General features: G+C 57.0%; 11 protein-coding genes and 4 long non-coding RNA genes across 23 annotated transcripts; 4 read left to right on the forward strand and 11 right to left on the reverse strand.

The window, feature by feature from the left end:
* Nucleotides 1–7813: 7813 nt before the first annotated feature.
* Nucleotides 7814–10636, reverse strand: HOXA1 (homeobox A1). The gene is made up of 2 exons (XM_036453871.2): nt 9799–10636; nt 7814–9346 (listed from the first exon to the last, which is right to left on the reverse strand). The coding sequence occupies exons 1-2, from the start codon at nt 10454–10456 to the stop codon at nt 8991–8993; spliced, it is 1014 nt and encodes a 337-aa protein (XP_036309764.1). The 5' UTR covers nt 10457–10636; the 3' UTR covers nt 7814–8990.
* Nucleotides 10637–10684: 48 nt separating this feature from the next.
* Nucleotides 10685–14455, forward strand: LOC118727872. The gene is made up of 2 exons (XR_006742649.1): nt 10685–10892; nt 14006–14455. It is a non-coding gene; the product is annotated as an uncharacterized LOC118727872 (long non-coding RNA).
* A 108-nt stretch (nt 14456–14563) lies between these two features.
* On the reverse strand, nt 14564–17782 carry HOXA2 (homeobox A2). Its single transcript, XM_036453881.2, has 2 exons — nt 16386–17782; nt 14564–15696 (listed from the first exon to the last, which is right to left on the reverse strand). Exons 1-2 carry the CDS (start codon nt 16888–16890, stop codon nt 14951–14953), a joined length of 1251 nt encoding a protein of 416 aa, XP_036309774.1. The 5' UTR covers nt 16891–17782; the 3' UTR covers nt 14564–14950.
* Nucleotides 17783–18047: 265 nt separating this feature from the next.
* Nucleotides 18048–21259, forward strand: LOC123653020. The gene is made up of 2 exons (XR_006742650.1): nt 18048–19883; nt 19932–21259. It is a non-coding gene; the product is annotated as an uncharacterized LOC123653020 (long non-coding RNA).
* A 445-nt stretch (nt 21260–21704) lies between these two features.
* On the reverse strand, nt 21705–40420 carry HOXA3 (homeobox A3). 7 transcript variants are annotated; one of them, XM_036453861.2, is made up of 5 exons: nt 40245–40420; nt 39033–39189; nt 35990–36073; nt 24299–24944; nt 21705–22952 (listed from the first exon to the last, which is right to left on the reverse strand). In XM_036453861.2, exons 4-5 carry the CDS (start codon nt 24822–24824, stop codon nt 22147–22149), a joined length of 1332 nt encoding a protein of 443 aa, XP_036309754.1. In that variant the 5' UTR covers nt 24825–24944; nt 35990–36073; nt 39033–39189; nt 40245–40420; the 3' UTR covers nt 21705–22146. The 7 variants fall into 7 exon arrangements, with proteins under 7 accessions (XP_036309754.1, XP_036309753.1, XP_036309757.1 ...); XM_036453860.2 differs by lacking the exon at nt 39033–39189; XM_036453864.2 differs by lacking the exons at nt 35990–36073; nt 39033–39189.
* LOC123653021 lies at nt 27947–41136 on the forward strand. The gene is made up of 3 exons (XR_006742651.1): nt 27947–28053; nt 31994–32000; nt 41124–41136. It is a non-coding gene; the product is annotated as an uncharacterized LOC123653021 (long non-coding RNA).
* On the reverse strand, nt 40971–44168 carry HOXA4 (homeobox A4). The gene is made up of 2 exons (XM_036453874.2): nt 43466–44168; nt 40971–42903 (listed from the first exon to the last, which is right to left on the reverse strand). The coding sequence occupies exons 1-2, from the start codon at nt 44073–44075 to the stop codon at nt 42542–42544; spliced, it is 972 nt and encodes a 323-aa protein (XP_036309767.1). The 5' UTR covers nt 44076–44168; the 3' UTR covers nt 40971–42541.
* A 10180-nt stretch (nt 44169–54348) lies between these two features.
* HOXA5 (homeobox A5) lies at nt 54349–58675 on the reverse strand. Its single transcript, XM_036453870.2, has 2 exons — nt 56393–58675; nt 54349–55403 (listed from the first exon to the last, which is right to left on the reverse strand). Exons 1-2 carry the CDS (start codon nt 57291–57293, stop codon nt 55153–55155), a joined length of 1152 nt encoding a protein of 383 aa, XP_036309763.1. The 5' UTR covers nt 57294–58675; the 3' UTR covers nt 54349–55152.
* Nucleotides 58676–58792: 117 nt separating this feature from the next.
* On the reverse strand, nt 58793–65918 carry HOXA6 (homeobox A6). Of its 3 annotated transcripts, none has more exons than XM_045587213.1 (3): nt 65580–65918; nt 60642–60756; nt 58793–59215 (listed from the first exon to the last, which is right to left on the reverse strand). In XM_045587213.1, the coding sequence occupies exons 1-3, from the start codon at nt 65916–65918 to the stop codon at nt 58956–58958; spliced, it is 714 nt and encodes a 237-aa protein (XP_045443169.1). In that variant the 3' UTR covers nt 58793–58955. The 3 variants fall into 3 exon arrangements, with proteins under 3 accessions (XP_045443169.1, XP_036309769.1, XP_036309771.1); XM_036453876.2 differs by having other exon boundaries at nt 60642–60903; XM_036453878.2 differs by lacking the exon at nt 65580–65918 and having other exon boundaries at nt 60642–61670.
* A 1419-nt stretch (nt 65919–67337) lies between these two features.
* HOXA7 (homeobox A7) lies at nt 67338–70690 on the reverse strand. Its single transcript, XM_036453879.2, has 2 exons — nt 69840–70690; nt 67338–68826 (listed from the first exon to the last, which is right to left on the reverse strand). The coding sequence occupies exons 1-2, from the start codon at nt 70207–70209 to the stop codon at nt 68507–68509; spliced, it is 690 nt and encodes a 229-aa protein (XP_036309772.1). The 5' UTR covers nt 70210–70690; the 3' UTR covers nt 67338–68506.
* A 6202-nt stretch (nt 70691–76892) lies between these two features.
* HOXA9 (homeobox A9) lies at nt 76893–80266 on the reverse strand. Its single transcript, XM_036453873.2, has 2 exons — nt 78399–80266; nt 76893–77352 (listed from the first exon to the last, which is right to left on the reverse strand). The coding sequence occupies exons 1-2, from the start codon at nt 79012–79014 to the stop codon at nt 77114–77116; spliced, it is 855 nt and encodes a 284-aa protein (XP_036309766.1). The 5' UTR covers nt 79015–80266; the 3' UTR covers nt 76893–77113.
* Nucleotides 80267–84003: 3737 nt separating this feature from the next.
* HOXA10 (homeobox A10) lies at nt 84004–88946 on the reverse strand. Its single transcript, XM_036453867.2, has 2 exons — nt 86845–88946; nt 84004–85637 (listed from the first exon to the last, which is right to left on the reverse strand). Exons 1-2 carry the CDS (start codon nt 87809–87811, stop codon nt 85363–85365), a joined length of 1242 nt encoding a protein of 413 aa, XP_036309760.1. The 5' UTR covers nt 87812–88946; the 3' UTR covers nt 84004–85362.
* Nucleotides 88947–94885: 5939 nt separating this feature from the next.
* On the reverse strand, nt 94886–98482 carry HOXA11 (homeobox A11). The gene is made up of 2 exons (XM_036453875.2): nt 97666–98482; nt 94886–96367 (listed from the first exon to the last, which is right to left on the reverse strand). Exons 1-2 carry the CDS (start codon nt 98354–98356, stop codon nt 96135–96137), a joined length of 924 nt encoding a protein of 307 aa, XP_036309768.1. The 5' UTR covers nt 98357–98482; the 3' UTR covers nt 94886–96134.
* A 162-nt stretch (nt 98483–98644) lies between these two features.
* Nucleotides 98645–102507, forward strand: LOC118727871. Its single transcript, XR_006742648.1, has 3 exons — nt 98645–98825; nt 101768–102082; nt 102174–102507. It is a non-coding gene; the product is annotated as an uncharacterized LOC118727871 (long non-coding RNA).
* A 7487-nt stretch (nt 102508–109994) lies between these two features.
* On the reverse strand, nt 109995–113325 carry HOXA13 (homeobox A13). The gene is made up of 2 exons (XM_036453868.2): nt 112237–113325; nt 109995–111510 (listed from the first exon to the last, which is right to left on the reverse strand). Exons 1-2 carry the CDS (start codon nt 113156–113158, stop codon nt 111266–111268), a joined length of 1167 nt encoding a protein of 388 aa, XP_036309761.1. The 5' UTR covers nt 113159–113325; the 3' UTR covers nt 109995–111265.
* Nucleotides 113326–134505: the final 21180 nt, after the last annotated feature.

The following is a 134505-nucleotide window of genomic DNA, read 5'->3' on the forward strand; positions in this document are numbered from 1 at the left end:
GAAGAGATAGAATGGATTGGCCAGTTTCTCTTTACCCATGAGATAGAAGGGGTCTGAGCAATTCATGGAGGTAAGCAGGAAGGAAGAAACCCTCTGGCCATATATCTCATTATTCAAACCTACTTGTTCTTAATAACTTTTAGATCTTTGGTGTTTAGTTGTTGTTGTAATTAATTACTATAATGACAATGATTAATTATTGACATTATTAATTAATATATCTAGCCTGATGTTAATTTTTGCCTGCAATTCTTTTTTAAAATCTTTTCCTTATTGGTTTTTAGAGAGAGAGGAAGGATGAGGGAGAAATAGAAGCATGGATTAGAGAGAAACATTGATTCACTGCCTCCTGCACAACTCCACCAGGGATCGATGCCCAACCACTGAGCCACACCAGCCGGGCTGGCTGCAATTTTAATACCCATTTACCTTAATATTAAAGATGAACGAAAATATTTTCTTACCACTATTGCTGCTGGCACCATGCTGGGCCTCAGTTGTTGTGGGTTTTTTCTTCATTAAGTGTAGATTGTGACTCGGTTTGCAGTACATAAAATAACCAAATGAAAATTGTGGGGCTAAATATCACGCACTCAAATGTTTCCAGCCATGTGGATATTAGCTTTCATAGAGATGAAATATCTGTATTAAAAACTGAATATCTCCACCCTAGCCAGTGTGGTTCGATGGATAGAGTGTAGGCCTGCACACCTAAGGGCCCCAGGTTCAATTCCGGTCAAGGGCATGTACCTTGGCTGCAGACTCCTCTCTGGCCCTGGCTCCCTGGTCAGGACTCCTGCAGGAGGCAACTAATCAATGTGTTTCTCTCACATCAGTGTTTCTCTCTGTCTCTCCCTCTCCCACTCTCTCTAAAAATCAATGAAAAAATATCCTCGGGTGAAAATAAAATAAAATATGGCAAATTTTTAAAAAATGAATATTTCCATTTTTATCCACATATTGGGTGTGCTACAGACATAACTTGTGAGTGAATATAAATGGTTTCTTCCTTCTCTCTGCAAAGAATTCCCTTAATCAGTGTCTTATGTGGAAAAAGCCTTTTGTTGTTAAAGTAATCCCCTCATTGACTTTGTTGTTAAATTTGACCTCTCTCTAGCTTTGTTTTCACTCAAATATTTGTCATTTGTTTATTTCCCCAAGAATGCATAGTCATAGTTTACATGTAAGTCTGGTATTAAACAGTCAGTTTCTCCAGCTCTCTGATTCTTTGCCAACAAGCAATTACCCACTCTAGTACCTCTACCAACAAGGATGGCCTGGTCACTCTTTGTACAGGGCTAGTGTGGCTGGCCCTTGGGGAAGCCCTACGGCAAAGTGGGTAAGAGTTCGGGCTCTGGGTTTAGGAGACAAGTTACTTAATGTCTTGTAACCTCTCCATTTCCTGATCTGTAAAATCAACAATAATAAAAATGCCTTCTTGGAGCTGAGTAAAGATGAAACGACTTAATGTATGTAAAGTTTTGGCATAGCATTGGAAATTACCTGGCTCCGAGTAGTCCTGAGTAAATACCAGATTTTCAGCATCCTGAAAAACCACATAAGTGTTAGAGGATAAAAGTTAAAAGGCAACAAGAACAACTATCTTAGTTTGTAAATTTAAGAATCTGAAAGTAGAGGAAGGTATAGAAAGGTTAAGTATGGAAAAGATAGGTATCCTACAGGATTATCTTTTTATGTTAGTGGGAGTCAAGGCCCCTGCCCTCAAGAAGCTTAAGATCCTTCGGGGGAACCTTAACTGTTTGGCTCAGTGGATGGAGCATAGGCCTGTGGACTCAAGGGTCTCAGGTTCAATTCAGGTCAAGGGCATGTACCTTGGTTTGGGGCACATCCCCAACATCCCCAGTGGGAGTGTGCAAGAGGCAGCTGAATGGATGTTTCTTTCCAATTGATGTTTCTAGTTCTTTATCCCTCTCTGTGAAAAATCAATAATATATATATATGTGTGTGTGTGTGTGTGTGTGTGTGTGTGGGTGTGTGTGTGTGTGTATATATATATATATATATATATATATATATATATATATATATATATATATATATAATCTTCTGGGGGAGTCAAGACCAAAAGTCTGGTCCCTGGTCCCTGTGTAAAAGGTGAGTTCCAGGAGGGTCTCGCCTGAAAGAGTGGGACATAGTCCAGAGAGCTTTCTAGAAAGAAGTGAGACTTGAGGCAAGGCCAGGTTCGCCTCTGCGAGGGAAGAGGGAGAGGACAGTGAGAAGGACGGGAGGAGCCCTGTCTCCTAGGCGCCCAGCGAGTAGAAGCTTCTACTCATCCCACTTGCAGCCACCGCTACCCACCCACGCGTCTCCGTGGAACGGGAAGGGGAATGGGTGGTACCCGGTTACACCGCGATTGGAACTATCTGGGCGGATGGGGCCGACAGAGAGGAGCATCTCCCTCCCGCTTGCAAGTCTGAAGAACTTGAACTCGGGGCCAGGCTTCCCACGGGAATGTGCTGTCTCGGGGCGAGAAGCGTTCTGTCCCCCCGCGGGGCTCGCGGGTGGAAGCCGGAGGCCTCACCTGGGGAGTCAGGCCGCCCCCAGCCCGGCGTCCCCTTCCCGGGAGACACCGGGGACCCTGAGGCCTCCTGGCCCCTTGGGAGGAGCCCCGATTCAGGCTCCATTCACCGTCATCCCGCCCGGCTCGCGGGCCACACCCCGCGGAGGCCCAGACGCTGCGCACCCGTGGGTGCGGGAGGCCGCGGGGGGAGCGCGTCCGCGGCGGAGCTCCGAGAGGAGCGGGAGCCCAGGGAGGAGAGTGGCGTCCGGCTGCCTCTGTCCTGCGGGCCCGCGGCCCCCGCATCCTCCCGGGCGGCCAGTGGCCGGGCGCCCAGAGCCCAGAGTCCGCGCTGAAGCCTTGGCGACGCCGAGTTCCCGCGGCCGCTGTCCCGCGCTCGGACCCCGCGCTCCCGGGGTGACCGGTCCCCGCACCTGCTGCCGGGTTTCCGGGGGAGGAAAGTCCCCGCGGTTTCAGACCCCGCTTCCTGCATTGTTCTTACGGGTCTGTGGCATTTCTCTCTGAAAGGGAAGCAGGTCATCGTCTGTAACCAGCACAGTTAAAGAGCATCCCAGCCTGAAAAGAAAAGAAAAAAGAAAAAGTCACTCGAGTTCCCCTTTATATTCTGTTGCAAGCAGTTGCGTTTTTGTTACTGCTCTCCACGCTAGCCTAAAAGGAAAACGCAAAGCAACCTGATTTCTAGAGATGAGCCTTTGAGACTGGATGTTTTACGGACACATTTCCAATACCAATGGACGGCTTAAGAAACCGGAAACGTATTTTTGTTGTGGCTGGACATGTTGAAAAAGAGACGGTGGTCTTTTCATTTATTGCCCATGACCCCAAAATGCAGTCTTTGGGAAACAGTCTGCAAGATGTAATAGGGGTTGGGAAGTCTCCCCCTCACCACCACCACCACCACCACCAGAAAAAGGCCGCAGTGTTCACTGGCTAGAGTCTGCGGAGGAGCAGAGTTGCTTGATTGATATTTGGTTTGCAGTTCTGCCATCGAAGGTCAGCTACAGTTGATGACTGGTGTTATTAAAAATAAGGATCTATAACTCCAGGGACACCAGTTCAGCTTTTCAAATGCTGACAGCACACAGCCCCTCTGGGCAGCAGGCTCTGTCTGCTGCCATCAGTAGAACCCACAGAGGGAAGCAAATGTAGAAAGTCATGTTGCAAGAAACTTTAATTTCATTGTTTGGGCTGGTGTGTGTGTGTGTGTGTGTGTGTGTGTGTTATACATACCAGTAAGTGGGTTGTAGAGAAAATTAATACATATAGACCAGAACAATTCAGGAGGCTATGCTGTGCCACAAACCAACCAGAAACAAATGAAAGAAAGAAAGAAAGAAAGAAAGAAAGAAAGAAAGAAAGAAAGAAAGAAAGAAAGAAAGGAAGGAAGGAAGGAAGGAAGGAAGGAAGGAAGGAAGGAAGATAGATTCAGGGCTAAGACACCTCCTGAACTATTTCTTGCATCTCTAAACCCTTTCCAGCTGATACCTCTTGACAATTTAATGGAGGTTGAACTTGGGTGCAGGCAACTTCTCTCTCATTTATTCTCCCCATCTGTAGTTAAAAACAACAACAAATGTATGTGTTGAATCTTACCTGCTCTATTTCTGCCTTCATATTTTAAGGACATATGTCTTTAACAGCAAGTACCCCAACATTGGATTGCTCAAACAAGGTGTCAGAAACATTCACCTGGGACTCAGTAATCCTGGTGGCCTCAGAATAGAGGTCTTGGCTAGTAAATCAGAAGAGGAAAAACATAAACAATATCCAGCCTGAAGTAGATCACACAGAATGAATGAGAGAGGGCAAAATCAAATCCGGAGTTCAGAATTCAGAGCTGCATTGGCCTCGGGTTCTAAACCCCCTGGTTTTACCATGGGCACCAATTCAGACCCATCCGCCAGATGCCTTGTCTTTCTGATTCATAAAATAAGAGGCTGGATAATGGGTCCTTTCCAGTTCTGAGCATCCAGATATAAGTAGTCCTATGGAAGCACTACTATGTTCTCTCAGAACTCAAGGGGGAGGGGATGAAAGTCAGGCAAAATATAGGCTTATCTACAGCAGAGGATCACCAAACTAGTGAGTAGTTTATCTGATAGGAACTTGTTAACTTGTGTCCTTGTGCGTATTGAAAAAGCGACAGCATTTCTGAGAGTTAAGAGCCATATTTTACAGTCCCAACCAATATAAAGAAAGATGTTGCAATGTGCCAATTTCAAATTTTTAAAACAAGGTTTGTCTATCATTCAAAATAGTAAGTTAAAGACTCAGACTCCTAGAGCTTCTACCGCAAAAATAGATTATTCTCAGGAAGAACAGCAATGACCAGTTTTGCTTTGTTTTCACAGATGTGCTCAGCCATCAGAAAAGCTTAATAACTCCCTATTTAGTATGCATTTATGCAGTGATTACATGAACTTTGACCTCTGGAGAGCTGTAGCAATTAGCTTCAGTGTCCAGCATTTTCTCCCACCATTCCCCACTGGCTTCCTTGGGTTTTCCTTTTTCATCTCAGTCATTCGTGTCCTGGGAGAGTGTAAGATTTTAAAGTTGACTTTCCACTGGAGGTATTTGCTTCGGCACAGTTCAATTCCCCCTCTTCGCCTTCCTCCTCCTGTCTAAACGACCATTGCAGATGGATATTGGGGCTCCGATTGTCGATATTACTCAAACACAAATGGATTTCAATTCAATCTCGCCCGATCCTTTCGAAAAGAAGATAAACTCTAATGGCCCAAAGAGCTTCATTTCATAGCTGTGGCATCTGAAATAAATCGGATCCCTTCTGTCAGGCTAATTTAACGTTTTTTAAATATTCAATGTAATTTATTTTAAGTCCAATGAAACCCAGTGGATTGGCAGAAAGCTAACAGGAGGAGGCAAGAGGAGGGCAGCTGGGAGCTCCGCTCCCTCCTCCCCCAAAAAAGAGCCAGGAAGGGAGATGAAAGTGCTTCAACTTTCTAGTAAACACTGTTTAGCAAAAGAATAATAGGAAAGTTGCCCCTTGCCCAAAGAGGGATGGAACTATAATTGTTGCCTTCAGCGGAGAGCTCAGATAAACCGCTGGGACTCATTCTAAAGTGACCCATCACTGCATTCATCTCTTCTTGAACTTTCGGTGAACCTGAGATTAAACAGGGGTGAGCAGCTAAGCAGTTTGTTGTTAGCAGCCTTTTCAACAACCCTTTCAGACTGAGTAAATATTGATCGGTTTGAATCTGATTGCCCCAGAGGAAAACACCACAGCATCTGAATAGCCTCCCAAAGTAAACTTTCAAAGGTGAAGCCGAGACTTCGGAGCCACTGCGGGATCTCAGCACAGCACACAGCCTAGTGTGGGGACTCCCGCAATTTGGGGATTATTTTAAATGCGATGTGAGCGGAGAGAGGAGAAAACATTTGAAAACTGGAATTTTATAGTGTCTTTATCCTGAGTCCCTAACTGAGACGCTTGTCCTTTTTTAAATGTATCAACAAAATGCTATTTTCTGTTTTTCCTCTTTTGTCGTTTCAGTTACCCTAACTGTCATTTTTCAAGATGCTAACGCTGCTCCTCAGAGACCAAAACAGAAAAAGAGAGACCTTGAAATAGGATGTGTTAAGCGCCTTTGATTTAATCGATTGGGACAACTACAAAGATACAAATGTTTTTCTTGTTGAAAGGTATATTAATGTTTCCTAAAAGTGTTGCTTATTAACTGATTTATTCCACGACCTAGAAAAAGGCTTGGGATGTTTAGCCATAATTTATCGTTTTCTCTCTCTCTCACTCTTTCTCTCTCCCGCTACATTAAAACCAGCACCTTAAAGATTGGAATCTCCAGGATTCCAGCCCGTGGGGCCCTGCTTTTAGATATTGAAATCTTGGCAGTGGCATGCAAATGACACTTTAACACATTAAAGTATTTGGAAACCAGCCATCTGTTTTGCTGTGTGGCCTTACACTAACAAACAAAAGATACTGTATGGGGAGGGGGGGATGAAAGAAAGAGTTGGCTCACTTTGAAGTTCTCACCCAACCACTTGAATCTTTTAGAAGCCACCCCAGAACCCCGGAGCCGAGGGAGGGCACAGGGTGCCCTTGATATGGCCGCAGCCACTGCGCCTGCAAAGCCACTGCGCCCTTTGCCCGGAGGAACAGGAAATCTCATAGGTGCTCCAGGAGGCCTGTGAATTTCAAGTTTTTGTGGGATTCCCTCCCCCAGACTCCCAGCCCATCCTTTGTAAAACAGCCTTTGGAGAGGAAGGAAGTCCTAGGTCTGTGTTTGTTTGTGACGCTGCAAACGTTCTGCTCCGCTCTGGGGCTAAGTGAAAGCCTCTAAAATGGTGTGAAAGTAAAGGAAAATGGGTAAGCAGTCTAGGAGAGCCACGCGGATCTCTCTGATGGTTGGCTTCCTCTGATGGAGACACACATGTCTTGGTTGGAAGCAACTTGAACAGTGAGAGATTTCCAGGCGGCTTGCTTCCACAGGTTTCCTGGAGGAACCTGTTGAGCTCAGAGATGTAAGTCACTCCTGTTTTCCAGGGTTTTGTGACATGGAATTACGAACTGAAGACCCATGACAGCCAAGATGGCTATGAAATCAAACCTTAATGTGATGGGGATGAGATGTGTGACTAAGAGGGGATGGTAGGACTGGAGGGTGGTAGGAAGGGGTAGAGAAACAGGAAGAATGGGAGGAGGGCTGTGAGGTCTACTGAAAACAGACCATACTCAGTTTAAAGGGTGGAATACATTGGAGCACTGACAATCCAGAAAGAAGGGAGAAGGGTGGGGTGGGGTGAGGTCCCCATCCTTGAATAGCTTGATACTGGAGCTAATTAAATGTGAATCTCTTAGTTCTTGGTTCACTGATGTGAGGAAAGACTGACTGAAGAGTTGCAGCTTTTGAAGGGGGTTCTGTTTATACATACGTCAACATTCAGCTGGAGGTGAAAAGGTTAGCACTTGACCCAGGAAGTACCCATGTTTGTTTCAAAAATAGATCTGCTTTATGAAATTCTTCACCATTTTTCCATTATGAACTTTGATTATAATAAGGGGACTACCGTTATTTTAAAGAAAAATCAACCTATGATAGCCATTGGTTAGATGCAATTACACTCTTAGAGGGAGCTTCAATTGCATAGTGGAAAGCATTTTTTTTTTCAAAGAAAAGTCCCATCTCTTTGAAAATGCACACCGCCCTTCTCTCCGTCCCCACACAAAATGACTCAACTTTGTAAGAACCAACGAACTGCAGCCAAGCCAAATACACGGATCCTCAAACATACCTGAAAGTTGAATATATTTATTACAGACATCTTAAGACCCGTAAACTCTGCTCTGGATCTCATCACTCCAGGATCTCAGAGCTGTTCATGATTGTACAGAAAATGGGGAACACCATAGGCTCACAAGGGATAACTGATAGAACTCAGTGTGGTACTTCGGGGACATCAACACATTGTGCGACATGCAAAAGACTATTCATGAATCACACAAAATATACATTCATTGTGCCATCCATCACATTAACGACTGAGCTGAAAATACATCATATCCAGCTAAGATAACTGAGGAAGGAAGAAGCTGGCTTGACTAATACCTCAAGGTTCCGAATAATCCAGCACAAGTTTACATAGCGTGTGGCCAGAGAAACAGGAAAGGGGCTGAGGATAGGGAGAGACTTCAGCCCAGGCAGCAAGGATTCTGAACCTTGTGCCCTGCAGGCCTTCTTCACTCACTGAAAGAACACATTGAGGCTACCCTCCGAGGCATCTGATTGAGTTTAAGTGAGGGCTTTTATTTTGTAACCTTTCACCGCATATAAAATTGTACCAGCTTGGAGAGTTTGCCCACCCTGTTTGAATCACTTAATCTAAACATTTCTAGAAAATCTGTATAAAGATAAATCTCTCGGGACAAAGTATTTACAACCAGCAAACTCACACACGAGGAGGAATTAAATTAAAAGTGAATTAATTCATTGTGTAAACACGCTCATTAGTGCATCTCTTCTTCATGAGCTCCTGGACTCTCTCCTTTCTCTTCACCCCACTCTGAGGACCAAGTAGGGGAGATCTGTAAATATACAGACAGATAAAAGGTGGGAGGCTTCCCTTTGACATGTTTCTGCGGGCAAAGGAGGCATTTTTCCAAAGGGCACCTAAAAGGAACAGTAGGTTCTTCGGAACTCTCCTAAAATGGGGGGCTCTCAGAAAACGGGTGCCGGCACCCCACCTGCGTTAAGAAGTTAACACACACACCCCTCCCTCCCCAATCAAACATCTAGTCCAGAACTCTCAGTAAACACATTATCCTGCCCAGGAGCGGCCCAGATAGGATCAGAAATAAAGAGAAAGACTGCGAATGGAAAGGAAGATAAGCTAAGAATGTGCTTTGAGTAAGAAGTCCGGGCCGAGGAGGAGGAAGGAGCCCAGGCCCGGAGTCGGGGCTGGGCCGGCCTCAGTGGGAGGTAGGCAGCGTGTCGGAGGTAGAAGAGCCCGGGGAGGGAACGCAGGGCGACGAGCTGGACTTCTCCGAGGACTCCTCAGCCTTCTCCTCGCTGCCCGGCGGGGTGGCGGGGGAGATGGGCAGGAGGCCCTCCTTCTCTCGCTTCTTCTGCTTCATGCGGCGGTTCTGGAACCAGATCTTCACCTGCGTCTCGTTGAGCTGCAGGGACGCGGCGATCTCCACGCGGCGGGCGCGGGTCAGGTACTTGTTGAAGTGAAACTCCTTCTCCAGCTCCGTGAGCTGCTTGGTGGTGAAGTTGGTACGCACCGCGTTGGCTTGGCCGGCGTAGCCGTACTCTCCAACTTTTCCTGGGGGGAAGCGACGAGAGAAAGGGGTGAATACTGAACAGTCCACAGGAGAGCCCCTGGAGGCTCAGAGCAATAGGCAGGTAAGGGGGAGACGGAGAACCCCTCCACACGCACCCCGGGCTGGGGAGGGTGAGTGATGAGGTGCAAAGTGTTCATCTGAAGTCAGCCATTAGTGTGGCCAGCCCGGTGATTAATGGAGCCCGGAGGTCTTACCGGAACAGCCCCACGCGCACACACACCCACCCACTTCCCACTTCCAGGATCCCTCCATCCCAGTCCCTCCGGAAACTGTCCCAGAGGCTCCTCTGCCCCCCACGCACACCTGGGCAACCCCCCAGTGCCCTGCGACCCCGCTGGGCAGCCAGGCTTCTTTATTAATTTTCAATTTATTCATTTCCCTTGGAAACCAGGCATACTAAGTCCTTCCAGAATCACCAGGGAGCATGACTGACCTGTTTTGGGAGGGTTCCTTTTGACTTTCATCCAGTCAAAGGTCTGCGCCGGCGAGGTGTCGGGCGCGGGGGAGCGGCAGGCGTCGCGGTGGCTGGCGTGGAGAGGGGACAGGGGGTTACTATAGGCGGCCAGGGCCAGGCTCTGGTGCTCTTGTCCGTATGAGTGGTGGTGCATGTACTGAGGCGATCCCACCGCGCCCCCGGCAAAACCCTGGTGGTGGTGGTGGTGGTGGTGTTGGACCATGGGAGATGAGAGGTTTCCAGAGTACACGGCGGGGGCGCACGAGGGGTACCCCCCACTTACTTCTGCGTCCTGGCTCAGCGTGTAAGGGCTGTAGGGCGCGCCCAAGTTCTGCGCCCCGTAGCCCGGACCGCAGCCCGCGTGCGGGTAGGACACCCCCAGGTTCCCGGGAGGCTGGTAGGCGGCCGGCTGCGGGGGGTGGTGGTGGTGGTGGTGGTGGGGCGAGCCGATCTGCACCCCCCTGCCCACCAGGAAGCGGTCGTCGCCGCCGCAGCCGCTGGCACTGACGGCGCAGGACGGCAGAGTTGTAATCCCGGGGTCCGCGGGGTAGGCGCGCGCCGCGCAGGCCCCCGGGTCGCCGCCGCCGCCGCCGAGGACGGGGAAGTCCAGGAAGGAGCTCATGCCCGCGCTGTCCATCCGTCACGGAGCGGCCGGGTCCGCGGAGCAGCCCTGGGTGACCGTGCCAACTTTCTCCCGCCCTCCATGGGGCCGGGGAAGAAAAATGATATGAATGTACAGTGCGCGGGGGGGGGGGGGGGGGGGGGGCGGGGGCCGGGGCCACGTGACCGCGGCAGCCAATGGCGGGCCGCCGGCGGGAGCGTGCGGGCCCCGCCGTGATGGATCGCGGCGTCGGTGGCATTTAAATCCCGGGCTGCGCCGGCCGGGGACGCGCGGCCGCCCCCCCAGGCGGCCCGGCCGCTGCAGGGCAGATGCCAGCGCCGGGCGAAGGGAGCAGCGGCTGTGTCTCCTGCTCCGCTCCCCCCGCCCCCGATCCGGGAGGCGGGGGCTGGGGAGCACCCCTCCCTCCCGGGCAGCCCCTCCCCGCCGGCACGGAGAGAGGAACCGGCGAGAGGTGAGAAGGGGAGAGGGCTCCCGGCGCTCCCGGGAGGGGATTCCGTGGGGGGGAGCTCGGAAGGGGGGAGTGGGGGGCGCCGAGCAGGGAGGGCCGGACCCCAGCCGGCATCGGGGCCCGGGCTCCCCGGGAGCGGGCCCGGCTCTGTCCCCCGGCGGTGCCCGGGCGGCTGGGGGCGCAACGCCCGGGCCTGGGACTCCGCGCTCCAGGGAGGATGCGGGTTCCCAGGGGCTGGCTGGGAGGGACCGGCGGGGGTGGGGGAGACGGGGCCAGGAGAGAAACTTCCCTTCTCCACCAGGGTCTCCGAGGCCCCCGACCCCCCTCCTCCTCCACCCGGAGCCTCGGGGCCGGAGGAGCGTCTGTAACCTGACGCCCCGCGGCCGGGAGCCCTGGGAGCGGAGGAGCCGAGGAAGGCCGGGCTGGCGGGCTCCCGCCTCCCTCCCTCTGCTCTCCGCCCCTTGCTCCTCCCCCGGGCTGTGCCGGGAGCCCGGGCCCCGGAGCGGCGGGATTTTGAGGGGCAGGAGGCGGGAGGGGGTGACGCTGCAGACGTGGCCGCGTGGGGGCCGGGCCGCGCTGCGGGCCATCTGCCCGCCCGGAGCCTGCGCTTTTGGGGAGGCTCAGGGGAGAGGCCACAGCCCCCACAAAGTACGCTGATCCACACCCCCCCCCCGTTTTCTTAGGGCGGAGTTTGTAGGGCTTCCTTTATTCACGCCTCCCCCCTCCCCGTCCCCCATTCCACAGCCTGTCCGCGGCGGGGACGGGCTGGCAGGTGGGAGGGGCGGACAGATGGCCGGTGGGGATGGGACATCTCCCCCAGCGCCGGCCCCGCTGCTCGGTAACGGCTGCGTGTTAGTCTCTGTGAAGCCCGGAGTCCTCCCCGGAGAGACAGTGCGGGCTGAGCGGCGTCCCGGCCAGGGGTCCCGTGCTCCGTCACCCTCAGCCTTCCCCGATGCTGACGGGCCGTTAATTGCTGTTTACTATTAGGTTTCGTGTCAACCCTTGGCTCCTAGAGAGAAAAGGCCAAGCAGAGGCCGGGAATTGATGCATTCTTGGGCACAAGAAACCCAGAGAGCATCCGGGAGGCTTTGCAGCCACGGGTGTATAGATTTATGCTCTGAACACATTTACCGAGTCCGAGTCCGACAGATAAAAAAAATTAACCGAGGACGGTATGTGGGTGTGGGGGGTCCCACCCCCTCCAGCCTCCCCTCCTCGCTTAGGAGAAGGAAGTTCTGCTTTAGGCAGGCACATTTCAAAGGTGTTCGCGAACCTTTCAGGTTTCTGCGTTCTGTTCTCCACATAGAGAGGTTTCCCCAGAACCTGCCCCGCCCCCAAGAGGGGAAACTCGCAGACATTTGGCTATGGACTCCCTTCAGTAGGAAAAAAAAAAATTCCCCTAAACATTTGAAAGGTATTTTATGTGACCTTTGACCCAGCCCCCACACTGTGGAGCGGGAGCTCAGGCAGGCCGAGTCACTCTGCCCCCATCAGCACCGGGAGAGTGATCCCGGAGAAGGGAGCAGCCCGGCGGCCCTCCCGGAGGAGGCTTCCTCGGCCGCGCCGGGGAGGGAAGGGGCTCCGGCGGGGAGGAGGCGGGACCTGGGGCGGAGGGGGGTTGTGCTGGCATTGCGCCGGCGATCTGCTCTCCCAGCCGGAGCTCGGAGCTCGTGGGTACGTTCTGCCCCTCGGCCTCCTCCCTGCCCCTTTGTGGGCCTCCCAGGCCCCGGGTTTACGCGACCCCCTGGGCCGCGCGGCCGGTGCCACAAAGCCGCCCGGGCATCCCGCGGCCTCCTCCCGCTGCTCTCTGCTCCCCTGCCCGCCCTCCCTGCCTGCGGGCTCTTCCGGGCCGGTAGGGGTGGTGATTTCTTGGGATCGCAGGCTCGCCCTGGCCCACGGGCCACCGGCTCCACGCAGGTCCGGCGTCCGGTGCCCCCGGCCGCGCACAAAGAGCCTCCCGGCCGCGGCCCGCGGGCTTCCGGAGCGCCGGCCCTCCCCGCCCCCCGATCCCGGGCTCACCCCGCCGGCCGGGACCCCAGTCCCCCGCAGGAGCCAGCGCCCCGGCCTCGAGCCCAAGTCCCTGTAAGCGCCGGGGAGAGCGTCCCTGGGTGGGTGACCAGGGCCCGGGCCTCCTGCGGGCTCCGCTCCGGGAGGGGCAGGGCGCGGAGCGGACACGCCGCCCGCCGCCCAGGCCTGACGGCTCCTGGCACCGCGGCTCGGCCCGCGTAGTTTTAAAAGAGCAATAAAAATGAATTATGACTAAACGCCTTCTAGCTTAATGCTTTCGGACGGGGATCCCCGGCAAATACGTAAGAGGATTTTTATTTGTGCATGTGTTCCTGCAATTGATCTCTCTGATGACATTCTCATTCATGGAAAGCGTTTGATTTATGGGCGCAGGACGGAGCGCAGGCGGCGGAGCTCAGCCCAGGCCGCTGCAGGCAGCCCCCGCCGCGGAGGCAGCAAACCCGCCGGCCCTCACCGGCCGCTGCCGGGATTTAGGAGGCAGAAAAGGGGGCGGGGGGGGGGCAGGTAGGGAGCAAACCCCTGGAGGAAGATCCCGGTTTCATCCTAACTTACCAGCCCGGGCTGGTGAGAGCCGGGCTCTGAAATCAGCCCGCCCCCACACATGTTGCTTAGGCGCTGCGTGTTCTCACGGTGCGTGGCCACCAGCACGGAGCTCAGCAAGAGAACAGCATACGTGGATGGGGAGACACGAGGTGGGGGTGTGGGTGGGGGGGCCAACAGAACAACCCAGGAACACACCCCAGTTCACATTTTATTGATATTTCATTTAAAGTGCGTGTACTCTTGCTGTTTCTGGGCCAGTTCATGTGTGACCCAGGGTGCAGAAAAAACACTTGGTTCTCCATCTCAACGTGCTCACCCCACTGCAAAGCTTTAATGCTCTATTATTTGTCATATAAACAGATTTAAGAATGAGATATTGATTTTTTTTTTCTTTTTCTGGCCCTGCAAAAAAATAAAAAGGGAGTCCTGGGATGGCTGAGCCAGAGGGTTTTGGAAAGAAGCCTTTCTGATGTGTATTGTCCAGCTAGTGACCGTCATTTTGTTTATGTTGTTGTTTTGTTTTTCTCCCCCCTTCTCTCTTTTAGGACTGTTTGCTGGACCCATCAGCAGCTGGGAGAGTAATCAACCACACTGGAAATGTCTGCCATTGGGGGGGAGGGGTGGAATGTAGATGTTTGAAACAAACGTGTATAAATAAATGAATTGTTGACCTGAAAGAAAGTCCATGTCCTGGAGCTGGGGGTTTCTGTAGGCACTTTATTTCTCCACTTTCAAAAGCTTGGGCTGGGCCCACCTCTGAGGCTTCCCAATCCTGTTTCTATGACCACGACCACGTTAATCTATGGCTTGAGCCTCTACAACAAAAAAACAAATCCATTCCCTAAAAAAAAAAAAAAAAGAAAGAAAGAAAAGAAAAAGAAAGAAAGAAAACACTTCTCAGATGCCCTAACCATTTTCTGGATTTCTTTTCTGATGCTGTCTATAGAAAATTTTGAACATGCCCCCTTAATAAATATATTAAAATTGAAAAAGAAGATCAATTGTGACCAGAATTTTATTTACCAAGTTAGACTAAAAGAAGAAAAAGAAACCATTAGGAGCTTTGAGAAAGAGGGGGAGGAAAAAAAAAATAAGAAAGCTGCTTATAGCAAAGGAAAATTTATTCTACCAAAAATACGCATGACAATGCATCCTAATGTAATACAAAAATAAAAAGAAAGTGATACAATTGTACGATCACTTTCTTGCAGGCCTCATATATTGCTTTCGGGAAATCACACAGAGGGTTGTTGGATTAGATTTTAAAACAAGTAAAACTCCAAAATAACCTGTAAAAGACACCTCTGAAACTGGGTCAGGGGGGACTCACTAAACAGAAAATCTTCACCATCGAGAGGAGGAAGAGGGTAGGTCAAGAAAAATAAAAATTAAAAAAAATCAACTCTCAGAATAAAAAGAAGGCCAAACCACCTGGTCAGAGGGTTTTTTGTGTTTTTGTTTTTGTGATGCTTTGTGTTGCTTTAATGTTTTTAGTAATTCAGATGCTGCAAGTCAATTGTGGTGAGTGTGTCTGTAAAAAAGTCAAAGCTGTCAGCCGAGATATCTACGGGGCTGTCGAGGGAGCCCGGCAAGCTGGGCGACACGGCGTCTGAAAGCTGCAGGCAGGAATCCGCGGAGAACACGCTGAAGTCCTGCAAAGAGGGCACCTCCAGGGCCTCGGGGCTGTCATTGTTCAGGCCCGGGCCGCAGTTCTGGCCCATTGTTGACAGGCAGTTGGGAACAGTGGGCGACGACTGGTGCTGGAAATGTTTCAGATGCTTCTCATTGCTGGCGAGCGGCGACCCCGGGAAGCTCTGCGAGTCGCCATTGTGTCCGTTGGGGGCCTGCTGCTGGGAGAGGGCGTTCTGCTGGAAGGCGTAGCCCTCCCGCTCCAGGAGGGCCCCCGAGACGCCCAGGGCCTGCTCGAACAGCGCCTTCTCCTCCTCGTCGTCCTCCTCCGCCTTGTCCGCGTCCTCCAGGCCCTTCAGCGGGCCCTCGCCGCCGCCGTGCTGGTTCTCCTTGCTCTGCGTCTGCCGCTTGTGCTTCATGCGCCGGTTCTGGAACCACACCTTGACCTGGCGCTCGGTGAGGTCCAGCAGGGCGGCGATCTCCACGCGGCGCGGCCGGCACAGGTACTTGTTGAAGTGGAACTCCTTCTCCAGCTCCAGCAGCTGCGTGTTGGTGTAGGCGGTCCGCAGCCGGCGCGCCCCGCCGCCCTCCGCCGCCTCCGGCGCCTCTGCGGGGAGGGGACCAACGACACACGCGGTTGGAGGCGGAGGGGCCCGCGCGGGGCTAGTCCGCGGGAGGACCATCAAGAAACAGCGGAGGACAGCAGCGGCCACAAGATGGCCGCCCCTGGCTGCGGCAGGGCCATTGTGCCGCCGCCTGGCCCGGGAGCCCGGCCCGGGGATGGGGGAGGACGCCCCATCTCTCCCACCTCCGCCCCGTCCCCGCCTGCAGCTCTCCCCCCCAACCTCCCCAACCTCTCCATCCGGGAGCAAACTTTATATTAGCCACACCGCAATTTATAATTAATGCATCAGCTGCTTAGCTGAGCGGGAGCGATCTATCACTCTTCATTACTGTCAAAAAGCCAAACTCTAGGACAACGAGACAAGAGGAGGTCAGTTCCAACTCAAATAAATCATCCCACGTTGCACAAGTTAGGGAAAGTTCCTCCTCCTCCCCCCGCCCTCCCCACGCTTCTCTAAAAAATATATGGGTGTCTCTGGTGGTGGGGCGCACGCAGGGCGCCTCTCCTCTCCATCACACCCGCTGCCGAGCCCGCAGAGGAAGGGAAGGCAGCCAAGCGTCTCTCCTCCTGCGCCCCGGCCCCGGCTCCCGCCCCCGCCCCCCAGGGCCGCCCCGGGCCGCCCGGCGGGAGCGGGGTGCGGGCGGCGGGGGGAGCCCGGGCTGCGGACTGACCTTTGTGGCCGAGGCAGGCAGGGCCGGCGGCGGCGGTGGCGGCGGCCGAGGCGGGCGGCGGCGCGGGCTTCTTGGCCGCCTTCTTCTCCTTCATCCAGGGGTACTCGGGCGGCTGCGGGGCGCCGGCGGGCCCGGGGCTGGCGCGGCTGCCCGCGGGGCTCGGCTTGGCGCGGCCGCCGGCGCCGTGGCGAGGGTGGCTGCCCGGGTTCAGGCTGGGGATGGTCTGCTCAAAAGGAGGAGGAATCAGTGTCGAGTGTGAAAGCGTCGAGGTCTTGATTGATGAACTTTGAAACGTATCAGCGACAGGGGGAAACGATGTCAGGCACTCAGCGAGCGACGGCTGGCTATTGATAAAACCAATCTCTCGCTCAAATTCGTAATTCATGGCCTTCTCCTTGGAGCCCCCTCGGAGAGAAAAAGTTCCCTCTTCTGGAGGGGCCTTGGGGGGGCGAGGCCCGGGAAAAAGGCGAGTGCGGAAGGGGGAGGCAAAAAAAAAATCTATCATAGACGATCGCTGCTGGGGTGTTTTTTTTCTAATTCACTGATTACAGCCGTATGGGGACCGCGCTACTATTAAACTATTGAATTCATGGAGACAAGGTTGAAATTGGACCGAATTGGCTGTCACATGATTGCTTCTGCCCAATGACAATTTGGGCTTTAATCAAAAGAAGCCACTGTCTGTTTGATTGATCCAAAAAAGTCGGGAAGGAACGCCTCATTGGGGGCAGCGAGGCTTTATTTACACTTTTTTCTGGGCAAAAAAAACACACACAGAGACGTGGGTGTGGGTGGGGATGCCCCGGAGTGCGTGGGGGCGAGGGGGCCCGCCTGCCTCCCGATCTGCAGCGACCCGGGGTGGGCCCGGCGTGCGCGTGAGTGTGCGAGCGAGCGAGTGTGAGCGAGTGAGCGAGTGTGCGCCGCGGCCCGCCGGCCTCCCCGCGCCGCATTGTTCGTGCGGCCGGGAAGACGCCTCGCACCTCACAAATCATGTAAGCGCCTCAGTCTGACGCCTGCAGTCATTAACAAAGTAATCCATTAATCTCCAAAGTTTTGACACCCGAGGGCCCCCATCCCAGCCACATAAGTTGTGCAAAGGCAGGAGGAAGGAGCAGAGGGAGAGGAGATGAGAGAGAGAGAGAGAGAGAGAGAGAGAGAGAGAGAGAGAGAGAGAGAGAGAGAGAGAGGGAGAGAGATTCAGAGACAGATATTCAGAGAGATTCATTTGGGGGTTCTCCCTCTTTTATTTCCCTTTTACTCCTCTGCCTTTTCCCAAACCGTTTCCTGGATCTCAAAACTGATCTCCTCTCTGCCCTGGTCTTTCTTCCTCTCTTCCCTTCTTTTCCTCTTCCCCCTTTCCCCCCTTTCCCCCTCCCTCTCTCTCTGTCCACTTCTCCTCTCCCCCCCACCCTCGCAGGCCCTCGCCCCCCCCCCCAAAGCGCAGCCCGGAGTCCCGCGCCCCCAGACCCAGTCGGGCCCATTGTTCCTGGCTCCTCCGCCGCCGCTCTGCCTGGCTCCGGAGGGAAGCGGAAGACCTTCCTGCGCCATCAACTTCTCAGGAGTGGCTGGAGAGATAGAGGCATGTGCCAAGCCAGACAGCAGCCCCAGGTCCATGTGTTCAAGTCCCTGTAGCCAGGGCGGCGGGCAGCCAGAAACGCGGCTCCTGGCATTCTGGGTTTCACACCCGCGGGGCTCGGTGCGGTGAGTATTTCCAGGAAGTCTGTGAAGTTAGCAGCAGGGAGGGAGAAGGCAATTGTGTCTTTTCTTTCTTCCTTTCTCTTCTTCCTTCCTTCCTTCCTTCCTTCTCCTTCCCTTCTGGTCGCTCTGACGGGGAGCTTGTGGGTGCAGAAGGTGTGAGTGGAATTGTCTCCTGCTCCTCGGCCACCAGGGATGTTTGCTCTCCGGTTCTGTTGCGGGGAAGCAGCACCGCAGGTGAGACAGGGCGACCCACGGAGGAATGACACAGGTCCTTTCTCTGTTCATTCTCTCTCTTTTCTCCCCCAATTCCGAGATGTGAGTCTGAGCGCATCCTAGACTGTGCTGGAGGGTTCAAAAGACAACACCTTTAGGTACCAAGCAATAACTTTTTAGAAATCCACCAAGCCAGAAAGAAGGGAGGGGGCTGAAGGGAGATTTGAGGGTATCTCTTTTCCCCCCAAACCCTGAGGAGGAGGATCCGCCTTGGCTTCCTTTGAAATGGACCAAGTGATCAGACTCCCCCAGGCCAGCAGGCACAGTGGCAGGAAAATAAATCATTCTGATGGCTGGGGAGAGGGGCTGGCGGGAGAGAAAACCCTGTGCAGAAAACAAGCAAGGCCGAGCGAGGCGCAGGGAGAGGATTCCACCTCTGAGGCCGGCATCAAAGGGGGTTTGGGCTGGAAATTGATATAAAGTGCCCTCCGTCGCCGGCTAGCCCAGAGCACGGCCTTACAGATAGAGATGCAATTTTGGAAAATGTGAGGTTTTTCAGTTTTCTTGCTTTTATTCCAAACAAAGCTCTGAAGGAAGTCTGGGTGCGATCAATCTTGCTCACCAAAAGCCTTGACAGCTTCTGGCCCTTAAGAACACATTTCAGCTTCGAGCTCTTTCCAAGATCAAATGTGGCCCAGCAAAGAGGAGAGCAGGAAACGCAAGTAAACAAGGAAAACTAGTCTTTTAAAAAGATATTTTTTTGGCAGCGGAAGGAGTTCTAAGGCTGCTTTTAGGAAAGTGCTTTTCGGGCTCTGGGGTGGCAGCTTTTGGCATTTGCTTTTTACCAGAAAATACTGAGGACTTCGGGGGAGGGGGAGCTCCGAGAGGGAGTGGAGCTGCTCCCACATCCCCAGGCTTTGTCAGGGGCTGCGTGGGTGAGAGGTTTCTGCTGCCTCAGCGGCCTTAATTCAAACACCATCTGGAGGAAAAGCCTTTTCTCTGGCCATTCAACACAGGAATCTTCTCCAAATCTATTACTTTACCTCAGGAGCTATTTTAATAAGGATTTCTTTTTAATATCTAGGAAGATCAGAGTGAGATCGATATTTTTTCTTTGAAAGCCACAATGGAAGTCTCTGGCAAGAGGTGGAAAATCATATTGGAGGCTCATTTAAAAATCTCTGCCCTGGGGACAGGGGAAGCCTCCACACCAGTCCTCCCTCAGCTAGAGAGGAGGTTTTAGAAATGGGTTCCAATGATGGTATGTCCGAACACTGCTCCTCTCTGAGGATCTCTCTTTCTCTCCCCCCCCCTCCTTCCCTCCCTCCCCCTCTCCTCTTCACACTGATCCTTGCTTTCCCAGGTAATTTTAATTTTATGCGCTTCTCTTAAATTATTACTTAAAAGAGGACTCCTGCAGCTGCTCATCCTGCTTAGTTTAGATATGAACCACCAGAAGGGCGGAAGCCCCAGTCCTCACAAAGACTGCTTTTCCGGCCTCCATGTTTCTGAGATTTGTCACATTTCAGCAGAGAGGTGGGCGTGAGGCCGAGTGCTAATCCACTTCTTCCATAAATTCTTTAGAAAGTGTATATATATAGATATATAGATATATAGATATATAGATATATTCAGGAAGCCCAGGATAGATGTAGGAAAGCACCTCTGGCTGTGAGAGAAACGCCCAGATCTTTGCAGCTGCCCAGGTTTGCATCTTCCGAACCCTTTTTTCTTAAAAACCATGAGAAGGTCTCCTCAAAGCGGCTCCTGCAGGCCTGCAGGTACCCAGCCATGGCTCCAGCGCCTGTCTCCGCAGACCATCTGAGGGAGCTTCTCAGGGGGAAGAGAGGCCAGAAGATGGATATTTTGGATTGCAAACAAAATGGCGACATTTCCCACCTCTGCCTCAGACACATAGAATCCAAGGAGAAGGGGGATTTCTTTCTCACGGCAGATGCTCCTGAGCCCCAGACGCAGGTGGTTCCTCGCTTCCAGCTCTGAGGTGGGATGCAGATGGGGATGATGTTCTGAGGTTTGCGCTTTCTGAATCTGGTTCCATCTCTGAGCAGTTCTTTAATCTGAAGACGAAAACGCTTCCCTGTCCTGCGCCTGTCTCTGCCTCTGCCAGCCGGCCAGCAGGCAGCCCCGGAATAGAAATGGGTTGTTTAGCTCCTGTAGCATCAAATGGAAGAAGTACTTAAAAATGCATTTTTATTAGAAAGATATTAATCTCCTTTCTCTCTCCCCCTCCCCCCCAGGCCATTAAAAAAAAAAGCGGGGAGGGAAGGAGGAGAGGAGAGGAAATAAATCCAGAGAATGCCAAATCCTAAATTCCGAGAGGAAGCCGGTGCTGGGCTCTGGTAGTCCAGGGCAGGGCCCAGCCCCTCTGGTGATGGAGACGTGGGCGAGCTCTCAGCCTCCTCCGAGCCGCCTCGCTCCCCGGGCAGATTTAGAAGTGCTTCTGTCCTCCCTCCTCCGGATAACGGGCCGTGAAGCATCCGTGGAGAGACCGGCCGCCCCCCAAAGCGGTGGGCATCCTCTGCGGTGGCGATGTCCCAGGTTAAGGCGGTAGCTGGTCCGCTTTGTCGGAGGATGGAGGGGTGGTCGTAGCCGGGAAGACAGCCCGCCTGGTCCAGGCGGCGCTGCCCACCTGTGCGCCCCCCGCTGCGCCGGGGCGGCCGCCTTTGTTCCTCCCGCACCGCTCTCCGCAGCCAGCCCGCCGGCGGCAGCTGGGAACCAGGCGCGCAGCGGGCTGGCCCATCGCGTCTCCGCAGCCGCCGCCGAGGATCGCCGCTCCCGGCCGGCCGGCCCGGCTGCAGGGAGGCCGGCTGCAGGGAGGCCCGGGCCTGCTCCGCCAGCCGCCTCCGCCTGGAACCCCGTCTTCGGCCAAAGAACCCCTTCCGAACGCGGATATTATTCAGAATAAAAACTTTATTTAATTTTTTTGTTCTGTTTCTCAGAGTGTGAGCAGCAAGGAATGTCGAACTCTCCAAACAAATCTAGCATTTGTCGCGTTTACAGATTGTTTGCTTCGGTTTCGCCGGATGTTACAAACTGAAATCGCTGTTTTTTCAAAAGCTGGATCCTCTCTGGTATTATTGCATCATTACCACTGTTTTTTATAAAGAAATTACATTTCCCTTTCAAATAAAAAATTTCCTATGTGCGCCAATGCACCACTGAACAAAAGGCCCACGAAACCTTCTGAGCAACCAGGGTACAGAATTTCTTTAATATAAATACGAACGGATGGGGATAAATAATATTTAAAACTTAGATTATTCAATGCTTGCAAAAAAAATATAAATAAATCTGACTGTTCACCAGCATACACACACGGAAAGACGTACACTTAGTCATCCTTACACAGGGAGCCCCTGTTTCAAAGCGCCTTTGATTTTTTTTTTCCGCTCTTTACAAGAAGTGCAATTAAAAAAAAAGACTAAAATTAAAAAAAAAAAAAGTAATCGCTTCCCCTCGGGAGCCATAATGTACGAACAAATTCACATTGAAGAACTCGGCTAGGAAATTTGTTCATATACCCTGTTTCTGATCAAAGAGAAGAGAAGGTGAAGGGTGCAGGCCAGCGGCAGAGCTGGGGCGGGAGGAGATAAATATCGCTACTGATACTGACAGCCATTCCAGCAACCAAGATTGCTACGTCACATAAACTATAAAAACGCATTACCAAAAAAAACAAAACGGGGGGGGGGTGTGGAAGGGGGCGGAGGAGAGAGAAAAGGGAGGTGCAGGGAGAACCTTAAGACAAAACAAAAAAAAAGCCAACGAAGAAGAAAGGGGTGGGGTGGGGGGGGGGGGACTCTCCTGGCGCGCAGCCCCGAGGCCACCATCACAGGTGGGTGAGCTTGGGGGCTTCCTGAATTCTTCCCTGAGAAGGATGGTGGGCGGTAAGGTCCGTGTAGGTGGGGTGCGGCTCCCCCGGCCCAGGCCCGTGGTGGTGGCCGCTGCCCAGCGGCCCGGCGCCCCCGTAGTCCATGGCAGCCGAGGCGGCGTGGGGGAGGTGAGTGAGGCCAAAGAGGGCCGGCCCAGAGTTGCTCATGGGCTCCACATAGCTGCCCCCCACGAAGACGGGGCTTCCCTGTAAGTGTGGGGTCCCATAGCTGCTGCTGCCCTGCAGGCCGTGCCCGTGCGGGTCATAGTCGGGTGTGCCCCCTGCGCCGGCCCCTGCGGCTGGGTAGCGCTTCTGGGGGGGCGGCGGGGGCGCGCAGCTGGGCAGGGGGGCGGGGTAGGAGGCAGGGGGCAGCCCGTAGGTGCCTTGGGGGGGCTTGGAGAAAGGCGGGGGCGACTGGGGCTCGTAGGGGACACTGTTGACCAGCGAATGCATGGAGTTCAGGTAGCCGCCAGCGCCCGGGGGCACGGGGCTGCGGCTGGGGGACTGGCCCCCCGATGACGTCAGCATGCCCTTGCCCTTCTGGTCCTTCTTGTACTTCATGCGCCGGTTCTGGAACCAGATCTTGATCTGGCGCTCGGTGAGGTTCAGCAGGTTGGCCATCTCCACGCGGCGCGGCCGGCACAGGTAGCGGTTGAAGTGGAACTCCTTCTCCAGCTCCACCAGCTGCGCGCTGGTGTAGGCCGTGCGGGCCCGCTTGGAGGACGCCTGCCCAGGCGGACTCTTGTCGCCTGCGCAGCTCTCCCCTGCCGGGACAGAAGAGGGGAAGAGGGGTGTCAGGGGCTGCTCCCCAACCAGGCCCCTCCTTGCTACAAACCCCAGAGTGCCCTCCGCTTGTCAGGCCCAGAGCGGGGGGAGGGGGAGGTGCGTGCTTCCTCCGTCCTGGTGGGAAACTGCTGGGAGGTGGCCCCTCGTTCAGTCAAGTTGCAAATCATAGGCTCCTCCAGTGGGCAGAAAAACAGAGCCCGCAGTTTGCCATCCTGGTCTGTATTTCCTTCCTGAGCTGTTCACTTCCTGGCTCCTGGTCCTGCAGGCCTGTGAGACTGCAAGCTCCCTGTGGGCAGGCCTCACCACCATCATTCCCTCCACACTGACTGGACTGTGGGCCACCTAACTTACGCTCAACAACCCTTTCCTTCACTCACTGTCTGTCTGGGAGATTGGACAGTTGCCTCAACTGGACGCCTAATTTCCCTAGTGGAGATGGGTGGAGCAGGAGCCCCAATCGGAAGCCTTCTCTGCTCAAAGGAAGAGAACTATCAACAGTCTCCCTTTCTGGTGGTGAGGCCCGGGCCCTGATGCTGGGTCCTATTAATGAGGTTTCTCTGTCATCGAGCAGCCTGCCCAGCTTTGTTTACTAATCCTGTGTCCTCCCTGGCCCCCAAGTCCTAGTGCAGGAAGACCCCAGATTCTCAGAACAGAGCCCTGCCAACTGGAGAAGGCAGGGGCAAAGGTAACCGGGATCCTGGGAAGCCCCAAGGCCTCGGGCCTATCATCCACTGGAGTCAGATTCCAGGAAGCCCATGTGGTTCCCATTAGGATGACAAGCCCGAATCCCCTCCCAGAGGAGGCCCTGGCCGCCTCCATTGTGCTAACGCTGAGCAGGCCTTCCCAGAGGCAAGGCAGCCGCTCCATCTGCTGGAGCAAACATTAAAAATAGACTGATTATAAGCAAAGTATTGATTCTGAATTGGTGGGTGATTAGACCTGCTTTTACTCTGACACGTCTCAGTGTGGGGTGGGTGTCAATATTGCACTACAGATGAAGAATTGTGTGAAAAAGGAAGTGGAGCCCGTGTTTGCTCTGCACAAAGGTCCTGACTCCAAGAGCAGAAGTGATTCCAAGCTCACTAGGCCCTCACTCTTGGAGAAGTCCAGAGACTTCCATTAGGCCTCTCTGGGGGGTCCTGTGCACACAGTCCTGACACCTCCCTAGTTGCAAAGACTCTGGAAACCTGTGTAGGATAGAGAGGGGGAGCAAGGGGTCCTTGGAGACGTTCCAGTGCTCCACACCGTGCTGGCTGTGCCTGGAGCTGGCTGGGGAAACCTGGAGCCAGGCCAGAGGACCCTCCTCCAGAAGGCACCCCTTTACCTGAGCTGGAGCCGCTGGTTTTCTGCTTTGTGTTCTGCCGGGACTCCTTCATCCAGGGGAAGATCTGTTTGGCCACGGTGGGCGAGTTGAGTAGGGGGCTCTTGGCCGCACTGGCAGGGGTGGGGTTGCTGCTGGCATTCTGAGGCGGGGAGACTGAAGACGGGGCTGGGGGCACTGCGGGAGCTGGCGCGGGGGGCTGCTGAGGTGGCTGAGGCTGCTGGGGGGCAGGGGGCGCAGCCTGGGGCGGTGGCGGGGCCAGGGGGGGCTCGCCCAGGCCTGGGGGCTGGCTGGGCGGCCCGCTCAGGGTGTGCAGACAGGCCTCGCTCAGCTCGTGCGCCTTAGGGTGGCCCCCGGCGCTGGCGGGTGATTGGAGCGAACAGGCGGGCCGGTGGTACTCGCCCTCGGCGCCCAGGGCCGCGGACGCCGAGTAGGGCTGCTGGCTGGCATTGTAAGCGAACCCGTTGGCGGCCTGGTAGGGGTAGCCACCGTAGATCGCGGAGCTGTCGTAGTAGGTCGCTTTTTGCATCGCGTTGCTTCCCGGTCCCGATCACACACTCTGACGGGGGCTGGACACCCGTGAGGCCGCACATTGGCACGCCCCCGCGGTCACGTGACGCTCCGCCGCCAATGGCCGCCCCGCGCAGACCTGGGGGGGGGGGGGGCGAGAAGCGCGCGGTGAGGCTCCGCGCAGATCCATCTTACTCTCAATAGCTAAGTGACATGAAAGCCATAAAAGAAAAAGTGGTCAGCAATATTTAGCTGCACGACTTGGCCCCGGGCGCAGAGAGCCGCGCTATAAAAAGCCGCTGGAATTTACTGGCGACTACAAATATTTGCTTAACTTGCGTCTGGAGTTGGGGGGTTTTCCGGGGAGAGAGGAGGAGCGGGAGTGAGGGCTGCGAGCTGGAGTCCAAGAGAAGAAAGGCCTGGTGGGCTGGAGAGGAACGGAGCTGGGATCCTTCTTTCCCAAGAAATTCAGGGTGTCCCTTCCTCTCTGCTCCGGCCCCTCCTCCAGCGAGCCCCAGGCCCCCCTCCCTCTGGAAATTTTGGAGAAGGGGCAAGGAGGCAAAGGGGAGTCGCCAATTTTTTCCCCCTCCAATTCTCACTTTGCCACTTGCATTTGCCAAAGAGCCCCGACAGGGAGTGATATCCCATCCACCCCCATTTCTGATGTTCCAGAACCAAAAGGAAGGTATGCACAGAAAATGTTCAGGTAATTGCCCTACTCGACCCTACTGAATTCCAGGGATGTGGGCCGCCTCCAAATGAGCCCCTTGTGGCTGAGAAGGGGAGAGAGGAAACTTTAGATGGGACATCCTGGGTGCGGAGGGACCACCACCAACACCCATTCCAGCAAACCCAACTCAGATCTTGGACAGCTTTCTACTCCTTACTCCTCTCCTTTTCCTAGTTCTCAGGCATGTCTCAGCAAGCCACTCCCACCTCTTCTCCGCTGCAGAAAAAGGTCCCAGACCCTCCTGCCTGGGGTTTTCTGAGGTGCTATTATTCAGGCAACTATCAAATTCTACCTGTTAAAACATGATGGATTAGAGAAAAAAACCCACCAGGAACCTGAAAAACCAGCGTTCATCTCCATGACCACGGCTTGAACTCTCCTTCCAACTTAACGATAATAGGCTCTGTCTTAGGAACTGCTATGCAATTTGATGTATGGGGGTCATTTGGCTCTGGACGAGATGGAAGCACAAGCCATAAAACCCTGCCAGAGTTCCCTGATCTTTGTGTGCTGTGGTTGTTGATGTTGTTACTTGGCCTATTTACCTGCTTCAGGAACACCAAGCAAAGGGCAACCCTGGAAAGCTAAAAAGCAATGGAAAGCCTCCTCAAGCTTTTTTTTGTTTTGTTTTGTTTTGTGTTTTACAAAGCAGTTTGCAGAAGTGAAATCTTCCCCCGCCCCCAACCGTTGCATGGTCAACCTCGGGTTCTGCTCAGAAAAGTTCCATGTGAGTTCATATATTCACAGTCACACTCTGACACACTCAGAATGTTAGTGTCCAACCATTTAAGAAAATTACAGCGACAAATTCATGAAGAAAATGGTTTGCACTTCACAGCCCCAACTTTGTGTATCTGAGTCCTGAAGTTATTCAAGTTTTCCAGGAATAGCAGACACTTTGTTAACCAGAAAGAAATAATGTAATAAGCATCTACCAGTGGATGATTACACTGTAATTTTGTCTTTAATAACGAACTCCTTTGAATTCCATTATTAACCCAACAATCGCACCAACATCTGGAAAACAAGCACAATTAATTTTCCAGAACCTCAATTAAAAATTACAGCATCCCTTATCCAGAGTGATTGTGCGTGATCTTGAGCCCTGGAGTATTGTTTCTCTTTTGGAGATGGAAGGCTACAGATACCATAATCAAAAGTAAATAAATGATAAAATAAAATTTAAAACCGAATGGCCTTTAATGTCTGTTTCCTGTTCCTCCACCGAAAACAGTTCCTATTACATTTGGCAGTGTTAATGTCTGCCATCATAAATTTTTAAGATACTAGGCTTGTGTAAAATAAAACGTCAGGTTAAGAAAATTACTCCAGACACTTGAACAGCAAGATATTAGATAAAACAAAATTAAGTTGATGTTGAATGTGCACTATTTCAAGTGAATTGCTAACCCATTATCATAAGCTCCACCGGCCTGCTGTTTACCTAAGTCTTTTTGTCAAGTTGTAAAATAACAAAAATACCTTTTAAAAATCCAAGAGCAATCAACAGCCCACATAAACTTAAAACATGGGTTCGCCTCCCAGACCCCACCAGGGCGCTTCCTATTGTTTACGGTCAGCAGATACCCAGCCGGGGCCCACACCGCCCGCCACCCCCAGCCCGGCCCCCGAAGTTTAGAACCCAGTGAAGAAGTTGGCGGGCTGCCAGCCAGGAAACTTTGCCTTGCACCCCCAGACGCGGGCTGGGGCGGGGGAGGTTCCCCCGGGGAGATCTGTTTGTCACCCCCAGGTGCGAGCGCCGAGCGCTAAGTTGAGTGCGGGCAGCCAGCCCCATTGTCTCCCTGGAAGATCTGCCCAAATTGCAACCTCTCGCCTTCAGACCCCGCTCCCTCTGTCCCCTCCCGCCCCTTCCTCGGCCGGCCTCACCCCGAGTTTCGCTGGGATCGCGGGCCCAGCGCCCCGGCTCCCCGGACCCCCACGCCTCCCTCCGCAGCCCGGGGAGCGGCGGCCGGGCAGGGGCGCGGCGGTGGGGGCGGGGACGGAGCGCGGCCTGAACTCGAAGTGTAAGGGTATCAGTCACTGCCGGGAAGGAAGCTCCGGCTTGTGAACTCTTCTTGAACCGAGATTTAAGTCTGCGGCCATAAATCACCGAGACGTAAGCCCGCCATTCAGCGCCGGGCGCGCGGCGGCCCCGCTTACCTTAACTTCTGCCGAGCGCCGCGGGCGCAGGCTGGGCGCGGGCTCCGGCCCCGGCCCCGGCCCCGGCCCGCCGGTCCCCTCGGCGCGGGACGGGCTCGGACCCTCGGCATCAGCCGGCACGGCGGGCGGGAGGGCACCCCGAGGCCCGGGCGCCCAGGCGCGGAGCGCGGCCGCCTGGCTGCTCCGGCACCGCTCGCCCAGGGCGGACTGGGGCGGCTCGGACCCCCCCTCCCACCCACCCCACCCACCCTCCCCTCCCCCAACCCCCGCCCCTGCCCTTCCCGAGGGCGGCTGCCGTGGCCCGGAGATAAGCGCCCGCCGCGGGGCTCCGCCTGGGCAGTGGCACCGGCTCGGGTACGTTTCTTATGAATATTGCACCGGAGCAGGCTGGTTGGGGGTGCGGGGCGGGGGGGGGGGGGTTGGGGGCGGGCGGGAGGGGAGGCCGAGGCGGCTGGGCCGCCGTGGGGGATGGGGCTGGGCGAGGGGAGGGCCAGGAGCGAGGTGGGGAGCGCGGGGCGGCGGGAGGAGGGCGGCCTCCCCCCAAACCCCACGCCCTCCCCTCCCCGCTCCCGGGCGTCACCCAAGTCCAGGGAAATTATGCTAATGAGGACACCGGGCTCTCACAAAGGGGGTCTCCGGCCGGGCTCTGTTCTTAGGAAGCCGTTTGAGAAACCGGGTCACCCGCTGCCCCAGACGCGCCCAGTGGGGGTCGAGGAGAACAGGACCCAGAGAGAGGGCCCCAGACTTGGGGCCGGAGCCCTCACCTGCCACCCCTAATCCAAGACCCACAAAGCCAGTCTTTGGGGGGCCCGAAGAGGGCCTCCTTTCTCGGGAGACCTCCCCCAGAGCCTACAGGGCTGCCTGTGGTTGTGTTTCTAGGCAGAAACACGGAAATCCTGGCAGCCGGAGAGGAGCTGGGAGACTGGGGAGTGGATGAGAAACCCCAGGCTCAGGTACACACAAGGTTCCAGAAACCTGGGCCTCCAGCTCTTTTGTGCGGGGTCACAGGACGAACATGCAGGTCACTCACCGTAGGACTGATAAAGCTCTGACCCCAACAGCCACCACCATCCCCCCCCACCCCCCACCCCCCGTTAGTGGTACACGGGGAAGCTGAGCAGAGGACAGGCCTGGATGTGCCCCAATATTCCCACAACTTTGAGGAGGACAGTCTTCCTCCCTCCTGTCGCCTCGCTCAGCTCCCCGGATTCAGGAGCGAACCCTGCCAGGGGGTGTGCGCGACCAACAGGGACAAGTGGCGCTTCGGTGCGATGCTGAGGTGTCAGCGGCCGGCGTGCCTCAAAGGGAGGTGTTAAAAATATAAGTAGTGTGTTTAAACTGTCAGGGAGCCGGGGTGTCACCTTAGAGCAGAAACAAAGCCAGGGGAGAAGGGAGAAATCAAAAAGCACCGCGGCCGGGCGGCCTCATGCATACCAATGGTTTTTGTCATTTATGGCGGGGCAAGATTTATGGCCGGGCGCCCCAAAGCTGTAAACAGAGCGCACAGCAGCAAACACCGCTCCTTATGGCACACCGCGGCCTCCGCCTGAAAGGGGAGCGGGCGGCGTAGGAGGGAGCGCGGCCACAAAAATCCGCTCGGCGGCATTTTCTCTTCACACGGTCCCGTCCATGGCGGTGGAAGAAAGAAGGCAGAAGGCGTGGGTCAATAATCAACCCGCACTTTCTCCTCCGAACTGCTGATGCGACCGACTCTCACGCTTCTCGGCGGAGCCAGCTGCCTGCGCAGGACGGCCAGCTCTGTGGGACCTGCCAGGGAGGCCGGCCAGGGGACGGCACCGAGGTGAGGGCTGGAGCGCCCGCCCGCCCGCCCGCCCGGGGCGCACACCTCCCCGCCAGCGCCGGCCCGGTGCCGGGCAGAATGCGGGCAACGGACCCGCCAGGCTGGGGAGCCGGGAGAGCTGGGGCGGAATGGGGCCGGGGCCACCGCCAGCCTGGATAGGTGGCTTCTGGGTGCAGGCAGAAGCGGGGTTCAGACCTCAAGGCTGCAGTCTGGCGCCCTGGGTGCAGGCCTCTCTGCTAAAACCCGCAGTGCTGGTTTTTGAAACGAGGCAGGCGGGTGATTAAAAGATAATAATTTATCATAGCTAAAGGTCATTTTTGTTGTGTGTTTTTTTTTTTTCAGACAAAAATCCCTCCTGTCGGTTTTCAATCCCCATAAACTACCCTTGGCTGCTGCTGCGTTCTTCCCAGGCAACTCCGGCAGCCAGCACCCGGCTGCACCAAAAGCGCTGAGTTTTCTTTGCTAAGAAGACCCCGTGGCTCCCAGATCACCCCCCCCCCCAAGTCCTCGTGCTCCCCACCTCTGGCCTGCAGGGACCAGAAGAACGCCTCTTCTCGGCGCTAGAAGAACATTTGGGACAGAGGGGCACGCTGCTGCCTTCTGGGGTCTTCTTGGGAAGTGTCCGAGAGGCCGCGGTGGCGGGAGCGCTGGCCGGGCAGCCAGGAACCAAGGTGAGGCAAGAAGAGGCTAAAACCCCCAGATGGGTAGGAAAGTTCCGGAGGAAATGCACTTGCCGGTGGCGGGGAGGCTGGCGTTGGGAGGGAGAAGAGGGGCTGAGCTTTCTTACGGCCACAGTTTGGCTGCAGCCCTGTCCTGGGCGGAAAAGCCAGCCCGGCTCTGTCTGTGGCCGCTGGCTCCCTCACTGCACACTCGTGTACAGAACCGGCTGGAGAGTCCCTCAGACACTCACTCTGCACCAAAGCAACAATAAAAAGATGCCTGTAACAAACCTCCATTCCCTCTCTTGTTCTTTCTAGTGAAACTATATTATTTATGAGTCTTTAACTGGGTCAAAAATGCGCCAGAACTGGGTCATAAATCAAATGAAATGCTGACAAGTAATTGAACAGCAATTAAAGCTTACATTTTATTTCTAAGGGGTGTTTTAGAGCACTTGAAACGGCCTCCGTTAAACATGTTACTGCCGGGGCTGGCAGAGGGGGAGGGAGGAGCGGCCCTTCCATTCCAGGGAAGTGCGTCCCACTCAGGCAGGGCAAGCTTCATTTGATTTTTTTTTTTTTAAGTAGAAAAGGAAAAATAAGATTTTTTAAAAAGTCACGGGGCAAATCTGCTTCCGGACTGTTGGTAGGCACCCTTACTCCTGCTCGGAGAGCTCTGGGAGCGGAGGAGGGCAAAGTTTCCCTCACCTCTTCCCGGAGTTCCCGTCTCTCCCAGGACCACTGGTCCCCAAAGCCCAATTAGCTGGGGCTTTCCCATCATTGGGAAGCACACAGTTTCCCTCTCAGCTGCTCCGTTCTGGCCACAGCACTGTTTCTGGGGTTCTGCCTCCTGTGGGCTCTGCCTCCAGACCCCCCTGCAGCCCAGAGAGCGCCGGCCAGTCCTCCCGCCCTCCAAGCCCCTCCAAGCCGGCTGCGTGGCCCGGCCACACTCATCACCAAGCCCAAACCCGGCTCAGGCTCCCTCTCCCCTCTGTCACCCCGACATTACAATAACAGCGCTCTTGGGGATCCAGCACGCTGGCCACCCCAAGCCTCTCCTACATCTGAGCTGTCCTCCTCCACCCCTGCCGGGCAGAGGGTGTGCGGAAACAAAGGCGTGTTCTGAGATCCAGCTCCTTCCACCCGCGCGCGCGTGTGAGAAATCGCATTCTGCAGCCAGCGCTGAACAAAGTGGCCTGAAGCATCATCAATAAAATGGCAGCGCATCTGCACACGCATTGATTTCCTTCTCCCAGCTGCTCCTGCCGCCCTGGCCAGCCCCAGCCCGCCGTCCCTCCCCGGCACACAGCAGCCGGGGGGAGCCGCGGTCCCCTTTCTCCCTCTCTCAGCGCCCACCCTCTCTCAGCCGCCGGCCACCCTGACCTGCGTGGGCGCTCCGGACCTCCCTCCGCCGGGCTCCGCTCCGTCTCAGCCCCGCTGGAGCGGACAAAGCCACGCTAGCCACCGAGGCGAGAGGGCCCACCAATTAGCACCCAAGCGCCCCTTCCTTCACACCCCCCAACACTTTCCAGGGAATTAAACTCGGTCTGGGGCGCTGCTGGGGATCTTTCCAACGGTTTCGGTTCCAAAGGAGAAACAAAGGAAGAGATGGGCTGAGGGTCCTGTCCCTGAACCAGGGTCTCCTCGCCTGACCTTTGTCTCTCGCAGCCATAACTCACTCTAGATATGAACAATCAACGGAAATACCTTAAAATAAATTCCATCCTCCTGGCGTGGCCTCGAGTCCCATCGGCTAGCTGGCCCAGAGCCGCTCCATGAGTGCTGGAAGCTGCAGCCCGCTAGGAGAGCACGCTCCGGAGAAGGGGAAGGGGAAGGAGGAGGTGGGTGCGTGGGGGGGGGGGCTCTCAGTAGAGAATCTAGAAAACGTAATCACAGGCAAAGCCGCCCGGGTCTCAGCTCCAAATGCCACAATAATGTGCTGTATTATGTGCTCACGTGGTCATACGTCAACTTAAATCCTTTTATTTGAAATAGGGAATCACTGAAGGAACTAGGTTCCCAAGCAGAACATTTAGCTTGGAGGGAGGGGGGAGAGGGGGACCGTGACCAGCAGGAGGGAAGAGTTTTATCTAGGGCAGTTGTATGCTGGGGGCATCTGCCCCCCCCCACATGCGCCACACAAGGCCAGTTATCTCTCTTATATTTCTTTGCACTTGATCCAAACATAAGAAAAAGCAATGCTGTCCCCATTCTTAGAGACCACATAACTTTCTTTACAGGTTTCCACTCACAGACCTGCTGAGCCCAGCTCACCCAAGCACTCCCGCCTCTCTGGCTAGTTCATTAAAAGTCACGGCCCAGGCCTTGTTTCCGGAAGAAAACCCAGTAATGGTTGGCTTGCCTCTCTCCTGGCCTGCCATTGTACGGGATGTGCTAACACCCACGCCACACACCACCACCGCTGTAGACATGCAAACGGCCCCTCATTACCTGACAAAAGGCTAAAGTCCGGTTGCTTTTGTTCTGTGGGATGGGAGCCCTGTAGGAAGTAGGTACTTGGCTCCAGAGTGGTGGGTGGGTCAGAGTTTTGTAGAAGCTGAAGGACCCAGTGCCTGGGCCAAACCTGAACTTACACTTTTCCTCAGTGCATAGCAGAATGATACCTGAAATCATGGGCTTCTAATGATGAAAAATATAAGGGGAAAGGATCTAATTGTCTGTGCAAGAAGAGAAAAAGAAATCCTAGCATCCTTTAAATTAACTAACCTACTGCAAGGTGATCTGGGGCCTTCTCTGTTCACCCTCCCCTAAGACAGCTCTATGTCCACCAGCAGAAAGTGACCTGGACCAACTCTTCCCAGGAGGAGCCTGGCTGAAATAAATAAGACCACACACACACACACACACACACACACCACACAGATACACACACACAGATACACACACACACAGATACACACACACAGATACACACACACACAGATACACACACACAGATACACACACACACAGATACACACACAGATACACACACACACACAGATACACACACACACACAGATACACACACACACACACACACACCCTGCTTTCTGCTTGGTGACAGTCTCCACTGGTTTCAACATTTCACTCTCTCAGGGGCTATCTAAACACTTCCTCTTTTTGGATCTTAGTTTCTGAACTTTGGGAATGCTCTGAGGTGGAGAGACCCTCATGCCATCCATATTCTTTTGTTCCTGGAGAACGGGTCTTGTGTTAGCTAGGCCACTCTGAGCATGAGGACGAACTTGTAGCAGCTGCAGGAGGCTGTGCATGGTTCTTCCCGCCCCTCCCCTCCGGGCCTGCAGGGGAACGGAGGGGCCTAGTGAGACTGGAAGGCCCTCAGGAAAGGGGCTGCTCATGAGGGTATCCAGCTCAGAATGGCAGCCCCCTTCCTGAGGGAGGCCTCACACCCCTTGGAAGGGAGCCCTGCCCCAAGCTGGTGGCCGTACTCCAATGAGGTTCTGTCTGGGGGACAGCTAGGAGAGAACCTCTATGTCAACCTTCCCGGCTCTGACCTGAGCCACAAGCTGGAAAGTGAGCATCTAACGTGAAAACCCGCTCTCTCAGGTGTGGGGGTGGTGAACAGGACCAAAAGCTGGTTTCCACAAAGCACTCCCCAGTCACCCCAGGGACTCAGGCCAGAAACTCACTGTCCTCTGCTCCTCTTACCCGCCCCCCCCCCCCAAATATTTCACACTGAGCTCTCCAGATAGCCTAGAGAGGACCTGGAAGTACAGCCCAGCTGCTGGTAAACTCCACTCCCCCACCAGAGATTCTGTAGGGGTCTCCACTCAGTGGTGGGAAGGGGCCCTTCAGAACTCGCAGAACCCTCTGGAGCAGACTGAAATTCCCAAGGCCATAAATCAATGGGGACGCCTTTGGTGGCGCTTCAGAGGAATGCCTTAACACCAGCAAGGCCTAGAGGCATCCCAGCGCCAGCCAGGATCCTCATGCCCCTATTAACAGCCCAGTTAATGCTCCAACTGCTGTTTAACAATTAACATCACTGACTTGGGGTAGGAAAGGGTGATTTTGTGGGTCATAAAGGAACATAACTGAGGAAGACTATAGAAATTTAACTTTTGAGGGGAAAACAGCTTCCCTAAGAGAGAGCTTGGGCTGGGCAAGCCACCAGAGAAGCCCCAGCTGCAGCTGCAAGTCCTCCTCCACCACTCTGAAGTCTTTCCTGGGGCCAGGCTGTGGGCCAGGTACACGCCCAGCCCAGAGACCAAGAATGGGGATGCTCAGCTCTCTGGGCACTGGCGGGCACACCCAGCTGCCAGTACCGCTCCACTCACTCGCTCAGCCCCCCACCTGGCGGATCCAGGCCACCAGAGCCAAAGCAGGCAGAGAGCTGTCTAGGAAGGAGCAGGTGACTCAGGATGCAGAGCTTTAGTCAATATTTGCAAGGCTGTTGGCAGATTAGATGTATCTGTATTCAAACACTGCAATCTGATTTCTCTGTCAAAAACACACTTAACATGCTTCTCCCCTTAGTTAACTCTAGTGGTTTTTGCTCCTCGGCGGCAGGTTAGGCCCTCTCAGCCCACTCCTCCTGGGTGGAGGTTATAGATCATTACTTAACATGAGATATTTCCTGTGGCTGCGACGGCGCTGCAAATGGGCTCCAAGTCCTCTGGACTCACACGACTGTGTATATCACTGTATACACACGGCCCCAAACTCCTGCAACTGTTTACACACGCAATGATAGTGTTGTGTGCGGAGATGCAAATCAAATGTCCACACGGAGTTGCAAATTCCTGAAATGCTCTGTCTATACTTGATATAAATAGACACACAGTAGCTGAGAAAGTAACCCCACTTTACTATCGCTCTGTTTACTTCCTAGCTAATAAAGTAAGAATTGTATCTAAAACACCTTATCCGCCTTAGAGCACACACCAACAGCATGTTGCCATGAATTAGCAACCTAGTATCTATTTGGGGAGAGCATTTTAGGGAAGACTGGGGCCCAGGGGATAGGAAACAAAGTCTCAGAAAACTTTTTACAACAAGGAATTCCTCCAAGAACAAAGCAAGCCCATTCCTTCACACCAAGCATGGGGAAGCCGTTCCAGCGGCCCCTCCCCCAAATAGGCACGAAATTTATGGATCTTTTACAAGGTAATAAACCACAGTAATTACCTCCCTGCATCCCAAACTAAGAGAACAAATTAAGCCAGAACTGGGAAAGAATTTTAAAGAGTTTTCCCTTGTTCCAAGCAGGAAAATAAAACGCGGAGACACTGAAAACCTGTGCTTTTCCTGCAGGGAGAACAGCGAGTCAGCCTGGCTCAAGGCACCCAGAAGTCCCGCTGCCTGCGACAGGCTGCACTTTGGAAACACAGTCACTTCCCTTCGCCGAGGAAAAGCAAAGGGACAGGAGAAACAGCCCCCTCCACGCAGAGTAGCTGGACTGACCACAGCTTCCAAGCGAGCTCACAGCCTCCGCCAGCCGCGGACAAGCAGGACGGCCCACGCGGCGGCCTCTGCTGGCTTCTGCCCCGCTGTTGCACGGAGCGATTTGTTTGGAACTCGCTGGAAGAAACAAATACATCCTTCTGACACCCCCGCCCCCCCAGCGCATACATCTTTGGTCTCTGCGACCCACCGCTTCCTGCAGGACGCCGCCGGCTTCTGCGGGCTCTTTGTCTGCCCGGGTCAGCCTTGCATTCGCGGAACTTGCCGCTGGGAATAACCCAGCTCCAGAACTCCTCCGAAGTTAAATATTGACCAGAGCCTCTTTCCAAGGGCCGAGCTGCCTGGGGCGGCGAACTCCCGCCAGAGGCCCGGTGCGAAGCCCCGAGTGGGGTGGGCGCAGCGCTTACCTCGAGAGAGATTTCAGACTGGACCCCAAGTCGTCTCCAGCTCCAGGGCGCTCAGGGAATGGCCGCCTCCGGTGTCCCGGCGCTCTGCGGACGGACAGACAGACAGCACAGGGTGAGCGGCGGCCGCGGAGGAAGGGAGTCGGAGGACCGCAGTTGGAAGCGCGGCCGGTCCGGGCGCCAGGGTGGCCCCCGGGGTGACGCGGACACGGAGGAGTCGCCAGGGCATTCGTCCATGCGGCACACTCATTGCTTGAAAGGTTCCTGTCTGCAAATGGCCTGAAGATGGTGATTTATTTTTGTAAAATAAATACATACTCCATCTCCGCACCCACACTCTTCCTTTTCTTTCTTTACATGGGGGGTGGGCAGGGGGAAGGGGAAGAAAATGGACGAGGCGGAGCGAGACGGGAAGGTGGAAGGGGCTTTGCTGTGGGCGCCCGCTCTGCTCTGGGACTCCTCACGCACCTCCACTTGGGGAATGTGAAGGCCGCTTTATTTTCTTCTGCTAACAAAGGGGAGCCTTGTCTGCGAGCGCTCAATCACAGGCTCCCCGAAACCTCGCTAATAGTGTGCATTTCTGCTTGGCGCGAAATCAAACTCCAGCTCAGCCCACAGGCCCCGGGCTGACTGGAGAGGGTTTGTATTTTGGTTCATTCAAGCCCTGGGCGCGTCACTCCTCGGCCCCGTGGGCTGCGGGTCCCTCCCAGCAGGCCAGCCCCGGCTGCTGGAGACTGGGGAGACTGGGAAGCATGTGGGCTGGGACAATACCCAGTCCAGGGGCCCTATCCAGCCTCACCTTGCACAGTGGCCACAAGCTCCTAGATGCCCCAATTCTGCTGCCACCCTGTCTCCAAGGTCTCTGCAACTCTCTCTTGCTCTACAACTAGCAAATGGTCAGCCAACTTGAGGGGTTGGGGCAAGATGCCGGGGAGGAGGCGAGAATCCTCCTAGTCAATGAGCTCTAGCTTGGAGAACGGCTCAGCCGGGCTGGCTCTCTGCCAAGTGGGTTGCTTCCCCAGCCCTGTCCCTGCCCCACTACCCCTTCACCCAAACCCGCGTCGCCTCCCACACTACGGCCTGTCCCAAGCCAGCCCCCAGTGGCTGTCTGGCACCCATGCAATCCTGCTGATAGCACCAGGAGCAGCTACCAAATACCTGACAGGCCCCTGACCCCCACCCGGGCTCCCAGCCCCCTAGCGCCCCGAACAAGTGGCGGCACACCTGAAGCTGGTGGTCCTCAGCCGCCGCTGCCGCCCGACCGCAGCCCCCACCCTCCACCCTGCGCTGGGGCCGCAGAACCCATGCTGGCCCCTTTCTCTTGTTCAGACTCGCCCTCTGTGTCCCCAGAGGCGGCGCCCCGTGGCCTGGGAACTCCCGGCATGACCCCGAGTGAGGTGGGGCTCAGCCACCCTGCACGCTGCCACTCAGCTTCGTCCCAGAAAGAGCTGCGATGCCACCATCTGCCAAGCCACCCCCGCTCGGCGACGCTTAGGAGCATTGTAATTATTATGGTTATTATTATTGTTGCTATTTCCTTATCCCCAAGTCAAATATTCACGGCTGCGGTTCCCCATAAATCGTGCAGACTAATGAGTCACAAAGAGATGCTGCCCAGGTCTGCCCCTCGCCATGGCCGCCGCCGCGGCCTCTCAGTGCGGTGGGCGCTCGCTGGCTCCCTCGCCTGCCCGGCGGGCCGCGGTGATTTATGAACCCCGGGGACAGGGAACAAAGCCGCGCCGGCCTGCGGGATCTCCGCGGTCCTCCCCGGTGTGAATCGGAACATCACCGACTGTCTGCGCGCCCGCCCCACTTCATCACCAACGCCAGGCCGCGGCGGCAAGCCCGGCTCCAACTCACAGGTCCCCGGCCGGACGCGGGCTCCCCGGACTCGCAGGCACCCCGCAGGGAAGGCTCCCAGCCCCGCATGGGCCCGCCGGCGCGGTCTTCCCCGCCGAAGGCTCTCTCCGACCTTCCTGAAGGAGTTAAAAGCCTTGAGGAATAAATCTGACGGTGTGTGTTTTAAAAAATCAAATAGGAAGTTGGGGTGGGGGGTGTCTCACTTCTGACAGAGTCATTCCTAGTGAGGCCCTGCTGACTCCATCCATTCTTGATGATCGGCATTAATTATTTAATGAGTCACGTGACCCCCAGGATTACAATTTCCATGTCTCCCTCCAACAGGCCTTACACCTTTATCTGCTGCCACCAGGGCCCTTGGCTGGCTTTTTAGTTCCCAGGCCTCCAGAATGCAGACCCCCTTGCCCAGCTCCGGGGCAAGGGAAGCACCATGGAGACTCCAGGGCGAGCACAGCAGAATGAGTCCGCCTGGGACTGTGAGAATTGTAGACAGTGCCCTCCCAGGCACCTGACCCTGACATCTATCACTTCCTGGGCTCAGAGGCCAGCCCACCTGCCTCAGCACCCTTCCTTGTAGCTGGAAGGCGCACCTGTGGCCCTTCATGTCCAGTGCGAGCCCAGACTGGCTGGCCTTCTGCCGAGGAAAGAAGCCTGTGCACTCACCCCTATCCAAGGTGAGCCCAGATCTACAGCTCATTAGCATAAAGGAAATGGGAGGAGGAGCCGTGAGCTGCCTCAGTGTCCTCATCAGGAAACGGAGATGGGACCAAAATGGCCTCCAGGTCTCTTTTTCCTGAGATACTTTCAATCTGGGCTCTCTGCTAACTGCTGACAATCTGAGGCAGCTCACTGCTCCCCCCAGAAATCAATTCCAGAGAGACTGCGGCCGACCTGAGAGGGGCAGGGGTTACTCCATGGGTGTGGGGCCTTGAGAATAAGACTTGACAGAGTTCCAAGACAGAGATGTCAGATGAGACTATTTCACAACAGACCCGCAGCCTCCTCGGTGCTATCCGAGTCAGAACACTGGACTCTCCTCTTCCTCCTATTTTTCCAGTTCGTGCTCTTTGAGAGGAGAAGCAGCATTAGTTTTGGGTCCATAGACTGTACAGTCCAGAGAGGAGTGGCCGCTGGGGGAGCAGCGGTTGGGCAGGGTGAGCCTGTGCGCTCCAATGGAGGACCTCACCTGGGCTAGGGATGTGAGTGTCAAGAACAGCTTTTTGCTTGCTCGGAATCCACTCATTCCAAAGGGAAGCCCGGGTCTCTGTTTGCTACATGGACTGTTTGAGTTTCTTCTTTCTTTCCATTCTAAAGAATGGCTGACCTGTGTCCATGTTAAACTGCTGGAGGGAAGGCAGTGGTGGGTGAGCACAGCACAGTTTGCTAGCTTAGGGAAGCAGGGAGAGAGAGGTGGCTTGGTGACACCCACCCCAGGGGGGGTCTGAGGGGGGGCGATGTGGGCACCTGGTGACAGCTGAATATAAAGTCAGAGATGCTGTGCAGAGGGCCCGCTCCCCATATATCTAGGTAATCTCCCCAGGAGCTCCATCCTGGGTATTAAGTACTCCACTCTGCCTGTCACAGTTGAATTCCTGCTGTAATAAAACACCGGGTATATCGTAGATTTAAGCAAAACTAGGAAAGAGAGCCTGCAAAGTGCCATTTTTCTTCAGGGGGGAGACTCTTAAGTACTTAATTCAAACTGTGACCATTAAAGTGTCTCCTATCCGATTTAGGTTGATTTCAGATGTTGACAAAACTTTTATCTCTCCAGAGTCATGCACAGCGTGGCTATGTGACTAAAGCAGATGAGTGTGTGTTAGAGGGAAGGGGAGAAAAAGAGAGAAAGAAGAGGAGAGCATGTGTAAGGGTCATTTTGGTAGCAGCAGCATAGCACTCACACAAAATACTACTGTCTCTAAAGGTCAAGGGTTTGAGGAGCCAATAGAGTTTGCTTTAAAAAAAAAACAATTAATGAGATAGAAAATTTGTCCTCTGGGTGAACTCTTATGGTTGCCCTAGCAAAGGGCAGACAATGCACGATTTTGAAGCACAAAGTGGGGTTTTCTAAGCTGTTATAACAAGCTCCTTTAGAAGACCAAATCTGAAACAGGCAAAACACGAAAGAAATGGCACAATCATCTGGGTCATTTTGAAGCATTTTATCTTGGTAAAACTTACCAATACCTTAATAATCAGCACAGTTTGGGTAAAAATGCCATTTTGCACTGGAATCTAAAACACAAACACACACACACACACACACACACACACACACACACACACGGTCTCCATCCTTTCTCTTCATTACCCCTTTTAGCCCCATACAACTGCCTCTACAGCTCATTAATGCCCTCATCCCCCTCCTCCGCTACAAAGGAGAAATATAAGAATTTACCTTAATTGATGACAATCTGCCATGTGAGGTTTTGCAGCTCGACACTCAGTTTCCACCAAGAGTCTGGGCATGTTTTGAGCAGACAGGCAAGATGCTGCGTCTTTGCCCGAGACCACATTATTTGCAAGAAGATCCCTCGCTTCTCCACAGACTTTTCCCAGAGAATGCCTTTCAGAATTGCTGTTGAATTACAAAGAAGTATTTATTGTAGGAGGTGATTAATGGTTCCCGGGAAAATTGCTATTTTCAGCGTGGTTTAATTCCGTGTTACAAGTGCGTGGAGCAGAGGAAGGGTTAATGAATCTCAGCAGCAGTTGCAGGGGCTCCAGAGATCCCTGGCACTCGCTCACACCCTATAAAATGCCCTTTATGCCAGGTCTGGCCTCGCTTGGAAGGCAGGCACTTGCTTGCCCCTGGGCTTTCTTGGGGAGAGGTGGAGGCCCCTCTAAGGCTGGGACCCATGGCCTCCCTCTCGGATCCGGTTTGTTCAGAGGTAGACAGCAGTTCGCCTCTGCCTGGGTTACACACAGGCAGGAGAGGAACAGCACTGACCACTGGTGAAGGGCTCACCACTGATGGGAAAATGTGTATAAAAACCTCTGTTATTGCAGAGGTGGGCGAGCACCCCTCCCAGCTCTGCGGAAATTATTACAGGAGCTGAACATCACCCTCACTCAAGGCCAGGCGACAATCCTAATGTCCTGGGCCAGTGTGTGTTGGCTTATCTGTGTCTTGTCCCTTCAGTGACAACCAGGTCCAGATTCTCTGGGCTGATTAGTAAATCAGTAAACAAATCCTAGGGTTGTGGAGGTTGTGAGGTAGATTTTATGTTCAGCCTTTTAAATCTAGATCTCTAGGTTGGGCAGAAAAATCTGGGAGCATTTGAGGAAAGTGACCCTCGTTCAGAGTTTGGCTGTCTTCCAGGTTTGAATACTCCCAGGTCTACCTTGCTTTGGGGTACAATTTGGGGTGTCCTTCAGCCTTGTATTTCCTCAGAAGAAACTCTGGAGGGTGTACGGGGAAAATCCAGTTTACTTTAACATTTCTTGCCTCGAAAAAGGAAGAATTAAACAAATAAAAATTCCCAAGCTATAGTTACTGAAAAGAGCCTTCAAAACAGCAAGGAAACAAAAAGCAATCTCAACCCTTTACACAAACTATTTTTTATCTCCAGGGAAACAGGCAGATTAAGTGTGAAGGTGCCATAAATACCAGAGGGACCACTTCTTTCCAAGTGTGCTCAGAGTTCAGCGAGTCAGAGCAGCTGCAGAGAGTCCTGGGCCCGCAGCGCTGCACGGTTTCACCTTTCATCACACAGAAGGACACGTTTCTCTGCCTTACGGAGACTTGAAGCCTGACAGCCTGGCCAAGTTTGGGAAGAAGAGGAGCCCTCTCAGAGCTCAAGAGCCTTCATGCTCTTTGGAACTTTTCCCACCGCGGGTCAGACTTGACAAGAGTTCAGCTCGAGTTGAACACACTCACACACATTATATGCGCAGTCAGAATCCGGGAGAACACAACTCAAGTCATCTACAAGGTTTTCTCATGGGCAAGGTCAAGCACGTCAATCCAGAGCACTTTAAAAAAAATTAAAAGTAGGAAGCACACAGACGTGTTTTAGAACTTTAATGTTTTTTGAAACAGAGTTTATTCTTAGCAAGGCTTTCTATAGAGCCACACCACGGTTTGTATAGTTGCACATGGGTCTAAATACACTCCCCTCTCCCCAAAGATGTGCCTCGGAACAAGACAACAACACCTCTACAACAATATTTTAAATAAGTGCAAGGGAGGGGAACTATGGTGACATGGCTACCATTGAGGTCTATACATTTTGAGAATTAAATAATCCTGTGAGGTCCACAATGTCTACTCATGTATTCAGTTCAAGACAAGCTTGTATGAGCTGCCTGAATGAGGGAGGGGAGACAAGGAAAGGGTAGGAAAGGGTCTGTTTTCTTCTGTTTGCAGCAAATATACACACACAGGTCCTCCGGCCATCTCAAAAGTGTGTGGGGCCAAGTGGTCCTTCTCAGGTGCCCAGCCCTGGCAGCCTTCCTTCTTAGGCCAGCAGGCTGTGCCACCAGCCAGCATCCTGGCCACTGTCCTCTCTTGGGTGGCAACCAGCACACACTCTTACCAGGATAATGTCCTCTTTCTTTTATTACACTTTTCATCTAGTTGGGTTTTGTTTTGGGGTCTGTTGTGGTCCCAACGGGGAGGGGTGGGTGGAGAAAGGGGCAGAAGAGAGGAGAAGAGCAGATGAGGGAAAGAACCTGGTCTAGATCTCTAGAAGATCATATGGAGGAGGGAATGGGTGTGGAGGCCCCCTGGTGGGGGTGGGGGTGGGGGTGCGGGTTTGGGTGGGGGCTCTGAGTCTGTGCTTTGCCTGGCGGGCCTGCGGAGGAGGCGGAGGTCGAGTTGGAGGAGCGCATCTTAGTGTTGGGCAGTTTGTGATCTTTCTTCCACTTCATCCTCCGGTTCTGAAACCAGATCTTGACCTGCCGCTCGGACAGGCAGAGCGTGTGGGCGATCTCGATGCGGCGCCGCCGGGTCAGGTAGCGGTTAAAGTGGAACTCCTTCTCCAGCTCCAAGACCTGCTGCCGGGTGTAGGCGGTCCGAGAGCGCTTGGGCTCCCCTCCGTTATAACTGGGGTTGACTGAGAGCCCATCACCCCGAGGAGAAAGCCGAGGCGGAGGGAGCGGACAGAGAGGGGGAAGGAGGAGGAGAGATAAGGTGGGGTGGGGAAGAGCAATGGGACATCATCATTATATAATAACCTGACACCAAGTTCACGCAAGACACATAAAACGGCAAAGAAAATGTTTCACAGGCTATTGACAACGGGAAACACCCGAGAGCCATAAAGCGCGGAGCTGGGCCTTGGGGCTGAAGAAAAGCTTCAAAGACACATGGCCTGAAGCCTCTGCCAGGGCAATTAAATTTATGGGGGCTATAATGACTGCCCTAACAGTTTGGCGTCTCGTAAATCTCCCGATAAAGGGACCCCGGGTACAAAAGGGTTCTCACATTGGGATCCGGCTGGCTGGTGCGCACACACCCACACCCCACTGTCGCCGGGGCCACCTGGGGGCTCCCCTCCCAGGCCCCATCCCCGGGCCCTCGCCTTCTGACCCCCCTGGCCCCCTAGACCCTCGCCCTCCGGCCGGCCGGGGCCGCAGCCCGCCCTCCGCGCCCCCCTCCCCGGCGGCGCCACGTACCGGCGCTGACATGGATCTTCTTCATCCAGGGGTACACCACGGGCTCCTTGCCCTTCGGGCCCGGCGCGCCCTTGTCGGCCAGGAGCAGCGGGCACGCGGGGGCGCTGCCGCCCGCCGGGGCGCCCGGGGTGGCGGGGGCCGCCTCGCAGCGCCGCGGGGGCGCCGGGGGCGCGGGGCGAGGCTGCGGGGGCGGCGGGGGCTGCCGCCCGGGGGCCGGCAGGCCGGGGCCCGCGTGCAGGCCATGCGCGGGGCCCTTGGCGAGCGCGGGGGGCTGCTCGGGCGGCGGGGGCCGCGCGGGGCCGGCGCCGGCGCCGTAGCCATAGGGGAAGGCGGCGTCGGCGGCCCCGGGCGCGGGGTAGAGCGCGGCCGCGGGGAAGGCGGGCTCGCGGGCGGCCCGCGGCGCGTAGTAGGCGGCGGCGGCGGGGGGCTGGCGGGGCGGCGGCGGCGGCGGCAGGTGCTGGGCCGCGGGCGCGGGGGGCTGCGGGTAGCCCGAGCCCCCGCCCGGGCCGCCGTCCCCGCCGCCCGGGCCGCTGTGCTGCGCGTACTCCTCGAAGGGAGGGAACTTGGGCTCGATGTAGTTGGAGTTTATCAAAAACGAGCTCATGGTCATTAATTTGTGAAGTGCAAAAATACTAATTTTTCTCGCGTTGTCGTTTTTCTGGGCTCGCCGAGGCCCCTCCCCCTCCCGCCGCGCTCCCTTCCCCCCCCCCACCCCCGCTCCGTCCCCTCCCCCGCTGTCAGCGCCCGCCCCTCCCCCGCCGCCGCCGCCAATGCCACCGAAGTTCGCGCCGCCCCGCCCCCGCCCGCGCCCGCGCGCCCCCCACGTGACCCGCGCCCGCCAATGGGAGCGCGGCGCGCGCGGACCCGGATCAGGAAGCGCGCGGGAGGTGATGGATGCGGCGGTCGGGTCCCCGGCGGAGGGAGGGAGCTGGCGCTTTGGTTTCCCCTCCCCCTCCCCGACCCCCCAACTCTGAGACCCGCTGGGAATTGGGGGGCCCTCGAAGGCCTCCATTCCCGGCGCACGCCCCGGCCGTGCCCTGGGAGCGCCCCAGTCCTGGCCTAGGCCTCGCGGAGCAGCCAGGCGCCCGCGGCCCAGCGCTGACCTCGGGGGGGCCCCGCCTCGCCCGGCCCGGCGTCCTCCCGGGTTCGAGGCCGGCTAAGGGAGGGAATGGGTTGGGATCGAGGAAATCATGCTCGTTTGAATCCTGCCCCCGGAATAAAACGAATGAGGTCGATAGACCTATTTTCTCCCCCAGCTGATCCCCTTGGCCACCCGCTCGCCGCGCCCGCGTCGGGGTCCCCGCTCCGGGGAGCCCGGCAGGAGCCGCGAGAGCCTGCGGCTGAGCAGCCGGGAGAAACCGGCCTGAAAATGCACAGCTAGGCCCTCCCGGCACAACCGGACGGGCGCTTCTCCTGCTGTCTTTCTTTTAGAGACAAAATCTGATGGCGGGAGGGGAAGTCCTAAGAAAACCCAGAACCTCCTAATAGCATCTCGTTTGATGGAGGTGTTGATGTGAGAGTTAAACACTCGCGTTTTCCGGGCGCGATTGGGAGGGAGGAGGTGGTCCAAGGATGGGGGATGGATGGATGAAAACTGAGCTTTGCAACCAACAGCGTCCTATCTCAGAACAATTCCCAAGCAGAAACGAGCGACGGAGAGAGTGAGTGCTCTTTGCTCAGTCTGATTGCCAACGAGGCTCTTCCCCGCTGAGAAGATTGTGTTTTGTATTTTGGATGCTGCTTTCCCAGGCTGAATCTCAGGGTAAAGTTCTGTTTGCAGGACAGCCTGTAATTTCTTCATTGCTGGGAATTAGCATATTAACGATAATCGTAGCTCTGGAAAGGGGGGGAGAGAGGACTGTTGCCTGCCATTTTGGTAATTGAAATTTGATGGGTAAACTAATTACACCATTATTAACAAATAAATTACTTATTAATCCCACCTAATGTTGATCTTTGAATTAAATACTGAAGCCTTTACTCCTGCTGTGTACTTTTCCTTTCCTTTTCTGGGTAACGAACACACCTACATCCTCTACTTTCCAGCCTAGACTCAAGCACTACAAGCTAGAATAGCCACTCATGCTATTCAAACATGCTTTCATATTGGCATGGAACAGCCAGGATTTTTTTTTTCAGCTGGTACATCTTACTTGATTTTTCAAAGAGCAGTATAAACAGCCTTCTCACCACTGAGTCTGGAAGGCAGACAAGGAAAGCTATAGCTTAAGCCTGGAGACACTTCAAAAGGAATGTCAATTCTATCTTCATTTATATCGGTTACTCATATGAGTTACTAAATGCTGGAATATCCATTTGATGGATAGTCATTTAATGCTTAGCCACATAAAGCCTATTATATGGGACTAATCTTTAAACTAATTTAGGAAGAGAGGTTTAAAGGGGGATCATGTTAGCTTTTTTAACTGGAATCACCCTGAAGTGGTACAAAGAGGTTTTCCACATTGGCTGTGTGTCTGTGAAGAGTGCTGTCCATCCACTTGGAGCACCCTGACTTTTTTTTTTTTTTTTAATGAAATCTGAGCCACAGACAGAAATCAATGCGGAAGGTAATCTTTAGATGTTCTCTCTAGATTCCCTGGAAATCTAGCCTGTGCTATAGCTGCCTAAACCAATATCTCTCTACAGTAAGAAATACACACACACACACACATACTGACTATATAACCTGAATAATATATACATAATATAATTTTCAAAATTGGGCTCTCTTAAGCTTGCAGGAGGGAGGGAACATGACAATGAAATTTTGCCGTCATTCTCGTGGCATCAGCCTTGAATACTAGGGTCTTAACCATGTTTGTTTAATGTTATTTACAGACACTAAGACACAAAATTCATGTTGTTTAGCCTCAGAACCTTCCACCGGGTTTCTATTTTAAAGTATTAACAAGGCATGGGCACTGTTTTGTATATGGTTAACCTAAACGAGTTAACTGCGCCTGTGTTCCTGTGGTTATATTACTTTAGGAAGATGGGCTTACACAGAATCCCCCAAGGCCTGTAACTTGTCTTTGTGGTTCCTATCATAAACACAAACGGGGCCAGGACCACCAAGTGTTATCTCACACACGGACATTTTGACATTTTACTGCAAGATTTATGGCTGTAATAAACAATCTCAGTACCTTTTCTGATCCTTCCACAGTCTCTCTGTGCAAGCCACAGCATCATTCCACTGAATCAAATAATCTTTTGGAAAACATTTTAAAAAAACAACAACAACAACACTTCTTGCCTTTATGTAAAATCCGAGACACCAAAATAAAGCCAGAAAGAAACTAACTCGATTAATACATAAACCAAAGTTGACCAGCAGCATCTCGCCGAGAAAAAGATGGGGTGCTCTGAAATGGAGCAGAGAAGGCGGGCTAACCTTCGCACACCAACTGGCTCCCGTTCCAAGTGGGAGCCTCATCCTTTCCTTGGTAAGCACGTTTGCTCATTTCCACATGCAGGGATCACATATATCCCCAACAAAGGCTTTCTTAAAATCCCATTAAATGAAACAACTTTTCATCATGTTCTCGAATCCCAGATGGAGAAGGAGAGCAAAGGGAGTCCAAGGGAGCGGGAGGGCGAGAGGAAGGCAGGCTTTGCAGCCTCGTTTGAATCTGATTTGAATCATTTTGAATATCTTTGGAATGGCCTGCCCTCTTGAATGCGACCCTGCCCCGAGATTCAAAGTGACCGAACAGTGACACCGTGTGCATTTTGTTTCTTATTAATCTTACACATTGACAGTCTTTGTTAAGTCACAAGGCGCGCCCTTCACCAGCCGACATTTTCATATTTGTTAGACGCGCTGACCTGAAGTTCACCTCGGCCTTGGACTTTGCGCTTCTAAAAGGTCTATACAGTGTCTTTTAGAGGGCAGGGTTTCTGCCCAGGTCACTCCTTCTCAGGGAAAACCGAAGGGGGGAGGGAGGAGAGCAAAGGAAATGTAAACGTTATGGAATGTATTGACTGTATTTGTCCTTTGTTCTTTAGAATGAGAGTCCCCCAGACTGACTGCTAATCTCTGGAATGGCTGGATTTCAGAGTGCCTGATGGTGGCATTTGCGGGCTCTCTCCTACCTACATGAGGCACATGATTTTAGAGAAGCAATACTTTATCACCCATTTGAACCATTAATTGTTTGGGGGCAATTTCCTTGCAGTAGTTTATAGCAATGAGCATGACCCAGGCATAAAGATTGAAATGTATACTTGCATTAAATATAAATTTTCTCCAGGAGTGTGTAAGAGGCCTAAACCATCAAAATCCTCCAAGTAAAAACGTATGCACTCTTAAAAGCAATAACTTCTTCGGGTACCTTTTACTTTCAAAACTGACTAAGGGGTGTCTGTGCTTATTGAATCTGACATGTTTCTAAGGCGTGGGACCTTCTTAACCAATAATACAATAACAAGCTTCTCTCAGAGGGACACATAATTGTCTTGGTGAGTAATAGCGGGGGTTTCAGTTTCCCCCGTTTTGCTAGCCCAGATGTGGTGAAGTGTTCACTGCTGTAACAGCAATCACCACAGTTGTTCCCTTTCTTGTTTTCATCTGGCACACCCCCATTTGGCTTCCAGCTCTTGGCCAGAGCGAAAACTTTACACATCCAATAGCGGAAGCAATCTGATTACTTCCACCGCGGCACTGTTTGGGAAATATTTACCACTGAATGTCCCTGGCACCAGCAAATCCAATCAACAAGGATATATTGGGGTGATCTTGCACATGCCTAACAAGAGTCTACATTCTGAGTAGTTGGATTAACATCTTTATAGTTAAAAAAGAAAAACCCAGAAAAAAAAATTTCATTTTTCTCTTCTCTGCTTCCCTTCAATGATTACTTAAAGATGGATACCTGGAAAAGGAAAACACGTCCCCCAGAAAACATTCTATGGCACCGTCACTTCCAGCTAATATGGGTGCATGAGAAATAAAATAGTGTTCAGCGCTCCAGACGCAACTCACACAGGAGGCCTGGTTCCAGTTGGCTTCCTTAACACACTGTTCCCTTTCTTTCCCTCTCTCCCACCCTTCCTCCTTCCTCGGTCTCCTCTCCTTCGCCTTTATTCCAAATGTGTTTTTAAAGAGTATTTTCTGGAGAACAGAAGTCTGTCATGGTGCTCTGACATTTCTGGATTCCACCTTCCTGCTCAAATGGCATATTCTTTACAGTCTGGCTATTCACTTACAGATTGTAGCATTTCTCTTACTTTCAATGTAGGGTTAACAACTACCGTAATGAAAAATTTCCCACAACAGGAACATTTTCAGGGCACCAATGAGCATTTTCTCACTGGGGGAGGGGGGGAAGAATCCTGTCCCTTCGGGGGAGGGTTTCCGCTTCCTCCCTCCCCTTCCCAGCTCTAAGAACTCTTGGCGTTCAGTGGGTGGCAATTTCAGAAAAAGCGTTCTGTGTTTGAAAATTGCCAAGAATACATTTGGTAAGAAACGCCTGTTTGCCCTTCTCAATTTAGGGATCATTATGGGCACTAAAAAGAGAGAAATGGCGAATCAAAATCACCGTTTTCAAATAAAGGAAGTGTCCTGCCGGTTCTCTTGCCTTTGAAAGGTACCACGGAGCATTGAAAACTTGCTACGTTATTTCTTAAAGGTCCACTGATGACTTCTGAGCTTTTTTATTTTTGGGCCACACCCCAAGACTCCTGCTTCACCGGCAATCTAAGGTGTTGGTTTTTCCAGTAATGTAAGCCTATTTACCTGCTGCTATTCCCTCCGAATGGGAACGATAATTCAAGATGAAATACAGCATGTATTACTCTTGAAAAGAGGAATTTTCTATCCTTTTCTCCGTAATTGAGGTCATTCAACCACTAGGGTTCACCTGGAGTCCATACCGTGATACACACGTCACTCCGAGCCATTTTATCTTCTGTGCTGATAGTCAAGATCGCAGCTCTAACATTGACATCAAACTCCGTCTGGGCAGATGACTAAGAGTGCTGCCCAACGTAAACTTTTGACCCTCAACTTTTTGACCTGCAGTTGCGACGCACTAACCACAAAGATATACAAAGCCGGGCCTTTTCTTCCAGGGAGAGGCCCCCTCCCGGGATCTCAGGGACGCCCTACTCTGCCTCAGCCTTCTAGAATAAGGGGGTGCGTTAGATTTGTGTGTGTGTTTGTGACTGTGTTTCCTGCCAAACCAGCCTCCTGCCTCTTTTTGTTAGCCCTTAAACTAGGAAAGAGATCATTTTTAAATCACTCATCATCGCATTTAACAAGAGAAATCGGGAGCAGGGCAGGGCACCTAGCAAAAAGCGAAAGGAAACAGAAGATGGGGAGAGCAGGTAACGGAAGCTGGAGACATTGTTTCCCCTTTATTTAAAAATAAAGACGCAGCCCTAATTGAGGGGCGAGCTGGCCCGGGCAGGCGAGTTGACTGTGAACTTGTACTAAAGCGTGCTCTGCTGGCGATTCCTAGGGTGTGCAGATTTATCTTCTCTGCATTTACTTAACCCGGCAGTGAACTGCGCGGGCGTCATTTGTTAGGTGATGACAGACTGCACCTCTAGCGAGGGCTGCTCCACAAAATCGCAATAATTACCCAATAACCTCCATAACAAATATTATTATTGAAAAGGCCAGTTTGTGGGGAGGGGATCTGGTGGGGAAGGAACCTTTCTTTGTAAAAAAACAAACAAAACAAACCTAGGCGAATCTTCCAGTCCTGAGGCTTTGGATGGCCAGGACCGAGGTGCCCCACTCCTGTGTGGGCGGGAGCCTGCGCTGACCCCCTTAGCCCCGTCTGGAAGCCCCATTTATAGTTTTTGTCACTGCCTGGAAAGAAATTCTGCCCTGGAAGCCAGAGGGAGAGAGCCACACCGTTCTGTTCTGTACTCTCCATGGTGGGCGAACCTCAGGCAGACTCCCAGGCCGGGGCAGGGAGAGGCTTCCAGGGGAATCTTTTAAGCCAAAAGGGCTGTTTTCCCCTCTAATAGCCCATCTTCAAGGATGTCATTTGCTCTCCCCTCGCTAAGAGTTTGGCTATAATACTCTTCACATCTCAACAAATAAATGAACCTGACTCCATTTCTGGTAGGAAATTCTGTCCTGCCCTCCCAGGGCCGCGGACAGTGAGGCAGGGAGAGCAGAAGAAAGGGAATCCTGGGATCATGTTGTGGAATTAGACCATGGAAGCCCTCACAAACCCCTAAGTGAGTGTGACCAGAAGCTTCCTATTGTATTTATAGTTCAGGAAATACTGTGTCCGTGGCTTGTAGAAACAAGCGGGGCCCTCACATTTCGGACACCTTCTCCTTTTACACAGGCAGACACTCTGCCCCCGGCTGAGGCTGGAGGTCTTCATAAAGCTCTCAAGGACAGATATTTTCTAAAGAAGTTTCTCTGCAAAAACAACCCACAAGCACACAGGAGAAATAAGTTATCTACAGAAATGAGCAGATAACCAGCCATCCTCTTTACTATGCTTCCTGTGAAAATAGGAAGAAAGAAAAAAATTCCTCCAGGCACGCTCACGTAGGTCTGACTGGATGCTGTGTGTGTTGTTGTTTTTTTAAAAGTCATTTAACTCCATGTGAGTTGGCCTGCTCCTTAAACTCTAAAGTTTTATGAAGATTACAGCAGACAGAAATAAGCAAGCTGACAATTTATAGCCTCTGAGTCTTTTTAAATCATGGGAAAGCTTCTCCACAGCGTGTGATGCTGGCTATGGGTCCACAGCCCTCCTGCCCATTCCCACAGCCCAGGGTGGGATGTGGCCACGGGGGTGGTGTGGCCACTTCCTCCACGCGAGTTACTCAAGTGAATCTGCCAGCAGCCCTATCACTCTTTTTTCCCCCTGCTACTAATTTTAGTCCTCAAGAAAGCACTCGAGCAAGATCACCAAATGAGCAACCAAAATAAACCCTTCACCCAGTATTTTCCAATAAAGAACCCAACACTCAGAGCAGCGAAACAAAGACTGCAGGATCCTTAGACTCTTACAATAAAACAGAAAACCCCAAGAGAGTTTCTATCCTGGTCCCCACCAAGGTGTAGACACGTTTCCCTGAGCACAGACACGGCAATTCCCACGTTCACGGGGCACAAAAAGGGACCTTGGGGTCTCCCTGGCCACTCACTGTTCTAGAGAGGCGGGACTTGGGGGAGGGTCTGGATCTTTCAGGGGAACTTCCCAGGTTTCGCTCTTCAGACCGCTCTCTTTGGGAACATCTGTTGGCTAATGTTGGGTAGGAGCGGCCTGTGCATACAATCAAGTATGTTGAAACTCCAAACCTATACTTGAAGTTTTTTTCACTTTGAGCGCTTGCAGAGAGCTACCCAGTTCACAAGGAGAAAAGCATCTGGAGACAGAAGATCCCATTTTTTGTCTGTTTGTTTCATTTCTAAGTTGGAGAATTTGGCCTAATTCCTCAGCCGGGATCGGGGGAAATCCGCAGGGTCCCCTGTGGGTACCCGTCCAGAGAAACACCTCGGGGACAGGCCACGGCATCTGCCACTGGGGAATGGGGGGAGGGGGCCGGAGGGGTGGCTGAAGCCAAGCTGGGATTGCACCCAGGAAAAAACTTATTTCCCCTGGCTTCACCCGCGGGTGCAATATCGGGACTGTTTTGGAAATCATAGATTATGTAAATTTCCTGGGATCAAACAGAAGGAGCAGCTAACAAAAGAAAGGCGGAAATCTCCTACTGACAAACGACCATTTCTTCCCTCATCTACCCTTTATGACGTGTCAGGGAAAACAACCTAATGGCTCTGGGACTTTTAAGTTGGGCGCTGAAGACACCTCCATTTCCCCCACCTTTAGGCCCCGTGTGGGAGAATTCCCTGGCTGTGGAGGGGGAGCGCCTTCCTCTGTCTTTAGAGTTCTCCCAAGGGTGGTGGGATGCCTCAGTTGCCTTTTGAGGGCCCTGCCCAAGGATGTTTTAAATCCTACAGAAGGGGAGGGGAAAAGGAAGGAGAGTGAAAAGAAAGGCGAGGCGGGAGAAAAGAAAGCGCAGTAACCCCTTTCATTTAGCCTGGGGATTCAAAGACTAAAGTTAAATCCGGCCATAAACTTTATTGCTTCAGACTCACAGCCGGGTGAGAACAGTCCCACCGAAATAAAAAGAACGTGCAGGCCAGCAAGGTTCAGGGCCTGGGCCCCCGGGGGCGGGGTGGGGGGTGGGGAGCCTCCCCCCAGGTGGGGGGACCGGGGTCCCCATTGCCCTGTAGATGCCAGGGTCCTGGGCTCCGCCTGGCAACCCAGGGGCCCAGCCTGGAGGCGCGGCCCGCGCCCCGCCGCCCTCTGCCACCCTCTGGCTCTCCGGAGCCCGCCTGCAGCCCGGCCCAAGGCGGCCACCCCCATCCAGGGCTGCCCGGTGGCCCAGGCCCCGGCGAAGACACTGCCACAGCCCCACAAGGAACCCCGCCGGAGGCCGCAGGCAGGCCTGCCTGGGCTTTCTCTCCAGCTCCCCAGCTCGGGGCGGCCCTGGCCCGAGCGCCCCACGGCCTCCCAGCCCCCACCCCGGGCTCCGCGATCAGGACCCACCAGCTCGGGGACGGGGGCGGCCCAGCCCAGAATGCACACCCAGGCCCATCGGCGCACAAAAACCAGCTTTTCTGCAGGGCGAGCGGCGGAAGTCATTAGCAGCCGCGGCGGCAGCCCCAGGCCCGGGCCGGCCAGGCCGCGCCGCGCACCGTGTGGCCCGCAGGGCAGGCTCCTGGCGCTTCTGGCGCCCAGAGGGCAGGTTTGCGCCCCCCCTTTTAAATTGGGGGCCACCTCAGCGTTACTGAGCCCGAGATCGGAGCGAGAGCGAGAGAGAGAGAGAGAGAGAGAGAGAGAGAGAGAGAGAGAGAGAGAGAGAGAGAGGAGAAAGCCAGGAGGAAAGTTTTCAGAGTGCAAATAAACTCCCAAGGAGGCGAGCTTACCTTAATGCGGAGGGAGCCATTTTTCAGAGAGTTTTGAGAACTTGTGGTTTGGACACTTCTGGGCCTAAACTTGACAATTTGAATGACCAGGCAGCACACGTAGCCTGCAAAAGAGTCAAATGGAGTCCAGCGTCAGTGCGATTATATGTTATGTGGTATATAATGTTGGATGTCAACTCCCCAAAACCATAAAACTTACTTTAATGGCCCCACGTGACGCTTTATAGCCAGTGAGCCGATCTGTCTGTGCTATGGATGATTTTACGATCTAATTCATAGACAAAACCCTATTCATTTGGCACCCAAATGTCATATAGCCGGAACTGGGGCTTATAAAGTTTACTGTTTTATAACTTTTAAAAGGCAAGACGGCATCAGTGTAAGCAGTCGGTAAATGTGCAAATCTCTAGTTGCGCTTTAGCTGCCCTGAGGAGTTTCCCAATCGAGCTAGGATGGGGTAAGTACCTTCCATTTGTAGCAAATTAATTGTAGCGAAAGGAGCCAACTGGGTTCAGGGTGAGGTGTGGGAAGGGGTGCCTGGGCGGGATAGAGGCAGCGAGTTTGGGGGCCACAGCGAGGCACAGCCGTCTCTTCAGGTGGAGGCCCAGGATGGCCTTGGGAAGAGGCGGCCTCTGTGCGGGCCCCATGGGCCGCTAACAAAGCCCTGGGCTTCCTTCCTTTCTCTCTCTCTCCTCTGTGTCGTACCCAGCAAGTTGACTCGGTTTCCTCAGAGATGGGCAGGTTGTAATGACGCTCTGGGGACCCCTACCGCTCCCCACCTTCTGTCCTGAACTTTCTGAGAGGCCAGCTTTAGGAAGGCTGTGGGTTGGGGTGTCGGTCTGAGGTCTCCTGGCACGGGCAGGCTGCTCAGGTAGCCTCAGACCCCATCCGCCTCCAGGACCCGACAGACAGACAGACGGAAGAGCAGAAAGAGCCGCTCGCTCTTTGGCACAAACCAGACCAAGAGAACTTACAATAGAAAGTTTATTTTTTGTTTTTGTTTCCAGTCAGTATTTTTTTTTTCCTTAAAAACAAATACAAAAAAAAAAAAAAAAAGCTGATCACAGTTTGCTTAAACAGCCAGACTTGGACAATATTTGTAACTTTGTTCACAAAAACATACATCACTGAAGCTGCGCTTATAAGAGCCACTTCCAGAGTTCGTGCAAAGGGTCCTACAAAGGCACGCAGGGACACACCGCTGGGAGTCACAGTTTTCGTCACAGAGTCACTAGTCACTACACGTCAAACAAGTTAAGTTGTGTCTCATCAAGTCACCGCTACAACAGCATTACTTACACAAGGAATATAGGTAGTTTGAATAAAAATATCTTTAACAGCTTGGAGCTATTGAGACAGGAACACTTCCACTCACATGCACAGTTAAACAACTGGAGTGCAACACACAACATTGGCACTAAACGAGGTCGAGGGGGGGGGACTTTTTTTTGTGTGTTTTTTTTTCTCTTTTCTTTCTTTTTTTTTTTGTTATAGTTACTTCAAGTAACACAGCTTGCTTCATATAAATAAGTTAAAACATCTATTTTTTTTTTCAAGACAAAGCCATTCAGGACAAAGAGATGAACAGAAAGCAGATCTACTTATACAGGCGCTATAATGGCAATAAACAGGCTCATGATTAAAAGATGAATCAGGGCAACGAGAACGGGGCTTCTTCACAGAAGGAACACAGGGGGGGTCTCAGAAAGTCACCTTAGTACTGACACTACGCGGGGTCCGCTAATACTGCTCAGTACTTTAAACGCTCAAATACTCAGGGGCGGAAGGCCCCTCCCGCGGCGGCCATGCTCATGCTTTTCAGCTTATTATCTTTTTTCCACTTCATCCTCCGGTTTTGGAACCAGATTTTAATCTGTCTCTCGGAGAGGCAAAGAGCATGTGCTATTTCGATCCTCCTCCGGCGGGTCAGGTAGCGGTTGAAGTGGAACTCCTTCTCCAGCTCCAGCGTCTGGTAGCGCGTGTAGGCCGTCCGGGCCCGTTTGCCTTCCGGGCCGCCTATGTTGTCTGCAACAGAAAAGCCAGCGGTTTAGCCACCAAGTCCCCAGACCCCGGCCCCCAGAGCCCGCCAGCTGGACGGGCCAGGGTCCAGATCAGTGAACAGGAGAGAAAAAGCTCAACAAGTCCCCCCGCTTCGCCCCCCCCCCCCAATTTCCTTCCCTCTTCCTTTCTAGAGAGAAAACAATACGGTTTGGACTCTGGGAACAATCAGGCCATCTGAGGCTGGAGCTGCGCCCCTGAGGATCCCTCGCTCTTCTTCCCCCCACCCTCCCAAGTCCTCTCCTACCCTCTGGCCCTGCCCTGGTGCCCCGAGGCCAGGGCACAGCCCTTCCAGGCTGCCGCCCGCCACCCACCAAAGCCGGGCCCTTTTCGGAGCGCCCCAGTGGCCTCTGGCTCCCTCTCCCTCCCAGCTCCAGCCCCGGGAGCCGCCGCCTGCTCCAGCCCGCACGCTTGGGGCGCCCGCTTTCTCTTTCTTCCCTTTCCTTTCCTGCTCTTCCTCCTGCCCCCAAACTTCAGAGTCCCGCCGGCTCTCGCAGGGGCTATTGCCCCCAAGCCCCTTTTCGGGGACTCTCATTAGGAACGCCGTTTCCCCCAGCGTCGCCCTCCTCATAAATTATCCGCCCTGACAAGCCCGATTCACAGCCCCGACTGCCATCCTCCCTCCACCTCTGCGCCCTGCCCGGCCGGCCTGACCCGGGAGCGCGATCCGGGGCGCCGGGGTCCGACAGACATGGGTTTTCTCCTTTCCCCCCCACTTTCAGCGTCTCCACTTGCCTGCCCGGCGGCTCCCCCTACCCCCACCCGCACCCTGAGAAGGCAGGGCGCCGCGAAGAAGAGGAGGAGGAGAAGGAGGATGGAGGAAGGCAGGGAAGGAGGCGCGGGGAGAGGCTCCGCGGGGCCGGGAGCGGGATCGGGAGCGGGATCGGGAGAGGCGGGAAAGGAGAGGGAGCGGGACCGCGCCCCCGCGGCCGCGGGGGGAGGAAGGCCGGCGTTACCATGGCTTATGTGCAGCTTGCGCATCCAGGGGTAGATCTGGGGCTGGGCGGGCGGCGCCGGGCTGGGCTCGCTCTGCGCGCTCGCCGGCTCGCTGCTGGCGGGGGCGTCCTCCTCGGCTCCGGACGCCGCGGTGCCAACCCCCTCTCTGCCGCCGATGTGGGTGCCGCCGGCGGGGGCCGGGGCGCCGCTGGAGCCGCCCAGGGAGTTTTTCCCGCCGTGGTGGCTGTCGGCGCCGGGCGAGGGGGCCACGGCGGAGCAGGGCAGCGGGTCGGGCGGCGGCGAGTGCGTGGCCGCGGCCGGCTGGCTGTACCTGGGCTCGGCGGGCGCCGCGCTGGCGCCGGCCGCGTAGCCGCGGGCGCGCTCCCCGGAGGAGCCAAAGTGGCCGGAGCCCGAGCGGCCGACGCTGAGATCCATGCCATTGTAGCCGTAGCCGTACCTGCCGGAGTGCATGCTCGCCGAGTCCCTGAATTGCTCGCTCACGGAACTATGATCTCCATAATTATGCAACTGGTAGTCCGGGCCATTTGGATAGCGACCGCAAAATGAGTTTACAAAATAAGAGCTCATTTGTTTTTTGATATGTGTGCTTGATTTGTGGCTCGCGGTCGTTTGTGCGTCTATAGCACCCTTGCACAATTTATGATGAATTATGGAAATGACTGGGACATGTACTTGGTTCCCTCCTACGTAGGCACCCAAATATGGGGTACGGCTCCGAATCACGTGCTTTTGTTGTCCAGTCGTAAATCCTGCCTGATGACCTCTAGAGGTAAACTCGCGCACTAATGGGGGAGCTGGGTGGAGGCGAGAGGGGTGGGGCGCGCGCCCCGGGCGCGTGCCCGCCGCCCGCCGCCGCCGTTCAGTCGGACTCGAGCGCCACCCGCTGGAGGCAGGGCTCATCGCGCCGCTCCCGACCCGGGGCTGCGAGGGCCGGGGTCGAATCGAGGTTACGGCCCATTATGGCAAAATTATTGCATTTCCCTCGCAGTTCCATTAGGATGTACCAATTGTGAGGCCGTCAGCTGCCGATCGCGTGCCCGGCGAGGATGCAGAGGGCTGGGGTGGGGGAGACGGTGCCTTGGGTTTTTATTTGCGACAACTTTTATTTCCCCCGCTGTGCTGTGCAGCCCCTCTTGTTTTTATGTCGAGGTTGGGGTCGGTTCTGCCCGTCATGCCGGCAGCTCTGAAATGTGAAAATGCAGAGATCACCTTCGGGGGAGTGGGGGGAAAGCCATTTAGCCCATCGCAGAAATAAATCCTGCCCTCGGCAGGAGCTACAATCGCGGCTCTGTTTTTGCGGGTGCGGGAGGGACAGGATCCCGGCCGCGCCTGAGGGACAGGCGTCTGTTAGAGAGAGCTTTTGTGTGGCGCTTCTCCGCCGCGAGGTCACACTCCACACACTTTTATCACCGAGCCGATGGTCCTTTCATGCAAATTTGTTTTTTGTTTTTGTTTTTTCGTGTCCTTGGCTTGCTGTTAGCTTTGCTCTAAGGATCCAGCCAGGGGAATCTTCGGCGCCGGGTCTTTTTTCCTGGAGCCGCCGGGCCCCAGGTCGGAGGGGTTCCAGGTGAACCCAGCGAGTGGGCCGAGGCCCCCGCAGCTACAGACGCTGCTTGGGAGCTGGCGGTGTGTGGGCCGCGTTATCGGGGTTCTGCTTAGACCCCCAGGAGCACATGGAGGGCGCTAATGGAAGCATTGCCAGCCGGTGCCTCGTATCCCCGCAGTTGCTTTCCTGGTTCGGAAAGATGAAAGTAAACCACAGAGACAGCCGAAAGGCAAGGCAGGGTTTCCCCGCCGGAGGCCCTGCGTCGCAGGCGGCCCTGGCAGCCTGGAAACCATGATGCAGGCCGCTCCCACGGCCCCGGCCCCTCCTCTGGTGCCCACAGCGCGGTGGCACCGCCGGAGGCTGCATCTCCTGCGGGAGCCGGCCGCTCCGGGCTGCCCGGTTCCACCCGCGCTCGGCGGAGGCTGCTTCTCCTCCACGGACGGCGGTGCGGGAACAGAGGCTAGACTCTGGGGGGAGGGGGCCTTTGTTCCCGAAGCTTCTTCCTGTCGGGGGCGGCCCGGGAGGCCACCGCGGTGCCGGGCCCCAGGCTTTGGGCTCCCTCTCTGCCGTGGCCAGAGTCGATTTGGCGGTGCCCTCCGGGGACTTGGTGGCGAGGGACCGGGGCCAGAATGCCCAGGCACCCAAAGAGGATGGGTCCCGGGCTTCTTTCCTCTCCAGCAACCCCGATCCCGTGCCAGAGGCGAGCAGAGGCGCTACCCACGAGCCAGGGGCGAATTGGGGGCGCTCCGGGCGGGCAGCCTCGGGGAGCGGGGTCTGTGCAGCCGCCCGCTCCGCCGCTGACACTGGCTGTGTGTGTGTTGTTTTTTATGTTGTTGCTTTTTTTTTTTTCTTTTGTAAGAAATAAATGCTCAGGCGTTTGCAAAGCTCCGGGCTCCCCTGAAGCTGCGTAAGCCCCCCAGATGGTAGCAGGCAGAGAGAAAGGCTGGGGAGCGGGCGAAGGCGAGGGAGCAGAGCCGAGGGAGGTCGCGCCGCTGGCCTGGTCCCCGCCCGGGCGCCTACTCGCCCGCTTTGGCCTCGGCCTCCTCCCCGCCGGGCTGCGTGGAATTGATGAGCTTGTTCTCCTTCTTCCACTTCATGCGGCGGTTCTGGAACCAGATCTTGATCTGGCGCTCGGTGAGGCAGAGCGCGTTGGCGATCTCGATGCGGCGGCGGCGGGTCAGGTAGCGGTTGAAGTGGAACTCCTTCTCCAGCTCCAGCGTCTGGTAGCGCGTGTAGGTCTGGCGGCCTCGGCGCCCGTGGCTCCCGTACACGGCACCTGCGGGCAGAGAGCCCCGCGCCCTGAGCCCCGATCTGGGCAGCTGCGCCAGGCAGCCCCGCACCCCCAGCCCCTGGGCTGGAAACCGCCCGCCTGCACTCCAACCTCTGCCACTGTCTTGGGCCAAAAGCCTTCTGGTGGCGAAGATTATTTCATCCCGAGCGAGATGTTTGCCACCTGAAATGACTTGGGTGGGAAGTTATTGGGTTTGTTTTGTTTTTTTGTTTGTTTGTTTTTTGTTTTTTAAAAACCCTGCTCAATACAAAAAAAAATACAAGCAAAAGAATAGAACGGGCATTCCTAATTTGGGGTACCTCAGCCGCGTTCTGTGGGAGTGCAGTGTGTGTGTGGGAGTGGGGGTGTGGAACCCTGTGAGGAGGGGAGACCCCTGCATCCACACATGGATGTCTGTGGAGGTGTTGCTGTGGCCAGGCACCCCAGGATGGCTGGTGAGCACTCAGGGTGCTTTTTGGGAAATTAAGAATGGTCAGCCTTCTCAGGTCTTTGCAAATCCCCTCAAATTGTATGGCCCCATCTGAGAAATGAAAAGCTTCCTTGAAAAAAAAAAACAACAACAACACACAAAACAACAGTGGATGCTAAAGCAAAAGACTATAAGTTTTAAAATTCGCATTAGGCACTGTCCTGCCCCAGGATTCCCTGTGGAGTTTTGGGGAACGAGGGGCAAAGGGACAGAGCGGTGGGCCATCTGGGGTTCCGGGAAATGGAGGCCTGGGATGGGCTATTTGTTCTGGTGCCAGAGGGGCCGTGGGTGGGGGCTCCCTCCAGGCTGGGTGGCTGAGGTGCAGGCAGGGTCTTAGGAGGAGGCAGAAGTTGGCTGTAAGTGAGCAGTTGAGTAGAAGTGGGAGGAGGAGAGGGAGGAGAGAGAACGCTGCAGCTGGGGATGTGGCCCTCCAAGGCTTTGGGGTAACCCTGGAAGAGGCTAAACGAGGGCCTCTTTCTAGGTGAGTGTCTGAAGGGCAGGAAGGGGAGGGGGGTGCCAGGGATGGGTGCAGAAGGCCATCTGGGCTGGGGATCTGAGCAGGGTGCTACCAGGGCGAGTGTAGGCAGGAGCTCCCTCCCACCCAGCCTGGCTCTCTCTTTAGTTTGCCCCTGTCTTGGGGTTCACATAGCAATGACACCCCCACTCCCCCCACACACACACACACACTTCTCTAGGGTGTCACCTTACATGGACACTAGTGTCCTGCCTTCACTCTGCCTCAGCTTGATTGCTCCATTGGGAATGGGTTAGTATTTTTTTTTAAATCTTTTTCTTAAAGCTAAAGAAACTTTCTTTCTTCCTTCCTTCCTTCCTTCCTTCCTTCCTTCCTTCCTTCCTTCCTTCCTTCCTTCCTTCCTTCCTCCCTGCCCCTTCCCCCTCTCCCTCCGCTCTCTGGGGGGCGGGCTGCGGGGAAAGCCTTACCCGCACAGGAGTTCATCCGCTGCATCCAGGGGTACACAGGGCTCGTGTACTTCCGGTCGGCGCCTTCCTCATGGAGGGCTTTGCCGGGCACGCTGCTGCCGTCGGATTTGTACTGCTGCTCGGGAGGACAGTGCAGGTAGTCCCCGGGGCCCCTCTGCTTGCCACCGCCCGAGGGCGAGGCGCCACTGAGGTCCTTATCGGAATAGAAGCACGAGGCCCCGTACTCATAGGACGGCCGGCCGCAGGCCAGGACCGAGTTGGACTGTTGGTAGAAACAAGGTGAGGTGTACGTCTTGTCCGGGAGGCTGGACGCCCCGTACGAGGCCGGGAAGGGCCTCAGCGCGTCGTAGCCGGCCGGGTAGAGGGGCAGCTGGCCCAGGAAGGAGTCCTGGCCGCTGGGCAGGCTCCCGGGGAAAGTGGGATTCACAAAATAGGAACTCATTGGCGCGCCCCTCCGCAGGCCCGTGATTTGTTGTGTATTAGTACATCTGGCTATAACTATTAGTAGTCATCGAACTGGTTTGTTTCTGGATGGCCGAACGCCAAAAGCGACAGCAGCAAATCGCACCAGCTGACGCGGCGGCGGCCAATGGGAGGCGCGCCGGGCCGCTCCCCGGGGACCGCGGCGACCGCGGCAGCAAAGTTACAAACAGCCCCGGCCCGCGCCCGCCGCCGCAGATGGATGGCCGCCAGCCGGCCGCCCGCGCCCTGCCCCATCGCCAGCGGCGGGCACGGCCCTCCGGCCGGGCAGGGGCGCCCAGGCCCCGCCAGGCCCCGCCGGGCCCGCTCCGTCCTCCTCCCCCTTCGCCTCGTTGGGTTTTGCTGGTTTTTCTCTCCAAACAGGAACCCTGACAGCCCCGCGCCCAGAGGGGCGGGGACGAGGGTGGCCCGGCTCTCCGGGGCCTGCCCTCCCGGCCCGGGTGGGTCTGCCCCTCCCCCCGCACCCCCCTGCCCTGGGGTGCAGGTCCCCAGCTGGAGACGGGCTCTGAGAAACCAGGCCCGAGCTCTGAGCTCCGCACCCTGCGCCCCAGGAATCACCGCACCCCTTCTTTCCCCTTCTTTCCCCTTCCCCCCCTTCCCCACGCCCAGCCGGGCCGGGCCTGCAGCCGCAGAGCGGGCGGCCCACCTGGAGCCCACGGGCCGGCCAAAGGCAGCCCCTCGCTGGCGCCCCTCCTCCCGCACACAGCACGCCTCTTAGAGTCCCCGACTCCCTCCCCTCTGAAGGCCAGCGATGCCTAGCCTCAGAGCACCCCAAACCTGTGTGGCCTCGTCCGCCTTTGAACCCAGGAACCGAGAGGCCAGAAACCACTGTTCCCACCAGAAAGGGGCCTTCGGAGCAGTGGCCTTGAGACAGCTCTGCAGCCGCGGGCCGGGGACCTGCTCCCCTCGCTCAGAGCCCAGGGAATCGCCCTCCACCCTGACCGCTCAGAACCGAGGCAGAGCCAGCAGTGAAGCTGTCCTCCGTCCAGAGGTTCGGGGGACCCAGGGCGCCTGGCCCGGCCGCTCTTAGGGGCAGCTCGCCTAGGCCCGAGGCTGCCGGGTAGTTGCTGTGCTTGGTGTCTGGGGCGCCACACTGTCCTGGGGTGTATCCTTCCTGGGGCCGGTCTGGGGCCTGCCCAGGACAGGCGCTCCAGATCGGGGACAAGCTGTCTGGGGAGCTCGGGGAAATGGTCTGGATTGCTTTCACGGCAGCCCCAGGCCTGGCCTTCCCCAAACAGGACCAGAAAAGCCTGTCCGGGCCGCGCTCCCTGAGCTAGGAGGTGTGCCCCGGAGAAAGCTGACTTTTACAATGCAGGGAGCAATCTCGTTTTGTAAAATGTGATTTTCCCCCCCAATGGCATTTTTACGACTGTATTTTGGGGGCTTGTAAAACCCCCTTGAATTAGCTTTAAAATCCTCAATTCTGTGGAGATTGAAGAAAGGCTGTTTATATGATTTGGTTGCATTCCCAGGGGGTGATTATAAGCTCTGTAAACCTCTGGCAAATGCAGAGAAGGGGGTTCAGTACTTGGGGGTGGTGATGGCCCTTAGGAATCTGGAAACGATTTTCTTAATCTCTTCCTTGCTTTTTAATTTCCCCCTCCCCTTACTTCCCCCAAAGAGGAAAAAATTGGAAAAAAACACGAGACTCAGGTTAGTTAGGTGCACAGAGCCTAGCGTGCACCCTGAGAGTGGCTGTGCCCAGCTCTGGGGGCTGTGCCCAGACACCCGCCTTTTAGTTGTGTGCACCCAATCAATCGAAGCTGGGAAAGTTTCTCCTTTGCATGGATAAATAAGGGCCTGGCAGGACAGGATAGAAATTTAAATCTCCCTTGCATGTCTTCACGGAAAGGATTAGATGGGCGAAAATAAACACTCAAAAGTCAAAATTTTTAAGGGAATTCTTTTTTAAAGCTATGTTCCAAGAAAATCATGTTTGAATTATTATTTCTTAAACAAGACCACCAGAGGACAGTGATTTCAAGCAAGGCATTATGTAAGATAAAAAAACAAAACAAAACACACCGTTTGGAGATGTTGATAAATGATTACATTTATAATTCTGCTTCGTTCCTCCAGTTCCCACACAATGCTAGTATTTACCACTCTTATTATTATTTGTTATGGTTTGACCTGGATTTTCAATCTAATAATGCTCCCAGCCAACAAGAGAATTTGATTTCTCAGCTAAGAGCCAAACCAAAACAAAACATTATATTTCCAGTTCCTATAGGCACTAAGAAGAAAAAATATATTAAACTAAAATCTCCACATGTTAGCCAAGGCTGGCACATATCATGTTGGCAGCCACCCAAAGATAGATATTTCTCCAACCAGTGACTGAATATATATATATATATATATATATATATATATATACACACATACATACATACAGAGAGAGAGAGAGAGAGAGAGAGAGAGAGAGAGAGAGAGAGAGAGAGATTCAGGCAAGAATAGGAGTCCCGATGGTGGAGGGAGCCTTTACTGGGATGGTGAGAATGGCCACCAGGGCTCTCCTCTCGGTCAAAGCCACACAGAAAGTCCACTTACCTTTCAGCTGCTCTTCAAAGGGGACGGGATGGTGAGCAGGGCCCCACAATCCGCCCTTTTCCTGGGCTGCCCACTGAGCGCCTTGACCCTGGCCGGGCCGGCCTGGAGGACGGCCTGCCGGTGTTGGGGGACCTTGAAGGCCACCCCCCCACCCTGATCTCTAGCCCAGGCCGGAGCCCACAGCACACAGGTGCGGCCTGTGCTTGTCAGGGGCTTTAGCCTGGCCCCCAAGCCCGCCTTCCTTGCCATCGCCAGTCCTCCTCGGGGTCAGCCAGGCGCGCAGGCCTCAAGCCACCAGTGGTCTCTGTGCTCTCAAAATCCCAAAGCGCCGAGCTCCCCAAACCATCGTGCGCCCCCGGGGCGCCTCAGGACGCGCAGTTTGGACAGAAGCAGCCATGGCGTGCCAGGCGGCCTGTACAACCAGTCTCCATGGTGCTGGGGGAGGGGACCCGAGTCTAGCCGGGAGTCCGGCTCCTGTCAGGTGGCCAGGACGGGGGAGGTTCCCGGCCAGTCAGGCCCTGGGAGACCGCCCCTTAATCCTCCCTCGCCCCCCTCTGCACGGCCCGCCGGGATCTCCGAGGGGCCCAGCACTGCTCCGCCGGGCTGCAGGCGCGGGGCGGCGGCGCGGTCCCGGCGGCGGCCACAGCGTGGCAGCAGCGAGCCGCCCGGCGGGCGCAATAAATAATGGGCCCGGCAGCCGCAGCCAGGCCGCCCGGGCCCTGCCATGCAAATGCGCCGCTTTATCCTGCCGACTGCACCCCGAGTGCCCCCGCCGTGCCCGCGGGCGCCCCGGGCCTCCGCGGCCCTTCTCCGTTATCTAACGCGCACCAGGCTAGTCCCTTAAGATGGGAAAACACCAATAGCTGCACCAAACACAAAAAGAACTCGAGCCAGAGCCTCGGGGCGGTCTCTGGTTGCTGCCCCGGGAAGCTCCCGGGGCAAATCCGGCCAAAAGGCACCCGGACCAAACCGCGATCGGGTCTGTGCACCCGCGCGACGCACGGCGAACCCCGCGGCGCCCTCCGCGCTCCACCCGGGAGGCTCCCAGCGCCCTCCCCGCTCCCCCAAGGTGGGCCCGCGATCGCCGGCCCGGCGGCGCCCAGGTCCGGGGCGTGGGGGTCCCCCTATCGCCCAGACTCGGTTTGCGCCCTCCTTTCAACCTCAGCTGAGGGGCCCCTGCCCCTCGCAATCACATCGCTCCGCCGAAACTTCCCGCCAAGCAGCACCCAGACATTAACCCCGTCCTCTCCTCCAGCACAGCCCGCGCCTCTCCCTCTCCCCGCGCTCCTGGCACCTCCTCTCCCATCGGAACCGCGTGGAGGGAAGCCGTCCGCCAGCGAGGACTCGGCCGCATTAGTAAGTCGTTTGCTCACCCTCCTCTACTCCCTCCTTCCACCTTTCCCCCCACAAACCAAACCCCGGGAGCAGAAGGTGCTGTGCTGATCTAGGACGCCCGTCCGCAGGGGCACCTGGCCCTCATCGCTCCCACCTCTCCAGGTCGGGAACTGGCCCCAGGCGTTGGGGCATCAACCGAACCAATTGGGTCATGAATGAAAAAAAAAAAAAAAGGAAAAACACACACACACATAAACAAACAAACAAACCCGAGAAGGGGGGTGGGGGGGCGCAGGGTGCAGGGCCACCTCCTCTGGGGCTGGGCCAGGTCGCTGGGGCAGGGAGGGAGCTGGTGCCAGGGCGCGGTGCCACGGGCGAAAGGCGGGCATCCGCTGCCACCGGGAGCCAGGTGTGTGTGTGTGTGTGTGTGTGTGTGTGTGTGTGTGTGTGTGGTGAGGGTGGGTGATGGGGAGTATGCCCATCTCCATAGCCAGCCTGTGTGCCCTCGCCCCGCCGCCCGCGCTGGCTGCCATCTCACCACCTTCGCTCCTGTCTCCCCACAGGTCTCACCTTCGGATGGCGGCTCCCAGAAGCTCCTGCCCCCTGACAGCTGTGGCCAGGGCGGCCCGGGGAGCCGGATCGCCCTCCTGCCCGGGGCCGGCGGACGAGGGAAGTGAGCCGGGCTGGAGCCGCGGAGGCCGCGGCGGCGCCGGGAGCGGGGCGCACCGCACCGCCGGCGGGGAGGGCCGGCCCGGGGCCTCGCCTGGCTCGCCATCGCCGGACAAAGCCAGCCCAGCCGGCTGCAGGCAGAGCTCCGAAGCAGGCAGGACGGAGCGGAGCGCAAGAATGCAGCTCTATTCTCGCAAGGGAAATTATAAAAAAGTTCATGTTCACGGTTCCCATCCACATGACCGACGACGGCCAATGGAAGGGCCGAACAACTCATAAAGTTGTATTGCAAAGTTGTAAATTTTCATAAACAACAACGGATTTATGACCCTTTCCCCATCTCTGAGAGGAGGCAGCTCTTCCACCGGCGCCATCTTACCGCCGAAGCCGCCCCGACTGGGGCCGCAGGGTTTGCAGACCCGGTTAGCGGGGTTTATTCAGAAGCAGGAAGAGGGGGCCCAGCCCCGAGCCTGGGGTCAGGTCCTCACCCACCCCCCACCCCCATCCCCGGCTCACTGCTCCCTGCGGCCCCCACCGCCCCTCCCCAGCTCCTCATCCTCTCCGCACCCAGGCGCCCCCGCACCCAGGCGCCCCGCCCAGGCTTGCGGGTCTGCGGGCCCTGCCCATGCTCCTGCCCCTGCCCCTGCCCCCTGCCCCTGCCCCCTCGCAGCCGCACTGCGGGGCTCTGAGCAGCCCTCGCTTAGCCCGAATGCGGGTGGGGGGCCGGCAGAGGCCCGGAATCCCCCCTCCCAGCCCAGGTTCAGGCTCATGGAGAATTCTCGGATCAGTCGCAGGGTGATACCCCTTTGCAAGCCCACCCCGCAGCCTTAGAGGCAAGGGCGGGTTTTGGATTTTGGCTTCGCTCTTGGAATTTATGAGTGTGTTTAGGAAGGCTTATAGAATAGAATGTACCTACAGAAGATTCCGTTTTCAAGGCATCTGGAAGGTGTTTGTGGGCACACCCACAAGCCAGACAAAAGTGTTCCCCCAGAGAAATTCACATGTGCATTCGGGGGCACACAGCAACGCATCCACTCAGTTATGGACACAGAAATACACGCAATTATTCACACACAGAAACATGCTCACTCAGTTACAGATACATAAACACATACAATTGTGGACATAAAATACACACAGACAGACACATAAACACATACAATTGTGGACATAAAATACAGACACAGAAATACATATAATTGTGGACATAAAATACAGACAGACACAGAAATACATACAATTGTGGACATAAAATACAGACAGACACAGAAATACATACAATTGTGGACATAAAATACACACTGACACAGAAATACGTACAATTGTGGACATAAAATACACACAGACTGACACAGAAATACATACAATTGTGGACATAAAAATACACACAGGCAGACACAGAAATACATACAATTGTGGACATAAAATACAGACAGAGACACACAGAGATACATATACAAAAAAGCTACACACATACCCACACAAACCCACACAAAAAGGAACTCACACGCGTACACACCGATTCAGGGACACCCACCCTGGACCCTGTTTGTCCTTCCACTTTTGCTTCCCTTTGAGCACGCACAGAGCCAGCTTGCTCTCTGGCCAGAATGACCCTCCTCCCCAGCCTCCCTCCCCAGATAGAGCAATCCACACTTCTTTGTCATCAGGCATCTTTATTTTGCTGTTACATAAAACACGGTTAGCTGGGCAAGATGGAGGAAAGCATACCTTCCTGTTCCTGGAACCCGAGGCTCGAGAGGGAGGGGGGGGACACAGGACAACACCGGGGATGAAGGGCACCGGGGAGGGCACTGGCTCTCCCCACCTGCTACAGATTAGCTCAAGACAACACGCCATGCTACAAGGTCACCCCGTGAACACATTCTTCCCAAGGCAAGACATCGCCTTACAAATGAGCTCCAAGACCATATAAATGACAACAAAACAATCTTGTTCAAATATACAATATTTGCTATTGTAGGCAGTCAGGGTGTCCATGGTCCACACCGCCGGGCAGTAGGACACAGGGGCGGGGAGGCTGGGAGCATCTCTGCAGCCCTAAGCAGCAGCTCACTCAGAAACCTGCAGCCAGCTCAGGAATGGCCCCCTCCGGAAGTGGGGGGTGACGGGCCTGAACTTGGAATATCCAGGCCAGAAGAGAGGGATTCTAGGTTGCAGCACTTAAGAATGCTTTGGAATAAATATATTATTTTTCGATTTAAATAGAAGCCAATGCCCTGGTCCCCAGCACCTTCTCCACACAGCCTCAGGGACCCCAGAGGCTGCCAGCCACAAGCAGCGGGGGTCCTGGCCTGGGAGGGCCGGCATAGGTAGCAGGCGAGCCAGGGAGCACAACATAGGTAGTTTGGGACAATAGGTAGTATTGAGGCAGGTCCTTGGCCTAGAGGGAGGTGCTGGGTGTCTGCCAGTGTGGGGACACTCCAGGGTTCCTGGGAGTGGAGGTCCGCTGGGCTGGGCCCATAGGTAGTTTGGGGTGCCTCTCTCTGAGGCCTGTGCTAGGTAGTATTTCAGCCATGCCGGTGCGGAGCCAGCCGGCCTAGGGATGGGGGGTGGGGGTGTCTGCTGGGGGGCCTCTGAGGCAGAGGGGAACCCCCCAAGGGACCCAGTCTAGGCAGCTGCTGTCCAAACAAGTTGGGAATTGGAGTGGATAATGGGGTAGGTGGGGGACTGGGTGGGGGTTTTTTTTGTTTTGTTTTGTTTTTTTACATTTTCTTTTTATTTTTCAACTTTTGTAAATAAAACCGATGAGTCTCTAACGATGCTTTCCGGACTGTCTGGTGCAGCCCAGGGCCCTGCTGGGCCCCTCACTCCTCCTCCTCTTCATCCTCCTCTTCCTCCTCCTCCTCCTCTTCGGCCTTGTCCGCCGAGGCGGCCTCGGCTGCTGCCTCGGGCACGGGCCCCTCGGGGGCCGCGGCCGCCGCCGGCCCCTCGTCCTTGTGCTCCTTCTTCCACTTCATGCGGCGGTTCTGGAACCAGATCTTGATCTGGCGCTCTGTGAGGCAGAGCGCGTGGGCGATCTCGATGCGGCGGCGGCGGGTCAGGTAGCGGTTGAAGTGGAACTCCTTCTCCAGCTCCAGCGTCTGGTAGCGCGTGTAGGTCTGGCGGCCCCGCTTCCTGTCAGGCCCTGCAGGCAGGCACACGGACACAGGGACACACGGACAGACAAGCGGAGGGGCCATGGTCAGGACAGTGCGTTCATCGGGCCCAGGGCCGGCTCCCCTCCGCCCTGCGCCCCGCTCGGAGCTGGGGGAGGAGCCCCCCACCGCCCTGCCAGACGCGCAGGGAGCTCCCAGCAGCTCCCCGAGGAGGGAAGGCGCAGGGTCCCAACTTTCCAGCCGCGCTTTCCAGCCGGCTAGGCTTCCACAATGTCCCGCTCCCCCTGACAAAGGGAAATTGTAAATATAGAGTGCGGGCAAGGGGGAGACGCCCCGCTTTGGCCATTCAAAGACCAGCGGGGCCGCTTCCCCGGCTGGCTGGCTGGCTGGCTGGCCAGGCCGGTAGGCGACCCCAGGCAGCCCACCCTCCAGGGGCCCCCCTCGCCTCCAGCAGCCCGCGCCCCCACCCTGGGACCTTCCTAGGTCACTCCGACCCTCCGTCCCTGCTCCAGCGTCCAGCCCGGCCTTACACGGGCCCCGGGCGGGCGCGGGGGCTGGTGCGGGGCCCTGGAGGGTGAGGCTCCCCCAGGTTTTGAGAAAGAAAAACCAGGCTGAAAGGAAGAGGCGGAGGGAGGGAGGGAGAGAGAGAAGGGCAAGGGAGGGAGAAAGAGAGAGAGGACAGCGCACAAACAAACTTCACGTTAAAATTCCGAGGCAAAGGGAGTTAAATAAATTTACGAGGATTGAACCCATTAATCGGGCCATAAAAAGTTTTATGAGCCTCATTTACATACAATGCTGCGGGTTCTCCACGCTATGGCGCCTCGACTCTAATTAAAACCAGAAAGGCTGCGCCGCCAGCAGTCAAGGGGCCTCCGCCCGCCCGCAGCCGCCAGCCCCGGGCCCCGATCGCCCCGGCCCCGCGCCCCCGGCTCCCGGCTCCCGGCTCCCAGCCCGGATCGCCCCGGCCTCCGGCTCCCGGTTCCCGGCTCCCAGCCCCGATCGCCCCCGGCCCCTGTCCCCGGCCCCGGCCCCGGCTCACCTGAGGACCGCATCCACGGGTAGATGCGGAGACTGGCCTCGGCCGCGCCGTCGTCCGGCTTGTCGCAGGCGCCTTTGGCGAGGTCGCCGCCGCAGAGCGCGGGGAGGCCCTGGTCGAAGGGGGCGCAGGGCAGGTTGCCGTAGGCGTCGGCGCCCAGGCCGTAGCCGGCCGCGAAGGGGCCCTGGTACAGGGGGCCGCCCACGTTGTACACGCCGGGCACTCCGGCCGCGAAGCCGCCCGCGCCCGCGCCGTAGCCGCTGCGCTGCGAGCTGGGCGCGAAGGAGCAGGACGTGGGCTCGGCATTTTGGAAGAGAGACGCCCCCGCCGTGTATTTGCTAAAGAGCGCGTTCACATAGTACGAGGAACTCATAATTTTGACCTGTGATTTGTTGTCCGGCAGCTTTCGGTGTCGGTTTTACGAGGTAGCGTGATATATGATAACATTACACCCCCAGATTTACACCAAACCCCATTTTCTCCGGGACGGAGCGCGCCGCGGCACGTGACCGCCCACATGACCGCCTCCGCCAATCTGGGCCGCGCTCACAGGTGGGCCGCTCGGCGGGGCCGGCGCCGGGCTGGAGGGGAGAGGGCTCCGGCGGGCGGCCGGCCGGCGCGCCCCGCGGGGAGGGGACCCCGGGCTCCGCGGGGCCCTCCCGACCGCCGCCAGCCCGGGCGCCCGGCCTGCAGGGGCTGCGCGGGGCCGACAGGGCGCGATCGAACCCTGGACCGAGCCTGCGGGTCCTTCTCTGCCCACCGACCCCGTCCAGGGAGGGTCTCTGCGCCCCGCGCACCCCCAGAGTGGCCCCGCGGGCAAGTCTCTGCTTTGGGCAAATGGACTCTTGGCCCGCGTCTCCTCCCGCCCAGGTCCCTCGTGGGCCTGAGTGCCAGTCTGATGGCCTGGCCTAGACTCCGATTCGGAAGGCAGCGAGAAGGCCACTGCAAACTGGAACCATGTGGTTCGAATAAAGTCAAGGTCTCCCGGCTTCCTTTCCTTAATCAGGGCGCGCTGGTCATCCGCCTAAAGGAAGCGGGCGAGTGTTTGCCTATTAATGAGCCTCGTTTGCCAAAAGATTTACTAACGTGGGACTCCCTTCCCTCCTCCTGGATACCGCTGGCCCCGCAGGCTCGGTGCCTTCGCTCTCGGGCACCTGCCTGACCTCTGACAGCCCCAGAAACGGTTGGACATCCTTTTGTCCCCCCAGCAACCCTGGATTCTCCCAGGCTGCGGGGGAACCAAGTCTCCCCCAGGCCCTGCAGCTTTCTGGGTACCACTTGTACCCTGAGGTTTCCGGGAGCCTGTGTACCCGCCTCCCCCCCCCCCCCCCTTCTCCCTCGGGGCACAGGGACCCTCCTGCGTGCCTGGCAGCAATAGATGCTGTAGCGCCAGTTTGGGGAGCAGAGAGGGAGGCCCGGGCACCTCCTTTTCTTTTGGAGACCCCTCCCCGAGGCCCCCCCAGCTCCGGCTGCGTCCCCTTTCCAAAGATCAGCTCCCCGAGGGTGGAGTGCACAGGAGTCTCTCTGCCACTCAGGCCCGGGCTTACCTTCCCTACCTTCCGGAGCCTCCAGCCCCTGGGCAGGGTTGGGACAGCCAAAGTCCCCGCAGCTCCCCGCTCCTGTGAGGGTGATGGGGCGAAGCCTTCCCCCTAAATGCCTCGTAAACTGCCGGGCCGGGCTGGGAGCCTGGCCGCCAGGTCAGGGCGCCTTTTACTGCTGGGCTCTATTGCACACCATAAACCCGACCTCACAATGGGACTGCCCCGGAAACTCTCCTCTAAATTATAGAGTTTGGTTCTCCTTGTACAAAGCGCTTCCCATCACGTTCTGAGGGTCCAGGCCGCCCGGTTCACCACACCCACTCAGGGGGTCGGGGAGCACAAAGGACGGCGGCGGAGGGTTCAGACCCCAGATGCGGAGGAGTGCGGCTCCGGCCTAGCGGATGGCCGGTGCGGTGGGGAGGCGGGGGGCTGTAGGTGCGGGTGGGGTCCGGGTGGTGTTCCCTGGGGGTACAGGGACCATGGGGGACAACATCCGGGATACCCTTTATGGCAGAAGAGGATGCTGGCCGTCTTGCTTGGGGAATGGAGGGGATGCGCCAGGAAGGGAAGAAAACACACACAAATACTCCAAACAGCATCCATTTCTGGCAGGAAATAAAACCTCAGCGAGTTAAGGGAAGATGGGACCGACAAGAAGGGGGCCAGGAGATCAAAGAGGAGGAATCAGGCTGCGTTAGACCAATAAATTGTTCCTCGAGCGACACAGCAAGATGCGAGGAGAAAGACCCGGCTGGCCGCGGACGGCTGTCTGTCTAGACGCGGGTTGGCTGACCCAGCAATGGCTTCCAAGAAGAACCTGCCCAGAGGGAGCTGACCAGCCGACAGAGCGGGGAGCCATTGGAGGAGTGCGGGCGGGATAGGGGAGCCATTGGGGGGTGCGAGCGGGATCACCGCCCTGGCTCATCTCTGCCCGCGTTTGTCTCTGGCAGATCCAAACGGTCCTGGCAGGACACGCTGCCCCTGCGCCTGGGCCAGGGAGGATCCGGATACTTTCCCGCAAGGCCCCGGCCTCTCTTGAACCCTGTCAGCCCACCCGGCCAAGTCCCGCGGGCGCCGGGCCCTCCCTTTCGTTTCTGGCTTCTGTCTCCCCGCCGGCCTTCAATGGCAGCTTTAAAACGAAAAGGCCGGGCAGAGTCGGGCTGTCCTTAAGGCCTCTGTGCCCGCGGGTTCCTGAGCCATTGCTTTCCCACATGTTTGGCTGAAAAGACCCCATTGCCCTGGGTTATCCGTGATCACAGTCTCAGAAACAGTCCCCAAGCCTGGGTTCTGGCCACCGGCTACCGGCTATCCTGGGCCTTGGCCGTCTCGGCTGGCCGGGCCCCGGTGTGCCAAGCTATCTGTGTTTCCTCTACTTCTTGTTAGCAGACTGTCCCCAACATTTAAATCCAGCTGAGAATGTGAACCCCGATCGATCTCAGGCTGCAGATGGAGCCTCCAGAACTCTGCAGCTTTCCTAAAGGAACTGCGGCTGCAGCTTCTATCCGAGCCCCTAGGCACCGGCTCTCCATCCAGGAAGCAGCCCCCCAGTCGTGGCAGTGGGACAGGTCCATCCCGGAGGAGTGCCAGGAGCTGGGGCTGCCAGGGGACCTCCTCCAGGAGGCTGGGGGATGGGGGGAGCCAGTCCCCGGGCAGGGCAGCCGAGCTGGGAGAGCCACTTCCCAGCCGCCACCCTCCCAGCCGCCACCCGCAGGCCAAGGGCAACCGAGGTCCCTTCCATCTGGCAATCCAGGAGCCTCTGAGACACCCGGCCTGCCCCTACCTGGGCTCCGGGACCTGGGGAGAGAAGCAGTGGCCACCGACCCGCTCCTTTGCCATTTATTGGTAGCGACATGAACCGGCCTTTCCATCGGCTGCTGGGATGCCGGGCCAGGGACAGCTCTTGGGAAGTTATAAAACCCTCCTCGCCATCAGCTGCTGAGAAACACCGGGTCATGTAACGAAATGTAACGGAGGCGTGTGTCTGCGATGCCAACGTGTGTATGGAGACGGAGGAAAGGGAAGGAGAGACAGCACAATGCCGGAGAGGGAGAAACACCCGCGAGAGATGTCAGCCAAAACCCATCCCCGCTTTCCAGCGTGTGCAGCGGAGGCGCAGGCTGTGAACGGTTTGTGGGCTTGGCAGAGACGGTTACAATCCAAATAAATGCGCCGCCGGGCGCCGTGTCCACAGGCTGGGGTGCTTTCTGCCGAGATCCTGTTTGCTTTTGCCTTTTCTCTGGAAAACCGTTTTTGCACCCAGGGCGGATCCTCCCTCTCCGGGAGCCTTCTGGAAGGTTCTCCCTTCTCCCCGCAGGGTGGGGGGCAGGGTGGCCTGGTGGGGTCCCCTCCCTCCTCCTGGCTCCCGAGCAGAGGACGCCAGAGAAGCCTCAGTCTCTCCACTGCCCGGGAAATTCAGCGGCGAGGGGAAGCGGGAGCGGCTTTGGCGACGGGAGCGCCTATTCGGAAACTAGGATGTTACTTATTAAAATAATTATTTTAAACATCACCTTTATTTTAGAATAACCAAAGCAGCGCCTGGTCTGTCCCCAAGGATGCCCATTCGTAGGCAACTCGGCCGTCCGACCTACACTAGACCTCACCCCAAATCTCTGTACCCCCGTTTCCAGCCGCTTCACTTTATTGTCGCGGATTCAAGGCGGCCGAGGGCCCGGGTTCTGGCTCACCCGCGGGTGCTGGCTCCTTGGGCCTTTGCCAGGGCGCAGCCTCTGGGGGTCTCCGGGCCCCAGCCCCTTTGGCTCGGTTGCACTCGGCACACCCTCTGGGGGGTCACCAGGTCCAGGGGGGCTGTAGGCCGTTAGTCCCGGGGTCTGTCCGCCGGTCAGCCGGGTTCTCCGGGCGCGCGCTGCACCCGGGCGTGTCCGGGGCCGGGGACCGTGACCCCAGGAGGGTCCCCGCGCCCCGGGAGCCGCAGCCCTGCAGGGCCGGGCCGCGCCGCGCCGCTCGCTGGTTTCCCCGCGAGGCGTCCATCCTGGGGGGAGCAGGACGGGAGAAGACGCCGCCGCCGTGCACGCAGACCTGGGGCTCCCGCTGCAGAAAGGCTCGCGTCAAGTCGACATCTTAGGAAGGTCCCGGCGGCGGCGGCGGGAGATGGCGGCGCGGGCGCCTCTTGCGTGGAGTCACACTGCCATCTGCTGGCCGCCCCGCGGCACTGCAGCCTCGCCGCCGCGCTGAACTTCGCAGGCCCCGCGGCGGCCGGGCGCCCCACTCCCGGGGCCCGCGGGGCCGGGGCGCGGGGGGAAGGGGTTTGGGGGGAGGGGGGGCATCTGCGTGGGTCCGGAATCTGCGCTGCCGAGAGAGCAGCGCCCATAAAAGAGGGCTGTTTCCGCACCCGCTTTATCGGCGGCAGACAGAGCACACAAATGAAAGGGCTTTGGTGGAAAATCCTAATTGGGGCTGGACAGTTGTAAACTCATTAAGGGCCGAATTCCAGACGGCTCGCAGACCCGGCCTTTATGGCGCGCCCTGCGTGCCCGTTCTTTGAAGTCCCTTCCGTCTGCAACAACACAGGGCGTCCAACCTGGTGGCGGGGTGGGGGTGGGGGTGTGAGGGGCGCCCCGTCCCCGGCGCCCCGTTCCCCCTTGTCCGTGTCCGAATCCAGACCCCTTTGCAGAAGTCGCGGGGGATGTGCGGGGGAGGCGGGCAAGAAAAGGGGGAGACGAGGCCGAACCCTTCGGTCGCATCTACAAGGCGCTCGGGCTCCTTGGCTGGGTCGTCCCCCGCAGCCCTTTACACCCCATAAACAGTAACAGCCCTCATTTTCTTTTATGGCGCTCCGGCTCCTCGCTCGCCTGGGCCCTGCCTCTGCCAGGACTTGTGCTCGGGGAGGGGCGCGTGGAATAGGCCCAGCCTAAGCCTGGGCCAGCCCGACAGAACGTGGGGGTGCAGGGGCGCAGGCCTTCAGTCCCCGAGAGCTTGTGAGCTCCCAAACATCTGTCCCGAAGCCACGTTGTTGGGGGATCGGGCTCCCGGGAACCTCCTCGGAGACTCTTTAGAAAACAGGTCCAAGCAGGCCCTTAGCTCATGATCCCGCTGCTCCCCCTCTCCCTCCCTCTGCGTCCCCCACCCCCAAGGCCCAGCAGTCTCTGTTTGGGCAATTTTGGGGGAGCCAAGAGAAAAGAGTGGTGCTGCCCAGCCACACCCCAGATACCAGCCCAGCTCCTCAGAGGCCTCCTGGCCTTCTGGAAAACAAACACAAAGTGGGGGACCCGGCCTCGCTGCCCCGTGCTCCCCAGCTTTCCGCCGCCTTCCTCCTTCACTCAGCTCTTGGTGCTGCTGAGCAGCTGGCCTGTGCGAGCCCCGAGGCCGGCCAGGGGCTCCTGCCTTAGGATCCAGCTCCCAACGCCCCGAAAAATGAGGTTCTGTCCTCTTCCACCCGCAGGGGCCCTCCCGGAGACTGTCCAGGCCCCCCTGCCCCAGGAGAAGATGCAAAGAGCTGACCCGCAAAAATAAAATAAAAATCAACAATATATTTTATTTGGCAAAAAGTTAAATATCTCAACACAACAATTTGGTCAGTAGGCCTCGAGGTAACTATTGCAAAATATACAGTGTATGCTCAGCCCCACGGAAACCCCCGATTCATCAGGAATACAAATTTACCGCAGCCCAGTGGCAGTTTCACAATGCATAATTTATTATCAATAAAATTAGCTCCATTACAGTATCATTTCCCCCCAGTTAAAATTAAACATAAACCATAGGTAGTAACCTTCTGCAGTACATATAGCTCCAAATCTCCTCCCTGTTTGTCTGGCGCAAACACAGTATTCAAGCTGGTCTGATCGCTTTTTCTCTCACACGAGGATTATATACAATGGACCAGACACGTCGATAGAGCACGTAAAATTAAAATTTTCAAAAGTGGAGAAAATCGTGAATCTATGCATCCCAGAGACCCTTTCTTTAACAACAACAACAACAAGAAAAATTATTTCACTGAGAAATTCTTACAGCTAATTTACAATCAAAGGTTAACAGCCTAGTTATACAGAAGACAGATCCCACTACAGGGCTATACTCTATGCAATTGTCTCCCCCTCATAAACAACCTGAGTTCAAATTGAATCCTAGCTTTCACAATCACAACGGGTGCGTCACCCAGCACAGAAGTTTGAGTCACACAAGAAAACATAATCACCACAATAAAACACAGTGTTCAAGTATCTGGGCAGATCGCTCTGCCGAACAAAGAGAAAATTAAATTAACTACACAGACTACAATCTAGACAGCCCGCAGCCAACAGTTGTGCATTATAAAAAGGTAGTTTTTTTTTTTCATTTGTTTGTTTAAGTCAGGAACAGGTAGATTTTATAAAATATATACAAGCTCGCGTACACACACACAGCCATCGGCGCTAATGCTGCCTTCTTCCTCCTCCTTCTCCTCCCCTCCTTCCTCCTCCTCCTCTTCTTCTTCTTCTTCTTCTTCTTCTTCTTCTTCTTCTTCTTCTCTTCTCTTCTTCCTCCTCCTCCTCCTTTTATTTTTATTTATTTGTTTGTCTTAACAGAAAACCGGAAGCTTACAATGCCTCCTCCAGGAAAGCGGCAGGCCAAGGAGCCAGCCTGAGAAAGGTTTGCCCGGGAGAGGAGGGCTGGAGTTTGGCCGCTTTGTGCGGGTGCTGGAGGCTTGGGGGGGGGGGCAGGAGAGAAGGGGACAGGCAGTCCTTTCTCTTGCCCTCTCGCTCCATCTGTTTTCAAAATGAACTCAAAGTGGCATCACTCGTCTTTTGCTCGGTCCTTGTTGATCTTCTTCATTTTCATCCTGCGGTTCTGGAACCAGATCTTGACCTGCCTTTCAGTCAAGTTGAGCAGCCGGGCCACCTCGTACCTGCGGTCCCTGGTGAGGTACATGTTGAACAGAAACTCCTTCTCCAGCTCCAGCGTCTGGTGCTTGGTGTAGGGGCAGCGCTTCTTCCGCGTGGAGCGCGCATGGAGCCAGTTGGCAGCCGGGTTGCCTGGGGAGGTTGGGGGGGGGGCGGAGAGAAATGGGATTTAGAAGGAGAAGCACACCCCCACCTGGGCTGGGGGCTGGGGAATCTCGGGGCCTCGGGCCGCTGCTGAGTTGGTGGGGACGGAGGCGGCAGAGCCTGGGACACAATGGACCCTGGCAGACAGACGCTGGACGGTCACTTACAATCGTGCGCAGTAAAACCTCCACTCCCTCCCCTCGGAGGCCCTCCATTCTCCTCCTCGGTGCTCCCGCTCTGTCCTCTCCCTACCCACCTCCCCGCACAGTGTGTGTGAAAAGCGAAATGTGAAAATAGATCTCCTCCTTGCCAGGCAGGGGAAGCCCTGCCGCCCTGCATTCGTGTAGCAAGACTCATACTCTTGGCTCCCTGGAAATAACTCCGTGTGCTCCCTTCCCCTCCTCTCCTTCCAGTCTCCCACCCCCCGCAGACCTTCCTGGAGGGCCGTGGGGCGGGCAGGCCTCGGCAGCATTCGGCCCCTGGACGCCCTAAGGCCGGCGATCGCTCCCCCAGTTTGTTAGAATAATCTGGCCCGGACCCTCCTGGCCCGCTAGCTTGCAGCCTCCTCTGGGGCAGGATTTACACCGCCAGCGGCAGAAGACAAGCCGTGGAGGGAACCGGCCGCCTTCCCGGCCTCCCGGCGGCTACAGGCAGCCACCGCTCCGGGGGATTTAGTCACAAAAGACTCTGCTTTCGAAGAACAACGGCCCAAAGGATCTCGGTCCTGGTCCGGGGCAGCAGCGAGAGGGCAGCCGGTCTGGGCTCCGCCGCAGCACCCGCCCCGCCCCCTGTCTGGCAGCAGCCACCTCCTCCCCAGCCCGGCGGGCCGCTCGGCCAAGGGCTGTGGACTTGGGGCCTCCGTCCGAGGAGGCATCCATCCCAAACAGCGGCTTCTGGCTCCGGGCCTCCGCTCGGGAGGCTCCCGGGCGTGCCAAGGCGGGCTCCAGAGACAGCTGGCGGGCTGGCAGATCCGGGAGGCCAGCGTGGAGGCGGCGGCGGCGGCGGCGGCCGGTTTGGAGGGAGGAGACACTTACTGGGGTCGATGGGGGGCTTGTCTCCGCCGCTCTCACTCTCGGCATTGCTTTCGGAGAAGGCGCCTTCGCCGCCACAGGGCTGTTTTTCTCTATCAACTGGAGGAGAACCACAAGCATAGTCAGTGAGGGACAGAGTGTGCGTGTCAAGCGTGGGACAGTCAGCCCTCCTGGCCTGCGGCGGCGGTTCAGGTTTAACGCCGTAAGGCCGGCTGGAGGGCAAGCCCGCGAAGGAGAGCGCGCCGGGCGTGGGCTCCAGCCAGGAGCGCATGTACCTGCCATCCGGCGCCGCCGCCGCTGCCACGGGCGCCTGGGGGTGCCCATAGGGGTGGTGGTGGTGGTGGTGGTGGTGGTAGACGGCGGGCACCGGGGGCACGGCGGGGGCGCCCGCGGCGGCGTGCACCGGGTTCCAGGAGGCCCCGAACACCGCCGCCTTGGGCTGGAAGCTGCAGGGGCTGAAGTCGGGGTGCTCGGCCAGGGCGGCCGCCGGCCGGGGGGGCTGGCCCAGGGCCCCCGCGGCGTAGCGGCCCGCGGCGCCCAGCTCGTCCGGGGCGTCGGCGGCGGCGCCCAGCAGGAAGGAGTCCACGTAGTAGCTGCCCAGGGCGCCCGTGGTGGCCATCGCCGCCCGCCCGGCCGCCCGGCCCGCGGAAATTAGGAAAGTGCGGGGTCCATGCAACAACTTGGCGGCGCGGGGAGGGGCGCCCCGCCACCTAATAAGCGCGGCGGCCGCGCCCCCATTGGCCGCGCGCGTCACGTGGCCGCGGGCAGAACAATAACGCGTAAATCACTCCGCACGCCGCCCGGCCGCGGCGCTGCCGTCATAATTTTTTATGGCGAGAGCCATATGTTTTTTATGCAAAGGGATCCGCCGCGGCGCTCCGCGATCGGGTTTGTTTTAATTGTGGCCAACGAAGATTAAAAGATCAAATCTGGCCTGGCCTCCGGACAGCCCCCCTCCCGCCCTCCGCACCGCCACCGCCACCGCCAGGCACACGGACTATTTTATATCACAATTAATCACGCCATCGGCGAGGCGCGGGGTCGGCGGAGCCCCTCACATAAAATTAGACAATAATGGGAGCCGTAAAGAAGGCAGCCAAATCGCATTCTCGCTCCACTGTATTTAAATCTGTATTTATATTGCGGGAGGAGTTATTGTGTCGGGAGCCACGCGGGCCGGGGGGAAGTTGGGAACAACCCGCGGATCCGTTTACCTCGCCGCGGCTCCCAGTTGTAAAAATTTACGAGGACCCGGGAAGGGTAAATTAGACCGTGGTGTTGGGTCGGCGGGCTCCCCGTAAATAGTCCCCCCGCGGTCCCCGGAGAGGCGACTGTACCCGGCGGATCCGAAAGTCAAATTCAACGCGGCCGCCTTCCCAGACGGAGCCGCCTGGCCCTGCCCGGCGCGCGGGGCAGGGCCAGGCCACGCCAGGACACAGCCTGTGGGGGGCCGGGATCCGCCTCACCGGATCGCAGGGTGTCGGGCAGCTCCCCCATGGACCGCTGAGCCTCCGGCGAGCCTCCTACGGCGGAGCAGCCGGCCAGCCCGACCCAGGGTTTGGGGGCCGGGTTAGCCCGTGCGGTCCACCATCCCCTTTCCCCCTTGGCAGGGCTGGCACCCCAGCCCCTGCTCCGACCTCCTCCGAGGCCCGAATGCTGAGTTCTGCTACTCGCACTCCCCTAACCCGAGCTGCAAAAATGAAATAAAATAAAACCCCTACGAGGCAGCATCAGTAACAGGCGAATTCGGCCTAAGCGACCTGGCAGCTCAGAAGCCAGGAGGCCCGCTCTGGAGAGGCTGGTCTCAGGGCCCCCCGTAGGAAGGCTTTGGGTCCCCTTCCTCCCTCCCTCCCTCCCTCCCTCCCTCCCTCCCTCCCTCCCTCCTTCCCTCCCTCCTGCCTTCCTTCCTTCCTTCCTTCCTTCCTTCCTTCCTTCCTTCCTTCCCTCCCTCCCTCCCTCCTCCCTCCAGGCCACTGTCCCTTGGCGGGCCGCCTGGCTAACCCACAGCTCATCGAAGTCGTGAGGCGGCCACAGCTCAAGTCCAGGGCCAGAACTGAACCGGGAGGGGCATGGGGCATTGACTTTAATCCCATCCCAGCTTGGCCAAATGGAGGAGGGTGCTTTCCACCCTCGGAGCCTCTTAGGGGTAAATTAAAGGGCCTCGCCTCTTTGTTAATTGGAAGGAAGGAAAAAACCCACCAAATACGAACGGGAAGCAGCGACTCCTAAAAACGGGGTAATTAAATTCACGTGTGAACACTGTGCCTGCAAGAGTGTGTTTCTCATTAGCCCACTTCCCTGGGCTGCTTCCATCTCTTGTGTTTTTGCCTCCATCCTCCCCAACAGCCCCAGCAACCCCTCCCCAAACCCGGATACACCCCTATCCCCAATGGGCACCCCCAATGCCAGGCTCTCCCCCAGCTGAAAAGACACAGGGAGACCAACCCGGTCCCTGGCCACCGGAAGAAGGGAGGAAGGGGGAAGTGACCAACACAATAAATTCCTACCGCTGGCCTGGCGGTCCTGGCCACCTCAGTTCCCTCCCCCACTAATATTTGTCCTTTGCTTATAGAGTCCTCCCCTCCATTCCCATCCCCTCCACAGCCCAAGGTGCCCCCAAGTCCCCGCAGTTCGGGGAACCTCTCAGATTTTCATTAAGAAAATTAACCCAGAGGAAACCTTCATTCCTAATTGTAATTGTCCGCAAACCGGCTGCCTTTCCCACTTTTTGTACCCAAAGAAGACACGAATTATTTATAGTACTTTAAATAGAAAGACTGTCCTATAAATAGCTTTAGCCCCCCAAATAGGACAGCTACTAAGAAATTAGCAGGGCTTGAGTGTTAACTAATCCTCACTGGTGCCTAAAATGGGGTAAGGGGATCCCCAAACCAAAAGTATCCCTCTTCAGCCCAGAGGTTTGAGGAGAGACCCTTCGGGTTTTTGTGTCTGCTTTTATTTTGGAAGGAAAAGGGATTGTGTGCGCATAAAGAAAGAATAAATGGGAGTGGTTGCGAACCATCTCTTTTTGCCCAGAGTTCTAAAACCTTGGCCTCCAAAACAAACCCAATACTCAGGTCCTGAAAATGGCAGAGAGGGGTTGAGGGTACATCCATGTGGGCCTTTTGGATAACAGGACCCAGGGCCGGGGCTAAGCGTTAAGAACAGTTCCTGGACTGGGGCTAAGCAGTGAAAACAGTTCCTGGGCCCAAAGCTGAGCAGTCCTGCTGGAAAGAAACAGCCTGAAGGCCCCTCGTGCGGTGCCAGTGGGGACTGGAGAGGGATGGAGGATGGTTTCAGCCTCCCAGGAAACATGAAACTCCTCCGCCTGGCTTCCAGTACCTCGTGGAATAGGGACTCAACTTCGTATCCCAATGGTTCGGGGACTTAGAATTCCTGTCCCCAGTTATTTGAAACACGGTTGCGAGAAGGGTCCCCTTCTCCAGCAGTCTTCCGCACAAGGATGCCATATCCAACATGCCCTGACTCTGAACCGGATAGAAGCTCCTGGCAAGCAAGCAGCCTATCTTTGCCCTGGCGCGGCCCCCTTATCGCGGTTAGAGCCGGGGCTGAGACCTACGGGCCCCAGAGCCTAGGAAGCTCCGAGAGCCTGACTGAGCCTCAGCCCAGGCCGGGCCTCAGGCCTCCAGTGAAGCTGGCGAAGGCGTCCTTGCGAAAACCCCGGGAGCCGGAGCGCTCCGCAGTCGGATCTCGGGGCTGCTGCTGCCCGACCGAGCAGGAACGCAAGGCCGCCGCCATCCGGTCGTGATCGTAACCGAGGCCGTGTCTGCGCACCATTCCCTGTCACAACGCGATCTCTACTTGAGTGCACAGAGAAGAAACAATAAAAATAAAAGACAGCCACCACCCTGGCTCTTCCCAAGCCAGCTCGAGGTCCCGCCAGAAGGAAGAGCTGGGGCGCAGAGGAAATGGAGATAGGGAGGGAAATGGACACAGAGAGATCAAAGAAAATAAACAAAGCTGAAGGAAAGAAGGGAAGAAGAAAAGAAGACGGAGAAGAAAGAGGGGAGAGGGAAGGAAGGAAAGAAAGAAGGAAGAAAGGAGTCAAAGGCGACGGCTGGGAGCGGAGAGCGGCTCGCAGAGAGAAGGGTAAGTGACAAGGCCAGGATCCAGCCTGTCTGCCTCCTTCCTCCTAGCTCGCCCCGAGCCTTCACCGGCAGAGGGGTCTTGTCTTATCTCCCGCCCTGGACTGGGGCTGGGGCTGCCCTGGCTTTGCGGGAGAATGAGCGGCTCGGATGGCAGTGTGCGCCCCTGACCTTGAATGGCCCGGGGCCCAGAATTCCTACCACGCCCCCGGCGCCCGCGGCGGCCCCGCCGGCCTGGCCGTACCTGCGGGGGCCCGGCGGAGCCGGGGGTGAGGCCGGCAGCCCGGCGGAGCCCTGCGACGGAAGCAGGGACGAGGTTCTTGCGCGGGGAAAGCCGAGGTTGCCACCGCGGGCCTGGCACGACCGACCGGAGCCCGGACGCCCCGCCCGGCCCGGCCCGGCCCGGCCTCCGCGCGCACAGGTACCTGGAGACGATTTCAACTGAAGTAATGAAGGCAGTGTCGTGCTGTCGAGAGAAAGGTGGATCCCAACAACAGGAAACTACCTAAATCACCGACCAGTTCTGTGCTCGCCCGCCGCCGCCGCCAACGCCGCCGCCGCCGCTGCCGCCGCCGCCGAGGGAGAGCCCCGCGCCCGGCCGGCCGGCCCCTCGCCAACCTGCCCGCCGCCGCGCCCGGGCCGCCCTAAGGCATCGGGAGGGAGAAGCCAGGCCCGGGAAGGGAAACCTCGGGAGGGAGGGAAGGAAGTCAGAGAGAGAGAGGAACGGAGAAGGAGGGAGGAAGCGAGGAGAGCGAGCGAGCGGCGGGCGCGCCGGCGTCCCCGATCCTGCAGCCCAGCGAGCGGGCGGCGGCCCGGAGCCTCGGAGCGGGGACAGCCCGCCCGGCGCCCTGTCTGCTCCGGCCTCCCGCTCGCGCCCCGCGATCGCTCTCCCCCCTCCCGCCCCACCCGGCAGCCAGCCGGGCCGCGCGCTCCCGCGCCCCCTCCCCCCGCCGCCCCCACCTCCCGCGCGCAGGAAACGCGTGGCCCCGCGGAGGGCGCCCAGGTGGGGGAGCTGAGCTGGGGGAGGGGGTCCGGGCAGCCCAGCCGGCCGGTCTGCCTAATCGCTGCCTCCTCGGACGCTAGAGAGGCGCTGTGGGCCCGGCCTGCTCCCCGGATTCCTAGACTGGGGGGGGTCATCGAGGACCAGGGGGACCCACAAAATAGCCAGCCTTGGCGAGCCTCCCCGGGGCTCCCGAAAGAAATCCTGTTCGGCTTCCTGTGTCCATGAAGCTCCCCTCTCAACTGAAACCACCGGTCCAAGACAGCCACAATCCAGATATACTAGCAAGTCATAAAACTGAACAAAAGCCGACAAACCTTACGGCACCAGGGCTATAGGGTCCAGACAAATTACGACCGTCTAGGTAATATTTAAATAGATGCCTAACGTAATTGCAGGGGGCGCGGGCTAGGCCTCCTGCTGTAAAAGTGGTGGACGGGATAAAGTGGAAGGGGGAGATAAGAAGTCCAAAAAAAAAAAAAAAGAGGTAAAATTAAAAAGCTTCATTCCACAGCTTTTATTCTTCTATAAGAACATAAACATCATCTTTTTTTTCCACGCACAGCAGCATTACAATATTAATTTATTCTGATTTTAAGATTAGAAGTAAATAGAGCTAGAACTAACATTTATAATAACGATAGAATGCATTTGCATAAAACAAGATTGGCAATTTTTTCATAATAATAGACATTTATACAGATTTGCATTTATAGTTTTTTTTTTCTTTTTCTGCACCTACAGGTTTGACCCTTTTATGCATGTAACTTCACAGTATAAAGGAAACCAAACAACGTCTCCCTTCTCTAGTCTATTCTGCTTGCCCCAGCCCTCCTGGCTTCCATGAATTTTGGAAAGAAAAAAAAAAAAAGGAAGAAAAAAAGGGGGGGAGGGGAACTAACCTCCACCCGATAGGGAGAGTTGTGGTGTGCTTGTCTTGTGTTACCAGTGGTAACGATTACTTTATGACAAAAATCCACTAAATCCACATGTATAAACAGAACTGCGTCAGATTATTTATCTACAGCCAGAGGATATGGACATTCAGAGGAGAGGGAAATAATTGAGTCCCACAATGCAAGGCCTTACACAAACTGGAAGAGGAGTTTCCTTATCCTGGTCTTATTTATTTCTTTTTTCTTTTTTCTTTCTTTCTTTCTTTTTAAGCTTGGCTATCTTACCGAGGAAGGAAAATTCCATCTTTCTGACTCCCTCGATGTTCCAATCAGCCACAGTCAAGCCCCTTTGTCAACCTGTACGCCCATGCCCACAAGCCCTTCTCTTTACCAAGGAAGAAAGGAAGAAAGAAAGAAAAGAGACCCAGGGCCTGTACCCCCTGATTACACACAGCCCCACACTCAGGCCAGGCAGCCCCGCTGGTGGCTCCTGGCACCATTGACCTCGGGCCAGACACCTCAGCGGGACAAGGGGACGGGGCCTTCCGGCTGGGCTGGCCCGGCCCCCCGCAGGAAACTGGCTCGCCGGAGCGCAGGGGCCATTTTGAGCTCTGGAGCGATCCAGACGCCAAACCATCCCAGCCCGCACTTGACACTCAGGACAATCTTTATCTACATAGAATTTTAGAGCGATATGGCTTTTCCCCCAGAACACAACAACAGCAACAACAACAGCAAAAGATCAGCACCTAGCGAACAAAGAAACAGAACGTCAGAAGAGACCAGCCCTGCACTGATGTGGTGGCCAGGGAGATGGCGTGCGGGAGGGAGGCCTGGAGCCGCACAGGTGCGGGGTCCTGGCAAGAGGCCGGAGGCAGAGGGAGGAGGATGGCTCTCTGGAAGCAGGGTGGGGGGGAACAAACAAAAAATAAAAATAAACCGAAACGGCATTGCCTGGAGCTTCATCAGGAAAAGTTAAAGTTGGCTGTCAGCTCCCGGATCCGGTTCTCTCGGTTCATTTTCTTGAGTTTCATCCTGCGGTTCTGAAACCAGATTTTCACTTGTCTGTCCGTGAGGTGGACGCTGCGGCTGATCTCCAGGCGCCGCTCCCGGGTAAGGTACATGTTGAACAGAAACTCCTTCTCCAGCTCCAGCGTCTGGTGCTTGGTGTAGGGGCAGCGCTTCTTCCGGCCGCTCTTCGCCGTGAGCCAGTTGGCTGCGTTCTCGCCTTTGGTAGTGCCTGGCATGGAAAGGGGATAGAGAGGAGAAGGTTACCTGGAGGCAGTGTGCCAGACTCCCGGGGTGGATGGGGGCCGCCTCTACCACAGGAGGGATGCCCTCAGTCACCCCAGAGGTCCACTTCCCGCACCCCGCTAGCTCGCCTGCCCAGGAAGAGCAGCTCCTCTGAAAGGAACATGTAAAACCCGATGGACCCCCCATCTACACCTACCCTCCCAATTCCCATTTCCATCCCCTTCTCTCCAAACACCTGTTTTAGCACAAAGCTGCCGGCTGCTCGCAGAACGAAGGACCTGGGAGGACAGGCCTGGGTACCTTGAACTTACTGCCTTATTTATGTTTTCTCTGCGTCTCGCCCCCAGGCACACAAGCCTTTCCTGCCGCCCCCTCTCCTGGGGTCCAGGGTGCCTCCTTGGAGGGGGGTGGGCAGCATGGCTGTGTCTCACTGCAGCCCCTCCCTGCCCAAGGCCTGGCGAGGAGAGGCAGCCGGACGAGGAGAGGCAGCCGGACGCGGTTGGCAGGAAAAAAAAAAGTGATTGGGGTCAAGGGCCTGCTGCCCTCACGGCTCTCCAGAAGCCCGGGACGTGCAGTCTGGGCCACTGAGTCCCCGGCAAAGCGCAAAGGTCCCTCTCCGCCTCTGAGCTCAGGGCCCCGGCTCTCAGGCCGGATTCCCTTTCTTCTGCCTGCAGCAAGGGTTCCCGCCCCTGCAGCAACTTTGAAAGAAAGGCATGGGGGATCGTAAACTCGAACTTCGCCGGTTAATGGGCTTATTTATTGGTGCTGGCGGCTGCTTATTTTGGATGCCTTACAAACATCCGCGCTATCTGCGGGCGAGCACTCTCCCTCCCTCCCCTCCCCCGCGTGGACCGGCCTCGCAGCCTGGGCCCAGGCCACGGGCCCAGGCCCCTGCCCCACGGGGGACATGCCCCAGAGGGGCGCTGCTCGCCGGGATGGGATCCTCGCCCCCCAGGCGGGGGGAGCCCAGGCCAGCGCAGAGGACGGACGTCTCTCTCGGTGTGTGTGGGGCACCAGGCTGGCCATGAATTTTTACTGCGTCCCCACGCCCAAATATTAAAAAGCAAGTTCACAAGGTCAGGCTGCCTGCAGCGCAGGCCAAGGCCGGCCGGGCCGGCGGCCGCCCGCTCCTGCCCGCCGCCGGGCCGGCCTGCCCGGTGCCCGCCGCGCGGGGCCCGGTGCCCGCCGCTTACCCAGGGCGTCCTTCCCGGGCGACGCCTTGCTGCTCTCGGACGGGGCCGGGGACAGCTCCTCGGCGGCCGAGGACGACGCGTGCGCCTCCTCGTCGCCCTGCGAGCCGCCGCCGCCGCCACCGCCGCAGGCCAGCGCGGGGGGCGGCGAGTCCAGGGCGCGCTCCTTCCGCGCCGCGTCCGCCGCGCCGGGCGCCAGCGCAGGTGGCGGCGGCTCGAAGCCGCGCCCGGGGGGCTGCGCGGGGAACGGCCCGGCGCCCAGGGGCTGCCCGCCGCCGCCGCCGTAGCCCTTGGCCGCGCCGTAGGCCTGCGAGAGGCGGAAGTAGCCGGGCACGGGCACCCCGCCGCCGGGGCCCAGCGCGCAGCCGTCGGGCGGCGGGCCCCGCGGGAAGGGGGCCAGCTCGGCGGCGGCGGCGGCCGGGCCTTTGGGGCATTTGTCCGCCGCGTCGTACAGGCAGTAGGAGCTCTCCTCTTTGATGCTCTGCGCGAAGGAGCACGCGGGGGCCGGCGGCGGGGGCTGCGGCTGCGGCGGCGGCGGCGGCGGCGGGGGCTGCGGCGGCCCCTCCGGGGGCTCCATCCGGCAGGAGCGGGGCGCGTCCAGCCACAGGTCTAGGGGCGCGGGCGGGTAGCCGTGCGAGCCGGGACCCAGGCCCCCGCCGCCGCCGCCACCGCCGCCCGGCGACGCGGCCTCATTGCGCTTGGCGCCGCCCAGGCCCGGGAAGAGCCCGCAGCCCTGCAGCCCGTAGGGCAGGTCGGCGGCCGGCGGCAGGTAGACCCCGCCGGGGCCGAAGTAGCCGCCGCCCCCCGCGGCCCCCGCGCCCCCGCCGCCGCCGCCGCCGCCGCCGGCCTCCACGCGGCCCGAGCTGATGAGCGCGTCCACCAGAAAGGAGTTCGCGGCGGGGCTCTCCGAGCATGACATGGTTGTGGGGTAATTTGGCGGAGGGAGCAGATAGCCCTTTCTGGCTGACATTTCTTGTGCAAAACATGCTGAATGCGATTAGCGATCCCCCCGCGCCGCGGCGGCCGCCCGCAGCCAATCCCGAGCCGGCGCCGCCGCGCGACCCCTCCCAGTTTGCTGTCGTAGCGGGGCCCGCGGAGGCCTCCGGCGCGATTGATAGAAATATGTAATCGGTATTGACGGGCCGCGAGGCGCACGCCCCCCGCCTCAGCCCCGGGCCGGCGGCGGCGGGGGGCGCCCCAGGCGCCTGGGGTCGGGGAAGGAACCTGGCCCGTGGGCTCGCCCAGCCCCTGCCCTGACGTGAACCCTCTTTCTGAGCTGGGCGTGAAGGGTCCCTCGCCCCCCGCGCTGTGAGCCAGGGCGGGGGGTGTTTATGGCTGCACCCTGGCCCGCCATGGGTGCTCCCTCCCCCTTCCTTATTTCAGAATCTGCCATCAGCTCTCCCTTTCTCTCTAAACGCCCAGGAGTCCTCGCAGGGGCTCAGGCTCTCCCCATTCCCCCACTCGGGCCTGGAGTTGTCTCCCCAAAGTGACAGACCTGGACCCAGGCCACCGGACCCTCCGAGTGCCTAAAGTCCAGAGTGGACTGGAGGCTGGCAGTTGCCACTGAAGTTTTGCATTCCGCACAGAATCTCCCCTCCAAATGGAATGCCCGGGGCCCTGCACTCTCCTCTGCCAGTCTGGGTCTAGCTGGGCTCTGGGCCTCTGGTGCCCCTGCCTGGCTTGCTCCTGGGTGGGCCTAGGTGGGCTGGCATGGGGGGGTTGTGGAAGGAACTGGCAACCTGAAGGACTCCTGCACCCCTGCTCTGAGCCCAGGTCCAGGCGGCCCAGCCCATCACCCCATCAGGCTCCAAGCTCCAGCCCTTCCAGGGAAGTGAAGGGAACACTGGTCCTCAGGCGGGGTCTTTGGCTTGCCCTGAGGTGAGGACCTGGAGGGGAAACTGGGACACCTCTGACACGGTATTCTCTCTCGCCTTCTCCCTTCAGCCTTGGCATTCGCATGCTCCCTCCCGGAGACCAGGTACAACAGGAACCAGTGTCACCACACTCCTGCCTCTGCGTCCCTTCCCTCCTCCCTCCTCCCTCCAAACCTGGCGAGCAGCCCTCTCTCCCGCAGCCTATGCGTTTTAACAAGGCCCACGGTGAGGAAATCTGTTCCCCGTGGCTCCTGGCCCAGGATGGGAGCCTTTGGGGGAGAGGCCCTTTGCTCAGCAGCCCCCAGGTCTCTTCCCCCCTGGCTGCAAGGACCTGCTCTAAGTCAATGGAAACGCGGGCCCTTGGCGCTAGCCCCCAAGCGTGGGCCTCAGACTTGTCTCAGGAAACGCGACCTTTTCCGGCCGGATCCAGTGGAGCCCGGGAGGTCGCGGCCTTGCCCCTGGCCCGCGGGCTGCAGCTCTCCAGGATGCCTCCGGCCTGCCTGCCCCACGGGCCCCTGCGGAGGCCTGGACGGCGGCAGCCAGCCCGCAGGCCCCTGCGCCGCCCGCGGGGAGACCCTTCCATCCCGGGTGATTTGTCAGGCATGTGGCCTTGTTCTCCCAAGTATAAACCAAGTCCAAGGAGAGAGCGACCCAGGGAGAGCGACCCAGGGAGAGCAGGCGACAGAGCCCAGGCGCTGGTTCTGCGACGCAGGCAGCTGCGGTCTCTGTGGGCAGCGGCTCGGCTCCTGGGAGCGCAGAGCCCCGGAGGCCGCGCTGCCTCCAACCACTTCCACCTCCGCTGCCCGAGGTTACTGACTGCGGACCGCGCATCTGGGACGGAGAAAGGGGAAACGGAGGAAGAAAGAAAAATCGAGGGGGACAGGAGGCGAGGAGAACGGAGAGAGGAAAGCGAGAAGGTGATAGAGAGAGCCAGTGCTTCCCCATCTGACAGGGTCCTGAGGCTGCGCCATCCACGCGGCTGAACCAAGGGCGGAAGGTTAGGAACTGCCCTCACTCTCCGCGTCGCTCTCGCTCTCCCGGGCAGACCAAAGCAAATTCTAACCCGGCCTAGCCCCCAGGCCCACAAACCTGAGCACAGAAAGGTGTCAGAGTGCCGCAGCCGGCCCTTCTCCCGCGGGTCCTCGCCCGATCTGCCTTGCCAGGAGGGTGGAGCTGTGCTCCGCAGCGCTGCGGGGACGCCAGAAAGCCCAAAGCCCAGGGCTACCTGCGCCAGGGCTTGCCCCTCAGGACTGTGCATGCCTCTCAGGAAAGCTCTGCCAAGCGGAAAGTAGCTCACAAGAACCAGAGAGGGTTTCTGGGGGAAAACATGAGCCCCATCAGGCCAGGGCGCCAGGGCTTAGTTCTCCTGAGACTGGATGCAGAGGGCCGTTACCCAGGCCACAGGCTGGGAAGGGCCAGGGGCCAAGGAGAGGGTGCTTGAGGCGGGCGGCTAAGAAAATAAAGTGAAAGGCTATGGTCTGAACCTGTCTTTCTGAACCTTTTTGCAAGTGAAGGCCCCTTTGCAAAAACCAAGGCCAAGTCCTGCCTCTTGACCTGTTGAAAATGGTAGTCTGTGTATTCCTACAATTAGGCCCATCATTTTCAAGGGGTTCGGAGACCCCTCAAAGCCAAGGCCCTCCAGGAGGTCTCAGGACTCCCCCGGAATTCAGCGCCCCCATATCTGACTGGTAAGACAAGCCAGGTGCCCTGCGTAAGCAGCTCGAGCCTGGTCTGATGGGGGCCGGTAGGGTGGCCAAATGGGCGTCTAGGCTGGACGGGAGCCAAGAGCCTGCACGTGCCGATCCAGGCTCCAGAAGCCAGCCTGGTGCTGCATCTGCTGCCAGCAGGCTCCTGGCTCCCGGACATTGGCACTTGGGCCGTCACTGGGCTTTGGGATGCTTTTCTCCAGCATCCTTCCTCCATGCCACCCCTTGTAATAAACCAACTGGGATGTTTCCTTTGTGCTGCTTCTTGCTTTATTTTTTTTTAAGTGTGTAAACCTGTGTGAGAGCCCCTCTCTGACCTAGGACCACGGTCCAACCCCAAGCTGGGCCAGCACGCCCGAAAGCCCAAGGAGGAGCTGCGGGTAAGCTCCTCCGGACGCAGGCTGGCCTGCTGGTTGGAACAAGAAGGTATCACCGCAGCAGCAGCTCAAGCTAAGCCCTCTCCATCGGTTTGGAGCTCTCAGCATCCCTGGCCGCCCCCAGGCTCCACACTCCCCAGACTGCAACACCGAGGTGTGAGCTCGCTCAATAGAATATTCCATTTATCGAACACCTCAGCTTCCCTCAGGTGCCCCCTCCCCCTTCCAGAGATTAAGAAAAGCAGTTCAATTGCAGCAAGGCTGGCTGCAAGACACACTCTCTCCGCTGGCCTGTTTGCCTCTCTTCCTTTCCCCCTCCTTCCCAGCGGCTGATTTCTCCCTCGCCTTCTGGACGCCTTTGACCTAAAACTCGGTGACGGCTAGCTTCAGCCAGGCGCGGGCTGTTATGTGAACCCCGCCAGAGCCCAGGCTTCATTTAGGAGCAAACATCGCCTGTTTCTACCTGGGTGATAGCACCCCTCCCCTGGCTGTGGGGCCAGAGGAAGGCCAGCCGGAGAGGGGAACAGACCCTTTGGCGATGCAGTTCACGGAGGCCGGTTCCCCCTCCTGAGAAAGCCCCTGCTTACCACCCGAAAATCAAACTGTTGCCACAAAAGCTTTCTTAAAAAGCACCAGTTCCTGAGTCAGGCAGGCAGTAAACGGTTTTTATCTGGATGTTTCTGAGGCTCAGACGGCCGTAGCGTTGGGCTTTGGCCCACTAGGCTCACATATCCGCTTTAACAAAAACTCTGGACCGCTCTGATTCCTGCACTCACCGCAGTTAGAAGGCATCTTTACAAGCAGCGCCATTCTTTCCCCCAATACCCCTGGAAATATTACTGTTACTGTTAGTAACAGTAATATTTCCAGGGGTATTATGTATTTGCTTTGGATCGATCAGGTGCAAAACAACCCATTTTACTTTTTTTCTTTTCTTTCTAAATCCCACCGCTGAACTGGCCCTGTTCTCCTGACAGGGGCAGTGTTAGGGCCTTTGCATGCACAACCTAAACGGCAATATTCTTAGTTTTGTCCCCCATAAACTGTCTCTGTCTTTGAAACTCGAGGTGGCTCTGGGCTTTTAGGGATGGCTCAGGCGGCAGAGACAGCCGTGTGGGCGCCCACTGCCCGGCTGCCTTATTCTGGCAGACTTTGGGAGCCCGTGCTCAACAAAGACTAGTGACTTTGAAGGTGAAAATGTACACATATGTATACACAGACACACACACACATATACATACACTCACATACACACACAGAGGCAGCACTTACTTTCTCTAAGATTCGCCCGCTCACCCATGCACTGCATGCTTGTGAAAAAAAATAACCATCTCAAGAAACCATTTGAAAACATATTGGAACACAGATGTAAACATGGGAAAAGGGAGAATTTGACTCTGCCCCCCAAAATGTAAGTGCAATTATTATTTTGAAATTGTTTTATGGCAACCCTGATGGAGGGATGGTTGGCCCTAGTTTGTCCTCAGCGCCAGCTTTTTTAAAGCAGATAGGCATTTTGGCAGTACAACCATCGCGTCCTTGCAAAATATGCAAAAGATCTCCATTTTACATCTTAAGAAATTAATTGCTGCAGAATCCCAGCCAGGTTTATAGCGGTACGGTCCACATCAGTGACACAGGCTTATCTGGAAGCCTGGAAAATCAAATGCCACTTTTCTGACCTGGCCTTTTTGGGGAACAAAGGTTTCCCCTGGCTGCTAGGCAGACCTAGAGACCGCACCTCGCCGCAGTCTTCCCCAGGGAATAAGCCCGCCCCAGCGGCCACGGCTGCTGACCACCTCATTGTTTGGAGGGGAAACTTTCTGTCTTTCCCAGTCCCGCCATCTCTTTCCCCCCAACACAACCCCCTATTCCAGCACGGCCCAGACTCTTTCTCTTAGATGCCCCCTCTCCCTCCCTGGCCGATTGATCCATCCCGAATACTTTTACAAAACGGAAGGATTGCCTTGGGTTTGTAGAGGCTCAAAAGGGGCTGAAATCGTCAACTTTTCCACGGAGGCCTCCGCTTTGCAGCCCCAGGGAGCTGTGCGGAGGGAGGTGGGCTGGCCACCTAGAGCGCCACCCCGGAGCGCCCGAACCCAGCCGCTCTCCCGGCCCTGCCCCAACCTTGGCCGCCCCCCTGCTCCCGCCCAGGCCCGTTTGAAATCGCTAACCTCGGGGCCTCTTACCTGGACACATTTCCGAAGAGATCCCCGCCGGGGACCGCCGGCTCCTCCGCGCCAGGAGCGCCCGCGAGGCCTAGCGAAGGCGCGTCGCTTTCCATGACCGCACCGACCACATCTTGCAGGTGAGCACCCCCTTTTTTGAGATGAAAGGGAGCGGGGACAAGTGAAATAACCTAACGTGCAGCTCTTGGTATCAGAAGCGAACAAAGGCCAAGAACCGCGCTGGGGTTCCCGGCTCCCCGGCGGCGGCTTTGACATTGATCGGAAGGGCGCCATCTCGTGGCGGCTGCGCGCCTTACGCCGGGCCCGAACTCCCTCTGACCGGAGCCGGGCGAGGGAAGCAGGCTCCAGGCAGAGGCGGCGGGGGAATGTGCCCAGCCCCGCTGCGAAAGGGATCTCGCTTTTACATCTCAGAAATCGCTGCAAAACCCCAGCCGGGTTTATAGCGGCGCATTCCAAATATGCAAATTGGCCGGCCCCGGACGGGTTTACGACCACATTGTCACAGCCATCGGAGGATGGGCTTTTATAGGGCTCAGAAATCAAACCCTCGCCCGCTCGCCGCCCGCCCGCCAACAGCCTTTCTGGCTAGACTCTCTCTAGCAACTTGGGAGACTCTGGTTAATCTTTAACCGTCCCAAAGGAAGTCTTTCCTTAAACCTCGGGCTTCCCTGCCCGCCCCCTCCCTGCCCCTCTGGAGAGTCCCTGTTCACCTCTGTGTCTGTCCATCAGCCTAGACATCCATCTCCGGGGTCTGTCCCACTCCCCTTTGAGCTCGAGGTTCCCAGTCGCGCCAGCTAGACAAACACACAAACAGATAAACAAAGCGGGGCCTGGTGCCTGGGGCCCCGCTCGGAATTGGATCCTGTCTGCCGCCCTGGCCCTGCCTGGGTGGCTGGGGAGAGGGTGGGGTGGGGGTGGGGTGGCAACAAAAGGCTCTGGCCTCTCCACCCTGCCCCTCAAGGTTATGGTGATGGTGATGTCCAATTTTAAGGCAGAAGTTCAAAGGCAGGAAACAAAGAAGAAGCGAAGAAGCGGCATCTTTCTTTCCCCAAAGGGAAAGCCCATGGCGGCTGGGAGCTGGGGAGAGAGCACCCTTGCAGACTCTGAGAGTCTGCCCTGTCTTTGTACCCAGACTCTTCTCCCTCCTGCTGAGGGGGTCCCCAGGACCCCCTACAGTGGGTCCATGTCAGTCCTGCGGGTCCCGAGGTGAGGGAGCCCAGCCTGGATCAGATCCATTGACCGCTGCGTAAGGCCCCAGGTTTTCTCCCAGGGCTGGGCAGCCAGAGCATGAAACCCCATATTCCAAGTCCTGAGGTGCCCTATTCCTGGGACCCCATTTCCTCAAAGGGCCTGGCCAGACACCTTGGCTTCCCGAGTGGAATTAAATCCTGAGTCACCCCCCAGATCTTCAGGGGCCTAGTCACTTGCCCTTTCTGGTGTGTGTGTATGTGTGTGTGGGGGGGATGGTTGGGATGGGGTAGACATTTGGCAGTAAAAGATGAGCCAGGAGAGAAATGTCACACCAGGACCCAATGCTCAAGTTTCCACAGCCTTTATTTTCCTTATGCCCTGTGGCTTGTATGCATGCTGCGACATCCACGATGGGTGGGCGAGAACAGAGGACAGGCCAATCCTCCTTTGCAAGCAGAGCCACCAGACGCTGCTTCTTAGCAGAGGGACGGACGCAGGTTCAATGGGCTGGGGCCGGCTTTCTGAGCTGAGGTCTCCCGACACTGTGGGGCAGAAACACCCGCGAGAAGACCCCCTCCCAAGCTCTCAAAATATTGCAAGAAATTAAGAAGCCCATTCCCAACACCCTTCCTGCCCCCTCCTCCACCCCGGAGGAAATCAAGTAATGGCAAAAAATAAAAATAAAATAAAAAAGTATTCAAACAAAATAGGTTATGGTTTCTTTATTTACAAGTCTTTTGAACACCATCCCTGTATGAAGCGTACATTCAAATACTCTTAGCAGTGAGTGAGTTTAACCGTGGGACACTGTAAACAGATAGAGCCTTTAAATATCTTCATCATCTTTTTTCTCTCTCTCTCTCTACATTGCATCTTTTAAAATTTGCTTTGGTTCCTGCAGGGAAATATACATATATAATATAATATTTATCTTTTAAAATAATTCCAAATCACTCTTCCGCCCTTGGAAGGTTGCTGGAAGCTTCCAAGCTCAGTTCCGGGGCCTCGAAGGGTGAGAGGGTGGCGCTGGAACCGGGTGTTTTGGGGGACTTGCGCCCCTCAAAGCTGAGGATGGCTGGCCGGGTGGCTCCTCTGCTGAGCAAATCCGAGCTTCTGTTATGTGTGGCAGAAGCTGTGCCAGGCTGCTGCACTCCGGCCTTTCCTGCAGAGATGGAGGGGCCAGCGCCCAGCACAGCCTCTTGGCTTTGTGATGTCTCCCACCTTGGGGACTAGGATCCTCTGCACGCAGGCTTCAACCTGCCTGAGCAGAGGCCAGGACGAAGACCCTCCTGGCCAAGGAAGACTGGGTGGGCTGCAGGAGGCAACTGCTAAGAAGCTCAGGGTTGAGACAGTGCGGTGAGGGGCTGGGAGGAGTGGAGGGCCACTGGAATCCTAGGGTTTTGTTTTTTGTTTTCTCTCAAGAATCAGCAGCCCTCTCCCACCTCACAGCCACCTTAGTCCGGTCACCTTTCACGTTGGCTCTGGAGAGCAGCCCCATGCTGGGCATCTAGGATCCCCCCACCCCTCTCCTCCTGCTCCTGTCCCCAAGCTGAACTGGTTTGGGAGATGGACTGGCTTCTGGATGCAGGGACTCCGGGGGGTGGCAGGCTCCAAGTGGAGGGTCCTGGGTGGGGGTCGGTCCCCCGGGGGGCCTGGCGGAGACCACACCCAGCCTGAAGCTCGCAGTCTCCATGAATGAACCACCAGGGGTCCCACACCATTCATGCTGGTGGATGCACACAATCCTCTGAATCCAATTGTTAGGGATCTTAGCCACGGGTGCCCAAGAGAGTACCAGGCAGCCTCCCTGGAGGCTGTCTCCCCGAGTGGCCCCTCTCTGGCACACCTCCTCTCTGCCAAAGTCACCGCGCTGTGCCTTGACCTTGTCAAGGGCAAAATCTGCGTATAATCTCCCGTGTGCGCAGCCCCCCACCCTGATTCCAGCTGGCGGGAGCCTTAGAGGAGAGGGTTGGCCGAGTAATACTGTAAGCGGTCTCTGTTAATTTTTTTTTCCTTCATCCTTCTGTTCTGAAACCAGATTTTGACCTGCCGGTCGGTGAGGTTGAGCATGCGGGAGAGCTGCAGCCGCTTCTCCTTGTTGATGTACACGCTGAAGAAGAACTCCCGCTCCAGCTCCCGGATCTGGTACTTGGTGTAGGGGCAGCGCTTTTTCCGGGTGCGCTGGCCACCTGTGGGCGAGGAAGCGGCAGGAGTGAGCCAGGTGCGGGGGCTGCAGCCCACCCAGAGCCCCAGGGACTGGAAGCCCTGCCCAGGCCCCTGCCTCAGGCTTCCCCTGTGGTCTGGGGACCGCGTGCAGGCGGAGGCTCGGCCCCAGATAAAAGCCAGCTCCCTAGATGGGCCCCCAGGGAGGCCTGGGGCTGCCTCCGGAGCAGAGCGCGGGGCTCCGCGCAGCAGCAACAGGCAGGTTGGAGCCGGGAGGCCGCTTTCAAGGCAGCCGAGTGGGGGTCGCCGGCTGCCTCCAGCCGGGCCAGACTAAACAAACAGCCACCCGAGGACATCGCACCTTCCAGCACCTGGGAGCCGGTGGGGAGAGGGCTCTGAAGGCAGCCCCAGCCCCAGGCCTCCCCCTCCTTACCATCTGGGGCGGCTGCCGGCTCTTTGTCAGCCGGAGCTGGCTCCCGGGCCAGCCTCCTGGCTCCCGAGGTCAGGACAAGGCGGAGGGAGCCCCTAGCCTGGGCTTCTCAGGGCCCAAGGCCACACAGCCACCCTGGTCCCCCAGGGCAGGGCTGCTGGTTTAGATGGGGTGCAGGGAAGAGGGGTTCCCCCAGCTCCTCCCGCAGCCCCCCTTTGGGTGAACCTCCCTGAGACCTAAAGAAAAAGCCCCGCTTTTGACAGACCCAGCAGCCACCGTGAGTAACAAGCGGCCGGACAGGAGGCGGCCCGTAATTGCCCCCGCGCAGGGGGAACATGGCTTCCTCTGGACAAAAAGGCCAGCGTTGGGTTAATTTGCTCCCGTTAATATATTGCTCGAGCTAAGCGGGCTATTTTGTCTGTGCAAACACGCTTCCCGCGCCATCGTTAAGCGCCGCTGCCTTTGAACGCCGCCGGCCCCGGAGAGCCGGCAACACATGGTTTTTATAAAAAGCCCCGGCTCCCCGCTCCGGCCCGGCAGCCTCGCAGGGGGAGCCCCAGGCGCCCGCCTCCGGCCGCCGCCCCCGCCGCCCCGCGCTGCCCGCCCGGCCCGGGCGCGGGGCCGGGGGAGAGAGGGAAAAAGGGGGAAAAGGAGGAAAAAGGGAGGGTGCTTTTTCCGCAGCCAGGCCCCGGCCGGTGGGTCTTTCACGGCCAATTTCAGCACTCGCCACGTGATCCCGCCTTTTATAACGAAGTTTCGTTGGGGGGGGAAACCTACAGGCCCTTCATAAACCTTATACGCTTATAAAACAGCATATAAAAATTTAACAGCGGCGCTGCGCCCGCGCCCGGCTCCGCGCTCCGCCGGCGCGGGGCCCGCCGCCTTTATACGCACCGGGGCCGCCGGCCTTGTCCTCAGTGTGGCCGGAGGACGACTCGGGGCTGCTGCTGCTCTCCGGGCGCCGCCGCCGCTCCTTCTCCTCCGCCGCCGCCGCCTCCCGGCAGCCGCCGCCGCCGCCGCCGCCGCCGTCCGAACTTGAAGTTGCCGGCGCGCCCGTGGCCGCCGCGGCCGCCGGGGGCCCCTTCTCGGCGCTCTTGTCGCCGCTGCCGGGGAAGTCGGCGGAGGCGAGGTTGTCCGCGGAGCCGTAGGCCGTCTCGAAAAACTGGTCGAACGCCTGCGGCAGGACGCCGTTGCGGCCCACGGCGCTATAGAAGCCGGAGGAGACGGCGGGGGCGGGGTGGTGGTAGACGCCGGCGCCCTTGGCCAGCTCGCCGGGCACGGCCGCGCCGGGCGCCTGCAGGCAGTCGCGGTGCGCCAGCTCCTCGGCCGCCGCGTAGCAGGGCGCCAGGTTGCCGCGCGGGTGCCACTTGGCGGCGGGCTCGATGGCGGCGTACTCGCGGAAGGTCACCTCGCGCACGGGTTGGACCGGGGGCAGGTTGGACGAGTAGGAGTATGTCATGGGGCGCGAAGACGGGGCCTGGGGCAGGAAGGAAGGGAGGCTGGAGAAGTCTGGGCCCGAGACGTAGTAAGTACAACTTGGCAAGTACATGTTAGAGGAGCAGGGACCACGCTCATCAAAATCCATCACGGGGGCCGGGCTACCTCGGGCTCTCCGCCGCCGCGGGAGCCGAGCTTAACATGATGCTCCGCCACGGCAGCTGCCTCTTTGAAGCGGATCCGCGAAGTAGAAATTTGGAGACGTAAAGCTGACGTGGAAATCTATCCCCATCCTTAGCAGGGAGGTGCTGGTCATGTGACCCGATGGTGAAATTGACAAGCTGCGGGCTGGTCCGGGCCTTTTTTTTTTTTTCCTCTCTCTCTCTCTCTCTCTCTCTCTCTCTCTCTCTCTCTCTCTCTCTCTCTCTCTTTCCTTTCCCCCCCACCCCTCTGCCCTCCCTCCCTCCCCGGTTTCCTTTCTTTGTAGCTACCTCAGGGGAAGCAACAGATCGTCACTCGGTGTTCTCACCGAAAGCACGTAATCGCCGGTGTAACTCATGTTGGCTGGGGGCCTCCCGGCGCGCGGCGGCGCGGCCCGGCCTCCGGCGCCCCGGGCGGTGAGCGAGCCCCACTCCTGCCCCCGCCTCTCCCGGCGAGGGGCGCCCCGGGCGGGGGGGGGGTGGCCGGGCGGGGGAGCTCGCCGCTGCGTGTCCCGCGCGCGCTCGTGGAGCCAGCCCGCGGGGAGGACCGCGTCCGCGCCCCCTCCCTCCCTCCCTCTCTCCCTCCCTCCCACGGGCTCGCTCTGGGAGCCCCGGCTGCCGCCGACCCCCGCCGGACCCCTCCGGGGCCAGGGCAGGAGGCGGCCGTGGATGTGCCTGCCCCGTGGCTCGCCCGATTTGCACGGTGCCTTGATTACACGCTCGCATTCATGGTCACTTCCGAACCGCTTTAGTGCCTTCCGTCCCGAAACCGCCAACGACCGGGGCGGCTTCCCTCGCGGTTTGCCGGGATCCGCAAGGTCCCGGAGGGCCTTCGTCTCACCCGGGATCCACCTCCCCTTCGCCCTCGGGGCCGGCCTCCCCACCCAGCCCCTGGCCTTGGGGAAGCCCCCTCCTCCCCGCCGCCGCCGGGGTTCGGGGTTCCGAGGCGCTCGGCGGGGCCGGGGCGCGGGGGGGGCTGCTCGCCGCCGGGTCTCCTCGAGCTGCGGGCCGGGAGCGGCGGCAGAGGCGAGCTGAGCTGCTTCAGAGGCGGTGACATCCGGGGCCTCCCCCTAGGCACGCTGCACTTGGGGGGCCCGCCCGGCTGCGAGTGAACCCCAGGGCTGTGGGGCCAGTGGAGAGGGAGCGAGGGCCAGGAGCGGCTGAGGAAGGACTAGCATGCCTCCTCTCCGGCCGCGCAAAGCGTGAGAGCCAGGGATGTGCGGGGCAGAAACTCGGAAGGTTCTGCGCTTTCCCGCTCCTCATCCCACTGAAGGAACACAAGGCAGAGTAGAGAGCTGGGCTCCCCCAAACCCGCAGCACCTGGGGGGACAGGCCGCCCGGAAAGGCTGGGTGTAAGGTAAAGACAGGAGACCGAGGCCCTAGGGGCTGGTGTGAGCCTGGTTTTCTGGGGAAGAGCAAAGGAAAAACATTGATGGTGGAAAAGGATCCCCATCCTGAGGGCTGAGGGAATAGTGCTCAGGAGAATCGAAAGGAGAAGTAGATTCGCCAGGCGCGGCCGGAGCGGGGAGGGCCCGCCCCGAGGCCTCCCCACACCTATCTCCTTGGGGGAAGCTGGATGTCGCTGTAGCAAAGTCGAAAATTAAAAAGAATAACCTTTTCCCTTTCCCTATCCAGGAAATAGCTGAAGGAATTTATACATCATGGGGAGATTTAGCGTATAAACTCTAAGATCTTTGGTATTTAAGTGTCAACATCGATTCATTTATTTATTGCTGAGCTGACTGTAACTGACTCAATAACAAATCTAATCATGCATTGCCCTGGAAAAGGAATATTCTCATTATGTATTTTCTCCAAAGGATGACTCGACAGTTGCATTTGAATGTCTGCTGTAAATACCAATAATATCGAGTAATTACTCTGCAGTGGAGTAAACTAATTTATTAGCATTAATGTTTATGTGGCTCCTACTCCCCTCTTTTACAAGGGGAGCTTATCACAAATCATACTTCGCAGACACGTTGGTTTAATGAACTCTTTATTCCGGGTTTGCTGCGAGAACGTTCATGCTCCTCGAATCTCTGAGGACCGAACTCAAAATTATTTGTTCGCCTTAAGCTTGACATAACTGTGCATGGTGGCTTGTGCAGAGGGCAGGAACGGTGTGAGGGAGAAGGGCTGGTGGGAAGGAAGGTTAGTGGGGAGAGGCAGCTTGAGACCTCTTCAAGCTGGGGATCACAATTATGGGATTGCTCGACAGCAGAAGAAAAAAAAGGGGGGGGGGGAGAAACACACCAAAAAAAAAAAAAAAAAAAACCACTTTGATTTCCAGCGTGACCAACAAGGCAAAATATTTATTTATCCACAGCATCTCTTTCCTGGAGGTCTCAGGTGAAAGGGAGAGGAGAGGTTTTGGAGTAGCAGGATTTGAGCCATTCTCTGGCTAGATGTTGGCTCTCCCAAACTCTCTCCCCACAGCCCACCCAGTCCCCGCAGCCCCCACCCCCGCCCTGGAACAAAAGGAATGCATGAGGGGTTTCAGTGCCGGTGCCATAACAAAGGCGCCACCATTGCGGGGCTTGCCCCGCCCCTGGGTGAAGGCAAACAAATTCTTGCACTTGCATTAGGGCTTTTAAGACTATAATTGAACCTGGGGGCGCCTAGGGGAACCGAAAACAGTTGTAGACAGACCTGGGGTTTTATAGCAGTTTTGGCAGTCAACTTCAGCTTGTGCCTGAGCAGACCGGCTGCGGTGGCCGCCAGCGGGGACGCCAGGCTGCCTCCCCCAGCTGCCTGCAGCCCCTCTCCTAATGAGCTCGGTCTCCCTTGGTGCCAGGGAGTAGGGGTCCCCACAGGAAGGTGGGTATGGGGCTGTGCCCGGTTCCATATAGCCAATGCCTCCGGTGTCCTTGAGAGCCCAGCCGGGAGGGGCCGCAGGTCTGGCTCCCATGGGTGTCTACAGGAGACAAAGGCGAATTCCCCGGGAAAGGCTGGAGCAGGGGAGGTGCTCCCTGAGTGGCCGGCGGGGCAATGGGAGGGCTGGACAGAAGCGGGTGCCGGTGGAACTTGCCGCCTGGAGGGGGGTAGGTAGGGGCACTGCCTGGAAGAGGATGAGGGCAACGGCTTTGGTGCCAGGAGGAGGGAGAATGCGTGGAGCGGTGAATGCTTGTCTCCCCAGCAGGGCCAGAATGGGCTCTCAGATCCCCAACGCTGTGCACTGTTCCCAGCTCCTGCCCCTCCTGACTGTGTGGTGGGTGGGTGGGTGGGCGGTGAGTGGTGGGTGGTGGGTGAGGGTGGGCGCAGCTCTGAGGATCAGGCCAAATCTTGGGGAAGCAGGCGCGGCAGAGCTGCGGGGTTTGGACTTTGCTTTCAGCCTAATTGACTCTTCCGCTTTGTAGGAGGCCCGACAGCAGAGCTGAGCCCACCGACTCCGGGGAAGACCTCGCAGGGCCAAGGCCGCCCTAGAAGTCCAAGTCCGAGCTGCATTTCTGGAAAAGGCTGAGCCGGGCAGAGCTGTAGCATTGGCCCCGGAGCCTGCTTTCCCATGAGCTGCTCTTTTCCCAGAGCTCCACAGCGCGGAGCCATCTCCAGAAAACAGCCCTCCGCGCGTATTTCCTTTTAGCGCCAACCCGGAGCCCGCGGCCGCCCCTGCGAGAGGCCAAAAATGTTTTGGAGGAAGAAAAACAAAGGCAGGAAGTGGCGGCGGACTGACGGTGCGTGTGTGTCTGCGGAGAAGGGAGGGAGCCGGTTTCAATCTCTTGTTTTTTCCAAACTTCTCTTCTTGTTGTTTTTCCAAACTTCAAGGTCTAGGCAGCCCTGGCAGGGCTGGCCCGCTCGCTCCGCGCAGCGTTGGAGAGAGATGGCCACCGGAGAGGAGCAGGCGGCGCCCGCGCCAACCTCGCCGGGCGGAAATGGCTAACGAGGAGGTTTGCGCAGCAAAGCAGACCGGCCCTTTCCGAGGCTCCTTTGATTCGGGCCTAATGTCGGAGGGGGTCGCGGGGGGTCCTGCAGCGCCTCCGGATCCTCCTGCGGCGGGCTGCGTGCGCCCCGGCGGCGATGGGGGAATTCCTGCGCCGGCTCCACGCGCCTCCCCGGGCGGGACGCCGGAATAAAGTGTGCCCAGGTGCCTCTGCCCAGCTCTGCGCCTCCGCTTCTTCTTGCAGCCGATGCGTCTGGGCAGCAGCTGGCGGGCGGTGGTTGGCGGTGCCTGGGATGGGCAGCCTTGGCGCGGTCAGTGCGCACCGCGACAACGTGAGGCCTTTTCGCTGGGACGGTTGTGCTGGGGGTATGCCCAGCCATCATTCCAGGGATGGGAGCCCCAAAGGCTGTCACTTGATAGGTGGCTTACCACCCGCTCACTCCTAAGGAGGACGGAGCTGGGGGCCGGAGCACCTCCGCATGCCAGTGTTCCCAGCCCCAACCGGCTCTGCTGCCAGGCTGCCTTCCTCTTTCTTGGGACTGGCTTGGGCACCAGCAGGGACTCATTGTCCTCCAAACCTGAGAAGCCAGAGTCCCTAGTGCCTGCACTTACAACCCTTTGACTGCTCTGTGCCTAGTCCATGGCGTGAATGCCAATCCCAGGATGCGCCCACCCCACCCCCACCCTAGCCAGTGGAGTCTCTTTGCACCTACTGCTCTCCGGTCTCCCGCCCTGCCTCTTTCCAGCCCCGATTCGCCTTCTTCAGTTTCCTGCCTCTTCTGAGCAAGAGCGATGTGCCACTGGAGGGCACCCAATACTCAAGCACGGAGAAGGGGATGGTTAGGTTCCAGATTCTTCCTCATTTCAGGCCTCCTCCATAGAGATCTATCCGGACTGGATTTCTCACCTTCTTCTGAACGCTCCATCCCGAGGCCCTGCCTCGTCCTTTCACTCTCCCCCCACTTTCTTACCCGCTCTTCTGCCTGCTCTTCTTAGGACCCAGCTACTGCTTCTCTAGGCCCAGCAATCCTGGATGACAGCCGGCCTGGGAGGAGTCAGGCCCACTTGACAGACAAACTCTCTCCCAAAGATCTGCAGTCATTTATCTGTGGATCGCTTATGGGCGGCACCTATTTTTTTCTCCTTCTTGCTGGTCTGAGCCTCTACCTTCCTCTATGCTTAAATGCCACACCTTTTTCTAGAAAGCCACACCGAAGACCCCGTTTCAACCCCGATGACCGTCCTGCACTCAGGTGCAAAGCCGGCTGAAGGGCCCAGGGTGGAATAGCCGTAGTATTCTTCGGGGGAGGGTTTGGAGGAGGCCCAGCCTCTACCAAGAGCTCTCTCCTTCCCAGGGGGAGGTATCCTGGCCGGAGGTGTGTCTGTCCTCCTTGGTGAGCCTGGGAAATGGGCTGCTGGTTAATTGGCAGATCAGAGCCAATCTATCATTTCCAGGTGCTGTCCGGAGGCGGGCCCTGAGGCTGAGATGAAATATCCGGAGACCCCCTTCTGCCATTGCTAGGTGGAGGCAGGGGTTAATTTATCCCTCTGGCTTGGCGAGGCACCCCACCTGTCCACAAGCTCCTCTGCCCTTCCCAAAAGAACAGGGACAGGTAATGCCTTGAACTTGACCTTTTGGTTGGTTCTAATCTACAGGTTCAATCATCAGAGGAGCCTAAATATCTGAAGACCTTCTCCTGGCCTCTAAGGGGAGGGACATAGGGCTCAACGTAAAGCCTCAGCCACCCAAACAATCTGGTTATTGTTTAGTTTAGTGGATCCGAACTGAAGGGAGGAAGAGGGCTACTTTGAGAAGAACTATTCTTTTTACTGCTGTGTACTCCTTAGAGAGATGCCCCTGCCAAGTGGGGACAAATGGGATGGAGGGGGGGGGGGTTTGACGGGCAAAGCCCCTGCTCTCAGCATGTGCCTTCCGTTCTCTCCCCCCCCCCCCCAGCAGCTTCGGCTCAGACGGGTTTCCCCAGCGATTGTGTCTGCAATAAAGGGACAGACGAGGGCGGCCCGACCAGAAGGTCAGCTCTGGGCCTGGAGTCTTGGTCCCCACAGTCATAGCCCACAGGAGACATCTTCTCAAGCTCTTCTGTGTCTACTCAGCCGCAATTCATGGCTCATATTCCAGACCTGAGAAGGGCGAGCCCCAGTCCAGGCCAGCCCTGCCCTGAGCCTCCACCACAGGGCCGCAAGGCAGCTCTGCGATGGTCCCATCCACAGGCAACCTCTCTGGTGGCTAGTGTCCCCCCCAGCCCTGCTCCACCAAGCAGCCCTAGAGGGAAAACCCAGCTTTTCGCTTTTCTCTTTTCTGTGGGGACAAAAAGACATGGATTCACCTGCAGCAACAAGCTCAGCGGTAGACCACACTCACAATGTTTGCTGACCGCTGTGGTGACCTGCTTCCAGAAGGGAGGGGCTCACACCCCTCAAACACACAGTGAGGGGGTCTTGGGGCCCCGAGATGCACCTCACTTCTTGGCCCAGATTTTAGGCAGAAGAGGAAGGGCCTCAGAGGTCTCCCCAGAAACCTGCCATGCATTGGGGTTGCCAGCCTGGACTCAGGGACCTCAAGAAAGGCTCCCAGCAGGGTCCTTGCTCCCACATCCTGTCCTGGGCCCAGCTGACCTGATGGCCTTACCGGTCCCTTGTTTCTACGGAAGTTAAGGACTTGGAACCCGGATCCAGCCATGTTCAGACTCTCCACCTTACAGGCGCTGCTGCCTCTCACCAGGGCTGGGCCTCCTGGACCCTGCTCTTCCAGGACTCCATGTGGCATGGCCCAGGCGGGCTGGGGGATGGAGAGGAAGAACCCCTGCCCCCAGTCCAGGAGCCCAGGCCATCAGAACCTGCTTGCCTCCGGCATCGGGCGCCTTCATTGGGCCGCCAGCAGCCGCCAGCGGCCCTGCCAGCGGCCCTGACCGTGGAGGCGGCGGCGATGGCGCAGAGGACTTGACCTTTGCGGCTGACAGGGAGGTCGCTCTTTGAGCTGAAGGGAGGGGGGATCAGCTTCTCCCACCCAATAGCAGCCCGGACAATCCTCCCCTGCAGCAAGGCTCACCCCATCCCCCCTCCATTCCCTGCAGGCTCCGCAGACCCTCCGTCTGAACAAAGCCCCCAGCAGAGCCCGCACCGCCTCCTTCCCCAGCCCCGAGGCCAAAAGGCTCCCAGGAAAAGCCAGGCAGCCCCAGGCCCTGCCCAGCGCCCCTTCTCCCGCCGGACCCACCCGCCCTCAGCCAGCGCCAGGGATAGGCGAGTGCCAACCGCCCCGGTCCTGCCAAGGTTGCCCGCGGGGTCCTGGCCTCGGGCGGCGGCGGCGCCGGGCCGGGCGGAGGGCGGAGGGCGCGGGGCGCGGGCTGCCTCGGGCCCAGGCGGAGGGAGCCCGTGGCTCCCGGGCGCCGGGCCTGGCTGCTCGGATGGGTCCACGACGTGGCCCTGCGCGCCCCGCTCGCCCTCGCTCCCTCGGATCGCACCCCACCCCGCGGCTCCTGGGAAAACGGAAGAGTTTGGTGGAGAAAAACACGGTTTCTGCTCAGTCCGGCTCCGAACCCCTTTTAGAGAAAATGCTGCTGTCAGGTTTCATTTCCCAGCAAACCGCCTCCCGCGCTGCCGGCGTGGGGGCCGGGGATTAAATACCCGGTTTCTCTCTCGGGGAGGGCAGGGCGGGGCGGGGAAGGGGCACCGCACAAACATTCGTTCCACTGGGCTCCTCCCGACATCCCGCCGGGGAGGCCCGGGAGGCCCGGGAGGGCGATCGGCGGCGGTGACGTCAGCCTGCGGCCGCGGGCGGCGCCCCACGCGGTGCCCCGCGCCCCCGGGCCTGTGGGCGCGGGTCCGGGGGTCCCGGCCTGGACCTCGGCCTGCGGCCCTGGGCGCGCCCGCGAGCCCGCAGCGAGGCCGGCTCTGCAGGCTGTGCGCCTCCATTTTGAGCAGAGGGTTCGGGACCGGCGTGGAGGGGTCTGAGCCCGGACCCCACCCCGAGGGGCGCGCCCGGAGCCCGCGGCGGCCCTCCCCGCACCGGGAGCCCCGCGCCCGCACAGCCGCGGAGGCCTGGCCGCCTCGGTGCTTTGTCAGACCTTGTGCCGGGGACCCCGCTCTCCGGCGGCCCCGGGGGCCGCGCAGACATGGAATCGCCGGTGGCAGGCCCTGCCTGCAGGAACCCAGACGGCTTTCTGTGCCGGCGTCTGTGCTCCCCGTGCAAATCCAATTCCAAAGAGCACACGGCGTTTCGGCCTTCGCGCAGAAAAGGAGGTGTTTTGTTCAGAAAAGGGGCTGTTTTCAGAAAGAATGAAGTCGCCTGTCATTGGCCCGAAGGCCCCGCCGGGGAAAACGGATTGTCGTGCGCCTGTCCCGAAGCCCAGGCCAAGGCCCCGCAGGCCTCAGGACGCCGCCGCCTCTTCGCAGCGGGAAAACGGCATGGGAGCGACTCCTGCGGTCCCTCTGCTTCTTGGGTCTCGGGCTGCAGACACGCATTCGATCAGCCTTAAAGGAAGGCGCGTAAATCAGCGGCCCCGCCGGCTCCTCATAGAGGCCCCAATCCGAAGGGGCGCCGCCGAGCCCACCGAGGCCGCCGCTGGGCAGCCCCGGGGCAGCCCCGTCCTGAGCCTCGACGAGGCTCAAGAATCCGCAGCGAGGACGGGAGAGGCGGCGTCTTCAGAGACACGCTCAGCGGGGTGTAAGCGGCGAAATCGCTGTCATTACCCGCACACGCACTATCGCCCTGGGCTGCATTGCTCTGCCCCCGTAATGTTTAAGAAAACATTTCAACTAGGTTAAAAATGTCTTTAAAATTCTTTCTTACATTTTTTCCAGGAAGAAGAAAAAAAACAAAACAAAAAAAGCACCGCACAGTTTAAATGCATGGCTTCAGCTCTGCATCAGGCATTAATAGTAGTGAAATGAAAAGTGACATTTTACAATCATCCACTTAAAACACCTTAATAAATTTGACAGCATTAAGAGCAGATGGGAAAAGGGGGAGTTTTTTTTTTTTTTTTACCCCCTGAATTCCATGCGAACAAATTTTAATGGCAACATGACAGGCCATTGCAGGATTTAAAATCTTTGCTAGCTCAATAAATGAAAACGGCGGCTGGGCGTTTGCATATTTACAATGTCTTGTTCCGAAAGTTTCCCTCTAAAGAAGCATACACAAATCAGCTCTTCCACAGCACTCTCCCGGGCTCTGGCGTTATTCTCCCTGTATGGTGGCTGGAATCCTCCTGGGTGTCTTATTTTTTTCTAAAGGTTTAGACTAGTTGATTTGGGGGCATTAGGGAACCATCATCATCCAGGCTTCAGATTGTCTGGTAGATCCAGGGGAATTTTAAACAAGAGGGGAATTAGGGAAGATCAACATTATCAACAACCATTGTAGAACGAGGAGGGGGTAAATAAAAAAACAAACTCTGAAATATCTTCTGTCATTAGTTTCAAAAACTGCAGAGAGAGAGAGAGAGAGAGAGAGAGAGAGAGAGAGAGAGAGAGAGAGAGAGAGAGAGAGAGAGAGAGAAAGAGAGAGAGGGAGAATGACTACTTTACCCAGAGTTCCTGCAGTGGCGATGGCTTGGGAAAGGGGCGGTATCCCGCTGCAGGGCGGCAGTTGGCCTCAATCCTAGGCCGGAGGCTCTAATATTTCTTACATCTAAAGAAAAATATCCCCCGTCAACAGGGGAGCCCCCTTTGGAGCTATTTGTAAACACGCAGTTCGATCCAGTCGTGAGGGGGATTTCCCACCGCTTTAAACGTTTGGGGCGAAAGCTGTTACTTTGGAATGATGGCAGCTCGTTCAGAAATGGCGTGCTGTGGCGCAAATCGTGGGGAGGTGGATCCGAAGCATCTTTTTTTTTTTTTTTTTTTCATTTGTTCCCACAAGTAGAGTCCCCAGGGCAGCAACATTTGATTGCACTCCACAAGGCCTTTCCACGTGTATGTTTCAAGACCATGCTGTTTTTTGAGGACAACTTTAGAGATTCTACAATTCTCCGTCTATAAACAAGCTCTCTGTCTTCCGGTTTCCATCGGGTTTGAAATCAACCAATATTATTTTCCCATAAAACGATGGATACAGTTCTTCTGGTCACAATGGCTTTCCTCTGACACAAAAATAAAATTAACCTCAACTCAAAATTCTGCATCAGAAGGCTCCTGGTTCCTCTAACATTGCAGTACATATGTGCATAGCACGGATTCCACAAAAACACGTCACCCTAGGTGTATAATAAATATATAAACACACATATGTGTTATTTGTTACTCTAACCACAGCCCTGATGTGTTGTTAGGGGTCAGAAGTAGTAAATATAATACTTATTATTATTATAGTTTTGATGGTGGTTGTTCATATTAAATGTATATATTTCTTCCACAAATCAAACAACGGTTCTGCAAACATCAGGATAAGATTTCCCGCCTCCCAGGGGCAGCACCCAGCTCTGAGCTCGCCAGGATAACTCTCCTTCTGCATCTATATTAAGGTCATTTTGTAGACATGAGATCTTTAAGCTCTCCATACTGACCTCTTAAGGGGGGGGGGGGGTTCTTTGAATTTCTGAAATGTAACTCTAGAACTCTAGAGGCAGTGAGGCATCTGAACCTTTTTATTTGCCACACAGTCTCCCCTATCGCTGTAATTAGGATGGTAGACCACCTTGGAGGGTGAGGGCCGGAAAATAATGGTTATTTAAGAACACCTCTTAGATTGTAAGAAAAATGTACAGCTTTAAAGGAGATCTGCAGAAGTCAGACGCAGAGCAAGTCACTATGAAAACAACTTAAACTTAACCATGAAAGAAGAGAAAACTTCATCATGTAAAGTACATTTTGCACCTCAACTCTAGAAATTACCTTAAATTACAACATCTCAGGCCATCAGTAATTAATGATACTATATCTGTACAGATTCTACAAATATATATATATATGTATATATATAAATACAAGCACTGGTAGGCATATATGTAGACACATATATGATCTATATTCACATATGTACAGACACATGTATAACTTACATATATTCAAATTTGCTCCACCTGGAGCCAAAGAAATGAGCACTAAATCTCGAAGGAGTCAAGAAGGTAAGACCTTTTGATTCCCTTGAAGCTGAAGAATTACAAGGAAGCTTGTCAACGCGAGGTGGCGCCCTTGATCTACTAATCCAGCTGAGGCCAATTCATGAGCTGTCAAAAGTCAAGGTCACAAATTGTCTTTTTTTGTCAAGGTCAAGGTTTAAGGCCTTTCCTAGTCCTGCCATTTCAACAAATATCAAAACCTGCCCTCTCAGACGCATGCAGACCCAACAGATTTTAAAATACGACAGCTTGGTATCGCTGATACTAAACAACTGGTTTTCATTTTCTGCAGGGAGCCTGAGAATTTTCACTATCTCTTCCTCCTTTCCTTTTTTTTCTCCTTTTCAGAATCCATGGCATTTTAACCTTTTTGAAGCACTTTTTCAAAATTTTAGGTTTTTAGTTATAAGGGGTTTCTCCCTTTGCTTAAAAAAATTGTAAGGGTTTAAAGCTAAATAGAAAAGAATGGTCCTTGGTTTGTCTAAGACAAACCTGCTCCTTTTCTTTCTGTGCAGTGCACGTTTAGCATGGGAAAATAATGAGTATTTCCTTCAGGTTTTAATGGCAGTGACTACTTTATTAACATAATTAACACCACTATAGCACTACCTACAGGTCTAAGGTTTTTGTAATTACTATTTTTAGTTGAAATATTTGGAAAGCAGGTGCACAAATACATTTTCACAGTGTGCTGAATGTCTTTATTTACAAGATAGCATTTTATAGTGACTATGAACAAATGACTGTGCTGACTGAAATAACTGCTTGATTAAAAGTGTGCTGTGAGGATGAATTCCTAAACTTTCTAATGCGGTCTCATAACACAATAAACAAGGAAAAACTATGAATCCCTTAACAGATCACAATATAGCATGTAAACATCTAAATGTTTCAGGGTAATGGATTTCATTCCAAGTTTTCCAAAAAAAGAAAAATCATTTTGTCTGCAATATCTTTAGTCAATATTGGGAAAACAGCAATTTAAATGAAAAAAAAAAAAAAGATTATATTTAAAACCCAAGTCCGCCATGTTCGGGTGGCAGCTCTTAGATCTCAAGATCTGACATTAAGTGAATTCTGTGAATTGTCTGATGCTTTGAATATTTTTTTCAAATGAGGTCAAATCCTTTGGAAAGTAAATTCTATCAGGGCAGAAAACATAGTTGAAATGCTACAAAATATGCTTGTGATAAGCAAATAAAAGATTATTATCAGAAGGACATTCCAAACGCAGGTTCCTTTACCGCCTCAAAGGCTCAGCTGGTTGCACGACTACCAACACACATGCTCCTTGGAAGAGCTTTTCTCTCCCTATCTCCCTTCATGGAAAACAGTCCACAGTCATCATCTCAGTACCTTCTCTTTCCCCCTCCAAATCTATACACGGCGTATTCTGCAGAATATATAACAACGGTAGGGTTTCAACTAAGATTTACCTGAGCCGTCACTTAACATGCAAAGGGGATGGCAATGTTGAAGGACGAGCAGATGTTTACAATAGCCTCCTGCTTTTGTAACCAGTTTTCGGATTATTACCATATAACATAATGTCCTAAAATATAACGGTCACATAAATACTTACAAGATTTCAGTAAATGCGTAATTTATCTGAAAATGCATATTTGGGGGTTGACATGTGACACCAGAGTTTGTCATTTAATGGTCTGGTGAGGTTGGCGGAAGAACTGGCAGTCTTTACCATTGCTTACACTTTTAAGATAGTTGATTCCACCAAGGAGAAAGAGATTCCCCCCATCAGGAAAGCGAAATGCCAGCGTCTTTCTTTCTCTTTCCCATTCTTCAATTATTATTAAGCGTTATAATCATGATCTGGGTAAAGCCACGAGTTCCGAAGCATCTCTTCAAGTCGCCTTCTTTCTCCACTTTTTAATCCATTAACTGGTGGTCTTCAGTTTGTTGATGACTTTTTTCTCTTTGACCCTCCTGTTCTGGAACCAGATTGTAACCTGCCGCTCGGAGAGATTCGTGGTGGCCGATATGCGCCTCCGTTTGTCCTTGGTAATGAATTTGTTTGTAGCGTATTCCCGTTCGAGTTCTTTTAATTGCACCTTGGTGTAAGGGACGCGCTTCTTCCTGCCCCGCCGGTAGGAGCTGGCGTCGGAGGGGTGAGAGACCACGTCTGCAAGACAGGGGAGAAGGCAAGTTACACAGGGAACGCGGGCCAGGGACAGCCTGATCCGGGTGCTCCGCTTTGCAGCGCGGGGCTACTCTTTGCCACGCACTGCAAACCCAGCCTTTCGCCCAAACCTGCAGGGCCAGTGGGGAGAGGGGTTGGTTCTGCACTGAAGTGGAATTACCCGGGACTCCCATGACCGTCCCTGCTAGGCCAGCAGCGCGCCAGGGTTCTTCCCTGGATCACCCGGCCTACAGGCCCACACCTTAGCCCTGGGCTAAGGGGACAGCAGTTCGATGCCTCAGCTCCTCTCTCTGTTCTCCAACCCCCAACCCTTGACGCTCCTACAACGAACCCCTTTCTGAGAGGGCGGAATACGGGTAATTTAGTAAACCGTTTCCACGTCAATTTCCCAGCTTTTAAGTCCATGTCAAGGGCTGGGGAGGGCGGGGCGCAGAGGGAGAAGGAAACCAGCCTGGGCCCCAATAAGCGATTCCACCCTTCCCTCGCCCAGGGAGAGCCAGGAGCCACCCCGCTCCAGGGCAGTGCGCGCAGCGCCAGGCAGCGGGGTCGGGCTCCCCAGGGTGCAGCGCCGCCGCCGCAAGGGCAGGCCAGGGGGAGGCCGCCACGGGGTCCCAGGGCGGCCGGGAGCAAGCGGAGGAGGAGGAGAAGCTGGAGCAGAGCCGGGGGACCGGAGCTGAGAAGGGGCGGGGGGAGGAGGGCGCCATTTACCGGGCAGAGTAGACTTCCAGAGGTGGGGAGGCTGCGCCTGCTCTTTGGGGCAGTACACTTGGCCGTTCCAGCCGTTGGGCAGCGCCCAGGGCTGGTAGCTTTCCATGGGGAGCCCCAGGGGCTCGTGGCGCGACTCGCCAGGGCCCCCGAGGCCGGGCACCACGGGCATATCCAGGTAGCCGGGCACGGGCTGGTGGTGGTGGTAAGGCCCGGGCGCGTAGCCCTGGTGGTAGAAGGCGAACTCCTTGGCGCGGGAGCTGAACTCCTCGGCCGCCGGGCCGGCCGTGTCCATGTACTTGTCCGCGAAGGCGGCGGCGGCGGCGGCCGAGGCGGGCTGCGCGCACGACTTGATGGCGTTGGGGTGCGGGCCCATGCGGGCGCACGGGTAGTAGCCGCTGCCGAAGTAGCCGTAGGGCAGCGCCGCGGGCCCCGACGAGCTCTGCGCCGCCGCCGAGCAGGGGCTGCACTGCTTGGCCGCCTCGGCGCCCGCCGGGCCCGCCGGCCCGGGGCCTCCCGAGGACGAGGCGGCGGCGGCGGCGGCGGCAGCGGCGGCGGCGGCGGCGGCGGCGGCGGCGGCCGACGGGGGCGCCTCGCCGGGCGCGCTGCTGTAGGCGGCCGCGGCGCCGGGAGCCAGGGGCGCCGGGTGCGCCATCAGGTTGCGGCACTGGTTGGCCGCCGCGGCCGCCGCCGCCGCCGCCGCCGCCGCCACCGAGAAGTTGCCCCCCGCGGCCGCGGCTGCCGGGTGGGGGAAGCCCCCGCCCCCGGCCCCGGCCGCCGCCGCCGCCGCGGCCGCCGCCGCCGCCGCCGCCGCCCCTTCCATGTTCTTGTTGAGCTCGTCGGCCACGAGGCCGCCGCCGTTGTCGTAGAGGAACATGACGGTGGGCTCGATCCAGCGGGGGTGGAGGAGCACGGAGGCTGTCATAGCCCGAGCCGCATGGAGGAGACCCCGGTGGCGCTGTTTTAAAAAGCCCCCACGAAGTGAAGAGCGCGCCGCGCGGGGCCGGGGCCCGAGCGAGGGGGGCGGATCGCGCCCCGCGGGGTCGCGCCAGGCGGCCGCCGATTGGCCCGCCCCCCGCGCCCCGCCCCCGGCGTATGCAAAGCGGGCGGCGCGGCCCGGCCCCGCGCGGCGCACAGCGGTCCCCGCGCCGCCGCCCGGTCCCCAGCGCCGCGGCCCGCACCGTGCGCCCCGGGAGAGGCCGGCGCCGCGGGCGGGCGAGCGGCGCAATCGGGAGCGAAGGGCGGTCTCCTCGCCGCTCCCCTTCCTTTCCCTCCTCTCAGTGGGGCTCAGAGCGTGAGAGACGGGGAAGGGACAGGGACCGAGACGGTGGGGACAGGCCAGGTAAATCGGCGGGGCCCGGGGAAGGGTGGCAGCGAGGCACAGGCCAGGCAGGGCGTCCCTTGGAGCCGCAGGCGGTTTTCTTCTCAGGTATCTCCGCGGACACCAGCGCTTTCCGCTGGGAGAGCTTGGCGACTTGGCCCTCTTTCCAGGGAAACAGTGGCTGGGCGGTGGCAGATGCGCCTGGCTCCCGAGTCCCAGGACATTCCACTGGGAGCTCCTTCCCCTTCCTTGTCCACAGTGTCGGCGGGCAGTCTCATGCGCTCACACTCAGAATGGCCCATCGCACCCACACCGACACACATCCAAGGGCACCCTGATCACACACACAGACACGTATGTACACAGGCTGTTCCTCACTGGGCACCAGTTACCACTCTTCCTCCTCCAGAGCCTGGGAGGTGGGGAGAGGCATTTGTGTGCCGTTCTCCGGGGCTCCCACGCCTCCAGCCAAGCTGGCCAGTCCCGGAAGGAGTTTCAGAGAAGCAGGCTGGTGGGGTGCTGACTGGGGCTCAGAAGAATCCCCCTTCTGAGGCCTGAGTGAACTTCCTATAGCCTGGGCAGTAGCTGACTGGCCAGGGACCTGGGCACTCCTTATCTCCCTCTGTGCTGGGACAGGAAAAGGGGATTCTTGGGGGCCCCTTCATGCCTTCCCTCCAAGTAGGACTGAGAGCACCGTCCCCCTCATGCAGAGTGCCCAGTCCTCCTCCACCCGGCAGCAGCCTGAGGAGCCTCCCCCCTGTGCCTGGGGAAGCAGACCCTTCTCCGAGGGGCCCGCTGGTGGTAAGTTGGCGCTTGAAGAGCCGGGCAGCTGCCATAATTTGGCGAGGAATCCTGGGGGTCCTGCCGCTTTGGAAGCACATGCTTCCATTTCTGACCGTGGAGGCTGTGATCTGGTCAGAAGCCCAGAAGGGGATCGTGCATTCAAAGTGAAAGTGGGCGCATTCCACAGGAAGGCAGCGGTGTCAGAGTGCTGCCATCCCTGCCACCCCAGGTGGGCTGGTGAGCTGCCGGGCTTGGCCCTGCCATCTGATTACCAGCTTGCAGACTCGGCCCTAAACTCGGGGCCCTTTGAGTGTTCCCAGCCCCTGCAATCCCGCTGCCACCCCGCCTCTCCGCTCTCTAGGGCTCCCGGTCTTCCTGCAAGGTCCAGACCACGAAGGCTGGGCTCCGGCTTTTATCCATTCTGATCTCCAGGTTTGCCCGGACCCATGTAAGTGCTGCCCAATAAAACCTTCTGTGACCCCCCTCCTGCCCCCTTCACCATACACACAACCAGTGTGTCCGTTCCCTGCCGCCTTAGCTCCGGGTAAATATTGATTTGCCCCCAGTTTACCTCCTCCCTGTCTGTCCATTTGCAGACTCAAACACCGGCCTCTGGAGGGACCAGATTTGTGTGTTACTTTCCGGGGCCTGTCTTCCCCCCCTTCCTTCCTCCCTCCATAGTAAAACTCACGGTGACAAAGAGGCAGGGTAGGGTTCAAGGCCCCAGTGCCTGACGACTCGAGGGCTATTTTACATACGGGTCAGACAGGGCTGGAGGCCAAGGTCAAGTTGAAAGTTGCAGTCTAGCCAATGTGAGAACTGCCGCGCGCGCCTGGAGACCCAGGCTGCCTGGGAAAGGCCCACCGCCCATCTCCCCTCACTCTCGACTCTCTCCCTTTGGAATTCCTGGTCCTGGCTCTGTTTGGTTTTTCTCCCTCGATTCCTGCTGCCTTTGTGGAGATGTTCGGGCGGTGTTTACAGACTCTTCTTCTCTGCCTCCGCCCTGCTCTTGGCGCAAGCTTCAAGCCTCCTCTGTGTTCTAGCCAGACCTGGAATCAGGAAAACACGGCTCGGGAGCCCCCACCAAGCCGGGGCCTGTGCCAGCTCACCTCTGGCCACGGCGCAGCTGCCGGTGGGTGCACGCAGCGGCCAAGGCCAAGTCCAGCTCCATTCAGTCCCTCTCCCCACTTCACCGGAGACCGAGCAGAGGAAGGGCTCGGCTCTGCAGACTGCCGAAGCCCACTGGGCCTCTCCTCACCAAACATGGTGAGCCAAGATGCTGAGGAGCCCCGAGAGCAGGTTTGTCTGGGGGACAGCACTGAGGCAAAGCTTTGGGCTGCATCTCACATTAGGCTTTTGTCCCTCCTCCTTCGTGGCCCCCCTGCCAGGGAAGGGCTAACTGTCTGAATTGTTTATTGAGCTTTGTGGTGGCTCTTTAGTGATCCAGTTATCCGATGGTTTCTCAGTTGTCTCTCAACCTTCAAACGCTCTCCAGACGCGGTTCCTTGGAGGGAGGCGATTGGTGTTTTTTCCCTTCATGTCTTGGATCTCAATCTGTGGAATGATCGTTCTATCAGGCAAGGGAATGGCGTCCTGGCGTGCCGTCCCTGTTTTTAAAAGTCTGCAGGCTCCGTTCGGCATAGACTTGTAGCCGCTCAGCAGCGGGGATGGTTTATAGAATTCGAATGAGCCCCGTGAATAATTTGGGGTCTCAGTTTCTAGGATTTCTGCTCCCTTTGAAGCAAGAAAATCTCTCTCTCTCTCTCCCTCCTTCTTGTCTTTTGTCAAGGGGCATGAGAGATTTGTGAATGGCTCCCAACGCCATTTCTTAGCCTCTTAGCCCTCCGGGCAGCCACCACACTGACTTACTTTTCTGCCTGCTCAGCTAGTGGGTCCTGACCCTCTGTGTTTCTGTTTGTGCTTTTTTGGTGTCTACTAGATTCGGGATTGCAGAGAGGTGCAATCCATTGGATCCTGGCAATCCCCATGCTATCCCTTTGTGAGCTGGGTTAAGGAAGCCAGGGCACCCAGTGGGATCTGAGGGAAGAAGTGGCCCCTGGAGCCAGAGGGTGGCAGGGGTGGAGGTGCGCCCTGATGCCCCCCAAGGGGGCCCTGGCTAGGCAGCAGGGGTCGGATGGGAGGGCGGTAGTCGGCCAGGGGCTTGGCCTTTGTTCCAGGAGCCAGCCCCTTGGCAGCCATGGCTTCTGGCCTCTTAGGGCCGGTCAGGGTGCCCGTGGGCCTCGCTATCCTGGAGCCTCTTTCTGAAGAAAGAGATCTTGGCTGTTTTTTTTTTGGGGGGGGGGGGAGACGGTGGGGGACTCCTTACCAGGCTGGGCCAGGGCAATCTGGGCTCTCGGGGTTAGAGGAGAAAGGAACAAAGGAGAAAGACGGGGTTTAATCGAGTTTGATGTTCACTAGCAAATGAAATTTACCTGCTCTCACTCTAGCTGGGAGGAGGCTGTCAGCACGGCTCCCTGGCACCCTGCCCCTGCGCCCATCGAACATCAGGATAAACATTCCTGTTGGTTTTAAAGACACTTTGTATTTCAAGATATTCATGTGTTTCTAATGTATCCAAACAGCTTTACGAGCGAGCGGCATTTGCAGAACATCTTAACCCTCTCTCTCCCACGGCGGGAGGGGTGGGGTTGCAGAGATAATGGCAGAGGAGGAAAGATATGGAGGGAGAAGTGGCAGAGAAGCCGGGCTAGCTTAGCGGGGAAAGAGAAAGAGATTTGGGGGAAAACAACTGAGCAGGAAAGAACCCGGAATCTGCAGTCCCCTAGACCAGCGAGGGAAGAGACGGGAGCAGGGCCGTTCTGGTCACAGCGAGCTTTGTGGGTTTCCCACCCTTGTTCCCACTGGGGTGAAAGCTGCACTTTCTTTTTTTAGGAGAAAGGGTAAGTTCTGAAGAGACCTGAGCTGACGCTGGGCAGTGGGCAGGGCAATGGCCTACCCTGAGCCACTTGCTCACGCTTTGGTTCTGGATTTGTGTGCATTTGAAGCATTAATGAAGCAGCAAGAGGCCCAAGGCTGTGGGGACAGGTTTGGACTCTGGGAAGGCATTTGGTGGCCAGAAGCTAACCGTGAGAATGGAAGTGCCAGCTCCAGGGAGACCCGCACAAACAGCATTGGCCTTCCGGAGCCCCTCACTCCGTGGATTTGGCGGATAGCGAGTTTGGGGAGGAGCAGCTCTCCAGATTGCGGGGGGGGGGGGGGGGGGGGCGCGGAGGGTCCTTTAGTGCCAGGCCTGCCAGGCCACCGGTGCACAGCGCCCCGAAGGAGGAGGCAGGAGCCCAGGGAAGACCTCAGTTGCAGTGTTGTTCTCAGAAAGTCCCTGAGCCGGGAGAGGGACGCCCCCAACCCCCGGCCCCCCCAACTCCTCTGAGGAGCAGCCAGCACACCCAGACGGCCCTCCCCAAACCTCCACCCCCCGTTGGCGCAAATTGGATGCGGGGCGCCTTCCCGCCTCTGAGACTGCCCCCCCCCCCCAGGGCTCAGGGAGGCCTAGGTGATGGGGAGGGCGCGCTGCCTGCCCCGACGGCCCGCCGCACTCTGCCTGGGCCGGACCTGGACACTCAGCCTACGGTCTATGGACCAGGGCAAGCGCCCCACGCAGGGCCTGGGACAGCGCCCGCCCGAAGGAGGGTCGCCTTCTCCGGATCTCAGCTGGCCGCTGGGCTCGGACCCACGGCCCCCAGGGAGTGAGCTCCCCGTCACTCGGCCGGGGCCGGGGAGAGGCCCAGAGGTCTGTCCCCAGGCTATCTGTGCCCTCACCCGCCTCCACCCCACCCCAGCCGGAGGCTCCCGCCCGCAACAAAACAGGAAACCAGCGCCCCGCAGGCTTCGGATTCATTGTGTCAACAAACGCACAGAAGACACCGGAGCGCCTGCAGGAGCCGGGCTCTGGGCACAGCCCGACCCGAGGAGCCCGGCTTTTCCCCGCGGAGAAACCGGCGCACAGCCGGGCGCCTGGGCCCGCGTGAGTCCCTCTCCTCCAGCCCTAATGCCCCCCCACCCCCACGTCCTCGCCCCGGGGGGCGAATTCTGGACGCCGAGAGCCACGCGGAGGGAACTCACCGCCAGCCCTGGGGAAGGGATCGTAGGTGTGAGCCACGGGCCCCGCGCGTCCCACGCTGCAATCACAGCGCGTGCGCCTCGATGGGCACCCGCAGAGCCACACATCCAGTGCCCACGCACCGTGGGAACGACACCCGGCATCACGTGGGTGAAAGCCGGGCACCCGTCCACCCTGTGGGGCCGGCCTGGTGACATACCTGGGGTGGCTGGCATCTTCCCGCCCAGTCTGATCTTTCCTCTCCCGTCCCCTCCCCAGGCGGCTGGGTAAACACACCTGGCCCCATGGCCCCAGCGGCGGGCGGGCCCCCGATGGGCATGTACCTGGTCCGGGTACGTGGGTAATTTCCCTCCAGAAATCCGCTGGCTCTGGGGCCCACGGGGTGCCGGTGCCGCTCCGGACGCAGTCGCAGCTCCTTTGTCCCGGCGCTCCGGCCCCCGCTCAGCCCAACGCTCAGGGGAGCAGCTCCATAAAGACGTTTGATATTGGTTTTATGGGTGTTTGCACTCTGGTCCGAGGAGCCGAGTGCGGAAGCTCCGTTCATCAGCCCGCAGCCCCGGGTTTGGATGCTGGTTTATGGGCTGGGGAAGGGAGATGGCCGGAAAGAGAGCCTGGGATGGCCGGCCGGCTGATCCGGGGAAATGAGAAGGAGCAAGGTCGTTTTCCGTCCTTGAGAAACACCGTTAAGTGGGCCCCTCCAGGTGCTGCCCACCTGCGCTGTGTTTTTCCTTGAGCCTCCTGGCAGGGATGATTTTTCCACAACATGTAAGAAATACCTTTATTATGGAATTTTCCAGATGCACGCCAAAGTCGAGTAAACCCCTATACACCCAACTCCCGCTATTATCATTTCGTCTTTCGAGTTTCATCACCCACGTCCACTTTTTGAAAAATATTTCATAAAAAACATTCTGGTTGGGAGCCGAATCGTTCCATCCTCAACTAGGGTTTTGAGGATACACTTCAAGGTTGAGCACAGTTGCTCCATGAAAAGGAATCCTTCCTACACCGAGAGGAAGAGGTCAGTGTGTTTGAACTTGAGTTGTTCTGATCACAATCTAGAGAGAATTTAAGGGTCCACCCCAAAGGGATCTGGACAAAAAGGGGGATTGGAGGTAGGAGGCATCTTGCTGGAAATTGTACGTCTCTTCTTTTTTCAAATACGCACACAGGGAGACATGCTGCCCTCCTGTGTGTCAGCCTGTAATGGAAGATTTCTCCTGGGCGTCAGGACTTGGGGAAGAGATGGAAATCATGGCTCAGTCCTTCCTGTGCCCTCATTGACATAGATTCCCTCTTGTCGGACAAGGGGCAGTGCTGTATTTCACACACCTCCTCCCCTGGTGGAGACCAAAAAGAGATTTCTAACGATTAAGCCGGGAAGGGAGCGTTCATCAGAATTCATAGCCACCACAGTTGGCAAAAAGAAATGCAATCCAGTGTACTTTCTTCAAATCTCCTCAGCGGTAATAGATTTTTAAAAAATAAATAACATCATTGTGGTTTATTTTGTTTTAATTCAGTGGTCTGATTGACAATGAGCATAATCCTCCCCAGCAAATTCTGAAGTGTGGTTTAACGAAAAGCCTTGGCAACTGTAGACCGCAAAGAGGCGAAAGTGAAAAATAGCAAACCATTGAATCTGACCGGTCCCACTCCCTTCAGAAGTTCGAACCCCACTCATCTGAGAAGACATTATTTGTCAGCCTTTCTGAAGTCAAATGTTGGGTTATTTTGCATTTGGATGGTTTATGGCTCCTTAATCAACCCCCCCCTTTTTTTTTTTTGCATTGTTAAATACCTGGGATGCTCTTATGCTAATGTGTGCTAATGTAGCCGCTCAGCACATTTGAAAAGAGCTATTTGGCTAAACTCCTAAGGAATGTGTAGATTCAACAAGAGAGGTAGTGCACAGAGGTCCTATCACTCGTGAACAATTCCCACTGCACCCAGCAGGAGCCCCTGGAGTGGCTGCCCGAATCCCAGCCCTGCAGCCCGAGGGGCATCAGCAAGATCGGCCCCCGTCAGGGCTTCGGGCACGGCCGCTTCTTCCAACTGTCACCTCTTGACTCCGGGATGGAGTTCACCACAGGGCCCTGGCCAGGGCCAGGCTGGGGACTGCAGAAGGGAGGCGATGCCATCCCAGAGAAGCTGGGAGACACAGAGGGAGGGAGGGGAGGGAAGGCAACAAATAAGAAGCAGAGAAAGCGTAATTCCCCACTGAAAGCGAAGCCAAGGCAGCCCTCCGCAGGCCTGTTTTTAAAGCTCTGCAGAAACTCCTTCTCTGCGGAAGCCTGTTCGCTGGAGAAGCCTGGCTGGGGCCCCCCTGGCGAGGAGCGGATGCTTGGGCTGCGAGCCTCCCTGTGCCTTCTCTCACTGCACAACAACAAGCTGTGATTGGAGAAACCGTCCGGAGCCCAGGATTCAATGTGGGCTTGAACTTCTGCCCACAGAGAACCCGCACAAGCCATTCTGGCTGCTATCAGCTGTCCCGGTGCGGGTCCTGAGCCCGACTTGGGACAGCCAGTGGAGCCTGCTAGCAATTACGTGCTCTCAGCCACGTTTAAGAAGGCCGTATTTCTTTACATTTCTAGGACCTAATGTGGGGTTATGTCGGGTCATGGGACCCTTGGCTGGTGCAAAGTAATTTGATGTCATTGAGAGCAAGCAGCCTCGTTTGTCACCCTGAGGAGCAGACGTCCCCGCAGGCCTGGGGTGGGGCAGAGCGGAGCTGGCGGGGTGCAATGCTGGCTCAGCTGGGTGGGCAGGGAGGGGGCTTCCTGGGTGGGGTGTGCCGGCATGGGGAAGCCAGGGGGCCAGCTGTGCTCCAAGCATGCACATCAGCCCACTGAGCTCCTGGGGGACCCTCACTCCTTCAGGCCCTTGGGTCTCAGGCTCAGCTCCTACCGAATCCAAAGCTCAGCTGTCCTTTCCCCAAGTTCAAGCTGGCTCACACAGCCGCCGGCTTCTTCCATCCCCACGCACCACTGCTCCAACGGGCCATACGAGACTCACTAACAGCTCGGGAGCCTGCCTCCCTGTGGGACAAGAGTCACCCAGCTGAGAGGTGACAAAGAGGAGTGGGCAGAAGGGGCCAGAACCTTCTATCCCTTTGGGGATGGGCGTTGGTGTGTCATAGGTCTGGCTAAGCATCTTGGGCTTCAGGCATTTGCCCAGAATGGCCACATCCACTATTTCCAGTTACTTTCAGTTTTATTTTATTTTATTTTATTTTATTTTATTTTATTTTATTTTATTTTATTTTATTGGAGGAGAGGGGGATGTAGAAGAGTGGGTCAGAGGATAACAGAAAGCCAAAAAACAAAATAAAAACAAACAAACAAACAAACAAAAACAAAATGAGGGCTCATGAGCTGGCCTTTGAAAATCAGGGAGGGGCCAGGCGGAGAGTCGGAGTAGGTGTGGAGAAAGCCTCGCGATGGGCAGGAGGAGGAGGGGAGGAGGACATGTGCGGCAGCCTGGGCTGAGCCTGAGGCTGGCTCCTCCTGCAGAGGGGACTCTCAGCAGTCATCGCTGCCCTGCAGCCCCCAGCCGGGAGGGCCCTCCACCAGGAGCACTGTAGGCCCGCTGCTGGGGGCTCAGGGGGGCTCCTGGGATGCCCACATCGCACGTGACCATATGTACGCATCCTTGGCTTCCCAGTGCTGCTTCCTCCCGGGATGATGCAGTAGATGGAGCAAGCCGGGGAACAGACCCAGCCCATGGTCACCCAGGAGGCCCAGAGGAGCCGACCGCTGCCTCCGGGTAGGAAGAGGTGCTGATGCTGCAGAGAGAGCTGAGGTAAGAGACAGCATTCCACACGGGGGCTCCTTCTCCAGGGTCCTGGGAGACGCCAGGGCTCATAGAAGTTAGGAAGCCTGGGCAGGAGCAAGCTGACAGGGCAAGGCCTGAAGGCCCCATGACGGAGAGAGGCGAAGGTCCTGCCTGCAGTCCCGGAAGCCGGCCTCAGCTCTGCAGGGCCCCTGGCCCACCCCAGCCGGCAGGTGCGGAGGGGTCTTCCCGCCTCGCTGGGATGTCTGCGGTGACCTCTTGGTCCCCATAGCACCTCGGATCCCTCCCGAGAACCCTCATGGGGTCACTCCGGGACGCCGCCTGCTCCGGGTGCAGGGAGCCCAGGGTGAGTTGGAGGAGAATCCCGGGGTCCTGGGCCCCTGAGCCCTCAGCTGGCCTACCAGTCCCTCAGCCTGAGAGAGGGGGCCTTTCCCCTTTCGGCGGAAGTCGCCCTGGGCCCTGAGATCTTCCAGCCCGGCTGTGCTGCGGAGGGGCGGCAAGGGGAGCGGGCCTGTGGTCTGCGTCCTCCCTGCCCACCCCACCCGGAGGATTGGGGTCGCAGCCGCAGAGGCAGAGGCGGAGGCGGAGGCGGAGGCGGAGGCGGAGGCAGAGGATGCTGCAGTTCCATCCTCTTCCCACTAGATGTCTTCCCAGAATTGCAGGGGGCGCTCAGCTCCCGGTGCCGGGACTCGGTTTCCCCGCCGCGTCGGGAAGCCTGGCGTTCCGTTGGGAAAGCGGTTTTCTTTCTTCGTGCCCCTCCTCGACCCGCACTCTAACGCCTGGCTCTGGAAACCCACCGGAATCAAACCCTGGCTCCCTGCGGGCCCGCCGCCGGCACCACTCTCGCCATTGGAATCTCTTTATGACCTTTGATGTGTTTAAATAACATAGCGAGGCCGAGTCCACACCTCGGATTAAACTTTAATCGGCAGCAGCCAAGGTCGCCCCGGTGGTAAACGCGTTTCCTCCGTCGTCTCCTGGCGGACACTGCGGGGCCCAAGTCTGGGGCTGCGGCTCCCACTGCGCCCTCCCGCCCCGGCCCAGGCGGGGAGGGGGCCGGCACCGGGCCTTCCCATCCAGCTCCAAAGAGGACTGAGGAAATGGGGTCGGAGGCAGACACCCAGGGTGGGCTAATGACCTGAGCACCGTTTTTATAGCCACTAGACAGCATAGTTAAAAACTCCAAGAGGCACTTCCAATTCCCCCTGACTCCGGAGAGAGAATGGTTGTAGATCCAAAGTCACGGTCAGAGCCTTGATTATTTCCCCCAGGCTGCCCGAGGAGGGGTGGGGGCGGGGGTTGCTGGTAATGACAGTGCAGCCACGTTAGCCCGTGTGAGGGAGGTCAGGGTGGAAAACACAGGCTGTAGTGGCCCTGCCCTGTGCCAGGACAGACAAGGGTAGCCTAAATTTCAGCATGGCCGACTCCCCAGGGCTGAACATCATTTTCTGAGCCAACAGAGTCATCACAGAGAATCGTCTTGGGCAGTTATTTGCCATCCAAGGCCAGGGCAGCCTGTATGGGGCGGGCTACCGTGTGCTCTTAACAAAGAGGTGCGCACACAGGGCTGGCAGGCTCCCCAAGTCCTCGGTACAAGTGGCTTCCTCTGGGGAGGACGGAGGGTTAGGGGGGCCAGTAGAGAATTCGCTTTTTGCCATAAATTCTTTTGTCTTGTTTATGATATGCACCAAGTTCATGTGTTAGCCACTGAGGCAACACTTTTCACAAAACAGAGTGGCCCATTTATCTCAGGACCAAATGCCCCTTCGGGAAATTCCGTCCACATCTGATTCCATCAAATCAGACCTGGATTCTGGGGAGTCGCTGAAATAGGCTCCCCCCCAAACTTACAGGCGATGCAGTCAGGTTCCCCTCTCCTGGGAGGGGTTCTCAGGCCGGTCTCTGCTCGGCTGGCCCTAACCTGGACATGAACATGTATGCCAGCCCTGTATGTAAAAAACCCCAACCACGCACAGCAACAGGAGAACTCCGTTGTCTCAGAAGGAATTGCAGCCTGATCTTTTAAAAAAAAATATATATATTTTATTGATTTCAGAGAGGAAGGGAGAGGGAAAGAAGAACAAAAACATCAATGATGACCATCGTTGATCAGATGCCTCCCGCACGCCCCCTACTGGGAATCAGGCCTGCAACCCGGGCATGTGCCTTTGACCAGATGGACCCTTCAGTCTGCAGGCGGGCGCTCTAGCCACTGAACAAAACTGGCTAGGGCAAAATCTGATCTTCCATTTTCCCGCAAGCCCTAGGCACCTGAAGGTTTACAGACAAGGCCACTACCTGCTCCTTCAGATTAGAGAGTCCCACAGCCCTAGCCATGGTGAGAATAGAGAATCTTTTTTATGTGTATCTGGTGTGTCAATTCATGTCCCCGAGTTTCAAAAAGTTCCACATACTCCACTGGGGTACGGACTCACTGGGGTGAGAGAGAACGTGGCCACTGACAGACGTTAGTGTTAAAAGTGCTTTTCCGTGGGGCCTTTTGGGGCTGGGAACGCTCTCTCTGGATCTGGGGAGTGGTTACACGAGTGCACACACATATAAAAATCCAGCGAGCTGGGTGCTTACGATTTTTATGCTTTGCTATATGTAAGTTATATGGCAATAAAAATTTTTTAAAGTGCTTCCTCATAACGACCTGCAAAGTAGGTCCCGAGGTTGTTATAACCGGCTCCATTTTCCCGACCAGGCAGCGAAGACAAAAGGGCAGCTAGACCGTCCCGCTAGGCTCTGGGAGTGAGAGGAGCCCTCCCTGCGTCCTCCCCTGAGTCTGGCTGCTTCCGCGGGGAGCTGGTCCTTCTCCCGCAGCTTTCTCAGGAGCGGGGCCAGCCAGGCTGCAGCTGCTCCTCTGGGGCGGCTGTGAGGCAGCTTTCCCCCAACCCTTTGGCCTCCGAGTGGGAAGACCACGGGGAGGCCGCTGTGCCCAGGGGCTGCGGAGCCTAGAGGGCCCCCCTTCCCTCCCTCTGAAGAGGAAAGAGGCCTCTGGGGCTGGGCGGTCTTCCCCAGGCACCCCTGTCCGGGGCGCACCCGGCAGCTGGGCCTGGCGGCCTAGACACCCCTCCAGGCAACCGCACCCTCCCTGGGCCCTGCCCATACCCCCAGCCCCCCCCTCGCCCCCCACACCCCGTTTCTCAGAAGCGCAGGGCGAGGAGTGGGGGGCGGGTCTGAAGGAAGGTGGCTGCCGTGGGATGCATGCTGAGGACACAGGGCGGTTATTTATTCCAGGCACAGTCGCCAAAGGCTTCCAAAAATATCGAGCCGAGATATTTTATTGTCCGGCCTGTCTGCAGCCTGTAATTATGCGTCCAAGATGTTTAATGTGCGCGGGTGCATTAGCCGCCCTGGCTGCGGAAGGCGGCCTGGAGGTGATTAGCGGTACAGTCGCAGACAGGCCCCGCTCACTGTACCGCCGCCGCCAGGAGAGGGAAGCCGAGCGAGGAGAGGGGCTGCGGCGGCGTTTACGCGGACGATCTGGGTTTTCCGCTCTCCCGCGTGGTCCGAAAGCGCCCGCTGGGCGGCTGCGGGGCCAAGTTCAGGGTCCCGCCGGCGGGGAGGAGGCGGCGGCGGAGGAGCCGGAGGCGGCTGGGCCAGAGGCCGGGGCCCGGAGGCCGGAGCCCGGAGGCCGGGGCGCCCCAGGGCGGGCAGGGTCCGCGCTGCCCGGGCTCCCGGCGGTCAGCCGCAGTCCCCGCTCCCCACCGGGCCGCCCCGCGCCCCGCACTCCCCGTCCCAGCTGCTCCCGGTGGCGGTGCGACCTCGGGGCCCAGGCCCCGGGCCGGGCACGGGTCTCAGGCCGAGTCCCGGCCGGGGAGGGCGCGGGGTCGGCTCTCCCGGGGCTGACCCCACCCCGGAACGTGCTGTGCTGGGTCCCAGGTGCAGCAGAGCCGAGAGTTCCCCGAGGAGGGGACCCCGCCTGCGCCCCCGGGCAGGCCCAGCGCCTCCCCCGCCGGCCGGGCCTCTGGGCAGCGGGAAGGCCTGGCACCGGCGCCCCCCGCGCCGCCACATGGACGCCTCGCCCCCATCCGGCAGCGGCTCCCCCGCCAGGACGTGGCCGGCGCGGGGACACAGTCCGGGCCGGTGCCGGCCCCGGGGACAAAGCGCACGCCTGCCCACCCTCCCTTCCCCGGCTCTCAGGCCCAAGGCAACCAGGGCCCGGCCGCTCGGTCGCCGGTGGGCATCGCCTTGGCGGTGGCGGGTCCGAGGGCTGCTTGGCTGGAGGCCCCCCGGACTCCGCACGGGATCCGCCCGTCAGCTTCCCATTAGTGCAAACTCCGCAGCCGGCCTGTGTCCTCCCATGTCTCCTTAGGAAGCGACCAGATTGTGAAACTCAATTTAGGCCGTCGGTTAAACCAAACCAAACCAAACCAAACCAAACCAAACCAAACCAAATAAGCAAACCAAACATTGGGCGCTCCCTTCGCGTTGCGGGGCGAGTAAGAAGATCGGAGTGGGCGCCGGCGGCCTGGCAGGCTGCTGCTGGCCGTGGGGCACGGGGAGCCCCAGGCTGGGGGGAAGGATGGGGAGGGGGATGATCTCAGGGAGGGAAACAGTCGCCCGGGGCGGGGGGGGGCAGTGGGAGGGGGGACCGCCAAAGGGATTTGTCCCTGAGCCAGATGAATCATGCGGGGAGAATCCCATCCGGCTGGAGTTCCTTGCGCTCAGACGCCCGCCTGGGATCCTCAGATCCAGCCATGGTTGGTGGTGGTGGGGAGTTTCTAACACTTGACCCCCCAACCTCTTCCTTCAGGGTGCAGGCTCTGGCTACAGGAGAGGGAAGGGTGCCAAAAAGCCCGGTGGGGGTCCTGGGTGGCTGCCACCCACACAAACGCCATGCCATGCCTGTGGTGCCTGGCAGAGGGCAGCTGCCAAGGCTGCTGACCTGGAGTTTGGCAGCAGCTAGAAATGTGAGGACAGCAAGGCCCGAGGCGGGAGGTGCGGGTGAAAGCTTTGAGACTCTCTCCCGTTGTTCTTCCTCTCTCCCTTGTGTCTCCCTTTCTCTTTCACAGCTTTCCTCACTCCGGGGGTGCCGGGCCTCGGGATTACCAGTGGCTCTGCTCCCAGGCCCTGGCTGGGAGGGATGGGGAGACTGGGAAGTCTGAGGCAGAGTTTCACTGGGGGTTCAGGTTTCAGACTCTCAGAAGTGACCACCACACCCCCGCCCCCAAAGAAACTGTAACCACACTCAGTGCCTCACAGGGTTGTGGCCGGGCTTTAAGGTTATCTTCTAACACAGAGGCTCCGGCTGCCTGGGAGGCTGAGCAGAGTTTTGCAAGCAGGAGGGGGCCAGGGGTGGGGGGTGGGAGCCAGTGCCCCAGCGAGTTTCCTGGCCCCCTGTAAAGTCAGTGCTGATAGAAGGCCATGTGTCTTACTGCTGCTCTTTTGAGCGTAGTTTGCCATAGAATCAAGCGTTTCTGAGTGCCCACTCAGCAGTCCAATATGTGATCCCCCCTCTGGGAAGTGATGTGGCCAGTCCCTCCTCGCTCTCTCCTCTTGCCTATTTTCCAGCCCCTCCACAGAGCCCACAGGAGGTTCCCAGGGGGAGACTCCTGCCTTTGGGAATGACTCTGCCTGGGACCCAGGATGCGGAAACGGTGAGTGGTTTCTCTGTCTGGGGCCCGGGGCTGGGGGAGGGCTGGGCTGGGCTGCTAGGAGCCCTCCCCCGAAGCTGCACCCTGTCAGGGAGCGGGGTGGGCTCTCAGAAAAGTGGGGGGGACAGGGCCACCTGGAAAACTCCGTTTGCTCAGCTGTCCGGGTTCCCTGCAGGAGGGATTCTCTGCCGGGAGCGATGGTTGCCAACGCCAGTGCCCAGATTTGGTTTTGCTGGCCCAGGAAAAGGGGGGCCTTGTCTAAATCTTTTCCTAGAAGTCACAGACTCCTCCTCCGGCTTTCTGTTTCCCATTAGCCACACAGAGACTTCACGTGAGATCATCTCGGCTTCTCCCTCCGACCTCTGGATCGTGTAATTTGGGGGAGATACTGTATTTAAAGTGCCAGTCCCCCCCCCCCCCCCCCCGTAATGAGCCCCGCTTAGCAGTGTGAGCTCCCGCCCTCCGTTAATGAACAGAAATCATTTCGCTTTGATCTGCTTTGTGACCTGAGTTTTTGGCTTAAAGAAGACTGGGCGGCTAATTGGATTCTTCAGTCGCCTTTAATCTCCACCTCCACACTTGGAACCTGCCCAAGCCGAATTAAAAGGAGTCTGATAAACAAGAGGTAGCCGGCTCCCAGGTTCACAGCGACGGGAAAGCGCCCCACCACTGCGGCGTTTAACGATCACAGCGAGGCTGGCACCTCACAAAAGCCATGAGGCTGCGGCCCCAGAACCGGGAGCACGGAAGTCCTCAGGATCCGCTCCCCTTCCCTCCCGACACCCTGGATGCGGTTTAATTAGAGAGAGGAGGCGAGGGCTGGAGGGAGGCGAGGAGGAACAACTTACAGTGGGTGCGAGAGGCAGGGCTGGGGGCTTCGTCTCAAAGGGAGGCAGGACGCAGAGGAGACGTTGTCCCGGGGAGAGGAAGCAGGCCTGGCCTTTGAGGGCTGGACAGTAAAGATTGCAATTCCAACTTCCAGCTGTGCTCCCGGAGCGAGCTGGTGCAGGAGAGAAATAGGATATGAGGGGCAGGGTTAGGCGGCCTGAGGGGCTGGGAATCCTGGGTTTTATTTCATCTTTTCAGACGCCTGGGTTTTGTGTGCTGGGGGAAAGCAGAGGGAGGAAGGAGCTGGCTGGGACCTCCCCGTTCTTGGGGGGGGGGACGGGGGGACTAAGAAGGGTTCCTCCTGGCTCCCCTCCTGATGCTCCGGGTGTTGCTGTCTGCTTAGTAGCCTGAGAAGGTTGGGGGGACTACTTGCTCCCAGGCAGTGGGAGTTTGGATCAGGTCAGGATCTCTCAACCTAAAAGCTATTGATGTTTTGGACCAGCTAAGTGTTTGCTGCAGAGTCTGTCCTGTACACTGTAGGGTGTTGAGCGGGGTCTCTGGATCCTTCTGCCAGACACCAGTAGCCCCTTCCCCAGTTGACTGTCAGACATATCTCCAGACATGGCCAGCTCTGCCCGGGGGCCAGGGATTGCCTCCAAGTGAGAACCACTAGCTTAGGCCCCTGAGAGGCAGGCATTGCTGGGGGGGGGGGGCGGGGGGGGACGTAGAGTACTTTGCTTAGAACAAATGAACTGTGTAGGATCTCTGAGAGCCTGGGGAGCAGGATGGAGGGTGGCCGCTTCTCGTGGCCTCTCTGGACAGCCGGACTGTGGACACCTTCTCAGGGCTGTCTTCATGAAGCCTTTGAACAGGGCATATCATCCAAAACCTGCGGACACACAGATCTAGCATGAATGTGTGTGCATAAGGGATGTTGGGGAGGCGGATCCAGCCTGAGTGAAAGGAGCCCCTTTTCCTAGCACAGCCGGCCTCACAGTGGGGCATGGCTGGGCGCTGTGTAACCTGTGCTGCTGGGCGTGTCTGGGAGTGGAGAGCCCACTGCAAACGTCAGGTGAGAGCTGGTCCCTCTGATGCCAGTGAGGGGTTCCACAGCTCATCTTCTTCCACTTCTGAGGCCCAGCCAGCCTCACCTCTGAGCCACCTCTTCTCACCTAGGTGTTCCGGAAACTGTAAGGTCCAGGAAAGTATGAGTGTGGCATAATTTATTGAACATTTGGCATTTTTATAATGCTGATGGAAAATTATTTTAAAAATAATCTCAACCAGATTCTTCCTCCCTGCCTCCCTTTCTTTCCTTCCTCCCAACCTACCTTCCTTCCTTCCTTCCTTCCTTCCTTCCTTCCTTCCTTCCTTTCTTCCTTCCTCTCTTTTGAGGTTTTCTTCCTTAATATGTGCACATAAAACCCAAATAAAAGAAAGTAAAGATGGAGAGAAAATGTTTAATTCACCAGGCAGTTCTATCAGACTTGGCTATCAATAGTGAGAACAGGGTTAGATGGGAAGATATGTAACCACAGACATCCTGAGTCTCTCTTCGGAACAGGTTATTCCCCAAACAAGGCGAACGGGCACCAAGAGGAGGTCCCAGATGCAGTCAGCTGCAGGTATTTGAAAAAAATCACTCATTGAGTGCTTAGAGAGTGCTAACCATCTTACAAATATTAACTCATTTAATTTGCCAAACAATTCTAGATCTATCATCATCCCCATCTCAGAGAGGGGGAAACAGAGACACAGCAGGTTCCGTAATTTGCCCAAGGCCATCGGCTACTAAGCGGCAACACCAGGCTTGAACCCAGGCACTGCATCCAGAGGCCTTGTTTTCAGCTGCTAATCCCCGCTGCTTCCTGCCCATGCCCTGGGCAGAGACAGCGCCCCGGGAGGGACCCTGGGGAGGAGGGCATCTTGGTGCTAAGCAGGGAGCCGCTGCTTTAGAAGCCTCACCCTGACCTTCAGGGCCAGAGTCCCTGCTACTAGATGGGTCTAGTCATAGATGCTTTTCTGATCCATTGCAATAAGTTATGGGAAATGGGATGCATAGCCCGAATAGTTACCCCCTCGGGAGCACAGGAGATGTAATGGAGGAGGGGAGGGTGTACCACAGGGAAACACCAGTTCTGGTTCCAGAAGTCAGGGGCAGCCAGAGGCGCTCTCCCAGGCTTCCGGCCCTGCTGGTGGCCCCTCCGCCAGGCTCCACGCAGGCAGGAGCCCCCAGAGGAGGAAAGGGGCCTGTAATAGGAGTCATCAACCTGTCACCACGACTGGGGTGAATACGGCTTCTGCGCTGGGGGGAGGGGGTGAGGCTTAGTATTTAGCACTGCCAGCTGCAGGCAAGGGGGAAGGGGCTGTGGAGTGGGCCCAGGAGGGGGAGGCTGGAGGGGGAGCAGGCCTCTACCTACAGCCCCAGAGCACACGTTCATTGGGCCAGCAAGGCTCCTTGCTGGGCACTGCTTGGCACTTAACACGAGGAGAAGGGGCACTCATCCTGAAGGAACCTTAACAGTCTGTGCCTTCATGGGTTTGTGTGTGAGAGAAAGATGGAGTGACGACATCCATGATGGCATTGAAGGCTGAGACAAGGACCCAGGGACAGAGTAGCATGAAGTGTGTGTTAGGAGTGTGCAGCCCTAGCCGGTGTGGCTCAGCAGATAGAGCCTTGTCCTGCAGACTGAAGGGTCTGGTCGAGGGCATGTACTTTGGTTGCAGGATCCTCCCCATCCAGGGCCCTGGTTAGGGCACACGCATGAGAGAAACCAACTACTGTGTTTCTCTCACATTGATGTTTCTGTCTTTCCCTCTCTCTTCTACCTTCTCTAAGAAATCACTGGAAAAACATCCTTAGATGAGGATTAAGAAGAAACAAACAAATAAATAAAGCTACTGCTTCTTTAAGAAAAAAAAAAGAATGTGGGGAGTGGGGTCTTCTTGGGGCAGGCAGTGATGAGGCTGGGGTATTTATCCTGGACCTAGAGGGTCAGAGGGGGTTTCCTGGCGGAGATGCCAGGGGCATGTTGGAAATAAGCACAAGCTCAGTCAGGGGCGGGCGGGGGGAGAATTGCCTAGCACCCCTACCTTCTAGACTGCACTTTGGAGGGACCTCCCAGCACTCCCAGCTCTCCTATGACCCGGGCACTGGCACTGTGATTCTTCCAATTTTGCAGACGAGGAAACCGAGGCGGAGGAGCCGTGGCGTGTACAAGGCCCCACCGCTGGGCGCAGAGGCCCTGAGGGGCCCAGGAGCCGCCAGGGGCCCAGGTGGCCTTGCCAGTTCCGTGCAGGGACAGGGGCCCAGCGGAGGGCTGCTGTTCGTGGTTCGGTGGAGAAAAGGCTGCTCTCACAGCTCTGTATCCCCCGCCTCCAGCATCACACCCTGGGGAGGACAGACAGCCCACAGGGATGGGAAACTGGGTCTTCTTTCTGGGGCGGCCACAGGGCACTGCAGCCATAGGGCAGGATTGGGGACCAGGGGGTGGAGGCCGGTGAGGAAGCTGGGAAGGCGTCGGGGGGACAGACACACGGGCAGAGGGCAGCCGGCAAGCACCTGGGAATGCCCAAGCCCAGGGAGCCAGGGGGTGGGGCCCGGAGACCTGGAGGGCTGGGCCCCCGCAGTGAGTCCTCCTCCCAACCGGGCCTGCCAGGAGCTGGCTGCAGGCTGGCTGAGCCGCCTCCAGTCCGGCTTCCTCCGCCCTCCTCCCCTCCTCGGCCAGGTCAGGACAGCAGGCACAGCAGCAGGAGCCAAAGGGGACAGAGATCCTCCTCCTTCCAGCGGGGGTGGGCTGGGCTGGGGTGAGGAGGGTGGGGTGTGGTTGGGGGGTGGGAGGGGGGGGGGTAGGAGGAGGCACTGACCCTCAGATCTGCGACTTAACCAGCTGTGTGACAGGCAAAGCCGGTGACTTCTAAGCTGTAAAGAAAGGTTGATGACAGCACTGACACTACTGCCCCCTACGTGATAGGATCAAATGAAGTCATTTACTCCATGAACGTGTGTGATGTCCGCCTACTTATACGACAAGCGCTGTGCTAGGCTCTCTTTCTATTGGTGCCTTTGTGGATCCATTTAACTGAAATACTAGGTATAAAAAAGTACATCAATCAGAAGATCAACAAAATATCACAAAGTGAACACATCTGGACCACAGACCAAGAATCCAAAGACAAGCAGCACCTCACTACCCGCACGGTATTTTCATTCAACAAGTAAGCGATGCTGTGAAAGGTCGCTGCACACAGACAGTGGAGTGCTATGGGTAAGAGGCTAAGGGCCTTATCTAAGGAAGGTAGCTGCTTGCTGCTGAGCCCACTGGCTTGATCGGAGTACTTGCTTCTCCTGGTCGCCAAGGGCCTCTAAACCTGGGTCCTTCCCTCCGTCCTCTCACAAAACACCGGGCGCCTCCTGTGCTCTCTGGTCTCCTTCAGGGAAAGGGGCTGGCTTTGGCTCTGAGGACCCCTCCTCCTGTGGCTAATGAGAGGGCCTTGGGTGCATCTCAGAAATAATAGGATGCTTTCGGAGTGTGACTTGTTGCACTATTTATGATTACTAAAATATTTTTAAAGTTGTTTTTTTTAAAAAAAAAAGTGATTTTAGTGAGAGAGGAAGGGAGAGGGAGAGAGAAATAGAAACATTGATCAGCTGTTCCCAGTCAGGGCACACCCCCTATTGGGAATTGTGCCCTGACTGGGAAATTCAACTGGTAACCTCTTGGATCATGGGTTGATGCTCAACCACTGAGCCACACCGGCCCAGCTAAAGGCAAATACTAATAGGTTCATAACAAGTATTATTATGAGTGTCTCCAACCTAAGGCTCATCATAAATTTGGGGCCGGGATTCATCATAAACTTTCAAAGAGGTCCTGCTACCTTAAACGACAACTAGAGATTCCTTTAGAAATCTTTAGAGGGGAGCGATTCTACCTGTGCGAGCAGAATATTCCTACTGAACAGTCTCCCCAAGTACTTCTAGGCAGTAGGTTGGAATGGTCCGTTGTCATGGGTACAATGTGCTGCCATGATCTGACCTAAAAAGTGCAGGGGCATGGATCCCAAAGGGTGTTTGCCTACCTGTTCATTCCCTGTGATGGGTAAAGTCCAGCCTCTCTTCCTGGGCTGCCCAGCCAGTACCCAAGGCAACCTCTGTAAAGACCAGAAACCCTACTCAGGCAGAACTGAGTCCTTCATGCCACCAGTTTCCCCCCGAGGGAGCGAGAGGTCCTCAGGACAGAAGTAGCATCGGGTATGGAGAAAATGGTAGAGCAGGATTCCTTACATAGGAGCAGAGATTTATAAATGACAAAGCACTGGCCATTTTTCTCCATCTGCTTGGTGGGTTTATGATGAATACTTCCCTGGGTTTGGTTTTGTGATGATGGAAAGGTCCAGAACATGTAAATTTTGAAGTGCAAGTTGACTCTGGCTTTAACTTTGGACTCACACCGACTTAGCTTTGAGTCCTCAACCCTGTCACCTGCTTGCTTTGTGACCTTGAGCAAGTCTGTTCACATTTCTAAAATTAAGTTTTGTGTTTTTCTTTTTTAAACTCAACAATGGCTATCATAATATCACCTACATAGCCTATAAGAATGTTGTTAAGCCGAAACTGGTTTGGCTCAGTGGTAAGGCGTCGGTCTGCGGACTGAAAGGTCCTGGGTTCAATTCCAGTCCTTAGTTGTGGGCACATCCCCGGTAGGGAGTATGCAAGAGGCAGCTGGTCGATGTTTCTCTCTCATCGACATTTCTAGCTCTCTCTCTCTCTCCCTTCCTCTCTGTAAAAGAATCAATAAAATATATTTTTTAAAAAATTGAATGTTGTGAAGTTTAAGTTCTCTGATGCATATAAAGCACTTAGC

This window comes from Pipistrellus kuhlii, unplaced genomic scaffold (genome assembly GCF_014108245.1).
Source record: "Pipistrellus kuhlii isolate mPipKuh1 unplaced genomic scaffold, mPipKuh1.p scaffold_m20_p_26, whole genome shotgun sequence".
Taxonomy (NCBI): domain Eukaryota; kingdom Metazoa; phylum Chordata; class Mammalia; order Chiroptera; family Vespertilionidae; genus Pipistrellus; species Pipistrellus kuhlii.

Bases quoted from the DNA above. Each gene is read 5' to 3' on its own strand.
- HOXA1 (XM_036453871.2), bottom strand. From the start codon at position 10,456: ATGGACAGCGCGGGCATGAGCTCCTTCCTGGACTTCCCCGTCCTCGGC. The intron at 9,347-9,798 runs GTCAGTCATGCT...GCTTCCCCCCAG, and splicing joins AAGGAACCCTCCCAAAACAG to GAAAAGTTGGAGAGTACGGC.
- HOXA2 (XM_036453881.2), bottom strand. From the start codon at position 16,890: ATGATAGATTTTTTTTTTGCCTCCCCCTTCCGCACTCGCCTTTTTCCC. The intron at 15,697-16,385 runs GTCAGTCCGCAG...CCCTCCCCGCAG, and splicing joins TGCCTGCCTCGGCCACAAAG to AGGCGCCGGAGGCGGCGGAG.
- HOXA3 (XM_036453864.2), bottom strand. From the start codon at position 24,824: ATGCAAAAAGCGACCTACTACGACAGCTCCGCGATCTACGGTGGCTAC. The intron at 22,953-24,298 runs GTAAAGGGGTGC...CTGTCCCGGCAG, and splicing joins AACCAGCGGCTCCAGCTCAG to GGGAGAGCTGCGCAGGCGAC.
- HOXA4 (XM_036453874.2), bottom strand. From the start codon at position 44,075: ATGACCATGAGCTCGTTTTTGATAAACTCCAACTACATCGAGCCCAAG. The intron at 42,904-43,465 runs GTACGTGGCGCC...ATGGGCTCTCAG, and splicing joins GAAGATCCATGTCAGCGCCG to TCAACCCCAGTTATAACGGA.
- HOXA5 (XM_036453870.2), bottom strand. From the start codon at position 57,293: ATGAGCCCTGCCTCCAGCGGGTGGCGCTCGAGTCCGACTGAACGGCGG. The intron at 55,404-56,392 runs GTAACGCCGGCC...TTTCTGTTGCAG, and splicing joins CAAGCTGCACATAAGCCATG to ACAACATAGGCGGCCCGGAA.
- HOXA6 (XM_036453876.2), bottom strand. From the start codon at position 65,918: ATGTGGATGGGAACCGTGAACATGAACTTTTTTATAATTTCCCTTGCG. The intron at 60,904-65,579 runs GTGAGACCTGTG...TTCTACCAACAG, and splicing joins CTGGGAGCCGCCATCCGAAG to TCCAACTCGGTCCTGGCCTG. The intron at 59,216-60,641 runs GTAAGGCTTTCC...CTCTGCCCGCAG, and splicing joins GCGGATGAACTCCTGTGCGG to GTGCCGTGTACGGGAGCCAC.
- HOXA7 (XM_036453879.2), bottom strand. From the start codon at position 70,209: ATGAGTTCCTCGTACTATGTGAACGCGCTCTTTAGCAAATACACGGCG. The intron at 68,827-69,839 runs GTGAGCCGGGGC...GCCTGCCTGCAG, and splicing joins CCCGTGGATGCGGTCCTCAG to GGCCTGACAGGAAGCGGGGC.
- HOXA9 (XM_036453873.2), bottom strand. From the start codon at position 79,014: ATGGCCACCACGGGCGCCCTGGGCAGCTACTACGTGGACTCCTTCCTG. The intron at 77,353-78,398 runs GTAAGTGTCTCC...CAACCTCCCCAG, and splicing joins CAAGCCCCCCATCGACCCCA to GCAACCCGGCTGCCAACTGG.
- HOXA10 (XM_036453867.2), bottom strand. From the start codon at position 87,811: ATGTCAGCCAGAAAGGGCTATCTGCTCCCTCCGCCAAATTACCCCACA. The intron at 85,638-86,844 runs GTAAGCGGCGGG...TTTCCATGCCAG, and splicing joins GCCCGGGAAGGACGCCCTGG to GCACTACCAAAGGCGAGAAC.
- HOXA11 (XM_036453875.2), bottom strand. From the start codon at position 98,356: ATGGATTTTGATGAGCGTGGTCCCTGCTCCTCTAACATGTACTTGCCA. The intron at 96,368-97,665 runs GTGCGTATAAAG...CCTCGCCCACAG, and splicing joins GGACAAGGCCGGCGGCCCCG to GTGGCCAGCGCACCCGGAAA.
- HOXA13 (XM_036453868.2), bottom strand. From the start codon at position 113,158: ATGACAGCCTCCGTGCTCCTCCACCCCCGCTGGATCGAGCCCACCGTC. The intron at 111,511-112,236 runs GTAAATGGCGCC...CCTGTCTTGCAG, and splicing joins CTGGAAGTCTACTCTGCCCG to ACGTGGTCTCTCACCCCTCC.